This window comes from Arvicola amphibius, chromosome 14 (assembly GCF_903992535.2).
Source record: "Arvicola amphibius chromosome 14, mArvAmp1.2, whole genome shotgun sequence".
In the NCBI taxonomy this organism is placed as follows: domain Eukaryota; kingdom Metazoa; phylum Chordata; class Mammalia; order Rodentia; family Cricetidae; genus Arvicola; species Arvicola amphibius.
In genome coordinates this window covers 27,171,952-27,316,130 of record NC_052060.1, presented here as the reverse complement: position 1 = coordinate 27,316,130, position 144,179 = coordinate 27,171,952, and the positions used below count along the sequence as shown (strand labels likewise).

General features: G+C 38.5%; 1 protein-coding gene across 2 annotated transcripts; it reads left to right on the top strand.

Moving 5' to 3' along the window:
- The first annotated feature begins 62,012 nt into the window (after positions 1–62,012).
- Positions 62,013–140,657, top strand: Snx7 (sorting nexin 7). Of its 2 annotated transcripts, XM_038311900.1 has the most exons (9): positions 62,013–62,207; positions 82,843–83,025; positions 88,937–89,047; positions 89,625–89,789; positions 93,092–93,290; positions 96,210–96,409; positions 99,706–99,792; positions 122,144–122,296; positions 140,166–140,657. In XM_038311900.1, the coding sequence occupies exons 1-9, from the start codon at positions 62,046–62,048 to the stop codon at positions 140,241–140,243; spliced, it is 1,338 nt and encodes a 445-aa protein (XP_038167828.1). In that variant the 5' UTR covers positions 62,013–62,045; the 3' UTR covers positions 140,244–140,657. The 2 variants fall into 2 exon arrangements, with proteins under 2 accessions (XP_038167828.1, XP_038167829.1); XM_038311901.1 differs by lacking the exon at positions 122,144–122,296.
- The last annotated feature ends 3,522 nt before the right edge of the window (positions 140,658–144,179 follow it).

The following is a 144,179-nucleotide window of genomic DNA, read 5'->3' as shown; positions in this document are numbered from 1 at the left end:
TATACACTCTGTATATGTCAAACACTCGGAACTTTTCAAATACAAGCTCAAAAGTGTATATGTAATAAGAACATCCTTCATTCAAATTTAGACAATACTACAATTTAGAAGCTCCTAAATAATTGATAAGTTTTAAAATTCACACATTTGCCAAACTTCCCAAAAACTCATATTTGAAACAGAATACACAGACTGATTTATTCAATGACTATTATCAAATAGAAATTTCAGTTAGAACCCAAACTCTCTAGATATTGCAGTCAGCTCTCAAGAGATGTCCCTCTACTAAAGACAACTTTCATATACTATATTCCATTGTTTTCTAATTTTTACTAACAATTAAAGATGCAAGAGGAACTCATATCACACAATAAAGTATCACCCATCATACTCGTTCCAGCCTTTTTCTGTCTTCTTACCTGTCCTTACCTATTTCCTGTAGCAAGCAAAGTCACCACATATTGCCTTATATGAGTTATCCTACAGGAAACCTCTTCATGAACTTTGGAGGCTGCCTGAGTCTCAAGCACGCATAGAGTTTATAAGAGCAAACCATTACTTTCCCTTAAAGAAATTATAATACATATAATTGTCCCTACTCCTCATGTGTAATTCACTCAAAATGATTCAAAACATACTAGCATTTTAGATTCTGAAATTGTGCACAGAGTATTGCTTGGAAAATAGGGGGAAAGGGATACATTTGTTTTTAAGCCGTAATGGGGTTGAATTTTTTTTTTTACACATTCATTCTAATATTCTGTTCCTCCAAGCAAAAATGCTTTATAAATGTGGTAATAACCACATCACCTTACCAGGCAACCCTATAACAATGACTGCTAAAAATGCCTATATGATTTATGCTTTTACTCCCACTAAAGGTCTTGTAAACATTTTAAGATAAAAAGATATATACCTATTTTTGCTCAGGAAAACACAAAGCTAGAGTCTCCCAATGCAAGCCATTCACTGAATTTCATTAATTTAACTTTGTTAATTTAATTTCACCAACTGTAGCATGGAGCTTGAGAAATAATTAGATAAAACTAAACAAAGCGACATTTTTGGCTCTCTCTGTTTAAAGGAGAATAAGAAGAACAACAAGAAAATCTTTGCTTAAAATCCAATAACGCCTCTAGTCCAGACATTGGAAGTCTGTGTGGTTTTGATGAGTATATAAGCCATTCAGGGTAGAACATATATCTGCAGACAAAGAAACAATATTTTTAGTATGTTTGTTTGGTTAGCTGGTTTTGTCTGGTTTGAAGACTTGAATTAGCAACAACCCTCTGACAAGCCACCCAATTTGGCATTTTTTTAAAAAAGACACTAAGAGATATTAATAATCATAAATAAATGTAAAAATTATATGTTCGTGTATTTTCTGTTTTAAATAGTGGCTCTCACCTTTTTCACCCAATCCATTGGCCCCTGAGGGGAATATATCTGCTGCTAATGAAAGCCTCCTGCATGTGAAAAATCCTGTCTTTCCTATACATTGGGGACTCGTTCCTATATTGCTTCCACAACTCTAAACCTTTAAACTGCTCTTTCTAGGACTAATGCTGCCCTCCAGAACTTAATTGGTCAGAATCCTCTGTTGGCTCACAGGGAATAAAATGCTTGCTGGGTAAACCACTCACCCATTAATTTTTCCAAGGCATCAAGGTGTCATTTAGTACCTGGAAAGAGGTAATTTAGCACATGGTACTTGGTAGGAGCCACTGACTGAGCAGTTTATTCCTAGGGAGAATGTAACTCACCCTGGTTCACTAGAAAAACAGCCTCCTATTATAATCAGGATTATTATCCCCCATTTGCTCCCGTTTTCCGCCTGAGTCTCTCAGCAACAGCTGGGGTCCTCATTTATAAACAACCTGTACTGGAGAACACCCGTGATGTGCTCAGTATGAAAGCACAGGCACACAGTTTATCCTTGGGCATATTATTATTTTATTATTATGTTATATGTATTCAGTGCGTTTTCTCCAGAGAGCTGAATGCATTTCATGAAGTTTAAATAACCAGTAGGTATAAATCTATGCCACTGTCTGTAAGTTATTTAATAATAATAAACAACAACTTGAGGGCAGAGAACTAGAATTATTTATTTGTAGTTAACACATGAGAAGGGAAAAAAGGCATTTCAATAACTGAGAAAAATACTAATTTGAATTTCTTCATTTTGTTTTCTGTTTGTTTGCTATGGAATTAACTAAATTTGTGTGTTCAACACTTCCATTGTCCTTCATACAATAGTCTGCTATTGGAATGACTACTCACTCAATAAATGTTATTGACTGGCCACTGATACTGTGTTTTTAATGTATAATGGCATCTAAAAATATACTCAACTTCATTTCTGTGGGCCATATAGTTTTAAATTTCCATGATCAACCATTCTTTGACTATTTCAGTGTGTGTGTGTTTGTGTGGTGTGTGTGTGTGTGTGTGTGTGTGTGTGTGTGTGTGTGTGAAAATCCATTCCTACTCTCTGTAAGGGAGTACCTTAATTCACAGAGAGCTGTTAGTCCATGGGCTGGATTCTTCCTGAACACCTAGCTACTAGTGGCTCCTCATTAGAACTTACTAAGCTCCAGGGTTTCCTGAATCATTTCCTTGATACTTTGATTTCATTCCTCAATTGAGATGTCACCAAAATGCCCCCATCTCCTCCCTCTAACACCTCAAAACGATACTCAAACACAGCTCCAGAACTGAGCATATTAGATATGAAATGTTACCTATGGCAGCAAAAATAGGTTAGGCGAAGGTTAAAATCCCCATCATTACTACCATTCCCTCTGATAGAAATGTCTAACCACATTCCCCTCCCTTAACCCAGTTTTCAGGCACGAGATTCTTGTTTTAATAATTGTTTTTATCCTTCTTAGTATTATTCTCTTCCCCACTTTTTAGTCAACCTACACCCACTAGATTTCTACGTACGTCTTAAATAGAACAATGTCAATGCTCTAGCATAAACTCTGTGACATATTTGGATTAGGTAGACTTCAAGTTGACTATTTTCAGACTCACACATCCAGTGTTAGGACAAGAGGCCCTCACTCCCTTGCCAATATTATTGAGTCATCACTATTTTTATCTTCCTTTTTGTTATCTTTCTCCCAATATCTCTTCAACAAATTCATTTTGTGCTATAGTTCATGGAATGGAATATGGATTGCATGTATGAATACTTCATCTTGTTATTTAACAAGTGCTTTCCCTTTAAATAGAAAAGTCAATGTGGTCCACAGAAATGACTCAACCAAGAAGACAAGATACTCCTCATAAAGAAGGACTGAGTTTGGTTCCCAGCACTCAGTTCCAGGGGCATCAGGTACCTTCAGCTTCCATAGGTACCTGCATTCTTGATGTACACACACACACAAAAAGAAAAAAATTAAGAATAAATCTAAAAAGAAGACAAAAATGTCCTTATCTTTAGTGCCCCATGTGAATATGGTATCTTCTCTATAGTTGGAGGAAAACTTCCAGGTATAAAATGTGTTTGATAAGTGTTGTCCAGGTTCCAATACCAAGAATGTGTTGTCTAAAATGCCTGTTTAGTTTTCCAGGATGGAGCTCCACCCTTTATTTGGTTTTAAGTATGTATGGGATGTTATGATAGGACATAGTAATAGTGATGGTCAGATGAGGAAATGGTAGGGAGACAAATATACATGTGAAATAAACTCAGTATTTTAATAAAGTTTAAAAAAAGATTAAAGGCATTAGAAAATATCTGCTTAGAATAACAATATGTCTTTTAAGAAAACAAACACGTTATATTACCTATATGAATATTTGCTCCCTTAAATTGCATGTCTTGTTTTCCTACCTTCTATTTCATCATCTCCAGTGAAATCAGACAAGCATTAATAAAAATGACAGCATAGTCAAGAATATTGAAGTTGAGTTGTTCATCAGGAATCCTCATCCATTTTCCTTGGGTTTGAAGAAAGAGAAGGAAAAATGAATCCTATTCTCCACTGCTGTGAGAGCCTCTTGTGTGTTGTCTCTAAAACATTATTCTTAAATTTTTATTATCGTGTGTGTGTGTGTGTGTGTGTGTGTGTGTGTGTGTGTGAAGACATATGGGTAGATATCAGAGAACAACTTTCTGGAGTTTGTGCTTTCCTTCTTCTGTGGGTTCCAGAGTTTTTACTTAGTTTTTTTTTTTTTTAATTTTTTAGGCTTTTCAGTAAGGGCCTTTACCAGCTGAGCCATCCCACTAACCTGCTTCCTTTTAAAAACTTCACTTAAGAACTTATTGATTCAACTACTAATAAAAATATAGCAATTTTCTAGACTTACTTTCCACCACTAATGGTAGCATTGTCTCCTAAAATCCTAGCCTCACAGTAGGACAAGGGCTTATCCTAGGAGCATGACCTGGCTTTTAGAAATCCTTTTTGTATGGATACCTTGCTCAGCCTTGATGCGGGAGAGAAGGCTTGACCCTGCCTCAAATTGGTATGTGAGAATTTGTTGGCTGCACAATGAAGGTTTATCCCCTCATCCCCTTTAAGGACGGGGTGGAGAGTGGGAAGAGGGGGTAAAGTTAAGGGATGGGATAAGGGGAGGGAGAGGGAACTGGGATTGATATGCAAAATGAAAAAAATTAATTAAAAAAAGCTTGAATCAAAGGAAAAAAATCTTAGCAAGAATGTTACCTAATTGTTCAAAGAATGTAAAAGTAAGCTTGGCTACGAGCTAACTTAGCAAATTAGTAGGTATTCATGGAATGAAAGTCTCAGGATAAAGCGTGTGTGTGTGTGTGTGTGTGTGTGTGTGTGCGTTTGTGTGTGTATGTGTGTGTGTTTGAATCATTATTCTTCAGTTGACTAGAACATAAATCTTCTGATTCTACTTATGACCTACCAAGTTGAAAAGGTCAAATATGAGAAGGTCTGCTCTTCTAAAATTCTCTAGCCCATTCATTTAGTAGATGTATGGGCTTGGAAGATGGATGGGTTCCCCTTATAGACAGTTTCCTACAGGGGGAGGGAATCTTACTAAGACCCAGAATGTTAAGGGGGAGGAACCAGGTGAAATAATAGGATATCCTAAAGGGAAGGGAAGAGCATTCCACCCTGCAGGAAATTTTATTAAGCTTAGAAAATAAACAATTCAACTTTAGAAAGTCATGAAATTGACCAGATACGCCAGGCTCCCCCTCTCAAGCATATATAAGCAGTAAAAAATGCTGAGAGACATGTTCAAAATTCACCACGCTTCCTGGAAGAGGAATACCAGATAAACTACTTGAAAAAAACAGAGATCAGCTAAGTTTACCCTGAAAAAAAATCTCAGACTGCCTGAGCTACCTGAAAGAGACATGTCCAACCTGTTGAGCTAACAGCAAGCAGTGCTTTGTGATTTAGGTTTCCAGCTTTCATTGGCAGTTATCCATAGTGGGGTGGACTTCAGTGATGTAGTAGTTTTTGAGTCATTTCTGTTCCTATAAGTAATTTCTTATGCACACTCCTGTAAGTAACTCATTGTTTGAAAATAATTCATCAGTGAACTCACTGCTTCATCAAACTGGACTTCGGTCATGTCCATCCTTTGCCCTGGCACTGGGTCCCTTTCTAGGGTGAGTAAATGTTCCCCATTCCCCCAGAAACAGTGCCACACAACAGATGGTGAACAATAATTGTTAGCCAATGAAAGTATATTTCAGAGAGCACACATTCCGAAATATTTGAAAGAGGTGGTAGGGGGAAAAAAAGAACTTCAACATAAACTTAACATATCTAGCATGCTAATCTGTGACCAAGTGGCCATTTCTACTCAGTAAAATGTAATAAATTGTAGTTTTACTTGTCTATTTTCTTTTAAATATTATAAAGAACATGGTCTCCTTTGTTCTATGCCAAATAAGGTTAAAAGTATTTCTTACAGCAAAAAGGCAATTAAAATGAATGAAAGAAGGTTACAAAAAGCTATATTATGTGTTAAAATTCATAAATCTGTGGAATGATCCTTTACATATATTTCTCGTCTTTCAAACTCAGAAAAAAAAGTATAATTCCATTAAAGTAATTTCTGACTTTTCTTCTGTTTTCTACAGTATGGAACAGAGAATGAGTGTAAGATGGTAGACTAGCTGACCTCTTGTTGCTGTGATACAACACTATCCAAAATCCCCAACAATAACCTATTCATGACAACAGAGCCCTCATGATCAAGTCAACTTTATCAGAATCTGTCTTTCCTATTTCATGTGGTATTAACATGAGGAAAAAAAAAACATTCAAATCATGAAAAAAAACATTCAAATCATGAATATATATATATATATATATATATATATATATAACCTCAAATGTATGTCCTTCTAACAATGCAAAATAGAGTTGCAACATCCTAGTAGTCCCCAAAGTCTTAACTTATTACAGCATCAATTCAGAAGTCCATAGTTTCATCCGAGTCTGACATGCGTGAGACTCAAGATATAATTCTTCCGGGAGTAGATTCCTGTCCAGCTATAAGACTGTGAAATTAAGTTAATCCGATTTCAGGATATAATGGTGAGATAGACATAAGTATTTCAAAATGCTGAAATAGCCTAAGAAAAACATGTAACTGACCCCATGTCCGTACAAAATCCAAGACAGGTACAGCGTTATTACAGTGATGTCTCCTTTGTTTCCTTGTTCTGCATTCTAGGAACAGAGGGACCATGGTTGATTAACCAAGGCTATGTTTTCTGCCCATCACTTGTCACTCTGGGACATCCAGTTTACTCAGAAGATCTGACATTCTTATCTCTGCAGCTTTCCTAGGCTGAATTTGTTGCAAATGGTGCTCTGTTTCTTTGGCCAAGGGAATTGCTCCACTTCTGTTCCATTGCCCAATCATTGATACATTATGATGGCCTCACTCTTGTGGTCTTGCTGACTGTTACCCTTGTGGAATGGAAACTACCACTCCTCTCCAGTGACAATTCATTACCTAATTCTCTGGAGTATCAAGTAAATTATTAAAATCCTAGGTAAAATCTGCTGTGTGCCCATAGCTCTTGTATTTTATATACCTTCAGAATCAGCACAATAGAGGAACAACTAAAGTCTACTGCTTATACTTTATGGAGTAGTAGCCAGAATTACCCTTTAGTTCACCTGAGCTGTGTGTAGATGACCCTGGCCCTTTGTAATGCCAGGATCATAGTCCTAAAGTGACGGTGAATAGAGAATGGGAAGGCAGTACGTGTGCTTCATTAGAAACTAATTAGGATTTTTATTGCTGTGAAGAGACACCATGATCATGGAGACTTATAAGAAAAACATTTAATTGATGACTCACTTAAAGTTTCAGATATTAAGTATGTTATTATCATAACAGCAAGTATGGTAGATGTAGTGGCAGATTAGTAGCTGAGATTCCTACAGAAACAGGAATAGGAAGAATAGAAGAATGGCAGGCATGAGATTGACTGAGATACTGAAGGGTATCTCGAGCATAGGGAAATTCAAAGCCCACTGCCACAATGACATACTTCCTCCAACAAAGCCATACCCACTCCAACAAAGCCACACCTTTTCATAATGCCACTCCCTATGAGATTGTGGAAGCCAGTTACATTAAAACTGCCACACTGTTCTTGTGTCTGTTTATATGGTATGTTATAGTCATGTTAAACTGTCACTGAATTACTGGATTGAAAACAATTTTACCATCTTATATCATCTTTTTAATGTATAGTTGGGTTTAGTTGGAAACTTTTTGCTGAGAATTTTTTAGGGAACTTGGATTATAGTGGGTTTTTTTTGGTTATACTCTTATCCTCTTATCTGGTTTGGATATCAAGATAATACAGGCTTTATAAGATGATTTTCAGGATGTTCATCCTTTTTTATTTATGAAATGTTTTGAGGAATGTTGGTGTTTGTTGCCCTATAAACAGCTGGTACAATTTAGCTGTGACTCTCGATAGTCCTGGGCTTTTCTTTGTTGGAAGACTATTGTTACTTTCATCAAATTGCTTGTTATAAGATCTGTTTTGTATTGTTTATGCAGTCTTGATTTAATTTTGGTAGATATCATGTTTCTAGGATTTCATCTTTTATTTCTAGAGTCTTCCACATTATTGGAACGTATATTTTCAAACTAGCCCATTATGGTGCTCTGAATTTCATTTGTGTCTATTAAAATGCCCCTATTTTCATCTCAGATTTTTATTAGTTTGTCTTCTCTCTTCTGGTTATTTGAGATGAGTGCTGTCAATCTTTCCAATCATTTCAGAGAATCAATGCTTCATTTTATACCTCTTGCCATTTCCTATTGCATTGTATTTTTCTTCCCCTTATTTAATCACATTGGCAAAATATTTTGGTCTTATCTCATCAGCTCTTAAGTTTTTTCATATTCTTTTCAATGTTAGTCAAACTGAATTGCTTCTAATGATCTACCTTAAAGTTCAAAGATGCTTCCTTCTGTCATTTAATTCTGCAAATGCATTCTGTAAAAGAACGCAAGGAGTTTACAGCTTGTTGAGTGCAAAGCAACACAAATATTCACAGCCAGCACTCAAAGGACTGAAGAAGATCTTTATTTCTTGTAGGCAGCAAAACATGTTCTCTTGGCTCAAAGAAAGGGGAGATGCATCAATGGTCACTACATATACTCCTATGGGAGAGGCACTTTGTGGAGAGTACAGTGCTATGCAATCCTACCTTTCCTCTGAGAATTCTTCCTCAGCTCATACCAAGAATACCTCCATATGGGGAGGCTGATGTTCTGGCTGTCTTTATCCCATTTCAATGACACTCAACAATGATTATGTTTTTTGTTTAATTTTGTATTCATAGGTGACCAGGTAGAGTTTATGACTCATATCCAATTGCTTTAAATAATACCCATAAATTTATAAATTAATATTAAAAATTTCCAGCATCCAATTCTAATAAATAACTAAGAAAAGTTCCCTCACAAAGGCAAAAAGACAGTAGATGCCAATGTGAGAATATACAATCTTAGAATTAGACACAGCTCTTGCAAGTATGTTCCAACAGGTACAGATTAACACTCATGAGACAAATAAAAAGTAGAAAGTTTCAGAAAAGAAAGATAACACATAGAAAGGAACCAATAGAAAATTTAAATTTTAATGAAAAAAATAAAGCAAGCATTTTTTGAAAAACTACATTGTTGGCAGACGTAAATGTATCAGAGTCTGGGGACAGATCTGGTTTAGCTGTTTTTCAAAAGTGTATTACTTTGTTCGTTTTTTATTTTTTATTATTGTTTTATTTTATTACTTTAAAAAACACCAATCCAAATTCCCAGTCCCTTCCATCCTCCCACTCCCCTCCCACTCACTCCACACACCCTCCCACCCCACCCCTTCCAATCCTAAGAGAGGGCAATGCACCCCACCTTGTGGAAAGTCCAAGGCCCTCCCTACTACATCTAGGTTGAGCAATGAATTTAAATCTTTAAAAAATTCAGAATGAAATTGTAGGCATACAGCATACATGGATACATCAATCCATTAAACATATTACCATTCGTTATCCTCATAATTTGGGTTCATGGATAAAAGCTCAATTTTTCACTGGGCAATGGCATTGTGTCATTCCTTCAACTAGAAAAATGAGCTCATATATCAGAAAATGAATTAAAGGTAAATAAAAAAATGATCCCAAAAGCATACTCTGTTGAAAGCTGAGCACAAAAGAGAAATATAAGGAAATGTGAATCAGTCTGCATTAGTTAGAAAATCAAAAGCATTAATTAAAGACTCTGCAGAAGGAAGACACTCCATGTGCCAGCTGTGGTTTCTGCCTGTGGTGGAGTCTAATGAATAGTTATTTTCTTCCTGATGTTTATTCTAGAATAACAATAAAAGTCATTGATCTCAAATTCTAGGTTGTTTTTACCTATCATACACCCATGGCCTTTTTATTGTCTTTTGTAAAACTTAATGCATTTAAATTTCTCCCAAATCTGCAAATAACAATTTTTTAACAGAAATATGTCTTGAGATTTGAAGTAAATCATTTGTCACTCTATGACTAAATCTTAAAGTTCAAAACGGCAAGTTTTCTTGGGTACTCATGTGACATTATGTGAGGGACTTTTCTGTGGATTTATTTTAGAGTTATGTGCCAGCAACCTGCTTGGCATTGCCAGGATCCAGAAGATCTGTAAGGAGAAATAAAGTATGTCTTTAAAAATAACATGTATTTGTCTGAAAAAGAGTACGGAAAGGTGTTTGTGACAACGATGAGCTGCAATCTAGCTTACAATGCTCATAAAAGGAGTTATTTGTTTCTCTATTTTTGATATAAATTAAGACATTATGTTTTTCTTAAATAATGGCATGGTTTGGTTGAATTTTAAGTAAAGGGGAGGTTTTATATTAATCTTAACTTGACCTTATTATCATGACAAACTGCCATGAAGCATAAGCTTCTGATTGGCTATGAAAGGGAAGAATAAATAAGAAGCTTTGGGAAAGGGTCATGCTTCTCAACCCGAGTCTAAATCAGAAATTCACATTGTCATGAGCCTGTTCTCTACTCTATCACAAAGAATACCAACATATCCCCATCATAATCTTTTGTCTTATTCTTGGTGTTGTCTTATTATTGCCTCTATATATCAATAAAGGCATCTGCAATGCTACTGAGAGCACTTAAGCACCTCTGAACACTTGCAACCAAGGTTTTATATCATCCATGTAGACACCATTCGTGTTAAACTAAGTTAATGTTGCAAACTGAGAAACACATGCCAGTGTCTTCCTACAATTACAATAAATTGTTATTGCAAAAATTCTTATGGTATGACGGCTTCCAGGACAGCAATTTGCCAGATACTTTCCATGATACTCTGGCAGAGGCAAACACAGAGTCATTTATTTATATCTTAATTGCTAGTATCAATTCTTGAATCACACATCACACAGTAAATATTTATGTAGGTTACATTGGCTAAAAGGAGGTCAAGAGAGTTTCAAAGAGGGCTAGGAACCCAAAGACAAAATGCACTCATCTCTATATTGATAAGATGATGAATCTGATTAGGTTGCAGAGAAAAAATTGCTCTGCTGAGTCAGACCAATGTGACTCACAGATTTCAAAGTAAAGCTGAGGATCTGAGTTCAGCTGAAGACGCCAAAGAATGGGCCTGCCTCCAGATGAACAGACCAAGAAGAGATGGCAGGTCTAGACTGGCTTCTAGGTGGATAGGTAAACAGAAATATGAGTAATCCATACAACACACAGAACTGAGACAAGCTGAAGCTACTGGGACAGAGTGGAATTTTCTTCCTGTTGGTCCCAATGCACACACCAAGAGGTAAATGGAAGTCATGGAAGTTATTGCCGTTGCGGTTCTTGGTGGTTCTTGGTGGTACCAGGAGAGGAAAGCCTTGGTTTGGTGCACTCAACAAGTCCTTGAACTTGGTTTCTGTGTAATGAGTTTGGCATGCCCAGATACTCAAGCACTCTCAATTCAAATTCATACATTTTCAGGGTGGTACCCATCCTACTCACAGGAATATGTATTTTATTTTTCTGTGCTGCATGGTAGGTGCTAGAAAGATAGTGCCATTTATCCACGGACCCAGGTAGGAAGTCTTCCTTCTGGTTTAGAATGGAGTTTCTCTGTGAAAAACACAATCTTAAAAAATAAAAAACAGACAAACAAAGCAGGTTAACACAGTATGAAGTAGGAAATAGAATAGTAAATCAAAGAGACTTGATTCCAAAATGATTCCATAAAGCTTTACAAACAAAGTGAGATTTTACATTGGGGCTGGAGAGAGAATTCCATAGTGAAGAGAACACCTACTGCACTTGTATGGAACCTGAGTCCACTTCAGAGCATGGCTCATGGCAGCTCACAATCAACTGTACCTCCAATTCCAGAAGGTATCACACTGTCTTCTGACTTTCTTAGGCACTGTGCATACACAGTTCATTACGTGCATGCAGGTAAAACATCCATACATAAAGAATAAAAATAAATTTTCAAAACTCTTGACATTTTTCTATCACTTTAGTGGCTGCACATGAACCTACTGATATTTTAATTATCCTATGAGACCCCACAACCCTGAACTCGGTGCCTTCCCGTCCACTCAGGCTGGGGCTTGGTAGGGCTTCTGGTTGCACAGCCCCTCTGCTGTGGCCACCATACATAGGTTTAAATTAAGTCTCCAACATTCTATTTAGCAATAGGACTTGGAAGTCAAAGGCTGGGTAAAAATCTGCTATCTCAGAGAGATTGAGTAGCAACTATCTGACTTTGCTTTTGGCTGGAGACACTGAAAGAGACAATGTCTCTTCCCTTGTTCCAGAATCAAAAGAAAGCTCCAACTCTAGGTCCCACCCTCCCTTTCCTACGTAAATTTGTCTCTATCCAAATTACTCACTTCTCTCTGGCTAATTCCAGTCAGCCAGGAGCTGGCTCTGCCCCCTGATTCATGGTTAACTTTATTTAACTGTTATTTATTTAACAGTCTCGGGGGTCACAATGCAATCAAAATATCCCACAAAAACAACTTCACATATTTCTGTCTAAAAAATACATGCTAATACCTACCACCCTCACAGAAAAACATACATCATTTTTTGTTAATTCAACAAATATGCAGCAAAGCATTCTAACCTTTAATAATAATGCAGCAAAGAATTAAGTAAATGCGGCTGTCAAAAGAATTTACATTCTAGCCAGCTGACATAACAAATACGTTAAGATATATTATAAAATAGAATTCTTAAAATATAAAAGATTGAATCCAGGTCCTTGCTCACAGTACACAAGAGCTCTGAGCTATATTCTCAGACCTTGCTTGCTGAGGCAGAGCTTACTATGAAGGCCCAAATAGCCCATACAACAGTTATTACCAACAAAAATTCTCCATAAACTCTCAGCAAAACATTATACTCAAGAATTTATCCACACATGACCATTTATTGGATGGTCTCACTTGTAAAATTAATCTAGACTAGACAATAGCTCTACAGAGATAAGAGATAAGGTTAGTAGTTGCCTTTGATTGGAAGAAAATTAGGGAAAGACTACAAATAATTCAAAGCTCCTTTGGGGAATAATAGAAGAGTTTGAGAGTTGTCTAGCATTGGTAGTTTCACCCTTACCTCCCTATTTAACTGCATGCTTAAAATAAAAACGTTTGGCCCAGAAAGACTGTTTAGCCTTTAATAGCTCTTATAGATCTACCACAGGACCAGAGTTCAGTTCTAGCACCCATCTCAAACAACTTAAAATTATCTGGAAACTACAGCTCCCCAAAATCTATTATCTCATGGCAGCTATACACACACAAAGCAAATAAATAAATGAATGAGAAAAAGTTAAAGTAGATAAACTTTATGCCATGTTAACTGTTCCTAAAGCTGTGCTCATTTTAAAAACCAGCAAAACCATGATGCCCAGGGTCCAGAACTGAAGCCAAACATTAATAGTTAAAAACAAATTGGTTAGAGGTAAAGGGAGAAAGGGTTCAGGGCTGAGACTAAGATATGTAGACATGAAATATGAAAGAAAGCTTAACGTTTCTAGTAGCTAAGCACGAAGAACCTAACACCTAAGATACGGGTAGCTCAATTAACGAAGTAGAAAGGCTTAAAATAAAACTGCATTTGTCAATGTGGTGGTCATTCTTCTGAGAGTAAGTTCATTTATCAGTATCTTGGGCAAAAATCCAAGGCTTCAAAAGACAGTAAGACGGGAAATGGACTGAGCACAGATAATTTTCAAGGTACATTTTTTGTTATTTCTCTGTCTTTGTTCTTTTCGTTGCTACAACCAGTTAATGCGGATTAAATACCATGATGACACCTCATGCCCACATGCATAGATTTCATCTAGACCTCATACCTCATCTCTTTTATTAGGCATCCAAATATGTTCTCCTTAGCTCAACTCAAAAATATAACACATATTAAATTAGATATATCATTTACAAACAATTCGTTAAACAGATGAAAATGTTTACTTTCATTTTTGTTATTCCACATCTCTTCATATTATTAGTGATAGATGGAATAGTTGTACCCTGTGTTTAGACAAAGGAATGAAATAACGGAAAACAGGAACACACTTTCCTTTATATGAATATAGTCTGTCTTCCAAATATGTGTACATTTGTTTCAACTCATTGTACTGCATGGTTAAAGTACACACTTTTTATTTCTGTCTCAAAAATTGATTTCGAGAGAAATATATTACATAGTAAAATTTCTTATAAAATGGAATGATGATCATATGAGTACTGATTAGGAAGCAAGAGAGATGGATCCCAGGGCCAAGAACACTCGCCACTCTTTCAGAAGACCAGAGTTCAGTCCCCAAGTAGACCATGATGGGGGGGGACGGGACTTAAGGGGCAAAACAGGAAATTGTGGATACAGAAAACTAATCATAAGAAGCAGGGATTCATAAAGTACCACTGCTTACGTACTGAAGACATACAGTCACTCATTACATGCTAGACATACATTTGACATTTTGAGCACCACAGAGCATACATTTTCATATACTCAAAAGAGCAATATTGGGTTGAGAAGATAAAGGCATCTCTTCCTAAAAGGAGACACTCATCAACCATCCAATTTTGCCACTCCATTGACCTTGAATAAGCTTCACGGGTCTCATTTATGGGTAATACAAATTATTGTACTGGTATTGTAACATGTATTTTTAAAACTTAGCAGAGATTTTTTTCATGTGTTAAAAAATCTATTTAGAGGTGCAAAAATTATGACAGCAAATGACAAATCACGAAGCAAGCACACGTTATGCTGCAATATTTAATAGGAAGCTCTCCTGGCACTGTGACAAATGATAAAATATTTGCTGAGCATTGGAATACCAAAATATAGAGCCCCTTGAAGGTTGCCACAGTGACTCAAAGTGTGCCTACAAATAGAGAGGATATCGAGGGCTCGGCATTTGACCAAAGAGAATATGGCTAAGCAAGTCATCCTCTGGTAGAATAATAATACAGCAATACCCAGGAAGGGCAGGGAGAGCCACATTCCCCATCATAAAGGGAAAAGAACTAACTTTAAATTAGATTACTTTCCAGCTAATCTTTGTTAGATTCACTCTGTTAACGTCACCAGGGAACTCTGGGGTGTCTATGCTGTGAGATGAACCAATTTACTGACTTGGACTTAAGCTTTTTTCTCTCATAGTGAGTTAATTTGAACTTCTTATTTGCTACCAAAAAAACCCTCACCTTCATTTCTCCTCAGCATTATACCACAGTATCCTCTAGCTGCTCAGGGATCTTGCAGCCCAGCTGGCCTCAACCTCAAGCCAGCAATTTCCCTTTTCAATCACGCTCTTGTCTGTCTCGATTCCTGAATCATGACTCCAAGTCAAAACGTCCCATCCTTTTCTCACTGAGGTCGTCTTGTCTACTCCCTGGTTCATTTACTCTTGGACATTTTCCCTGCCATCTCAATGGATTCTAGATTTTTCTAGAAATGTTCATGTCCAAATATCTGATGATTATTACCAAGAATTTTAATTCTTGGTACCTGCTTGTTTCTATCCCTTACCAAAGAGCACTTGTCTGGTAGGGTGTCTGGGCTAAGAGTGCAAGCCTGCTGTGGAACTTTCCTTTGACTGTGATAACAGCTTGGAGTATTATGAATGGGGACAGGAGGAAGGGATAGGATGGATAGAAGATAATTAAGGAAATTCTAGAACGTGTTTTTGCTGGTTTGTTTGTAGAGAAGTCCTCTCCTGCCCTCATCACACTTTACACTTCTTGGAGATAATTTGAAGCAAAAATCCCAAACTGATGACTTTTAGATGCCTCATATTTTTCCAGTTTATTCACTAAACTGTTAACCGTCTATCTCTTGTCTGTGTATCTTGAGTCTTTTGACACAAGCTTGAGAAGCTCCCTCCATTCTGCTCAATGCTACTGTTTGTTATTTAGCCAGTGAACTTCTGCTAGATCACTATTCTATTATCCATTGCCTTTATATATTTATGTCATTGCTTTTCTTTACTCTTAGCAGGCAAGGAAGAGGAACGGGAAGGCAGTTTATTTGATATAACAAGAGGCCTCAGTCTCCACTTTCTGGAAGAGCACATAAATATGGTTGCTTGAAAAATATCCCCACCCTCATAATTTAGCTTTGGAAAATTAAAAGAAACAATAGCCCCAAACAGCAGTTTCTTGGGTTTTGAAATTGCCTTTGCATAAATAAAACAGCAGCAAGTATTTAAATTATAAACACAATAACCACCAATAAAATCAAAGTATATCCACTGATATGCTTATTATATATTTTCTCTTTACAGTATAATCCCAGTAAAGTAAGAAATAAAGAATTTTTTTCAATTAACCAAATTTAAAGCTTTCTTTTTTGAATGTTATTATTTAACCTTAAAACTAAAATTGTAACACTATTTGTGCTGGATAGTTTTATGTCAATTTGACACATGCTAGAGCCATCTGAGAGGAGATAACCTTTATTGAGAAAATACCTACCTAAGATCAGGCTGTAGGCAAGCCTGTGGAGCATTTTCTTAATTAGTGATCTGTGTGGAAAAGCCTAGCCCACTGTGGGTGGTGCTACCCTAGGCCGGTGGTCATGACTCTATAAGAAACGAGGCTGACTAAGCCATGAGGAGCAAGACAGTATGCAACGTCCCTTGATGTCCTCTGCATCAGCTCCTGCCTACAGCTTCCTGCCCTGTTTGAGTTCCTGTCCTGACTTCTTTTAGCGGTGAGCACTGATGGTGAGGTGGGCGCGTAAGCCAAATAAACCCTTTCCACCACAAGTTGCTTTGATCACAGCGCTTCACTACAGCAAGAGTAAATCTGGCTATGACAGTATTGGAGAATAAATTTCTCGTAAATCACTTTGCTTCCCATGATTTTTATCATGCACCATTCAAAAACAAGGATTGTGAAATTTTTAATGTATCACTTCAAAAATTTAATTGTGGGAAGGGTTTATGCTTTGACTCAATATATGTTAAGCTACCGAGTGACATCCTCTATAACCCTTCTCGAGTCTTGATGAAACTCTAGAAGTTCTACGCTTTTAATTAAATTATAACATTTACACATTTCCAAAAGTACATTTTATTGTGAGCTACTTTTATTTTTTTCAAATAATAATAACTTTCTGAACCAGCGCTCTTAGCATGAGAGTAAGGCAGTGCACAAAGAGTGGTACCCTTTGATGAAGCTTGGGTGGTGGCTAGATGGAGATTTAGAGATAACAGAGGAGAAAGCATAAAGAGACAAGAATTGTGAGGAAACCACGTGGACGAAATGATGGCAAGAAGAATGAGGAAGAGAAAGGAAGAGAGGAGGGACGTTGGGTAATATACCTGCTCTATGGAGAGAGGAATACATAATTTCCCAGGGGGCGCATCCAATTTCCCACATTTTTAAAAAGGTATCAGAACACAAGACGTCTTTCTCTTTTGAATCACTGAAAGGCCATAAAGAGAGCACTGTAGTTACATCACTTTAGTGCTCTGGGCACTCCCAGCAGAGTCTAAGCACAATTGTTAGACATTGTTTTGAGATATCTGTTGCTCGGTATACAAATCTCTTTTGTGTTGATATTTCTGACGCCAGGATTTGGCTCTTCTTTGTAAATCAAGATGTTATGTTCCTGAGTTCTTTAGATAAAGTCAGGATTCTCTCGGTATGCTTGGAAGGAAACCTCAAATAACCTAAACGAATGCAGTTGAAGACATTTGAAAAGTTAGGCCACGGCAGGGTTGTCTATCTGCATGCCAGGTGCTCTGAAGTTGTGATGGCTCTGTTGCTCAGAAGCCTCATTTGTCTAGAAGAGTTCCCCTGATCTAGCATGAGGAACTTCCAAGGTCTTTGCAGTTCCTACTGCAGTAGCCAGGCCATCTTTTTCTAAGATACGTTCTTTTTAAAAACATGCCTCAATCAGAAATATGTCTTGGTTATCCATGGGTGCCTGCTTCTATTCTAACCAACCAAATGTCCTTTATTAACTATGGAACCCCCTCACTAAGTAGTCGGTGTATCTTGAGGATGGAGGGAGTTCCTTCAGAACTTTGTTTACAACACTCTTCTCTTGGTAAACTTGATGAACCTACATAAACTTTAATGAACTGTGGGACTGGTGAAGTTATTCTTAGATAATTTCATTTTCAACATAGGTAGCCGTGGATTTGCTAAAGAAAAAAAAAAAAAGGAAATGGTTCACATGAGGGAAACATTTACCAAGAGTGCACAGATGCTAAAGACACAGTTATTTCTTGGCTAAGAATTAGACAGTAAAGCCGGGCAGTGGTGGCGCACGCCTTTAATCCCAGCACTCGGGAGGCAGAGGCAGGCGGATCTCTGTGAGTTCGAGGCCAGCCTGGTCTACAAGAGCTAGTTCCAGGACAGGCTCTAGAAACTACAGGGAAACCCTGTCTCGAAAAACCAAAAAAAAAAAAAAAAAAAGAATTTGACAGTAAGATGAGCAAAAAAATGATGGCCAGGAAGGAGAGGACTTGTACAAAAAAGAAAACAGAAAAGAAACCCATGTACGATGGTATGATACAACATAGACGAGATGTATTCAGCACTACTTCTTAAAAATAGCAGTCCTTTCTGCAGTCCTCCTAGAAGAGTGCCATTGCTTCCTAGACATGAATTTCACTGATTGCTAGAGCAGAAGGGGATTGCATATTCTGCAGGAATGACTCTGTGGCTTTCCATCCAGGAAACTGCAGGGATCTCATTAACTGATCAGACTTTTCTCCGTGAAAACATTCTAAATGTCTGTGTGCAAAGTTGATTTGTGGCCACCTCCGGCAGGTCACAGACCTTCTTTAATCTCTGTGTGCACTGCCCCTCTCTTGTCTACCTTATCTCACTGTGCTACTAGTACCTTCCAAGTGTCTTGCTTTTCTTTCATTCATTGCAAAATATTTGACTAGATATTGATGCCCTCTAGTTATAATTTCTTCTAAGACATATTAATTTTTTTATTTTAACTTGTTAAATCTTAGTACATAAGATTTTTAAAAAGTGTTTTCAAATTCTACACAATGACCAAATTAAATCTGTAGTCACCTTTAACATGAATGTCTTCTTATGTATTGCTAACCCTTTTTCCTAGTGTCTTTCTAATCTCTCTCTCTCTTATCTTGACATTTAAATTCATTGTGCATTCAATTTTCTTAATTATAATGTTTATGAAGCTTTCTAGCTAAGCAGATCATCTCTACTTACTCCTTTGAGCTTTTCTCCATAATTACCAGAGTGAATTATCTTAAAATAAAACAAGCAAAACCAACAATTTATGAGCATGCTACTGTCCTACTCAATGTTACTGAATGACTCCCCAACTTTTTAAACCTTACACAATGAAGTTTAAGCCTTACACAAGTAGTCCCTGTTCCACATAGTCCAGATAATAACGATGATAACCATTCTTTTGATTTTGAATGAGTGGCTGTACTAAGCATATGGAACGCCAAAGTAAAAGAAAAAATAGCAACTAGAAAATAGATCATGACACATAAATTCATTCCAATTGAAGGAGCAAAGAAAGTAAAATCATCATATTGCTGCTCAGAAAACCAAGCAGAAATCAGCTGAAGAAGCAAACAGCCATGCTGGATATCCTGATCAAATTCTCTACATGGAATGGTGGTTTTCCACAGATGAGCTTCGGGCTTCTTGATCCCACAGCAGGTATTTTTACACCATGGGATAAGCAGCAATAATATTAGCTGGAAATAGTTTATCTTGTACCTGTTCTCAAGGACAAGTTTTAAAATATTTCTAAAGATATTTTCTCACTTCTCAAAACAACAGTTAAAATAAAAAAATAACATGCCTTGGGTTAGGTAGTATACTGGGCATCCGCCAAAGAAGTTAAACCTGGAAGTGCAGAAGTAGGCAAATTTCCTTTCTGCCAACATGGACAGTTAAATGATCAGACAGGTTTACACAAAGGAGTTCGGGGCATTCACATGTAGCTCAACTTTGACTTGAATTCAAGAAATTTACCTGAGCTTACACTGGGCGTTCCAGGTACAGGGTGGCTTGCTGTGCTGCAGCATCAGAATCTGAAAGCAGCTCCTCTCTGAGGTTGATTTTTGAGGATTCTCAAAGAACTCTTTCTTCAAGATTTTCTTACTTCTACCTGCCACCTACAATTTGCTTTTCACCATAAGTTTGATTCAGTCTTGTCTATGATATCTCATTCCCTCCTAGCTCTATGAGTAAAATGAAGCCAGCCCACCTATCCATTTTGATATCTAAGATGGCCCTTGCTCATATGCTTAGACATATACTTTCTTTGCTTCTAGAAAATTAAGAGTGTAGTTACTTTTTGTGATCGTTTGAATAAGAATGTCCCTCCCTCAGAAAAACCTCAAGTGTTTGAATGCTTGGCCTATAGGGAGTGGCACTATTAATAAGTGTGGCCTTGGAGGAAGTATATCACTGTGAGGGTGGTGTTTGATGTCTCATATGCTCAAGCTATACACAGTGTGACACACAGTCACCTTCTGCCTTTTGATCAAGATGTGAAACTCTCAGTTCCCTCTTTGGTACCATGACTACCTGCATGCCACCATGTTTCCTATTATGACAGTAATGGACTAAATCTCTGAACTGTAAATCAGTACCAATTAAATGTTTTCCTTTATAAGAATTACCATACATTAGAAACCCAAATCAAGACACTTTTTTAAATGACCCCTTTAACAACCATTATAGGATACAATGTTTTTAACCTTTCTCTTTTTTTCAGAGACAGAAGTAGCTTAACTCAGCAATGGGAGTTTTGCAGGACACTTTATGTAATTGTACTTGAATCTGAGACAAAGAGTAGGGAAAGTCTATTTTCAGTAAGTTAAATAGAATATGACAACTTACCAATGGAATGTCCATTGCAGACACTTAACAATTTCACTTTAATGTTTCACTGACTCAGTTTTCAACTTCTTCAGCTTAATTTGTCATAATGAACTTCTTGAATGTTTTATTCCAGAACCACTGAGCTACTTCTGATTTTCCATTGCCCTGCACTCTTAATTTTCTAGAAGCAAAGAAAGTATATGTCTAAGCATGTGAGCGAGGGCCATCTTAGACATCAAAATGGATAGATGAGCTGGCTTCATTTTACTCATAGGGCTAGGAGGGAATGAGATATCATAGACAAGACTGAATCCTACTACTGTCTAGTGCAAGAGACTTAGCATGAAACTGTTAAGGAATACCACAGATATCACTATTTCCTACCATTAATCATGGGTTATAGACATGTTGTTTGAGAACATTAAAGATCATAACTTCTGATAAAATGAACATAGTGATTCCCCAAAATTTATATAAATATTTTATATTTATTTTATATAAAAGGAGAAAAAGAACTTTTAATAATAACCCCATACACTGTTTCTAATTTTTTGAATTATTTAAAAATAGGTGATCCTTCCTATCCAAATTTAAATAATTTAATCAACTTATATCCAAAAGATATATAATGTGTTTTTATGTGGAATAAAGTTCAAACTTATTGGGATAAAAATGGTGACTCCTATAGTCATTAATATCCAGTTACTTCCAATTATTAGCAGAGGAGACAAACTTATTTTTCTTGAGAGAATATATGGATTCTTAGTCAGAGCATTATCAGTGACAAAAAGAACAATAATTACTGGGAAACAAGAAACTGTTCCTTCAACAAAGGATCTGATGTTGGATTTAGCAATAGACTCCATTTGAGAAAAGTGTACCCATTAAAAAAAATCAATACTTCTAGCTCTAGGAGTTCACTGCAAATGTTTTTATACCCTGCCAAAAATAATTAAGGACTTGGGAGCATTTCACCTGGCAAACATTTTAGGGTCAACATTTGTCAGATTTTCAAACTTAGGATGTTGGAAAGAAAGAAAAGAAATGAAGAAATAAAGAGAAGAAGGAAAAAAGGAAGGAAGGAAGGAAGGAAGGAAGGAAGGAAGGAAGGAAGGAAGGGAGGGAAAGAGGGAGGAAGGGAGAAAGGGAAGGAGGAAGGAACGAAGAGAAACCTCTAAGTATTGATTAACAACAAAGTTATTGAATCAAAATATCATTTAAAACTATAACCATAGAAACTAGAATGCCTGTGGTAGAGCTGCCTAGTTCCGACAGGAAAGAGGCTATTATTTACCAGTGCCTTTTTCTTTACACACTAGAGACTAAATAAGGCAATAGAAATAGTTTCCTAAATAATTCAAGTTGAATGAGATCTTAATGGCAATTGGCACTGATCTTTCTTTGGGGTAATTTTTGAAGGGGTTGACTTCCTAGAGGCTTATCTATCATCCTGCTAGCATATTTGATTGCTTTGTTCAAAATCAATGACAGTTTAGTATCCCCCACAGGGTTTCAGAATTTCTATTTAATACACAGAAAACTAACCAACTATAACCATCAAACTGTCTTTGAAATCCCCATAGGGAAAAAAATTATGATAAGATAAAGAATAAAATTGTCTGATTCTCTCAAGAAGGCCAGCCCCTCCCTGAAGATCTATGAAAGGCAATGGTTTCTTTATGGTATAGGAACTGGTAAATTACCCATGCTCCTTATAAGCAACTGTAGTGAAACTCGTTGAGTCACAAAAAACATAAACTTAGTTTTAACTTAAAACTAAAGATTCACTGAAAAATATGATACTTAACAACAGTTTAAGTCTGTCCATTTTGCCACTAGTGCATCAACAGGATAGAGGGAAGTTCTTACATCTTCTTGTCTTATGATGTTATAGGGTATAAAGTCACACAGAATTCAAATGCCAACTGGGCATAGAAAGGGAAGACTTTAAGTGAAGGACTTTAACATGGCTCTTCCCCCAGTTCAGGGATTATTATTGTATTCTAACTGAATAATCTGATTTATTGGTTCACAAAATATGAGAGGGATTGCCAGAACTCAGAGTGATCTATAATCTTCATATATTTTAAAATAAGGATGCAATAACTCTGGAGAATTTCTTATGGAAAGCAATGGGACTAGGAATAGGGAAGCTGACAGTGGTGGATGTGGTACCTAGTTGAGCACAAAGTGCCTGAGCCTGTTCATTTACTGTCTATCATTTCATTAACCCAAATTCCAAGCTCTCAATATTGTCTTCTTTGTTCTTCTTTCACATTCTTTCCTAATGCCTATGGACTTACCAAACTTGCATTCTTTCCAATATTCTTTCCTTACAGAGGGGCTTTTTCTTAGAAACTAGGAAATAATATAAATCCCAATGTCAATTTGATTCCTGAACAGGGTCTATTTTTAAAATCACCCCTGAGTATTTTCCCCAGACTTTGTTTGTCTTTCTCGAGGTGTTCTCTCTAAACCACTCTTTCTTAAATCGCTTTTCAATAAACAGACCTCTACATCATTCTTTTGATATAAAGTGCTGCATTTTGAAGACAGGAAAATGGCAGTGAAATTGATTTGTTGATACACTGGAACCCCGCTACCACATAGTAATCTCAGACTTGTGGATCATGATGGGCTCCAGATTTATCGATACTTTGTATTTTATTTTAGCTATTCAAATGTAGCATCCACAGGAAGCCAACAGAGAGTTGCACAAGGTAACTTTAGAGATAGAAGATCTGAAATCATGTACTCCACTCCCTTATTTCTAAAATTGAAGAAATAGGACAAGAACACTTGTCCCTGAAAATGCATGTCTGATAACAATACCAACAGTTAAAGGCACATGTCCTCTAAGCATCAATGGGTGCACTGAAACTTCTTGTTATGAATTCTTCTCCAAAGAGGAATGCAAAAGGTGACCTGTTCTGACCCAAGATAAGCTTGTGTTTATGATCTACTTTAAGCCCTTAATAAAGGTTAATCATTACTTTGTTTTAAAAATAAGTCTCACTTTATAAAACCTAGAATCAATATTGGAGAGTGTAGAAAAAATGAAATGTTTACAATTTGATTAGCAACTAAAATAGCAGTGATTTGAAGTCTCAGAACCCAAAAATATTACATTTGTTAAAGTTTTATGTGGTTTTTCCTGCATATCCAAATCACTGATGCTTATAGAAATCATCATTGTTAGGCAGCTATGTGTATCGTGTCTGTTCTATGTATATGTAAACAGAGATTCAGGAATGTTAACTGATTTGCCCTATATTATACAACTGGTGAAATCATGTGATCACTTAGAGACAGAGTTTCGATTATTGTATGTCTTAGCCTTTATCATGACCTCTACTTTGGGCTCTTGTATAGAAAGAATTACTCAGAGAAATCATTGTCTTTGTATTCCTTGTAGCATATGCCTATTGTGCTCTCTTCAGTGCTGTGATCTCTAGTTAGATGTTTCAGGGACTGAGCCCAGCTGAGCAGTGTCATGCAGGTGCATCTCCCACAGCCAACTCATGGAAGGTATCTCACCACACATCACAGTATTGTGACACCCTATGGAGGGACTTAGACATAGAAGCTTCTATGGGACTCTCTCCTTTTGAGAAAGAGTTATAAGCGCCTCATTTCAAACTATGAAGAGTTCCCTTTCTAAAGAAACCAAGCGAGTACAATCAATTTTCTAGAAACTAGGTGATGGGCAGGACACCTGTTCTTCTCCCTGCTAAGAAACATGTCTACATTTTCCACATGAGATATTTAGATTAGCTTAGGGATCACCATTTGTGTTTTGACTGCCATGAAGATCAATTTTCAGATTCTGGCAGCACTGCAGCTGGTACAGCAGCAGACTAAACTTGTCCGTAACATTATTTTAATTCTCTCTTTGCAGTTCCTGGTCTCTCTAGTGACCCACTTAATACACCCCAGTATGAGTTCTTGTTGTAGGCATAGAAGTACAAAACATAAATCTGAGTGCAAAAGTAATATGTAAAACCTACCCATCCAAGCAACTGTACCATGTAAATCTCATACCATTGCTAAGTGCATTCTCTACCATGCTGAGCTCTGGAATATCAGACATCTTACTCTCCTGGATATATGTCCTTTTTGTGCTGGAACACTTTACCCAGTGTTCCTAACAGACCTTATGAAGATCTGATATAGCACAAACAGAGTGAATAAAATTAGAAGCCTTAGTTTTTTTATTCTCCCAAACACACAATCCCACTAGTTCTGATGTTCTCCAGATGGCTAGCAAGAGATCTGCACAATAGATTAAGTAAAGTGCCAGTGAATAACGTTTTTACAGAGAGTATTAATCATCCTAGGAACATTGAAGCAAGCACTGAATAATAACTGAATGCAGGACAAAACCTCATGTTTGCCTTACAGTGTTAATATAAGGCAAATTGCTAATGCTTTTCCACTTAAAATACCAGTTTATATGGATTAGTAACCATAATGAGGAACTTTCATTTAAATCAATGTAGCCATGCTTTGTGTTCTGGGGAGGGTGGCTCAGAGTTCATCACTTCGTCACTATCCTCCAGGAACCTTTAAGATTTGAGAAAATTGTTCATATTTTGCAAACACAATTTAGAAGTTGAGGATTTAGCTCAGTGTTAGACCACTAGGCTACAAGACCAAGACTGAATGTTCTATCCCTAGAAAACTAAAATTAAAGAGAGGAAGAGATGGAGAAAAAGAGAGAGAATATAGCAAAACACTATGTAAAGGATCTGAATATGGGAATGTGATCCAAAAGCCTGAATATGAGTTTATAAATCTGCCCACAATAAAAACCAGCTTCTTTTCCAAGAGATAGAAAATTTTAATAAAAATTAACATATGCTAGGACACATAGTAAATTTTTATAAAATCCAAAGAGACATTTGGATAAAATTCAAATAAATACATAAATATGGTCTAGTTGTCTGCTGTCTGTTTTATTTTTAATAAATGAAGCTTTATTGGAACAAAGCCATGAACTTCAATTGAGTATCACAACAGTGGGACACAATAGTGGAACAGAGATTGTCGTGTTTCCAAAGACCACAGTAACGTTTTACATTAGAGGAAGAATCATAATAAAAACTAGTTTAAAATTATAATAGAGATTGGCACATATTGAAAAATCAAGTCATAAGAAAATCATATGTACTAGTGGTTATGTACTGATATACTTCTATGTTTTACTTGGAAGAATAATGTTAAATGATCTCATTATAGATAATAAATAGATAAGCCAAAAAGGAAGGAACTTTCATAGACTTCAGGAATGATTATAGGTTTCCAGATAGAAACTTTGCAATGTATAGAGAAATAAAGATCCTGAAGAGCAGCAATGAGTAGAATAAATATGAAAGACTGCTTCTTAAATTTCCTAATATAAAGTTTTTTATGTTTTAGAATTTTAAATGATTTTTAAAAGGCCCACATATATTTTAAATTGAGGTGACACAGATACAATTAAAAGGTCACATGAGACTCATCAATATTATGTAGTCTCTGTATTTTGTTGTGTAATAATTTTGTAAAAGCGACAAGCCTAACAAAATGTTTGCCAGGATATTTGAAAGATTAGCATTAGGAAATTGCAGATATAGCAAATTCAAATTGTTTAAAGTGGAGACAAGGGGAGGAGAACAAAACAGCAAAAATAAACCCTATTAGTATCAAATTAAACTTTAATTCAAGATATTTTTATCAAAATACAAACATTACATAACATTGATGACAAAATTAGTATATTAGCTAATAATGAGGAGATGTAAGAATATTTATAAGACACATGCAGTAATATAAAATGCAAAACTAGATTATAATAAGTGAATTATGTATAATGTGAACTTTATAGTAGCTCTATATAGGAAAAATGAGAGAGAGGAACACAACTAATTATAAAAACTGCATATAGTATTGAACTAGAATAAGAGGAAAGAATACAAAAGAAGTAAATGTTAAATCAGACAAGCCTAATAAAATGCTTGCCAAGGTGTTTGAAATATTAGGACATTGTAAATACAGCAAATTCAAATTGTGTAAGGAACCAATGGGAGGGGAACAAAATAGCAAGCCAAGAAAACCGATCTAAAGCAAAGATCAATCATATTATTACCAAAGTATATTTAAAATTCAAGGTTTGGGGGGAGTTGTTTTGTTTTGTTTTTTATCAGAAATACAGACATCGCATAATGGTAGGACATAATAACTTATAGCACCTGTCAATCTGGCACCACTGACATCTGAGAACAACTGCACTGGTATACACAGATCCTCATAGAGATGCAGCAGACATATGTGTAATTAAAAATAAAATATTTCTTAAAAACAGAGCAAGGGTTATGGGGCTAACAGAATAAGAAATTACTGGGGACTTAAAGAGGAAATGTCACTTTCATATAATATATGAGAATTATAGTCACTTAATTTAAAAATGAATCATAATGAGACTTTAAACCCAAAGGCAGTTATGACAAGATAAACCAATTATAGTCACTTGATCTCCCTAAAATCCATGTGACCTTCCATATTAATCTTATGCTGCAGCATCTGGGATAAAACATGGGTTAGGACAAAGTGGGTTAAAATCTTCAATCATGTGGCATTGATGTATTGCTGCTGGCCTCTCGCCAGTACCTGGTGAAATCCAATTTCTTTTGAGTACCAGGAGCTGAGTGTGTTTCTCAGAACTAAGCAGCATTGTTATGGTGTACTGAGTCCCCAACAAGGCCCTTCCTTCAGTTTGTATGCTGCTTGTCCTTTGTAAGTTCTCTGGTTCTGTGGTCATAAAGGACATTGACCAACCATGAAGCATTTCAGAATCTTTGCAGTGTGGTGATTGGAAGTCAATAAGCACATTAACTCAAATGTTAATTGAGCTGCTCTTCAGGAGTAACACTCATGAGCTTATGCACTTGATATTTACTTAGAGGAGTAGACTGTTGCCATTCAGTTGGCAGCTTTGGGGTAAACGCTATTGAAACATTTTCCCATGATCATGAACTCTCTACTCCAAATAAAACAAATTCAGTCATTCTTTTCCTCCCTTCTATACCAGTTGTTAGTTACATATCCTTCAAAATTCAAGTCAATGGTTTTCTCGACTACCTTCAGAATTTTGAATACCTAAGCAGGATATAGACCGTCATGATGGGAAATCACTGTGGCATTAGTTGGTCATATATGTCTGCTGTCACGAAATGGGGAGCAAGCCATGTTTTTGGCTAGCTAGCTTTCTTGTTTTTTATGCAGTTTGCGAACTCAATTCAGGGACTAGAGCTACACAAATTTCAGGCATACCTTCTCACCTAAGATAAATGATCACTTGTGGACATGCCCTGAGGCATGATTCCTAGGTGATACTAGATCTTGTAAAGGTGAAAGTATTAAGCATCATTAGGAAAGCACTACGTTCATGAACCTTGTCTTTAATTTCTTTTCTACACATTCATCACGCTTGTTCTGTGTGAAATCTGGCTCTCTTTCACATTGTCCTGAGCCGCTTTCTCCCACACATGCATCATGTACCATGAGAACAGAATGTGTCTTTGAAGAATTATATTTCTCAGAGTCATTTCAGATGATTCTTCTTTCCTCATGGAAAATGAAGGTTTGAATTGTATAACATTGAACAATACCATCCACTACCTGACCTGTGCCCCTAGTCATCTATAAATGCCTCAATGGGTGTCTAACTCATTCTTTCAATGTTTTAGACCCTGATTCAATATTATTTCCTCTAACACTGCTTATGTCTTGAGTATATAAAAACTTTATATGAGTATGAGAAACTTTAAGAATATGTGAGTAATGATCTGTACACGAGGAACTCTATGTTCACTGACATCTCTCCAGCTACCTTGGCTGTAGCACAATTTCAGTGAGTTATTCATGGCTTTTCAATAAATACCAAATAAATACCACATTCTTCAGGCTCAAACTTTTATACTTTGGACTTCTTTATTATGGACTATAGCAATTCCAAAGAAGGAAAAAAATTGAAAAAACCTTTACAGTTGAAGTCACAAAAAATTAAATAGATGATATTTCTAATGTAAAAGAGTATTATAGAGAGTATTATAGAGAATTATATCTACCTTCCCCAAAACAAATTATCTGTTTGTCATCATTTAGGGGATTGGGTTACAAGTTGTTATGGATAATGGTCAAGTAAAAAACTAAATAAAGGTGATTAGATTCATGGAATCTTGGTCTGAAAAGAAAAAAAAGAGAGAGATAAAAATTAGAGGATAAAAGGGTAGATTTTTTAATCCAAAAGACAACAAAAATCTTACATATTTTACTTCACTATTGATTTTGACTATTGATACAATTTTAAAGTTAATTTTGTTATACTCTATGTATATTTCTTTTTTTTTTTTGTTTTTTTGAGACAGGGTTTCTCTGTGGCTTTGGAGCCTGTCCTGGAACTATCTCTTGTAGACCAGGCTGGCCTCGAACTCAGAGAGATCCGTCTGCCTCTGCCTCCCGAGTGCTGGGATTAAAGGCATGCACCACCACCGCCTGGCTCTAAGTATATTTCTACTCTTGTTTAGGGTATTATGTTTATTTAGCTCATCTAAAAATGCAATATATAATAAAGAAATACAGAATAATAGTCATCTATTATAGCAAACTTACAGTCATGTTAGGTAAACTTTCAAGGTCATGCAGAAATATATTTCAGCTGGATAGGCAATCTTCAAGCACTTCAAAGACCTACAGATTATGACATTTAAAATGTTTTAAAAACTGAGACTTTTCTCAACAGTAAGACTCAACTGCTTCTGGCAACACCAATTACTTCATAGAAGATGATGAGCTTCAAAGAAGCTCTATACGGAGTTTGTTTTTTTTTATGGCAAAACTTAGTCATATGGGCAAAGAAATTGCCCTTGCTTCAGTTGCTGACAGTTACTGTCCAAACTGGAGCAGCAGGACACAAGAAAGGCAATTGCTGAACTTTGTCACAAAGACAGTCCTTCAAAGTTCCCTGCTTCACAGGAAAGTCTGTCAGATATGCTAGGCATGTAGAACAGATTTGGATGCCCCAACATTACAGAGGAACTTCGAGTGATTGTCCAGTCAGTGAGATATTCCTGTCATTAGGCGATATCTCAGCCTTCCGGGATCTTTGATAGAGTTGGATACTAAATTACTATAATTATAGTTTTTCTTATTTATAATAAAAAGTAAATTAGACAAAAAAACTTTAGGCTCACCAAAATAAGATGGATAATTAAGTATTTTTTAAATTTTTTTTTCAAATTAAAATGGATTAGATAGTGTTATACTAATTCTTACTTATTAACCATTTTTGTTGTATATAGTTTTATGACATTAAGATTGAAACCTTCCCTTTTAATTAGACAAAAGGGGGAAGTGTTGTAGAGCAATCTTTTTCTATACTGTGAGTATGTATTACTCTCATTGGTTAATAAAACTCTGACAGGCCAGTTGCTAGGCAGAAAGTTAGGTGATAAAGCCAAACTGAGAATGATGAGAAGAAGGGCAGAGTCAGGAGAGATGTCAGCTAGCTGCTCAAGAAGCATGCTACGGGAAAGGTAAAGCCACAAGCCATGTGGCAATGCACAGATTAATAGAAATATGGGATAATTCAAGTGTAAGAGTTATCTAGTAACAAGCCTGAGCTATCAGCTGAGCATTTCTAATTTATATTCACACATTGAGTCAGTTATTTGGGAACTGATGGCTGAGACAGAAATTGTCTGTTTACACATCACACTATCTTAAGACTCAGAAAGGGGAACAGGAACCATGGAACAAAACAGTCAATCAACAAAGACTAGATATCAGCACCTATTATTATCACCATTCTAAACCCAGATGCTAGACACAATCTGACAGGGTTGTTTGGGGTCTCCCCAAACAACTTCGGATGTTGCCAAGACAATAGGTTGCTCTCCACAATGTCCCGATGTTGAAAACAATGCCTACACAACTCAATAAATGTGGGGAAGTTGAAAAGGTTATTAGTTGCTCAGTCTATTTTCTTCTGATTCCAAGTATGAATTTTTTTCATCAGTAATGCTTCTGCTTACTTTTCTGTCTCTGCCTCTTAAACATCTTGGGAATAATGTATACTTATGTATCTGTTTCAGATGTCAAATCTAGTTGATTCTATTTCCCAGATTACTCACTATTCATCCCTTCCCAATGATGTGTCAACCCCTACACTGTTCTTTGAGTTTCTTAGAAACTTCTATGAGAAACATGTGATTGCTAGCGTGAAGTATTCTTATATGAAAGGTGTAGTTTTATCTATACATATAACTCCTCTCTGGTTTTGATAATTACCACATTTCTGAGCTAGCACTCCATCCTTAAGAAGTAAGTCAATTGGGCTGTTACTAAAGCAGTAGAAATCCAAATATCTGCTATTCAATTCTCATTTATGTAGTTTGTGGTCTAGCACATTGACTTGCATTGATTTATTTAATTACAATACGAATCCTATGGGAGATGTACTCTTCCAATTCTTCCTTTACAAAAGAGGAAAGTACCATTCAAAGAAATTAACAAGCTTACACATAACTGTTGCTGTTGAAGCTGGACAGTATTCCTGCTTTAAAATCCAAAGCAAGATGATAATCAATAAGGTCCTTAAGAAAAGTGAAATCAGATTAATGGAGGTAATTTCACACAGGCCATGCTCAGTGGTGATGAATACCTGCTGTCTACAGCAGAAACCTTATTCGTTTTCCTCTCACTGGTGTTCATCTTCCCAGGTTACTCTGGTTGTTCAATTGCTATTCTTTAGATGCCAGTGTTTTGCCCTCTGGTTTATCTTTTCTATATTCCACGTCTGTTAACACTTTCTTCAGTTATCTTGGAAAAGATCAATTGAGCTACAAGTTTTATGCTGAAAATTTTGTGCCCATGTTTTCCCTATTTTAGTATGTTTATGTTTAATTTTAATTAGGAAATAAAATTAACACATACATACAATAATAAAATATTTGAAACAACTTAAAGGAGGTCAAAGAGTCCCTACTTGGTATCCAGGATGGTATAAAAGGTACAGCTGTGAAATAATGAAATAAGAAAAGAACTTGACAAGAGGGTAACATGGAAGTCTGTGAAACAGCGGGGAGCCTGGACATAAACCTGAATGTTCTGTCATCTGACCCTTGTGAGGCAATGGAAAAGCAGTTTCGGTGGAGAAAGCAGCCTTTGCAAAAGATGGCGGAACAAGCAAATGACCTCACATGAAAAAGTGTGTCTGACCCAAGGATCAATTGCAATTATTAACTCAAAATAAATCATAGCATATAAACAAATATTAAAGTTCCCAAACAACAAAAACAAAAATAAAAATAAAACTTTGATCTTCAGTTTTAGAAAGCAGTTTTAGAACTGATACTACGAAAATAGTCTTTAAAAGAACAGATATTATCGACATTAAAATGTTGGGTAGGTTCTGATAAATGTGCCAAATAAAAAGCTAACAGTACTCTTTCATTACCATTAGGAACTGAGTTATTTTGTTCACACAAGAATGCTTATGAGATTGTTTATAGAGACTCTTTTCATATTCACTATCATTCAGTGTTGGAGACTGCCCAAATTGACTTCCAATGAATAAAATGACAGCTATAATATCATCTTTATGTAACTGAAATTAGGCACGTGATTGGGATAGGGTGAGCCTGAAATGTCTGGAACGTTACAAATGAAAGAGGTAACCCTGGCCTCTTATTTATTTATGAAAATAAATAAGTGGAAAAAAACAAACAATGGAAGCTAGTCAAGCAAAAGGAACTCCTAATGGCCATGAGCATTTGAGTCACATCATTAATTAAATACCATTAGATTATTACAGAAAACTTAAAGTCAATGGCAAAACTTAATAACATGGTATGGGATTATAACTTGAAATTTAAAATAATTACCTAGGAATTTACATTAAAGTAGTGAAAAGTATAAGCAAAAGGTATTTTTAAATATACTATAAACCTTCCCACTGCCCCATACAATATTTACAATATTTTCTATCCTTGCTTTGAGAGAAATCATGTTTTATGAAATTTACCTATGTTTTTTTGACACAGGCTCTCAGTATGTAGCCTACGCCGACTCCAAACTCATGATCTTGCCTCAACCTCCTGAGTGCTGAGATTACATAAGTAGCATTACTTACGAGTTATTCCATTCTCGACTAAATCATAGTTTTCACTGCTAAGTAAAAACACACATGCTCAGAAAACTCATAAATTGTTTGAATTGGGGGTTTTCTCTAAACATGGAAATCGTGTGGTGTTTAATTCTTCTAGGAATGGCAAACAGAAGGAAAGGATGGAGGCAGGGAAGAAAGGAACATACTATAGTTTCTTTAATTGCTTTGAAAAACTGGTACAGAACTCCTATTTTCCATTCCATATTTGGTAGACTTTGCTAGAAAAGTCAATTGGATCTGAACTTTCCTTTGTTGGGATGATAACTACTAAATCATTTTCCTTGAAAGGAGGCTCTTGTTCAGTTTATTTGTATTGCTCGCTATCTATTAAGGAATTTTCACTTCATCTAGGGTGTTAATTTGCTTAGCATAGTTTCAAAAAGTTTGCTTCTAATTCATGTAGTACCTAGAGAAACTGTAATTCATATTAGGCTACTTCTCACATTTCTATTGCTGACAATTTGTATCCTTCCTGTTCTTTACTTGTTCAGTCTGAACCCTTATTAACTGCCTTATTCAATTTCTTCTTGGTTGACTTTCATTTTTCTTTCTAATTTTCAAGGCAAGAGTGATTTTTTTTACTAATATAAATGTGTCCTGTCCTTTTCTCCTAAGCACTACATTTACCTCATCCCCTAACTTTGCATAACATCTCATTTATTACTTTGTAGTCAGATACAAAATTACACCTAATTTCTCTACAATTTTGCGACTGGGCAGTAAGTCATTTAGATGTGTGTCATGTAGTTTGTATCATGACTACCTTTCTATGTTTGCTTGGGCACACTTTTGTAAGGCACTGTCTGGGCAAACACTGGTATATGTGTGACTAGAATGTGGTTTTTCAGATACAACTGACATAAAAGAAAACAAATCTTTTTCAAATAGGAATGGACATTTCCCGCTCAAGTGAAATCTCTTGAAGAACTCTGCCTCCAGATTTCAGAGAATGATTCTGGTGGAATTGTCCCCTTCACTTTCAAAACTGATATCCTCTATCTATCCTCTCTCTATCTCAGACTGATTCTTTTCCTCTGTGGAATCTTGACTAAACCATTTTCAGAGGCTGGAAACATGGGTATGACAACACACACCTCTAATCCCAGAGATTGGTGGGCAGACATAGTTGGATTTCCAGGGCTCACTGCTCAGCCAGACAAGCCTTCTCAGAGCTCCAGAATAATGAGATTCAGTCTTAGGAAATAAGATGGACAGTTCTTTAGAAATGATACCTGAAGTATGAATTCCACACACAAGTGCATGCATGTGTGCATGCCTCCCTCCACATAGAAACAACCTACATATACAACAATAAATAAATAAAAACTGAAAAGTTATCAAATATCTGGAGATATTTAAAGTATCTTGCTATTGTGTGATATAATTAATTTAGTGTGTTCAAGAAACATTTTATTTGACTCCTTTTAAATTTACTGAGCATTATTTAATTGCCAAGATTGATTCATTGGAGTAAATGTTAAATGTGCATTTTAAAATAGTGAATTCTACTATTTGGGGATAGAATGTTCCAGAAATGCAATTTAGGTCAGTTGTTTGAAGTGTGTGATTCAAATTTACTTATTTAGAATTCCTTTGGTAAGTACTGGGATTGCAGCCATGGCTCTGAACATGCCAGGCAGACACTACACTGAGCTACATGTCAAGCAAACTGTATAAAATATTAGCCTTTTTACCTTCTATTTTGAAAGAGGAACACAGGCATGTAATACTACAGTTATGGATTTGCTTGTTTATTTTTACATTTTATTAATGTTTGTTTCATTATTTTTCTTTGCTATGGAGAAATACAATGCTGAGGGATGTGATGTCAGGATTTGACTTGCTCTTTTGCAGCTGAAGAACAACTTGCTTTTCCTATGATAATGTTTTTGTTGGTCAAAGATCTACATTTTTCCAATTAAAATAGCTTCTCCAGCGTCCCTTGGATTACTATAGTGCGAGCCTTCTATTTATCCCCTCTGTTCTCACTATTTCTCCTACTAGCCATTTCTCCATTTTTATGCTTTATGAATTTTTTTTTTTTTTTTTTGGTTTTTCGAGACAGGGTTTCTCTGCAGCTTTTTTTAGAGCCTGTCCTGGAGCTAGCTCTTGTAGACCAGGCTGGCCTTGAACTCACAGAGATGCTTTATGAATTTTTTATTCCACTCAGTGTACGTTAGCATATTATCTAAGACCAGTCTGTGTGTATGTGTGTGCATTCCTGTGTATGTGTATGTGTGTGTGTGCACATGTGCCTGTGTGTGTTGCCTTATGTTGATGCATAGGTACTTGTGAGAGTACATCCACAATTGTACACTTCCATGTGGAGGCCACAGGACAACCTTGGGTGGCATTTCTCCAGTTCTATCAACATTATTTATTTATTTATTGAGATGCAACCTCTCATTGGCCAGTTTACCAATTAGGCTAGGATAGATTGCCCGTGAGGCAGAGGGACTTCCCCACTTGTACCTTCCCAGCCCTGCGATTCCAAGCACTCAACATTAAGACTCAGGGATCAGATTCACCATCTACTGACTGAGCGAACACCTCAGTCCCTTGGTGTTTGGTGGTTGTTAATCTGAATGGTCCATTGAACACTGATGGAATATATTTGTTTATCACAGTTCTATTCTGGTAATACTAAGCCCATCATAACTGGAACATGAGTTTCTTATATCAGTTTCCTCTCATTTTCTTCTTTCAGCATTTGTATTGGCCAAAGTTTACCACTGCACTGCCTGTCCTAAGCTCCCCACACACAAAGAATTCATGTCCTCGATAGTCTGTGTTTGTACTGGAGCAGAGTTTGATGGCAAGATACTGTATTTATGGACAAGCTGACTTGGTTTTTGTTTGTTTTGGTTTGGATTTTTATCCATTTTAGATAGGAAAAGATGACCTTCCCCTACCTATACCTAAATAAACCTCCAATGAGACAAACTGAGCTTCCTAACGCTTTCCGGAAATTACCATCCACTTGAATATGTCTGTTAGTTTAACAGCGACTAGACTGTGATATTTTTTGACAAATTCTGGCTGAGAGGTTAGCTGAGAGGTTTCCTTCTTATCTTGGGATAATACTAATCAATACTCGTCCTTACTTATAGTGACCTTGTACTTTGATATTTTGTGTATTACCACTAATAATTAGTAGATGATCATTATGAGCATGCGGTCTTTGTCATTTAATATTAAATTGTCTACATTGGGGAGTATTTCACATGTCACCTCTTTTGCATATTAATACAATCCACATGATAGCTATGGAAATCACGGGTGTGCCAGAACCTCTTGGTTCAGACGCTTGATAAATTTGTTCGCATTCTCTGAAAAATGGATATAATCACTGGCAAGTACAAGGCATATTTAAAATAATGAATCATTGGGATCATTAGTTATTATATGAAAAGACAATGAAATACATGAGTAAGTGAATAAATCACTCCAGTATCTAAGTAAATTAAGATGTAACCTAATGGCATATGCTGCGTACTGGAGGCAATGCTAGTGCAAAAATGCAGCTCATTGTAGAAAACCATAAAATTGCACTGAAAGATGTGCAATATGACCTGAATAAACATTGAAATGCCCCATTGTGGGCTGTTATGAGAGCCGATATCCTTTGAGTATCAGTCTTTTACAAATTTGCATATTTCTTCACACAGTGATATAGATAACTGAATCAAATTACATGGGATGTATTTTGTGAGATAATTTTTTAATTGCACCAAACCATAAAAACTACACAGGAAAGAATGACATTTGACAATTTTTAAAGAATTGGATTATGCAGAGGAATTAAGTAGATCTGGATAATAACTTGGAAAGACAAACAAGATGTAGCTGACTGAGTACTTTATATTCACACCTATATATCCATATACCAATAATAGCATATTCCTCATTGAAAATGGATATGCATTTGGCTGCATCTGTTTATACTAGAAAAAAACTTGGAAAGGTTATAGATCAAATTGTCTTCAGCAATGATGATCTATATGGCAAGACTTTGTGAGATATTTAAATCACTACTTTATTAAATCCTTGGAAACATTTGCTGGCATTGCAGTGGGTGGCTGTTCCTATGGTCTAGGTTCAACTCGTGCCATAAAGGATGAAATAACAAGCAAAGATACATTCAAAATAACTTTTTTCCTTATTTGCTGTTCTTGAAAACTGTGAAGGGGGAATGTAGCTCAAACTCACACTCCCTGTAATCCCATATGCGCCACTTCCTCACACAGAGACCATTCCTTCAGTCCCCCTTCTTTGAACCTCTGCCAAACCAAAGTCCAAATGCACAAATCTTGGCCTTTTACTCATACTGACTTCTCACACTATTCTATATCACTGAACCAATACCCCAAAAGTGGATTAACCAAATATAGTACATGTGAGCCCATTTCCCCACTCAACAGTTTCATAGTATAGATCTAATGTCTCTCCCTTATTAAAATTATGCTTCTCAAGAGACACTTTATGACCAGTGAAAATATGCCTTCAAACACATGGCATGATTCAATGGCAATGCAAAAGAGAGGCAGTTTTTAAATGTAATAAGCCGTCAACCACTAGGTTTTAAAACTGCTTTGGAGCTTGAAGCGATGGCCACCTGCCCAGGAATGACACCATACACCATAAGTGAGAACTTCCACATCAATCATTAATAGAGAATATCCCCCATAGATGTGCCCGCAGACCAGTGTAATGGAGGCAATTCCTCAAATGGGAACGCTTCTTCCCAGGTGACTCTAGTTACTGTAGAGCTAGCAAAAAATTAACTAGCACAGGACATTTCTCAGAAAATAAAAAATATCAGTTGTTTAAATATTTTTAAGTTGCTTTCTTACTTATGAAGAAATACAAAGCAAAAATAGTGCTGCCATGGTGCCTGTTACTTCAGGGAATGAACAAAAAATAAGATGTTTTTAAAAACCACATTGCTTAAAAATGGTTGTACTCCACCATTGCTGGGGGTACTGTCAATTGACGTAAATATTTTGAGAACAATTTCAATATAAAATTCTAATGTTTCTGTATCTTTGTCAGTCACAATGAGGCATGATAAGGACAGAGACTTAGACATAGGGCAGAAACCCATGCTATTACCTGCAGCAGTCTGAGGCATTCTCCACGGGGGCATCTACTCCAGTGAAGTCAGGATTTGAATTTCAGGATGAACCAGTGTAAGCAGATTTGTGCTTTTTAACAAAAGACTTTCATACGAGTTTAAGTAGGACAGTCAGGAGAAAGAGAAAGAATGAGCTGTGGACTTCTCTAGAGAGAGACGTGGTCAGATACCATAACGATAGACACATGCTTAATTTTTGTGGGTTCTCAACTTATATACCAAAGGGTCACAAAGAAATAGGATTAAAGGGAGGGGAGAGGCAGGGAAGGAGGCAGAGAAAATTGTAGAGCTCAATAAAAGTAAAAAAAAAAAAAGAAAAACAAACAGGATTTTTAAAACCACCACCCCCTTTTTAGACAAAAGAAATTAGATAGATAAAGGGTGATTCATGAGATGCCGTATCTAGAATTACAATCTGAGAAGTTAAAGCATTCAGTCATAAAAATTACACAATGGAATTAAAGCATGGCTTTTGCTATAAATAGTTAAGACATGACTTCACTCTTACTATGATATTCCTAGAGATTGCAAGTTTCTAGCCCAGAAAGCACAAAGGCCATGCTCCTTCTTCCTGAGACTTCAAAGTCTAAATTTTAGATATTCTTTACCTTTCCTTACTATATTGCCAGCTTCTCTTCTGAATCTCTGTCTTTCCGCTCTGTTTCAGTCTTTGACCTTCCTGTTGAAGTGCCACATTCTCTCTACTATTCCAGGGTTCTGTCAATTTTAAATGTTCACTCAGATCATCTGTGGGTTTGTTTATACTGCCCATTTTTCATATTGTTTTCAATTAGCCACTATTTTAATTTTATAGAGATTTCATTCTGGTATTATTTTAGTGTCATAGAATGTTTAAAGATATTGAAGGTAATAAGAGGTCAAGGTTGATATCAACTTCTCCCAGAGATTTACACTTGTTCATCTGCCCGTCCATTTGGGAGGGAGTTCTCTTTACTCCCCTTTGGAAACCTGTTATCAGTTTTGGGGAGCAATCACCATCTTTCTATTTATTCTTATTCCTGAATAAGCTTAATATCTGGGTAAAGGTCAAAGTCCTTAATCTGGAAAGTATATATATAGTTTTGAGTTATGGCATCATGTGGCCCAGGCTGGTCTCACGATATAACTAAAGATGACCTCAAACTCCTTATAGACATGTACCACCACGTTTAGTTTCTGTGGTAAGAGGGACCGAATCTGGTGTCTCTTTTACACTAGACAAGTACTGTACCAATTTTGCCACATCTTCAGTCCCCAAAGTACATATTTCCTAGGTACTTGTTTTTACACTTATCCTCAGATAATAGAAATAAATTCAATTTCCTGCTTACATGTGCTATAAAATTCATCTGACAGTTTGATATCAGAGGAATATATTTTCAGAGGAATGACAAGGATTACATAGAAAATAAAAGCCAAAATATAGAGAAATAAAAATCAGGAGACAAATGTTATTTAAGAATATAGATTGAAAAATACAGATGAGACTGACTGGTTGACAGATTGTGAGAAATTAAGTAAGGGAAAGAAGCTTACAGTCAATGATGACTATAGTTATGGAAATGATTAATTACTGAGCCATTTATATTGCAAGTGTTATAGCAGTGTGAAATTTGTAAGATGCATAAACAGAAAGCCATACTATGACACATAATCTATACAACTACAAGTTTCATTGTTTTATTATAAATGAGGTAGCATGATTCATTGGAGAAATGAATTAAATAATTTAATTAAATAATGACCATTACTTACTTAATTAAATGTCACTGCAACTCCTTTCTCCAGCTTCTGAAAACTCTCTGAAATTTCAGGAACCAGGTGGTCCCTCCATTAGTGATTAGTGGTTCAGTACCACGGAGGAAGATGGTTGATGAAAGTGTCACTAAGGATAGCAAATACAGGACTGTGCTGGGAAAGAAAAGTGATAGCAATTTTTCATATTCATAGACCATGAAAGTGCAAAGGTAGCACTAAAAACACAGTATCGATAGCACAAGTTTACATAACTCTATAAACATATACATCTTCCCACATGTAGAGCAATTTATTCGAAGTTTTCCAGATCACTTTTTTTTATATATATTTGTGCTAATGCACAACTCAGTTGTAAGAGGTGAAGAGAATCCATTTTCCAAACACGGGCCAATTTGTTTAACAAATGTTTAATGACTTTACATACATTCAAATTTCAAGTAGATATAAGTATTAGCTAAAAACTGGGAAAAAAAGAGGGGTAGGGTGACTCAGGGAACAGAAAGGGAAGAGTGGGATGAAAAAGAGTTCACCTGAGGTGTGCATTGCATGAGGGCTGGGTCTTAAGATGAGAACAGCACCCAGTACTCACAAGATCTTCCAGCTCTGGCATCAAAGTGCATCCCAATTACACTTCTATTTAGGAGATGAAATGGTTGTTTTATCTCTAATGAAAACCCTGCAGCCATCTTTGTAAGTGGACAATCCAAACCAAATTGTTTTTCTGCAGGCTGCAGTTATGCTTCCTTTGTTTTGTCTATTGCCCCTCTAATAATGCTTGCAGGTAAAATCAAACATTCAGACTCTGAGACCTGAAGTGCTCAGCCATGTCTCCTTGGGAACAATTTCAGGAGTTTATGAATCTATTAAGAGAGGGGAATTCAGAGCTCTTGTTACTTCTTATGCTGATACTATTTCATTAGGAAAACTTTTAGATTTATCTTCCCAATCTATGTTAGACTTTTAGACTAAATATTTTAATATTAGTTTATATACAGTCAATCAAATGTACATCAAAAATATTAAGTACACTTTATTGATATTTAGCCTTTCTGCTTTTAAAATTGAAGCAGATACTCAGTATATGTGGGGTTTTTTTCACGTATGTACCTAAATGCTGTAGGAATTCTTATAGCTAGTGGTAACCTGCCCACTGGAGCATGGCCTCTTACACTATATATGCTGATGCAGAACATGCATCCAGCCTCTTTTCCAGCCTCTCTTTCTGTTAAGGTTGCGGATTTTGGTTTCGGATCTCCTTTCCAGCAGAGGATTCTGATTTGTGAGTTTACCCCTAAATAAATAACCATCTATTTCTCAATTCTGAGCTAGTGTGGTATTTCTTTCAAGTGACGGTCTTCACCTAAAGACATGTTTCCCCTACTGATTCCATCTTTATATATCTCACCATTTTCGCACAATGTTAGATTATCCACAGATGCAAATTCATGGGTTACTGTTTGAAGATATCCGCCAAATTTCATGTCTTCAAAACTTAGCCTCAACATCATTTTACTGGCATTGGATGTGAAGGGTCTGGGTGGGAACTAGAGGAGGGTATACTTGATAGAGTTAAAAGCTTTGCCTAGCATTCTAGGTGATGCTGACATGAGGCAAAGAAAATTAATGTAAAAATATCATCATACATCCAGGGTTTGGAATTTAATGTTCATTAAACCTTAATATTAACAATTTAACATATTTTTTATTTCCCATTCATCTGATTAAATAAATAATGAGTTTTCTACTATGTGTAACTGAATGTGTGCTATTTTGAGCTATTTTCTCCTTGACAGCAATATGAATAAATACTAATGCAATATATTAGTATTTGTATTTAGAATTAGTATTAGTATTAGTCTTTAGTAGGTCTTGAATTTGTTTTTTACTGAGAGAAATATGAAGGTTCTAATTAATACTCAAACTTCAATTTGAGGAAAATTTAGCAATATATCATCACAATTTAATCAAGAACTAAACTAGTTATTAGAAATTAAAATAAAAAATCCGAATTCTGTCATGAATGCACATGAAACCATATGAGCGGAAAAACAAAACTTCTGGCTATTCTACTCAGGACAGAATTCAAACATTGGGTAGATTCTACTTGTCATTCACTAATGTAAAAACAATATAACAGCAGGGGTTTTGTTTGTTTATGTTTTTGTTGTTTTAGTTCCTGTGTGACTAGCTCCAAGCAAGCAATTTATAACATCCTTTCCACGGCTCAGGGGACATTATGAAAAGAGGTCAGCTTGAATTAAAAGCCAGACTATAGAGAAAAGGGCAATTAAAGGATACCTTCTGGGCATTACCGAGCCAAAGAAATCAAGAACTCTTGACAACTATAGGTGACTAGTCTACATGGGGTCTGCACAAGAATGGTCCTTTCTGCAGTCAAGGACTGATGAAAGGGGGTCTCAATGGATGCTACCTCTCACTAGTGGACTGTTGAATACTGAAAGACTATGGCAGCTTAAGGGCAGTTGTCCTGTAGTCGTGTACCTTCTGGTGAAATAACAGCCTCCATGAACACACAGGTAGCTCCAACTAAACTCTGTTTGGCAAAAACTGTGTAGGACAAACAGAACTGATGGGGGGGGGATAAATATAGTATAGGGTTGAATGTGATAGTAAACAGAATGTACTCTGTATATGTGAGTGAGGGTGTGTGTGTGTGTGTGTGTGTGTGTCTGTGTGTCTGTGTGTGTCTCTGTGTGTATTTAAATTTCAAAGAAAAATAATTTATTAATAAAAAGTTGCTTAAATCGTTAGCTGCACTCACTCATCCCATAGACATGTATTTCACACCCCCAATTTACAAGGCTCTGTATTAGGTACAGCAGTAATGAGATGTGATGATTTTTCCTGTTGAGCCCTCTCTAGAGTCAGGGATGGGCCACAGTAAGTTAGTGTATACTACTGCTAAACAACCACACAACTGTGATAAGAGCTAAGAAGAAAACAAGCAACTCAGATAAGATGTTGAGGGTTGTTTTCATTTAAACCAGCAGCAGGAACTCAAGAACAGTGTGGGCAGAGCAGACTGGCAAGGTAGGAGGTCGAGTGAGATAATATGGAAGGATTGCCAGGTTTTAATGTCTCAGGAATTCACTGAGTAGCCCAGGAAAACAGTTTGGACTTTATTAGACATTCCCCCAAAGCAGTATCATCAATCCTTTCCCCCTGGTTCTCCCTAGTTCAACATCCCCCTCCCCCCGGTTCCGGTTTTGGCCTGGGATCTTTTCTGTTGACAGCCATCAAAGCAGATTTAAATTTCTATATTTGAAAACCCCAGACTGGTTTAGAATTCATGATCCTCCTGCCTCTGCCTCTTTCAGCAAATTCTACAAGCATGCACCACCACAAACAAAAAGACAAACATGAACCAGGTGGTAGTGGCCATCCTTTTAATCCCAGCACTCAGGAGACAGAGGTAGGATCTCTGTGAGTTTGAGGCCAGCCTGGTCAACAAGAGCTAGTTCTAGGATAGCCAGAGCTGTTATACAAAGAAACCCTGTTTTGAAAAACCAAAAGAAAAAAAAAAAGACAAATATGATCAGAATCTTGCTCAAGTTGTCATCAGAGAAAGTTCTTCCTGCAGTAGATGAGAACACCTAGTGCTACCTGGGATGTCGCCACTAAACTTTTCCCCTCTGGGCTCAGGGAATGTGGCTAAGACCTTACCGGCACAACATGATTGGCAAAGGAAGTCACAAAGACTATGGCAGCATGCACAGGGACTGCACAGGCCATGCCAGCTGAGGTCCCAATATTGAGAGGGGGAAAAGCAGACACAACCCCCCATCCCTAACCAAGAAGCTATCTCCAATTGACAACCATTGGCAAAGGAAAAACACCTCCCAGGGTAGACTCCATACCCTGCAATAGATACCTAACTCAAAATGAATTTTGTTTAGGTGGAAGCTCTACTTCAGCCCCACCTCTCTCTTTCCAGACCCTGTCCCTGAGAAAGCCCACCAAGCAGTGACTCCTCCACCAGTGATGCTCAAGACCACACCTACAGGTATTTAAGAACAAGCCCAGATACCTGCCCCTTGATTTGTCTCCTGTTTTCTTCTCCTGGGAATCACTCAAGAGTTGCTTTGCTCAGATTAAACCTGGTCTTACCAATATATCTGTATTTGACTTATTGTATCAGTGGAGGAACCCACAACTGGGGATTTTTTTTCTCAAAATATTTATCAAATTCATTGGTATTTGTTGACTCATATTGCTTTGTTGGTCATTTTCTTTAGACATGACTGGTATTTTGCTATATATTAAGGTTTTTGATTTGGTATTCTTAGGGGTCGTCTTTGTGTCTTTGCATGTATATGTGTCTCTGATTTCTCTTTGTTTTTCTTTTTCTCTCTTTTGTTCTATTCTAGTTCATTTTTTTGTTTGCCTGTTTATTAAAGAGAGATAGAAAGAAGACATGGAAGTGAAAGTATGGGCAAGTGGGAGAAAGGATCTGGGGGGGATGAAGGAGGTGATGTGGTGATATTGCATGTGGGAAAAGTCCATTTTAAAAAATAAACAAATAGCATTTTTAAAAATTTTGAGAGCATAAAACTGTTGAAATACACACACTATGTCAGAGGTTTTAAAGCTGATATGACTATTTACTTTTTATTTTGTGTATAAAATAAGGAAATAATGAAGCTTATGGACAGCCAGCCCTAGAGGAGCTCATGCAACCGTCCTGTCCCTCTGGAGCTCCATCCCACTGACTAGCCTCTCTATACCCACAATAAGTAGGAAGAATTGAAGTCTTTTAATTTCACACATTTCTCTTACAGATTTTAGTTATTTCTAATGTGTATGATGTTTTGTCTGTCTTTATTTATGTGTATGTACCTGGTGTCTGCAGAGGTCAGAAGAGGGAGTTGAAACCCCAGGAATTGAAATTAGAGATCATTGTGAGTTACCATGTGAGTGCTGGCCAATAGGTGGTCTTTCCAAGAATAACTGTTCTTAACTACTGATCCAGTTCTGAAGCTTTGAGATTTCAGGTATTTTAACTTTTAATGATAAACTGATACTATGGTTGAGATAAATATATACTATTATAATAAATTATTTCAATTTTTTTCTGTTACATCAGAAAGCCTACCTATTACAGATGGATATGACAATACCTTAGTTAGCATGACACTAAGAAACATGAACCTTCATTTCCTTGTGTCCCCATTCAATTTCAAATATCAATTTTGATACCCACATTTGTGGTTCAATGTATGTGGACAATTGCGACATATTATCCTGTCTTCTCTCCCTGTGGCAGTGATATCTTAGAACAGCTCAAAAATACATATTTGTCATAATGTATATTCTTCTATTATTTCACTGAAGGGTTCGATGAGATAATTATGCTTAAATTTGCATTTGATGTACTAGATTAGGAAAAAAGGGGACTAGCATGCTGTAAAGGCCATTTGCTAGAATCTGGAAGCAGGAACGAAATCCTAATTCAGGATAATTAATCTTGATTGTCAACATGACCAGATTGAGCATCACTCAAGAAACAATGTGAGCATGTTTCTGTGAGGGTATTCTTAGAGAGTTTTAACTGAGGTAAGAATGCTCACCCTGAATTTGAGGGGTCCCATTCCAAAGGGGTTCCAGATCAATTGGAAGGTAGAAAGTAAGCTAAGTATTCATCTCTCTCTTTTTCCAGACTGCAGAGACATTTGGCTCCTGTTCTGTGATTAGACCCTGCAAATATGAAACAAACAAACTCTACATCTTTGAGCTGCCTCTGTCAGGTATTCTATCATAGCACTGAGAAAGAAAAACAGGAACACAGGGAGGTAAGCAACCAACTATCAGCTTGAGACATGGAAAATTATTCTGATAAGATGCAAAATCTTTATCTTCTAGGCAGTTTATTAGATGGTAGGAATCAAAGCATGTTTTATAAAAGAAGAAAAAAAGCTGACAAAATTTTCTGTCATATTTTAGCAAAGAAAAATTTTAGTTTTGTGTCAGTATTTGATGCTAAAGTGTCCTTTAAAACCCCTATAAATGAACATCAAATCCTAGCTTTGACTATGAGAAATAAATTCATTTTCTCTAAGCCTTCTACAAGTTTTTCTATTTATTCAGTTTAGTACCATAGTCCCTCTTTCTCCTTCTGGAACACCTATCAATTTAGTTTGGACAAAATCAATCTTGTTCTGTAACAGAGAGACAATCCATATATACCTTGTATAAATAATTTAGCATGAATCTAAGATTTGAGGTTAGCAAAAGACTAAAACCTTTTTCTAAGCTGACACTATATCCACACAACATAATGATGGCTGCAATAAAATTTTGGCAGGATAAGTTCACCTTCAGTTTCTGAGAACACTGAAAATATCCAAGGTTCAAAGGACCACAGGAGATAAACGTGGGCATGGGAAGAGGGAGATCTTATGTTAGCTGGATTGGAGACTATCATTTTCCTAAAAAGGTCACTGAGGTTCTGAATTGTCTTTGATAAAGTTTATGTGTTTAAAAACATTTTACATTCATTTATTATTTATTTATTTTTATTTTTCTGCATATGGCTTCAGGGGAAGGTGCAATGTATATAGCAGACAGACAGAGGTCAACTTGCAGGAATTGGGTTTTCTCCTCCTGCCATGTAGGCTGCAGGGATAAAACTTAAGGGATCAGTCATTGAGGCAAATATACTTACCTCTAGACCCATTGCACCAGCCCAGCTTTGTATCTATTTTTTTAAAAGAAGTTAAACTGCATCGATGATGTGTTGGGTCATGTGAAATGAGACCAATATGGAAGGAGAAGGATAAAATGTTACAGAGTAGGGATACCCATTGGGTAATATAGTCATGACTGACAGTTAAGGGAGCTCTGATGGTCAAACTTTGAGTCTCAGGGAGCTTATGAAATTCCCATAATTCCTATATAAGAAGAGCATAAAAATATTCATAAAGAAAGAAAAATTATATTGTCATAAAGAATAAAAATATGCACACTACAACTGCAAAATGTCCTCAGACTAGATTAAAGTATGCATGACTCACCCCAATGGATCTTGATTTATCCAATCAGTGAAAGGCCTGTGGGTGTAAGAAACCAATATGAATTCCATGATAAGGAGACCAGGTTCAGGGACAACTAGTAGGCCACCCAAATCACAGTACGGGTAATGTCAAATAAAAATATCAGGATATAGTAAAGCAAAGAGTTTATTTCAAAGGATCATTGCAGTGATATGGTGGGAGATGAAGATTACAGCAATAACGAGAAGAGACAACTGGATAGGAAGAACATCAAACAGTATATTGTACATGAACGCTTTAAAGTAGTACCACACTAGCTCAGAAATGAGTATAATAAAGGGTTCTTTATTTAGGGGTAGACTCACAGATCAGCAAGTCCTCTGCACAAGCAGGGAACAGGAACCAAATACAGCAGCTGGAAGAGAGACAGAAAGAGAGAGTGAGTGCACAAGCTTTATGTTTGCATTTATAGTACAAGAGGCTAAACCCAAGTGGGCTGGTATCTTAAAGACTATTGGCTGAAGGAGTTCCCACAGCACCTTCCCTTTTTGTCTAAATAAGAGGGTTACAAACCCAATACAAAATTATATACAATAGGGAGAGCTTTGGGGAATGGGATGGTTGGGATATAGGAAGGGTGGATATGGGAGCAGGGAAGCATATATCTTAATTAAGGGAGCCATTTTAGGGTTGGCAAGAGACTTGACGCTAGAGGGGTTCCCAGGTATTCAGGGAGATGCCCCCAGCTACTTCTTTGGGCAGCTGAGGAGAGGGAGCCAGATCCTATAGCCATACGGATGAATATCTTGCATATCACCATAGAACCTTCATCTGGCGATGGATGGAGATAGAGACAGAGCCCCACATTGGAGCACTGGACTGGGCTCCCAAGGTCCTGATGAGGAGCAGAAGGAGGGAGAACATGAGCAAGAAAGTCAGGACCGTGAGGGGTGTGTTCACCCACTGAGACGGTGGGACAAAACTAACAGGAGATCACCAAGACCAGTTGGAATAGGACTGATGGAACATGCGATCAAATTGGACTCTCTGAATGTGGCTGACGGTGGAGGCTGACTGAGAAGCCAAGGACAATGGCGATGGGATTTGATTCTACGGCATGGACGGGCTCTGTGTGAGCCTTGTCGGTTTGGATGCTCACCTTCCTGGACCTGAGGGGAGTTGGGAGGACCTTGGATTTAACATAGTGTAGGGAACCCTGATGGCTCTTTGGCCTGAAGAGGGAGGGAGTGGAGGTATGGGTGGAAGGGAGGGGAGGGAAGGGAGCGGAGGGGGGAAATGGAAATTTTCAATAAAAAATGAGAAAAAAAAAACAAAACCAAAAAGAATAAATATCAAGTATAAAAATTAGAATTATAGCCAGCATAAACAATATCAAGAAAAAACATATGCTAGATGTTTCAATTATTATCCTATCCTAAGGAGTCTAAGTCTTGTATTAGAAATAGCTTGGCTAAGTTATGAGATGAAAGTAACTACGACTATCTAGTCTTCAACCCCATCAAAGGGGTTGAGAACGGAAGTAATATTACTTGAGTAAATAGTAAGTACAATCAAGACACTTCCAAAATGTGCAGTAGATGACAGAGACAACTGACTACCTGGGCAATCACTCAGAGTCTCATCTGTGACGTTGGGACAACCAGTTTTGGCTAAGGCCTAGTGCAACTGACAGATCATTTTCAGAGTTAGGAAATTTTTCAAAACCATCTTACCCTGTCTTGGTAATGTTTGGCAGTCTTTTTTCTTGTATCCTGCTTGTCCTGTCCAGACCCAGGCATTTTGTCAGTGGTCAAAGCTTGGGCATTTCTTTATCCAAAGCCCAGTTTTGCCAAGAAGAAAACATGCTCCAAGTGGAGTGTCTTTGGTGCCCAACATTCTCTCGGGAATAGATTGGTGCTGCTAGGAGCACTCATGTCTCACATCAAAAGAACCTTAAGTTATTTAAATGCTGTATTCTATGTATGGTTGAAGATTACTTATTTATGTAGAATACAATCTTTATGTATCTAAAGAACTGGATTAATCTAATTATAAGTATGACAAACATGGATGACTATTGACCTATAATTCTTAACACCTATATTGCTTAAAGTGTAAGGCCTCATATTAGAATATTAGACAATCTTTAATCAACTGTGCATCAAATATGAACAATGACCTCAAAATGTAAGCAATTTATAAGTATCTTGGTCAGAGGTAGAAATGTACAGTGCAATATGATAAATATATCCTAAAATTGTATCAATATATAATATGTCTTAAGAAGAGGTAGAAATATGCCTGCATATAATATGACAAAAACTTTGCATAGGTTTACAAATATTGTAAACAGAAATAGGAGCATATTCAATATAACACAGCATACTTCCAATCAATAATTGATCAATTTATGCATTAACTTGTGCTAGAGGACCTGGCAAACCCTATGGGATTAGATTGTATTATGTCTATGGGAAAAAGCCCATTCCTGATTATGTCTAGATATTGAATGAATAATGAAGTCAATTCTGTATCATCAGGTATAAATTCGGCAGATTTAATATGCAAAACAATTCTTTCTGCACACTACAAGTTAGTAACTATATTGAGAGGTTATTTAAAATCTCTTAGTACCACAAGACTAGCATATAATTCTGACTTTTGGACAGAATTATAAGGTTTTGTTTTACTTTACATAAATCTTCTGATTTGTAGCCTGCCTTTCCTCATTTATTTGTATCAGTATAGAATGTACAAGTTCCAGCTCTTGATGTGTCATGTACACTGTGGGGGAAAATCCAAGTAGCTCTCTTTTTAATTTTTTTTATTAAAAATTTCCATCTCCTCCCCTCCTCCCACTTCCCTCCCCTCCCCTCCACCCACACCCCCACTCCCTCCCTCTCAAGGCCAAAAAGCAGTCAGGGTTCCCTACACTATGGGAAGTCCAAGGTCCTCCCAACTCCCCTCAGGTCCAGGAAGGTGAGCATCCAAACTGACAAGGCTCCCACAGAGCCGGTCCATGCAGTAGAGTCAAAGCCCAGAGCTATTGTCCTTGGCTTCTCAGTCAGCCACATTCAAAGAGTCCGGTTTGATCACATGCTCCATCAGTCCCATTCCAACCGCCCTTGGTGATCTCCCATTAGATCTGTCCCACCGTCTCAGTGGGACAGACTCCTTATTTCATTTCCAATATGCGAGAAGATCTTGTTAAATACTATTATGGAAATAATATACTTCATAATTTTTATCTTTATTCACATTTTAGTGTTGTTTCTTTGTATCCTGAAATAATTTAGTTATTTACAATAATCCTGTAAATATTAATTAGTATAATGACAAAAAAGAGGAAAAAGGAACCCTAATGTGAGAGGGTATGGATAAATGACTATAATAGATAAGTGACTACCATGATAAGTTCAAATATGAGTGGGTGGATTTTCTTCTTCAACCTTTATCTTCTTGCCCCATCAATCTGAAACAGATGGATTCATACACTTCTTTAAAGAAATAATTTAGTGGAGTTGATATCCTCTACACGCAAATCCTTTTTATTTCTTTGCTAAATTTACCAGAGAAATTACTGTGGAATAATCCTTCTGTATACTGTGAATATGTATTACTCTCACTGGTTAATAAAGAAGCTGATTGACCTATAGCAAGCCATGATATAGTTAGGCATGACTATCAAACTGAGGACACTAGGATAAAGAAGGGTGGAAAGGAGGACTTGCCAGGAGCCACAGAGAGAACAGGACATGCTGGAGGACACGTAAGGCCATGAGTCACATGGCAGAATGTAGATGAACAGAAATGAGTTAATTTAAGTTGCAAGAGCTAGTTAGCAATAAGCCTGAACTATTGACCGAGAATTTATATGTAACATAAGCCTCTGTGTCATCCCACAGACATCATTGTCAAATTTCCTGGTCACCAATTTTCTAGTCATGTTCCTGCTAAGTCCACAGACAAGTCAGATGAAACAACTGCACATGGCATGTGAGAAACTGTAGAAATCATACCCTGTCTTTCCCCCTTCCTAACAAGTGAACAACCAGAGGTACTGCTTCTGTTTTATTCTGTCCTTTAATGGATCAAATTAGGTATATCTAACTGGCAGAGGAGGACATCAACAATTTGCTTTACTGAGAGTATCAACCACAAGTATTTAAGGACCAGCAAGTTTGTCATAAAATATTAACAAGCACTAGTGTGCAATTACCTGGCTGAGATCTCCAATAATGTTGAAAGAATTTAGAGAACTTTGCTCTTAGTTTATGAGACTGAGATTTTTGTTAAATGCTTTTCATCATGAATAAGTTTGGATTTTCTCAGATTTTCCTATATGCTTTAAAATGACTATGGGATCTTTGCCCTCATCATGTAGAACTAGTCAGCGAGTGAGCAGCATGAGAATGATGTAATCCCTTGTATGCTTAGTCAGCTAGATGACCTATTGAATCATCCAGCTATAGAACCTGGGCAAAGAACACAGAATGAACCTTCATGTCTAAAATCTCATAGCTTTAAATGTAAGGTGTTTACTTCTATCACAAATAGAATATAGCAGTTCAGAAAAAGTGTTGGATTTTTTTTAAAGGGCTGTCCTTAGTGATTCAATAGCAAAATGTTGCTCCTTATGCTCATATCTGCTTTGCTGGAAGAAGTCTAAGTTACAGAGGGAAGAAAGTTTCCATTGAGAAACCCAACAATGACTCCATTGAATGAGAATCAAGATTGCTACATGACTGCCTTGAACCAGCAGGAAAGGAGAGAAGTTACTGTGCTGATGGCCGTGATTGGTTCCAATGAGTACATCAGTAAACAATTAGAGAAAGGTTCTCCAGAGACTAATACTTGAGGAGAACAGAGGACTGAAGTGGAGATACCAAGACCATAATAAACTGAGTGCAAATACCAAGAGGTTACACTCAAAGGAGACTTCTAAAGAGAAAAATAAAGAGGAGCGCTTCCAACACATTGAAACAACAATCTTGGGGCACAATCATATTATCACAGCAGTGCTACTAGACAGAGGTTGAACAGAGTTGCCAAGCATGTCTTGGTCGAGTACTTTCTGTAGGTGGCTGTGCTGACCACTATCCTCTGTGCACACCGGTAGCTCTGGCCATCTTTTATGACAGTTGCTGTCGTGTAACCAGAATCTCCTGGGACTGATTTCTTTTGATATTTAGGTACTTGTTTATTTTTCTGGATTGACACAAATGATTCAGTTTTGATTTTGCTGATTTTCATATTATCAGTCAAGAGGAAATTAGACTTGTTCTCAGTGAAAGTAAGGAATAGATAAAGATTGCATCGACAAGAGAATGAACTCCTTGGGGTATATATTGCTCATATACATTAAAGATGATTAAAGTCAATTATGATGAAGTGTTGATGGATAATTACAGCTCAAAGCTCATAAGACTGCTAATGATCTAGGCCACTCTGGAGTAAAGACTTGGGTTGCCTACCGAGGAAAAGTGACACAACCAGCTGAGGTCCTTGCTTAAGGCAAAGAGAAGACGGAATAGAAAGTGACAGAAGTGTCAGAGGGTGATTATAAATATGAGCTGTGACTACAGAGCAGTGCCGGAAGTGTGGAATAAAAAATAAAAACAGAAATGTGGATAATTTTCATGAGGATTGATTCTATTGTTATAAATATATTGTGTCAAAGGAAAATATCTAGGCTTTCCTTCTTTTCTTATTCTTTTATTGTGGGAGATATTGATCTTTATTGTAATATTTGAGAATTAGTGATTTTTACGTCATATGTACTCATGGATTTTTGTGTGGTTTGAGTATGTGTCTCCCCAAGGAAGCATATGTTAGAGCCTTGGTCCCCAAAATGCCATGATGTTCTGACTTTCCAGAAGCAGAACCATAGGTTAAAGACTCTAAAACCTTGAAACAAAATAGACCTTGCCTTTTCATAAGCTCATCAACTCTGGTATTTTATCATGGTGGTGCATCACTGCCTAACACAGTAAGCAAAGAGAATAGTCATCATCACTTCAGGATCGGTTGGTCCTTCCTTCTGGATGAAGTCATCAGTGCGTTTCCAGCCCTGTCTGGGGTAGTTGCAGCACAGGAGGGAGAACCACAACCCTATTGTTGTTTACATGTGGATGAAGCATGAGCTGAGGAAACACCTAAGACGCCATGAAGGAGAACCTCTGATTTTCCACACTCGCAGCTCTTTACTTTGACGACAACAACAACAACAACAACAACAACAGTATTTTTTACTGTACACCAATTCAGTTCAATTCTCCAGATGCTATCAAGTGGATATTCTACAATTAAATGTAACCGTGAAACCATTTACCCAGAGTAGAGAAAGATTTTACAGGGTAAGGCTTCAGACCCACAATATTTCCCTTGTCTGCTCAGAAGCCATTGCAAGAAGTCAGATAACCCAAAACATTTGCCAATCTCAGCTGATAATTAGGAGTTCCCATGATTCTATCCTTGGTTTTGTTCGTTTGATAGAATGGCTCACAGAAGTGAGAAAAGCAGCTTATATATTATTGATTTTTATAAAAGATACAGCTTAGAAACAGCTAGGTGGAAGAAGGGAAAGGCTGAGGTATGTTGGGAACACTGATCATCAGTGTCCCTCCAGGAATGTCATACTCACTGGCCCTCTCCACGTTCATCAATTCAAAGACTCCTGAATCTCATCCTTTCGGGATTTATACAGGATTTATATAGAGGCATAGTCAGCTAGATCAGAGTGCACTTGTAATTAAGTGAATCTCTGGGTACTCTTTCCTCCCTAGAGGTTGGGATGCATGGCTCAAAGCTCCAGCCCTCTAATCCAATCCAAATATGCCAACCATATTTTAAACATGCAAAAATTATCTTATAAACTTAGGTATGGTTGAAAGGAGTTTGTTATATATAACAAAAGATCTTCCTTTCATCTGTACCACTCGAAACTTCCCTAGAAGATTAGGAGTTCTAAAATTCTAGGCAGAAATACTAAAGATTTATTATTAATATATATATATATATATTATACATGTATACACACTTTTTTAAAAATCAGAATATCATAGGTGCCAAGTTGAAAAAATGGACTTTTGAATAGCTAGTTATGTTCATCAATATGACTAGGCCATGAAGTGCCTAGGTGTTAGTCTAAGTATTTCAGTGAATGTCCCTTCATTTACTTGACATTGAAATTGGCCACCTGAGTAAAGCAGACTACCCTCTGAAATGGGGTGGAACTCACACAAGCTGTTGAAGGCCGGAATAGAGTCACAGTCCACTATGGACCATAACATTCCAATCCTGGAACCTAAAATGTATGCTTTTCTTAATGAGAACTGCATTCTTTCTAAGTTGTTACTTCTGTCTGGTATCGATGTAAGAGTCTAAAGTCTAAAGTCTTGTCTAGCACAGAGATGAGTGAGAATCAAGGTATGAGTCGTTCTGAAATGAAGTCTTATTGAGTGCTGAACCTGTGAAATATAATACCTCCTGTGCTTCTACACTGCAGCATGAGTACCTCCATTTCAAACTGGAGAAATATGAAAATGGAGAAATTTTCCATACAAGTAAACAACAGGGCCAGCAGGATGAACCCTAAGGTTGCCTGATTTTCCAGTTCTCACTCTCCTGGATCAGTTCTCAGTACAGTCTTACAGGTTGGGGTCAAATGTTTGCTGTTTTCTCAAACCATAATCACAGGCCATTGGTTGTACTAATTTGAGGTCATGAAGTTGGTCCTTCCTACACAGCCCCACTGAGTATTGTACTACTTAGGGCTTACTTACCAGTTTACTTTTTGGTAGCCTAGCCTAATACACTGGTGGTACTCTTCCTGGGTACTATGGTCCTCTGACGCAACCTTGGCAATACAGGTATGATAGCCATACCCTGCATCTTACTTGGGCACAAGCACTATTGATCTGCATCTATTCTGCTAGAGCTGAACTAGGGTGAATACAAAGGGAAGCCACACACTATGAAGAGAAGGAACTTCTGCAACAAGATGGATTGCAGCAAGGGCAATGACTTTTCCTCTGGAGTAAACCAGTCCCCAAGATCTTAACCTTGAGACTTATAAATGGAAAACATTTTCCTACAGTGGCCTTGGAAAGTCTTCTGGGTCATGTGATTTATCCAGATTTTATTAATTTGGACAGATCTTCTGTCCAGATTGTTGACTGATTTCTCAGTATCTGGATGAAAAGCAGCTGACTTCCATTGAGGTGTCTGACCCACAGGCATATGTTCTAATTTGCACACGCTCTTTATATTTTTTTATGGAAGTGTTTCTTGTTTTATTTGTCTGTTTGATTTTCAACAGAAAAGCTGACCATTTCCTAAAATTTCAAGTTTTTCTTCTCTTTTGGGTTAACTATTCTAAGTCATCTTTCTTCCCACACTCAAGGATAAGCCATACACCCTCTTCAATGGATTCCTTAGAAGCTAGCTTTACCAAACATTCAAGTTCATTGTTCATGGGGTTTACAAAGCACCAGGATCTTGACATAAGCCTGCCATGTTCTTTTTATTTTATGATAACCTTTCCTCTACTTTCGAATAACATTTTATCATTTCTAGATGAGGCTTTGTACCACGATGGTATTTATTGTCTATATATTCCTCCTCTCATGAGTCCCCACAATCTAATCATTTGTAACAGTTTATTTACAGCAACCAACCTTTCTTAACTTGAACTTCAAGACTTCCAATGTCTGCCTGTTACACAATTTTAAAGCTATTTTACATTTTTATATATTTTTATAGCAGCAATTCTCCTTATGAGTAATAATTTTTAGGTTACTGTAACAAAAATACCATGAACTGTATGGTTAATAAACAACAGAAATTTGTTTTTCATAGTTCTAGAGTTCAAATCAAAGTGTTGGCAGATGGAGTATCTAACAAAGGCCAACTTGTTAATTAATGAACTCTCAGAGAGGGCCCCTTTCAGAAATACAGACAGATGAGTCTGTGTCCCTACACAACACCAAAGTTTACTAAATAGCAATAAATTCACAAGCCTATCTTTTGTTGTCTTTAATTTATCAATTACTTTTGGTTTAATGAGGTAAACATGACCACTGGCATTCACAGGCTTTTCTATTCCAATCTTAATTATTAACATTAACTTTCAGACTGCGTGCTACAATTCAGGAGATACGTACACATGAGCACACACACATACACAGATGCATATGTGTTACAGAATGGAGGTGAAAGGATTAAAAATGTTCCAGGGTTCAAAGAGCTTATACCAAGGCATAGAATCGATACAAATGCATAGAGAGTCAAGGGCATTGAATCTTGGAAACAGAACGGTGAATGACAGAAGTCAGTGACAAAAGACAACAGTTTCCTTCATTCTTCTTATGCCAACAGTGGGAAGATCTAGAGATTTATAAGTTAGTTTAGTAGTTCTAGGGCCTGAGCCTGGGGTACCTGAGAGTGAATGCTGTAGGGGCAAATCTTTCCTCTGAGGGTGATTAAGACGTTCTACCGTTTACTTTGTTGAAGACTGCATGACCAATGATTGTAAGCCACTGACTCAAGCATTTTAAATAGTTAAATCACACGATGTGCAAATTAAAACTCAAGAGATAATGTTTTATATATAAAGGAAAAGGAACTCTCCTTAGACTCAGTTTTATGAAATGGTCCTCTGTATCTAAAAGAGCATTCCTTCAAGGCTATCATCAAAATGTAAAGCAACACCTTTATCATCAGAAAATTTTATAATAATCATTTTTGCCAAGTTTAACTAAAGAAAATATCTTCAAGGTCACTGCAGATAGGGTGGACTCTGAATGGAATTCTGAGGTAACAATGTTCAGACTAAGGCTTTTGTCCTTGGAAAGACAAGACGATGAGATGAGGAGGCTAGAAAACAGTGGAAAACTTGGTTTTAGTTAAAAAAAAAAAAAAAAAAAAAAAAAAAAAAAAAAAAAAAAAAAAAAAAAAAAACCAGACACCGGGTGGTGGTGGCGCACACCTTTAATCCCAGCACTCGGGAGGCAGAGGCAGGCGGATCTCTGTGAGTTCGAGGCCAGCCTGGTCTACAAGAGCTAGTTCCAGGACAGGCTCCAAAGCCACAGAGAAACTCTGTCTCGAAAAAAAAAAAAAAACAAAAAAACCCAGACACTTTAGAAGCAAATTTGACAATATCAGGCTGTTATAAAACTGGTTTATACAATTTATAAAGGTAACATTTGTTTGGGTAACATTTGTTGAACAATAACCAACTGTGTCTAGAAGTCCCTCGCCCTCTGTGTTTTCTGTCATGTCAAATAAGAAATTTGCTTCAAGTTCTGACCCATGATCATTCCTAGTCTCAGTATTTGGTGGCAGGGTTAAGACGACAGCAGGCTATTTGGGTTATGAAATTACAAACATAGTCCATACTTGTTGAGTTTTGCTAAGTTAAAGATGTTTAAAATCATACTTGTTTATTATTTTAGTATTTTTTTGTTGCAAAAATGACAAAGTACTTGTAATTTCCAGTGTACTATAATACTAAGGAAAACATTTTTGAAAATACAAACATATATTTTAGTGAAAACTGAATCGCTTAGGACTCTAAATGCAATTATAGAGCAGCCTGTTACTATTACTTAAGTCAGTAACGCTAGCAGTAAAAGTAATAAAACAATTAAGGTTTAGATAGATACATAGTTCCTGTACATTAGTTGCTTTGATCTTCATAACCTTTGAAGTATCTATTATTAACTTCCCCAACTTTGCTGGTGAGAAAATTGAAGTTAATAATTTGAAATGTATGCCTGAGTTCTCAAAGCCAGTAAAAAATTCCATGTAAAAAACTGTGTACTTTCAGATAATTGGGTAATAATCACAGCCTTGAGGTCATAGCCCCTGTATTAGCTTGTCTTTGCCTCATGTTAAGCACCTAGAATTAACTGCTTAAAGGTTACAACTGTCATTTGTGCTATTAAAAACATTTTTGACTCACTGCCTACTGAACATATAGCGAGGCTGTACCTCATGGCCTTCTTTTGACTGGGTAGCGTCATGTGGTCGGTCCTGGTCAGTGATTTGTGACCAAACCAACACAAATAATAGCAACAGCAATAATAATGATATTGGGTTTCTCCTGAGCCAAAATAAAATTTAAAAAAAAAGCACACACCTTAGTGTATGATAAGGGATATTGTGAAAATGTTGCTCTCGCGCTCATTAGTCTGTCATGGGTCTATGTGTTTCATCCACATGAAGTCAGATCAGCTTACTGTATCCTTATGTAATGGTACATATTCAATTTCCTAGAAACCTGCACAGCCCAAGGACCACTCTCCTCTAAGCCAGACCACATTTCGTTCTGTGTACTCTCCCGGCTATGGAATATAGGATGAGCTGATTCCTTTGCTTGAGAGCCCATGATGACTTCCTATGCTCTTAAATGTGCTTCTTGGTCACATGCAATGCTGTCTGAAATGCTGATATTGAGGTTGCTTAAGAAGTTCTCTGTCTTATTCATAGTGCTGTCAGCAGAAATATTAATGGTAAGGACAATGAGTCATTTGGAATGTATGCATTTTAGCCAAGATGAATCTTGACTCAGTCCTTAAGAACAGAAGTTCAATATAATCAGTCTGATGCCAGATTGGGGTGCTGGCTTATGTCCCATAATTGTGTCCCTGGCTTGGTAGCATGTTGCTACAAGGAGGGTGTTGTTGACAGAGGTTTCTGTCCTGCCTGGTTCCACAGCCATTCAGTCCCCTCCCCCCAAAAAACACACAGAGGCCTACATTAATTAAAAACTTGTTGGCCTATTAACTGAGGCTTTCTTATTAACTAACTCTTATATCTTACATTAACCTGTAATTCTTGTCTGTGTTAGCCATGTGGCTAGGTACCTTTTATTAGTGAGGCATTCTCATCATGCTTCCTCTGGGTCTGAGTAATGACTGCAGACTGAGCCTTTCCTCTTCCCAGAATTCTCCTGCTCTGGTCACCTGGCCTATACTTCCTGCTAGGCTATTGGTCAATCAGCATTTTATTAAACCAATACAAGTGACAAATCTTTACAAGGTACAAGACCATTGCCCCACAGCAGGGTGTCATTACTGGTCTGTGTTGTAGGCAGATTAGATATGCAACAGTAGATTCAGGCAGGTGGACATTGGTGAAGGAATGCCTCTATTACTGACCTGTGCATGAGCTCTGTCATAGGAGGGTTATTCTGGAAGGCATGATTCTGTCTGCCTCATCTGTGAGTCACCTTTGCAATATGCGCTCCTGTGGGATGTTTCACATGCCAAAATATAGGCTATGGTCATTCTGAAAAGTCTGTATACTTCCTTCAGATCTTTCACCAAAGTGTCTTTCCATTCCTTGGCAATTCAATGCAAATATTTGCAACTAGCCATGAATTGACCTAGATTTGTATTTATAGGCCTGTCTCTTTCTAGGCAGAGTCTACAACCAAATGTCATACTAGAAGCTTTGCCTCCTAGGAGGGTTGGCCTTCATCAATGTCCTCAGATTTACCCCTACCTGGGACATCTATTCTTTTGCCCTCTTTCAAGTGGTATTAACCGATTATAAGTGATATCAATCACGCTAATAGTCCAGGAAACAAAGGGACAAGACAGAGGTGGTGCCTTCATTACTGTACCATGTACTCAAAGTTTTGACCTTCTTAATTTAAAGTCTTTAGTACTAAGTAAGAATCTTTCTAGTAAAGGCTCCTGCGTTAGTCATTTCTAATGGGAAGTCGAGTTTTCAGGAGTCAAATGTAGCAGATACAGAGTGATGTATGCACGTAATAGACAGACTTCCGAGGCTTTCCTTATTTTCAGGGCTGGCAACTGTAGTCCTGGGTACCTGAGGTACAGCTGATTTGTATTTTGCATTAAGGTGGGGTTAAGTATAAGAAGAAAGGTGGTTTGGCTGTTGGATGTTGAACAGGGTGAATTAGAATAGAGTTCTCCTATTTTCTTTTTCTGTCCTCCTATTCATCTTTAATAAGGATCAATAGGATTTTTCTATGTTTAGAAAATTCTCTGCCTTGGGAAACTTCATGATGCCTGGTGATTGGGCAAAGCGAGAGACATAAAGAGACAGAACTGTGGGGACATTTTTATGACAATTATAGGGATGTTCTCCAAAATAGCACAGTGCTGATGTCAGGAACATCAGTGTCCATAGCAACAAGTGAAGGTGGTTTGGCATCTCAAAAATCAGGCAACAGCGAGAACACGGAATATTTTAGGCTGTGCTCTGAACTGTCTATCTGCCAATTATTCTAACTGACCTGAGCCCATTTTCTGAGTTCTCTGGATAATTAGGTGACACACAGCACAGTATCATTAAGAGTTTCCTGGTTCAAGCTGGCCAGTGTTGGTACACGCCTTAATTCCCAGCACTCCAGAGCCAAAGACTGCAGACCTGAGTTCAAGGCCATCCTGGCCTACAGAGTGAAGGACAGCCAATGAGAAACCTTGTCTTAAAAACAAATAAACAAATAGTGTCTTAAAAACAAACAAACAAATAAACAAATAGTTTCCTGGTTCAAAGCTTGCAAATTGGAGACCTCAGATGTCCCTCCTTAGCTACAATGAGATTATAGAAGGAAACATAAATTATTTTAATAACTTGCATTCTTTGTGGAGCTCAGTAAAGAGTCATTCCGAATCAGTGTGTCTGGTAATGTGCTTTACTAATTATTTCACTATTCTCAACCTAAAATCTTAGCGTTCTGTTCCTAAGGAAAACAAAACACATGTGTGAAATACACACACAATGTGTATGAAAAAAAACCAAGAAGAAATTGGGACCAGACAGGCACTTCCCAAGTCTTACTGAAACTGATGGGACTCTAGATAGCTCTGGGGTAAAACAGTATCTGGGGACAGAAACCATAAGGTCCAGAATCCAATTTGTGCATTTAAATGGCCAGTGACTGAGCTGAAAGGTACTTGGGGGCATATCCTGAAACAAATAGGAGGTCCTCAAATAGTCAAAAGAGAATATATTGAGGAATTGTCTCATCATCAGAAAAAAAGATATTTAAATTCCTTTTATCTATGTTGCCCCTTCCTATTTCTCTATTTGTATTTTCCAACCTGGGTTTCCCTGTGCTAAAATCAGCTGGCCTCAAGCTGGAGGTCTTCTCGCCTCAGCCTACCCTTGCTAAAACCCCAGGCATACACCACCGTGTCTGCTCTTAAATGAATCTTCCTTCACTCACACGTTTTAAAGAAAGAGGAAAAAAAGGCAAGACTGGGAAAGTACAAAAAAAAAAAAAAAAACCCAAAAACTAAAACTATTTCTAGCGTATATCAATTTGCATTCAATTTTTTATTCAGTTTGGATCTATAAAAATAAGTAATGAAAAGCAATGAACAAAGAGCTAGTTTCAGCTTTGCATGGACTGTAAGAAAAAGCATGCAAGATCGTTTCTCCTTGCAATACCCAGGCCTGCTGGCAGTTAGTCCTTGGCTCTTGGAAACATTCTTGCACATTAACTTCAGGAAGACTTCTAGGAGAAAGCTACATTAGAAAGTAACCGAAAATAATTTTCCAGTCTCAGTTTCCTCGACTTGACAGTGAAATGACCACAAGGTCCAACCACGGGTCAAAAAAAAAAAAAAAAATCAATCAAAACCCAGGGGGTTCTAGTGTCTTTAATTTTTGCATTAGTCTCTATAAAGACAGACTCAGGAGGGGAAAAAAATCACAACCCAGGAAAAAGGTACTTTTAGGTACTGGAAATAAACCTGGGTCAGTGGTTGTGCATCCAGATCCTGGCACCTCACTCACAAATCTGGTAGCTGTATCAGAGCGAGAACGCAACCTCCTGTCCTCAGGACTGCAATGCCCACTCCGGTGGAGCTTCCTAGATTTGGAATCTCAAGCCTGGGAGCGACCTGGAGCCAGGTCGGTTACGCGACCGCCCGCCCTGGCTTTGCGCCACACTCTCCCGCAGTTCCGCGTCTGCGCAAGGCCGAGGGGCAGGAGCTGGGCCGGCCGGGGAGGTGCTGGGCGCCACGGGAGCCAATGGGCGCGCGGGGGGGGGGGGGAGCCGGGCTGGCTGCGGCGGCCGGCGGGGCTTGCACTGCCGGGATGGACGGCGAGCGCCTGGCGTCGGGTTCCTCGGAGCTGGCGGTCGGTGAGAGCCCGCGGGGCGGCGCCCCGATCCCGGGTGGCAGCGGGTCCTGCAGCCTGCTGCAGGCCGACGTGCTGGATCTGGACGAGGACGAGGACGACTTGGAAGTGTTCAGCAAGGTGAGAGCAGGGGACGTAGCCGCGGCTGTGGCGGGAGCGGCGCGTCCAGGGAAAGTTCCAGGGTGACTCAACTCCGTGTCGGATCCGGAGCTGGAGACAGTACACCCAGCCTCAACCAGCCACTCCCTTCCCCGCACTTTGACCTTCTCAGAGGCACGGCCAAGGCTTATGGAGTCTCAAAAGTTCTGATTTTTTTTTTTTTTTTTACCCCCTTACTCTTCCCAGTTTTCCTTCCTTGACAAGGGCATCCCATATCATGCATGGGCGGGTGGCCCGAAACTGCTCCGCCTCCAGGCTCCTTGATAATCCTAGAGTCCAGGAGAACATTTCTTTACTGAAGGAAAGTGATTTTTTGGTTTACTGTTGTTAGGCATGAATGGGAAAGTAGGGTCACAACCCTAAGAGAGTCTGGAATCCTGTGACCATTAGGTGTGGAAATCCTTTCATCAGGAGAAAGCCTGGCCTTCACTACAGGCAGAGCTGAAGAATTTTATTGGGGGTGGAGGAGCTGTGCAGTTAACTCTGGTCCAAACCCCAGATGCAGTCTGCATATTTCCTTCCCATTTGCTTGGAAATCTAGCCTCAGAGGCACTCCCTGGCTAGTGTTATAATTGGACAAAAAGGAACTTATGGGCATTAGTGGTTGACTTGGGTGCCTGTGGCCTGAAACTTGCACTTTCTGAAAGTTCCAAACAAAAAATACCTTTCTTGTGGCGCAATCCAGTATCACAGCAGTTTCTCAGAGGTGCCATTAAGGGAAGACTTGAGCTCAGTAGGAATATCGTATCAGTGACTGAGGCGTCTGCGAAATAGTTACGTGTTACCTTGAGATGTTAAAACGGCCCACCTGCTTAACAACTGGCAAAGAGAAGTTAGCGTTTGACCGGTGCACTTGGACGCCAGTGCTGAACTCACAAACTTCATTTTGCACCCTTTAGAGCCTACAGAGTGGTTCACCCAGTTGCCTTCTCCGTAGGCGTCGTATCACGGTTCTTTGTACTCAGCTTTTCTTTTTATTTAACTATAAAAAGTAGAATTGTTTCATGCTTAGTTTCAATCCTGATTTAAAATTTTATTTTATTTTTTTATTTATTTGTCTCTGTGTGTACGCGTGCTCGTGCATGTGTGTGTGCGTGTGTGTGCGTGTGTGTGTGTGTGTGTGTGCTTGTGCGCTGGTGCACAGGTGACGATCAGAGCACTGCCTGCATTCTTCCCTCTCCTTCTATTGTGTGCGCCCTGGGGGACTGAACCCAGGTCACCAGGCCCTGCAGCAAGCAACTCTCTCTACTGAGCCATTCAGTGACTCAATACTTCCTCCTCCCATTACACACATACTTCATGGTCAGATTAGAGTGGAACTTACAGAATTGAAGGAGAAGTGTTGGGATCGGAGGTTGTATATCAAAATCTGGAATTACTGTAAACTTTCCAGGTAGCCTCTTCTCTTAAATTCTTTCCCTTGAGCCTCCCTGGAGAACCCATGTCTCAATGAATTCCTGGGGTCCAAGATGGCTCTGAGATGGTCTGAGATAGAGGAGCTGTTCAATTGCTTGGGTCTGTGGAATGCTTGGGATTGCTGGAGTCACAGATGTTCCTGGTGAGAAGGAAATGCCAGGTTGCCTATGCATGGGCCTTAAGCAGTTTCAGAACAAGACCATCCCTAGGATCCTAGTCATTTGCCAGATTTCGTTGTAGAGGTTATTGCTGGGAGTCATACACTCCTCTCCTCGTAATACTGTCCTTCTGTTTTTTTTTTTCTTTTAAAAAGATGAGTTTCCAAAGTTTCCAAAGGTGGTGGCACACGCCTTTAATCCCAGCTCTCAGAAGGCAGAGTCAGACAATCTCTGTGAGTTCAAGGCCAGCCTTGTCTACAAAAGCTAGTTCTATGAAGGGCTCCAAAACTATGGAGAAACGCTGTTTTGAAAAACCAAAACAAAAAAGAATTGTTTCAGACTTGTACATGTGCACCAAGGCCTACTTGCTGCTTCATAGCTTCATGTACTTGCTGCTTAGAAAAAGGTAAGAAGGTGAAAAGTGTGTAATACTGGTTAAAGTCTAAAGAAATTACCATGCTGAAAAAACATTTAGTTACTCCCATGCTTATTCCAAGGGGTTAAAACTTTCAACCATTAACCACAATTGGATAAGCATAATCATGAAAGATTCCATTGGACCCATTCTTGGCAATGTTCCTTGTCAGCCTTTCTCTCTGGAGCTCTACTACTGTCCGGCCTACTCCACGATGGGGTCTGCCATCGTGAGAGTGAAGCCAACTCTCAGTGCCCCTTATTACTTTAAGACTGGCGACATTCACAATTAGAGTCACCTTTTCTCCTTAGATTGTTTGTGAATATATGTCCCTTCTAGAGTCAACCCAAAGAATAAGAACTTTGACTGACTAAAACGTTTTCTCCCAGAAAAAGCGTGTTTTTTTTCTCCTCTTAGGAAAAACATTCAATATCTGTTTCTTCGTCTCACAGTCTTGAAGCCTAGATGGCAAGATAGGAAAAACACTAAGTGGCAACATAAACCAGGAGGAACAGAAAAAAAAATCAAAGTGGGGCCTATTGAGTTTTCAAACACTCACCAAGGAGTAATTGATCCCCTGTTTGAAAAAAAAAAAAAAAAAACATGGGAAATGCAGCAAGTATTGATTTTAAAAAGTAACTACTATTTTTTTTTTTTTTTTTTTTTTTGGAAAAGAGATCAGAGAACATAAACAACAGCACAAGGAAATAAAGGAAAAAGGTTGCAAATAACAGCAATCATGTAAAAATTGCCTTAGAACTTGCCCACAAGGAGATTAAAGAGAAATATTAATGAAAAGAAAAGAGGCCAATTCTCTTTCCTTTGCATAGATAGACCTGTGTTATATGTGTGTGTTGTCTGTGTATTCATGTTCATATGTGTATGTGCACATGGGGACCTGAGGTTGACATCAGGTGTCTTCCTTCTTCATGTTCCACCATGTTCCACTTGAAACAGGGTCACTTACAGAGCCCAGAACTGGCATCTGGACACTCAGCTTCCTTCAGTGAGTCCCCTTTCTCTGTCTCCCATGTTGGAGTTAACAGGCAGGCCACTGCCCACCCAATCCAGCCCCTTTGGTTCTGGGGATCAGAATTCTAGTGCTGATGGAGTGTGGCAAGTTTGAATTCTCCACTTTTATGGGGGAAATTCACCCCTAAAAAGTTTCTGAAAATTATAATATACATAAACAGCTCATATTTTTATTATACACTATCACATCTAGTTATTTTTGAGAAGTGTAACTTGTAGCTCCAAATGTAATTAATTAAAAATGTTTTTTAAAAATAATAGTCCAGAGCCAAAGAGTGGTTAAGAGTACTTGATGCTCTTGCCGAGGATCTAAGGTCAGTTCCTAGCACCCATGCGGGGCAGCTCACAGCCACCTGTAACTCCTGGAGATCCTGGCTTCCATGGGCAATTCTGTATAAACACATGCGCAGACACACCTGTATTCATATGGATTAAAAATAAACTAAGTCTTTAAAGATGGACCATAAAGAGATTCTGAAAGAAAAGGATCAGGAGAAGTCTTGTTTTCGATCTTTAGCAAGGTCATGGAATGGATCATTTTGTGTTTTGTTTATAAATTTTGGAAAGAAAAAGATGATTAGTAGAAGAAGTCAATATGTCTCATATAAATATGGAAATTTTAAGATTATTTATGAAGGAACGGAAGTTTAGTAACATACATGTTTATTTTTAAGTTTGAGTTTGAAGGAATGCACATTCTTCTAGAAGAAGTTATTTCTGAAAGATGATAGCTTATATATTTAGATAGTCAGCCTTTTCGTTACGATTATAGAATGCTTGAGGCTAAATCGCTTTATGAATAAAAGTTTGCCTGTCACAGGGTGCTAGAGGCTGAGGGACATGCTTTGGTTATCGGCTCAGCTGTGGAGGAGGCCTCCTGTGAGTGGCATCATGCAGATGAATTACAGCGGAAGGAGGGAACTATCACATTATCAGACAGGAAGCCAGAGGGACCAGGAGAGGCCCCAGTCTTGTTTTCTGTTTAAGACCCTCTTGAAAGAACCAAGTCAGGGTCCCATGAGTCCTCCTTTAAACCTAAGGCTCTTCCAGTAGATCCAACCTTCTATGGGTTTCGTGAAAGCACAAACTGACAGGAAGTTCCTCAGACCATATTAAAACCACAGCAGTGACAGAAGGACGTGCAATACTAGCCAGCAAGTCTATCCGATATTTAGAAAATACTTGAAACACCTACCTGCCTACCTACCTACCTGCCTACCTACCTACCTACCTATATATATATGGAAATCTATATATTTCATGTTTCTTTTCCCAGTCTTTGTTTTGTGTTAGATGCTCTATCAGTCATTACCCTGATAAAAATCAGAATTTTCTTTAATACTTTAAGTGTGTTGTTAATGCAGATATAATTTATAGAACTTAAGGTCTATATTAAGAAACAAACAAAGTCCAGTGAAGCACTTAAAATCCGATAGCATCAAAAAGCCATTAGCATTGTTCTGCTCGAAAGGAATGAGGTATAGAAACTGCTGAAGGCTGGGGTTGTGGAGGAAGTGCCAGATGAACTTACAAAGCAACACAGCTCATGCCAGCAGAGTTGTAGCACGGAAGGGAGACCACATGGAGCATGCTTTCTTAGTTCCCCTGTAACTTCCTTGGAGAGCATGCTTAAGGGTCCCCAAGGGAAGCTACCAAGGCGACATCATCATAGGGCCAAGCTTTCTAACATACACTCATAGATAGATCCTGAGGTGGAAAACAAAGGATAACTTGGTTAGACTGTACACAGAACCAAAAGGTAGAGAGTAGCTTCAGATAAAGAAAACCGCTCTGTATCTCCCTTTTCATGTGTTCCTTTATGGTGCTACCTACCATCCGTCTGTCAGGCTATGGGATCTATGCCTCTTTCATGGAACCTGGAGGTGGGGTATGTGACCATCTTGATGAATACGGTATGATGGAAATGATGCTGCCCTGGCCAGTTCATAGATGGAACCACCGAGTCCTCTTCGTCCAGTGGGGCATTGTCTGCTTTTTAATGCTATCTTGTCAGAAACATGGGATAAGACCTCCAATTGGGGAGATTACACCGAGGTCATTATAACTGAAAATACTGCCCAAGGCACAATCTTAGTGGTTAGGACCAGAGGCAATCTCCATTTGCCTGGATTTGAAATCCTAGCTCTGCTAATTAGAAAATTAGAAAATTATTTGATGGAGAAAGCCATTTGATGGCAATGACCCAGATGAGGAGAAACAGTAAATATGAGGATTTAATAAATGTCTCTGCTCCTCTTTTCCTAAGCCCTGCTTCTGTATTGTGGCTCAGAGAGATGCCAGCGGAGGGGAGGAGAGAGGGAGGGAGGGAGGAAAGGAGAGAGAGAGAGAATGAGTGACTATAGAGCCGATCTAAGACTATTTATAGTCCACCCACTGCAAGACCCACTCGATGCTATCACAGCTCTCTTTTATGTGAAGTGCTCTTGTATATTCTTCTCTAAGTGAAGGACGGAAAGAGAAGGGTGCCACCCCAGGTTCTCTGTTTGAGTTAGCACATGTGATCACTTATAATATTAAAGGAAGAAACTTCAGACTAAGTTGCAAGAGAACATTTTATTGGACTCTTTTATGGATACGCATTGCCTTTGGGTTTTGGTACCTGGAAGATCAATACGCACAAATGCCACAGTGCTACATCTAAACAAATGTCGCTTCTCCGAGGTCACCAGGAGTATTGACAGTGCTATAACCTGAACTGTCTGTGTCTTGTCTGAGGATGTTCCACCCCCCTTCTTTGACAAGGCTTTTGGGAGGCGTTGATAGACTGTCAGAAATGGCAAAGAAATGCTTTCTCATTGCTAAATGCCGATGTTGTAGCCATTCTATAGGAAGCTGTACTAAGGTAGAGGTTAAGAAACTGTTGAGAGTAAGTTGGAAATCAATATCATCACCTTCTGTTGACACTGGAGCTGACAAGTTTTGTCACATAGTTTTGTGTATGTGTGTCTCCATCCCGCTGAGGTTGCGTTTGGGTGGCCATGGCTGTAAAGAAAGTCTTCAGACAAAGCAAAGCAAAGTGCTTTAGCTCAGGAAGACCTGGGTTCATTCTTTACTCTTTCTGAAGAATCACTAAGGGCTTGGTGGGTTACATGGTTACAGTTTGAGGGGCACAACCATGACCATAGGGCCTGAAATCAATGAAGTTTCATTCAATTCAAAGTGGAGGTTTCTCATTGTAATTTCTGAAGTGAGAAGGATTACATAGTGTCAGCCTGAGTCCTGTCACTGAAAATGGTAGTGCAAGCCAGGTGACTAATGGTACTGGAGGAAAGCAGGGTGTGATGGTTGAAATGTCCTTTTCACCAGGAAGAGGGGTTACAATGCAGTTTTATCATGCTAAATCAGCAGGAAGGGCATTGGAGAAAACAATCTTAAATTGAATGGTCCTTTCCAATCCTTCAGTTTAATACCCATGGTGAATCATATCCCTCCGTGCACTAATTCTCAATGTGTCTCTTTCCAAGCCGTTTTTTCTTTTTAAAGGGAGGATTTGTTTTGGCTCATAGTTTAGCATGCACATAGTCTGTTAGGGTGGAAAGACATAATGGTGGGAGCATGAGGTGGCTGCTCCCATTTCTTTCTGCAATCAGGAAGTGCAGACCAAACGTTCTCTTTTCTATTTAATTTTCTGCTCTTTTTGTAATTGTTGCAAAAAAAAAAAAAAAAACTAGGACACCATGCCTTGTATTTACTTTCCATTTACGAACTAATCACTCACCATATCTTTTCCTATATATGAAATTGGTTCTGTCAGTTCTATCCTTTCCCATTCATTTTTCAAGCCTGTGTATACATGTTTTTTGCAAGTGTGTAAGTATGCACATGTTTTTTTTTTTTTTTTTTTTGTGTGTGTGTGTGTGTGTGTGTGTGTGTGTGTGTGTGTGTGTGTGTGTGTGTGTGTGTAAGCCCTAGGTTGATTCTGGGAACAATCCTTGATTGCTCTTCCATCTTATTCCTTGAGATAGGGGTTCTCAATCAAACCCAGAGCTCACTGATAGGGCTACTCTTGCTCACCAGTTCACTTTGGGAACTAACCTATCACTGTTGAGGTTACAGTTGGGCTTCCATGCCCACCCTGCATTTATGTGAGTTTTGGGATCTGAATTCCAATCCTCTCACTTAATCCCTGAGCCATGCCTCAAGCCTGGTTTTGTCTTTCTGCTTTTAGAATTAGTGCTGCTTTGGGCTCTCACTGCCCTATCTGAGTGGTTACTTACATGGTAATCTCTAAGAATGATTGATGGAGCCCGAGGGTGTTTACTGTCCTCATCTTCTCCTGTCTTCTGTGAGTGTGCTTGCACATCTGGATGCATGGTGAGCTTTCTGGTCAAGGTTCTTGGTGATCAGGACATGCATTAGTTTTGATGTCTTCTCTAGCCCTTTAACTCAGTGTCCTGAGGATGAGTTCCATATCTTTGGAGCTGTCTGAAATGCAGCATTTTAGAACCTCTTCCAGAAAGGATGATTCAGAATCTTCTGGAACAGGATTCTGTAGTGGTGATCTAAGTCCATTTGCTTGCCACTCATGAGCTGACTCTCTTTTTTTCTTACTTATAATTATTATTGGAGTAAACAAAACAAATTCCTTCTTGCTATTTATTGTGTAACTTACAACTACCTCCTCCCAGAGTTATTCTTCTTTCCATACATACATACATACATAATACATACAGTTAATTTTCTTCTGTTCTGTGCTCTCTGTGACACTGTTGTGAATGGTCAAATATCAATAAATTTTGCCATATAAATAGATAATTTTTCCTCTATGTAAAACTTCTATTGCTTGCCTGCTTCCAATAACCTAAGGTTGCAGGCAGGAGAATAAGACAATTAAATACAGAATGTTTGATATTTGGTATGCATTTGTATTAGCAAATGATATGGGCGTTGGCATTTTTAAAATTTATAAACCCAATTATTAACAATAATTTGCTAATGATCTGGATTTCAGGCAAGGCTGTTTGCGTTATATTATTCTTTCCAATCCAGATACTAAACTAAGCAGACGAAAAACAAATTAGTCTTAATCAGTGTTGAGTAATCGTTGCCAGATGACAGAGAGCTGGGTTGTGCCTAGATCCTGGATAAAATGCCCTCTTGGTGGTATATGAGAAGAGACGAATGCAAGGTGTATAAATGGCAGGAGAAGCGTCAACTCACTCTCTGTTCTTGAGAAAGTAAGTCGCTAGCACCTGACTCAGATTGGTAGAAGGCTGGAAGGCAACTCTCAAAGGAAAGGAGTGAATTGGTAAGGGATGGATAGTTTGCAGAGCAAATCTGAAGGCTGGGAAAGCAGGCACGGAAAAGGGCAGAGACCTCCACAGGGACGCTTCCTTAGTGAGACACAAGGGTTTGTTTGTTTCTATCTTCTTGCTCCACAACAATAGAGATTATTACATATATTTTGATAAGCTGTCAACAACATTGTTTAGACTCCAGAGTCTAAAAGGAATATCTTATTTTCTGTAGTTTTCTGTTTTTATCCTTGAGGGACTTAATGATGTCCCTTGGCACATCTCTGAAATGACAGCCTGTTTCATTTTTCCACGTGGCTAGAATGATTATGAAGAAACTCAGAATTCCATGCGTCTGTTTGTACTATGTACTTTCTGAAGAATATGCACAAGTAAACATTAAGCATTGACATAATCACCTGAGAGATATAATTTAAGGGTTCCCTATAAATTGGTGAAGAATCATGTCATGAAAATAAGTTGCCTGTTTTAAACAGAATATTTGATTAACTCTGATAGTGTGTATATTAACCATGATGGACAACACAATGTTCCCTGTAGTATAGATAATAAATGAAAGTAAGGCTTTTAGCAGATTCACTAAAACACAGTAAGGTCAGAAAATTAAAGCAGTAGTATTTAACATTAAAAATACTATTTTAATACATTTTTTTATTTTAAGTTTATTTATTTATTATTCAGTTTGTGTGTGTGCGTGCACATGCATGGTGTAGATGCCCTGGTGACCAGAAAAGGGCATCAAATCCAATGAATGTGAGCACTTTGAACTGATTTTGGAGCCTCTGCATGAGCAGTCCATGCTCTTAACTGTTGAGCCATTCTCTCGCATATTTTTAATGTTTACTTTGGGAAGTGCTAATACTTGATATGTTCCCTCTTTCCTGTTAAAGGCCAGATTTATTGGGGTATTATTTACATATACTAAAATTCACTCATTGTTGTGAGGGGGTTAATTTCTTAAGTCAGTTAATTGAGTGGTAAAGTCAATGTCAACTGTTTGGTACCTTTTTGTGTCCCCCATAAAGCCTATCATATCATCCAGCCAACTACATCTACTAATTTACTTTTATTTTTTCATCAGAGACTTATTCCTCAGATTATTTCTTATGCATAGAGCCATACCCTATATGGAATTTCATATCTGACTTCCTTTATTTGGTACATGTTTGTTTTGTTGATTGAGATTTGTTTGATTGAGACAGGGTCTTTCATACCCCTCAGGCTGGCCTTAGACTCTCAGTCCTTCTGTCTCTGCCTCCTCAGTGTTGGGATTACAGGCCTTGACACCATGGCTAATATAATGTATTTCTGAAGTGAATTTTTTCTACTTTTATTCATAACTTAAAATTATTTATTTTACTATCAATTTAAATTTTTGTTAGATTTTGTTTTGTTTGAGGCAAGGTCTTATGTAGCCCAACTTGACTTTGAACTCAAAATTCTCTTTTCTCAGTGCTATGCTGTAGGAAGGCCGTTTGTTCATTTCCCAGCCACCTAGACTCCCAAAATAATCACACAGAAACTATATTTCAATCACTGCTTGGCCCATTAGCTCTAGCTTCTTATTTGCTAACTCTTACATCTTAATTTAACCCATCTCCATTAATCTGTGCATCACCACGAGGTCGTGGCCTACCAGCAAAGTTTCAGCACAGCTGTCTCCAGCATCGGCTCCATGGCTGCTCTCTGACTCTACCTCCTTTCTCCCAGCATTCAGCTTAGTTTTCCCTGCCTAAGTTCTACCTTGCTATAGGCCAAGCCAGTTTCTTTATTCATTAATGATAGTCACAGCATACAGAGGGAAATCCACATCAGGGCTAGAATCTCAGTCCTGTGCCATTATTCCCAGCCACATAGGTGTTTTTATTGTTATGATATAAATGATACTCATTTGTGTTGTGAGTGTGTGTGTATTCTTTTATTGATTTTAATTGAGCTCTACATTTTTCTCTGCTCCCCTCCCTGGCTCCCCTCTCCCCTTCAACCCTCTCCTAAGGTCCCCATGCTCTCAATTTACTCAGGAGGTCTTGTCTTTTTCTACTGCCCATGTAGATTAGATCTATGTATATCTTTCTTGGGGTCCTCGTTGTTTAGATTCTCTGGAATAATTGTGATTTGTGGGCTGGTTTTCTTTGCTTTATGTTTAAAAACCAGTTATGAGTGAGTCCATGTGATAATTGTTTTTCTGGGGGTTATCTCAAGGAAAACAGCTTCATTTTTTTTTCATGGTTTATTTTTTTTTTATATTTAAAAATTTCCATCTCCTTCCCTCCTCCTCCCCCCCTCCCTCCTCTCCTCCTCCCCCTTCCCTCCCCTCCCCTCCCCTCCACCCATACCTCCCCTCCCTCCTTCTCAAGGCCAAGGAGCCATCAGGGTTCCCAAACAGCTTCATTTTTTAAAATGAAGTCTGAACAATACAAAGTGTGTTTCAAATTAAAATGGAAACCTTGCTGTTTGTGAACTAAAAGCATATCAGATTCTTGGCTGATGGGTCTTCAGAATCAGAAAAAGAAACAAGGAACCCTGCTTGTTTTTCTTGTCAGAGACTGAGCTGGTCAAATGTGGACCTCAGTTTTAACTCCTTGAGCATCTTCTGTTTTCACTAGGGCATGCCATAGCTCGGCACGAGTCTCAGGGGTTTTCTTACAATAAGCACGTATTTCTTGCTTGTGGCCCTGTCTGTCAAGGCTGAACTGGCCCTCCGATAGGCTTTGAGTCTGCCCCATAACGCTTCATTTTCAGTCCATGCTATGACAGTGACTGATAACTGGAACATGCTGTCCTTGAGTCCGAGGGAAAAGAACGCAAACACTTATGGAAACGGGCCATGGTTCTGCAATCCTCTGTTCAGATGCATCCCACGGTCCAAAGCAAGTCTCTGGTCAGGCTCCTTGGTTGATCTTCCACAAAAAGCAGTTACAGATTGCCTGGTGTTTAACAGGTGTATAGTCCTCTCGCAGGATGACGCCCGCAACCTCTAACTGTGGTCCTGTAGAAAGCTGTTAGGCAGTTAATACACTGGGTCTTCCTGAAGAAATAAACCCAAATCTGTAATAAAAAGTGTTAAGTATTTTTAAAAAGGAAAATTTCCCATTAGGTAATACATCGCGGAAGTGTAATTGAGGTTAAGTGTAACCACACTGGTTTCATGATTAACTGCATCTAGTTGGCTAAGGTCCATTTACAGTCCCGGTAAGACCACACCAAAGACACAGCTACTCAGCAGGGTCCAGCTATGGAACTGCAACCTTGCTGTTGGATTTCAAGGACACCGCTCATTCTGGAGTTCTCCCCTCACTCGCAAAGAACGACACCACAAAGATGTGAATATCTGAGAGTCTAACCCAGTAAAATCCATTATCCACCCATCCGTTCTGCTCCTTCGGTGTCTACCTTTTTATTTGTTTTTGTTTGTTTGTTCGTTCGTTCGTTCATTCATTTATTGTGTTGACCTTAATGATCTCTTACTGTACTTCTCCTGCCTCAGTGCTGTACACAGTAACTCTTCAGAGAGCCTCCTTAAGTCCCTCCCAGTCAAGGACAGCTTTATAGCACCCTTCCTTCCTGCTCCTTCACCCCTTCCTCCAGAGAGGCTCCTCTTTCACTAGACCCCACTCCTTTCTTCCTTGAAACTTACTCCTGGTTTTTTTTTTTTTTTTTGTTGTTGTTGTTGTTTTGGTTTCAGGTATGTATAGACAGGCATCACTAAGTACCTCAGGTGTGCCTCAAACTCAGTCTGCTCCTTCCGAGAGCTGGGATTACAGGTGTATGCAACCATAGCTAATTTAAAAGGCAAAATAAAAGTCAACAAAGCTTATTCCCCTGCATCACAGGGGAATGGTCTTGTTTTTCTAGAGTTCATTTGTTTTCTCTTTATAAATATATTGATTACTTCCTTCACACTCAAGCAGGTATTATACAAACTTCTTGAGAGCAGAAGTTCCCCCAGTCTTGGCCACTGTTGCTTCTTCAACATAGTACCAGACACAAAATGGGTACTTGGTGAACATTTGGTAAATGAAATAAAACCATGATAGTAGGTGCCCCCCCCCTTTTAAAGTAGTGACAATGGTCAAATCTTATTAGTTCTGTAAATTTTAGTATTACAATATAACATAACATTTGGATGGCATTTAAATTACATTTACCTACATCGGGTTGTCCAGGGAGTTAAGGAAAATAATACACACAATTACTACTCATATCTAGGTAGCTCAGTGTTCACCATTGTGCTTAAGACTGATGCTTTTCAGTGGTATAATCATCTACTTTAAATTTGTAGTGACATCTTCCGAGGGTCATACAAGCATGTTTCCATCTCTTTGCAGCTTATGTTCTTTGAAGAGTGTGTATTGTGGTGAGTCTAGGTGGAGATAGGAATGTGACTACTTTATTCAGTATGGAATATAGCAACATTTTCCATGTAGTTAGAGGAGGCCCTGTGGTGATAAAATTTAGGATGTAGGATACTTTTAATTTGAAATAAATAGAACATATATTTCTCATTATTATTGAGAAAGATACCAAAAAAATCTGTGAATGTTTTCTAAATGCTGTACCTCATGCATAATTCCATTTTTTTGAATGAGTCATTATCTGTAGCTTGTACCAGTTTATTTAGAATGACTCAGAAATGAAAATATTGAGTGTGTCTGTTTATCTATTGGTTTTTCTAGTGTGTGTATAAGCATATACTAAGTCTTCCCTGAAATGATCTATAAATGTGAGATCTAGGTCCTTTCCTTGGAAAATGTCTGTTAAGGCCACATTTTTGTTTAGGGGACTGTTCTTAGTTTATCATGTTATACGGCTCATTTTGCCCATGACTGTTATGAGCACAGCCCACGCTGTGCTAGGAACAGTCCTCCCTACACATTCTAGTTGAGTGTACAGCATTGTGCAGCATTGTGTCTGTAAGAGCCTTACTGTCAACCTCTTTAGAAGTTCTGGTTAGAGATTTTTTCCTGGCTTATTCTGTTTCCAGTTAGTCATCGCTGAATTCACAATTGGAAAGTTGGCTGATGTTTCGTGTGTGCATCCAATACCCCAGCCTGGCTTTCAAAAGGCTGTTTCAGTAGGTCTGTTATCATGTGCAGACTTAGCATTCCTAGTGTAAGTAGCTTTGAAATGATAGAACAGTATCTGTTACTGAGGCACACATGTGGATGCCAATCATTAAAAATAAAAAGACAAAACAAAACCTAATCTGTATTTGTAAATTATATGAAAAAACTACAAAGAAAACTAGTAGACATTTTGTTCATTAACCAGGACTGTATCTTTATCATACTTAAATGTACTATATTTTCAGGATGAATTTTGTGCTGAGAATGTAGCTAAGTGACTGATAATTTGCCTTGCAAAAATAACGCCAAAAAACGAAGAAATAAATATGAATTTAACAGAATATTTCATTGCATTTAAGATAAAGTTTACATATCAGGTAGCTATCCATACAATGTCTATAACATAAAGAAACATATTTGGATTCATTTTTGTAAACAAAGGTTTGTTAGAGCACAGGCTCACACATTCATTTATATGTTGTCTGTAACCAATTTCATATTGTAGTGGTCAAGTTGAAAAAATAACAGAGAAGAGGTAGCCTAAGAATTCTCAAATGTTTACTGTCTGGTTGGTTAGTGACAAAGACAATGGGTATAACACCTTCAAACACACATTGCACAATCACGTTTATTATTTATTTATTATTTTCTCCCCACTGACCCTCCATGATTCACGATGAAATATTACTTTCCTGAGAGTTTGCAACTGAAAGGTTGAAGGTCAGACAAGCCAAGTAACTTGACCAGATTCACAACTCTGCTCCAAGCTTGAATTGACGTTAGCTCTGCCAAACTGTGCAGATTTTTCTTTTTCATGTATTATGTCAAATTCTTTTTGTGTTGCTATGATATCATACCTGAGGTTGATCAATTTATAAAGAAATAAAATGATGGAAGTGGAGCCTGGCTATTCTGAAATCAGAGAGCCACATCTAGCGAGCGGTCTTGCTGCTTTAGTTCATGGTAGAGATGGCAGAGTGGGTTGGCACATGCCTGCAGATTGTAGACGGCAAAGCTGCCATCAACCCACTTTGCAGAGAACTCATGCAGCCCTGCAAGGGCTACAGAAATCTATTGGTACAGCACTGCATGGGCTGGTGTGATGGCTCAGCAGAATAAAGGACTTTGCTGTTAGAGTTTTATGATGGGGTTCAATTCCCAGAGCTCACAGTGGACAGAGAGAACCAGCCCCTAAAAGTTGTTTCTTGACCTCCACACATAGACTGCAGTGAGTGGCCCCACACCACAATAAATACAACATTTTTAAAGAGTAAGGGTGTTCTGGTCTCCCTACTGTGGGATCCCAGGTGACAGGTGACCTATCTAAAAGGCTGCAAATGAGAAATTAAACTTCAGAAAAGTCAGGATGCCATTGCCTTTCCATATCACCACATTGGTAATTAAATCTCCTCATGAGCTTGGATAGAGACGAAGCACACTGGAATTATATAGCATGTTTTGTTTTCTCCAGAAGAGAAAATATGTCAAGTGAAATCATGAATAATTGTGTCAAGTAAAATTATGCCTTTGTTCAGAATGTGCCGTAGTACACGAAGCCCCAGGGAATACAACCATATCTGAGGCAGCACCGTTAACACAATAAAAGATAAGAGAAACTGAGGAATGAATAAATGAATTGTGGTATATGTTTGCAAGGATGTATACACTACTGAGAAATGGAAATTATGTCAAACAAGATTAGAGTGTTGGGCGCTCTGTTATAGAAAACGGCAGTGCTGGTGTTCCCTCCAGTCACATCTTCAGCACTCTTCCTGGGCCCGTCTCCTTTATTTTTATTATTATTATTATAAGCAGGCAGATTGGAAGGATTTGTAAATCAAAACACAGCTGGCAAGCCTAAATTTAGGCCTATCAAGATGAGTGTCCCTCTTTACAACAGCTTCTCAAACTCCTTCCACTTGACGCCGCTTTTTTTTTTTTTTTAACCAGATGTCTCTTGGTGTGCGTGTTTCTCGTGCCTCAGCAATTTTATTCGCATGGCCTTTTCATGCCAGTATTCTGATTTATCACACTTCTCACACTGATTTCTCTTCCCTCTCTACTTGTTAAAAAGAAAATCGTTGTTTGCGCACAGATGGCGGATGCGATTTAGCATTATCACAGCAATTCGTGTTATATTCATGAGCGATCCTGAGTAGCTTGTTAGTGGGGGATATTAGAAAGGGACACATCGCCGAGAGGTCATGGCTCACCTTTGAACGTAATTCTTTTGGTGTTTATCTTCTGAGCATTCAATTATTGACAAGGCCTCCTGGATTTTAAATTTCAGTTGTGGATTTCTATTATTTCAGTTGTAGAGAGTTTGGGAACTAGGAGAGAGTCAGCAGCCCCCTCTGGGAATCGTTACTGGAGTTGGCTATTAACCTACAAAGCAGGAAAAGTATAGGTGGTGGATGGCACCTTCTCATTGTGCCTTCCTTCCACTCTCCCTTCCATCCCCAGGCTTTCACTGTGTACAAAGGTGGGTGTAGAAACACTGTATCAGTTTGCCAGTGCTGCTATAACAAATTTTCAACAGATTGGACATGTCAACAACAGACAATGGTGCATTCCCAGGTCTGAAGGCCACTACTTCAAGAGTAAGACTTCCTTCCTTGGTTGTGAGGGAAGGATTTATTCCATGCCCCTTACCTGGGTTTATTCATTGCTATCTTTCTATTTCTTCATCTTTTTTCCCCCACTATGTATGTTTCTCCATTTTACAGAATACCATTTACAGAAATACCTGATTGGCCCAGTATCTCAGGCTTCTTATTATCTCTTACAACTTATATTAGCCCATTATTCTTTGTGTTAGCCACGTGGCTCTGTACCTTATTCTGCAAGGCAGTCACATCTTGCTTCTTCTGTGGCTGGGACAGAACTGCAGACTAGGACTTCCTTCTTCCCAGAATTCTCCTGTTCTCATTGACCTGCCTCTATTTCCTGTCTGGTTGTCCCACCCATACTTCCTGCCTGGCTACTGGCCAATCAGTATTTATTTAAAAATATAATTGGCAGAATACAGACCATTGTCCCACACCATCCCTGGAGAGGCCTGAGACAAAGACAGATGTTGTCTAAAAGGAGGTAACTAGCTCCCAAGTAATGATACCTATGGTCCTCTGTCCTCCATTATTCATACCTGCAAACACATTTCTACCCCCACACAAGTGCGTCCCCACGTACATGAGCATGCACAAACACACAAAGACCCTCTCACCAAATAAAGTCACATTCAAAGGTGCTAAGTGTAGGTCTTCAACCTATGAGTCTAGAAGATTTGGGGGTAGCAGGGGCGGGACATGATTGAAATGGTAACAGAAACAGTTAAAGAACCAAGAATAACAACAGTGAAGCCTACATTAAGTCTGTGGATGATTTGGCCATTCTATAACATTCCATTCAGAAGTTGCTTAAGTGTTCTCTCTGAAAAGGAGTGAAGACAGAATGCAAGAGATTTTAGCAATGTGCTAAGCTTTCTTCTTTATTATATATTCACATCTTGGTTTTCTTGGTTTTGTGTGTGTGTGTGTGTGTGTGTGTGTGTGTGTGTTCATTGACTTGGCAATGGAGAGGGTATTAAATATAATTCAAGAAGAGATTTGTCATAGAGATCATGTCCCTTCTGCTGTCATGACTGGGAGAAAAAAATTTTAAAAAAGCAAAAAGCTCCTTTCCAATGCTTAAAAGACTGTAAGATAATGCTCATGTTTCAATGTTGAGAGGTGAGGAAGGAAAGGGGGAAAGAACTGGTGGAAGTTGAATCCTTTGTTAGAGCATGTGTTAACCATCCATTCCCCAAACTCACCAACCACAGGAGGTTAAAGTGAGTAATTGCTTCTGTGTATCTTTTCAAACACTTATTTTCCTCAGTTATTTATGTCAAGGTGCATCTTTCAAGTCATGTCAGCATATTTTGTTTTCATTTTTTTTTTTTTTTTGCGGGGGAGAACTAATCTAAAACACGTCTGTTTTATTGAAGTTTTGAGAATGTTTTTGAGGGATTCGTAGTAATTTAAATCCTTCTACTGAAATCTTGTATGTTGCTGAATTCTCAGCCTGTAATTTTCTTCCTGTGCTGGATATGGAAGCATGTTTTTATGACACCACACTGTATTCAGCGGAATTATGAGCCTTCGTAAGCCAACCCAGCTCCTTCCCACTCTACAAAAGGCTGCATTTTAAGCAGAGGAAATAGAACACAAAATTACGAAGTAGGTAAAAGAAGTGGGTGGTGGTGAGCAGAGTGGGTTGACACAAAGAAAGCTGGAGCACGGGGCTGCATGCAGTGTCAGGGACATTTAAAGGACATTTGCCTACCAAATTAAAAGTTGTCAGTTTAGAAAACTACTATTTGTATTGGAAGGTTTGTGAGAGAGTTTTTTTTTTATGCATACTGGCGGAGTACTTATTTGCAAGCTCTAAGTTCTCTTAATGGCTTCTTAGAATTCTATTAGGTAGCATTTCTTATTTCATTTTAGACAATTATCCTTTTTTTGTTGCAATACTTTAACATTTCTCTTTAGCCAGGTAAACCTTGATGAGTTGAGAAAAGAAAACTAACCAAATTCTAGCCAAAGTCTCTTGCCATATGGCCCCTAGACAACTGTCCCAACTTGCAATCGTGATTGTTGTTCCTTCGGAACATTAGCATTTACAATAATGACTCTAACAACTTTAATATAATTTTCTGATTATAAAACAAAATATATTGATGTTAGGATATTTGAAAAACATAAAAAACTTCACATAGAAATATATATATATGGAGAACAACATCTTTGTTAGAGAAGAGCAAATACTAAGGATCCATTTCTCCCCAAACTCACCAACCACAAAAGGCTAGCTGGATCTTGGGTGACCGCAGGAGCATGGAATGTTCCAACGTCTGAAACCCCTTATGTTAGCTTATTTTTTTCTGTATGGTTTCTAAGTTCATTCCCTATCCCTTCCGTTTTCTTCTTCCCTTTGTTCCATTTTCTTTTCTTTTTTCAGACATATAATAAACATTGGAATCTAGCTGGGCACAGGTTCTATGAACAATTTCTTTTTAGTAATGCACCGTGAAATATTCCCCAAGTATTACACTGGGCTGAAGAGCTGGCTGAGTGGTTAATAGTGTGCAGTGTTAATATAGGAGACCCAAGCTACTATTCCCAGCACCCACACCATGCGGCTCACAACCACCTGTCACTACAGCTTCAGGGGAATCTGAACTTCTCTAAAGGCATCTGCAGGCCCCTGCTCTCACATGTGCATATTCCTATACAGACATAAGCACACACACACACACACACACACACACACGATACAGAATTAAAATAAAAATAAGTGTATAAAACATAATATAACTTGCTTTGATTGGTTTTTGTTTGTTTGTTTGCTTGCTTTTGTTTGTTTGTTTTTCAAGACAGGGTTTCTCTGCAGCTTTGGAGCCTATCCTGGATCTATCTCTTGTAGACCAGGCTGGCCTCGAACTCAGAGATTCCCCTTCCTCTGCCTCCCAATTGCTGAGATTAAAGGCATGTGCCACAACCGCCCAGCTGCTTTGATCGCTTTGATAATTTATTTTGTTATGTCATTTGGGTACAGTTTATTGTACCTGTCATGGAGATAGAAATTACCTCATTAAGCTTTTGTTTTGGGGGATTTCTTGTTTTGAACTTTCTGTGCAACTAGTCAGTTGATTCTCCCTGTATACTTGGTTCAAATCTGCCCTGTTTATTCTTCACAAGTCTCTTTTGTGAGTACAACAGCCTGCACCTTCTTATTATTGAGAGCCATTGTTATTCTTGTCTTGGCAATGATTGTGACCACGTGACACCTTGTTTGCTGTTTCAGCCAAGCATATCTTCTTGCTGGACATTTGCAGATGGATGCTCCACCTTTCTGACTCTGATGTTATTGCTATGGGTTCAAATCCCAGTTCTTACATTTACGTGGGATTTCTTTATCAACTGGGCCAACTCCCAGACCCTAACTTTTGTTTGATTTAAATTTAAAGTTTCTCTGGATTTTAGCTCAACTCCCACCTCTGTGTTCAACTTCTGGTGCTTCCAATTCCAGAACCATTATGGAATAAGAATCAATTCCTCTTAGTTCTGTAAGGTCAAAGTGTTGATGGGTTTGGTGTCTTGGACTAACTACTCTGCTTCTACAATGGGGTTTTATTTTATTTTGTTGTTTCTCTGTCCTCTCATGTAGAAAGAAGAAACTAAAGTGGCTAGTTAGTCGTCCCCTGCCCCAGCCTCATTCTGAGGTTACCAAAGCTAACCAAAGTAACTCAATTCTGCCTCTTAAAACTATTGAGTTATTGTATTTTAGAGAAAATGCGAACATTCGAAGCAGTGGATTCTTGAAATTTTACATCTTCTTTCTTTCTCTCATCATTTTTAGGTAGAATTTATGAGCAAGCATAGATTAAATGTTTCATGAATGAATGAATGAAATTTATGCCCTGGCGATGCTGAAACATGCATGAGCACCCCGTATATGGCAGTTCTGTTGAAATTGTCTATATTCAGCTTCATGGCCTATGTTGATGAGGACGACTGACTAGGTCTCTTACTGAAGAGGGGACCAGATCTCATTACAGATGGTTGTGAACCATCATATGATTGCTGGGAATTGAACTCAGGACCTTTGGAAGAGCAGCAGTGTTCTTATCTGCTGAGCTATAAATGTTTCATAGCCACATAAAAATAAGGACTTAGCATAAATATTCAACTATGATACCAGGAGTCCTTTTTGCTTTTGCTATATTTTAGTGATATTGGTAGTGTCTCAGAAATTGAAAATTGTTACTGTTTATTTTGAAGTCAGTTTTTGTATGAGTGTGTGTGTTATATGTATTGTCTGTACATACATGTACACGTATGTGTGAATGAGTGTGCATTGTGTGTGTGTGTGTGTATTCATATGGAGGTCAGAAATCAGCATTGGGTAATTGAATATATTCCTAGATAGGTCTCTATTTTCTTTTTCTGAGTTGGTCTTTCTCACTGAACCTGGAATTAATTTATTCAGCTAGGATGGCTGGCCAAGGAGCTCCAGGCAATCACCTTTGTCTTTCTCCCTGGTCCTGGGATTATAGATGGGTACCATGACACCTAGCTTTTATGTGGGTCCTGGGGATCTGAACTCGGGTCCTCATGCTTCTATACAGACCCTTTTCAACTGAGCCTTACTGCCAATGCTTGGTGTTAACTTCATAAATGCTTTATTCCTTAGGATGCCTCACTAATGGACATGAACTCATTCAGCCCTATGATGCCAACTTCCCCTTTGTCGATGATAAATCAAGTCAAGTTTGAAGATGAACCAGATCTAAAGGATCTCTTCATTACAGTTGATGCCCCTGAAAGTCATGTCACTACAATTGAAACTTTCATCACTTACAGGATCATAACCAAGGTAACCATTTTCTTGAATGTCATTGTGCTCTTCGAGCTTCTGAAAATGTGTAGTGTTAAAAGAATCATGTGCATTGACTCTTCTTATGAAAGCTATTTTACATAAGATAATTGCATCTTAGCTGCCCTTTATTTGGCTCCTATGAAATCTGATATTTGAATTGACTTTATTAAGTGGTGTTTTTGGTTGTTCTGCCAAGAATAAGAATTTGGTTTTTATCATAAAAAATGATAACTAGCCTGGTGTGGTTGAGCATGCTTGGAATCCCAGAACTTGGAGGCTAAGTCAGGCAAAGCTCAAGTATGAGGCCACCTTGACAATGTAAAGAGTTCAAGGACAGCCTGGACTTCATGAGACACTATTTCAAAATAAATACCCCAAATAAATAAAAGATAGATAGATAGATAGATAGATAGATAGATAACTTTGGAAAAAGAAGAGTTTGGTTTTTGTTAAAGACGGGAAATCATTAAAAATAGGACACATAACATTTTGTAATTTTTCTTAGAATTACAAAGTATAATACTCTTTGCTTCTCAGAGGGGATCAAACCACAACCGTTGCTTGCATATGAAATGCTCGTTCAATAATACAAGAGAAATCAATTCAGAAAGCAAGCCTGCCATCCTTTGCACAAAGAAAGCTAATGTCAGACAAAATGAAAAAAAAATGTAATGTTTCAGTAAGTACTTTTAAGACTAATTTCTAATTTCTCTTTGCAAGTTAAGTATCTATTTTAGAAAGGCTCACCCATCACCAGCGTGGTTCTCAAGTGCTGAAGAACATCTCTAGCTGAGAAGATTCTAGACAGTGTCCTCTTACCATCTTTCAACACAGACTCCCCCCTGTGGCCCACTGCGGTTCCTGAAAGTGTATATACCAAACCTCTTTCCTTGGCCCTCTTTCCCTCAGTGCAAAGTGCACCTCTACTCAGCTACATCATATAAGCTCACCTCATCTTCCTCCCAACCCCTGCTTTGCTCAGGCAGAGTGGCTTCTATGCTGTCACCACTATAGGTGCCTCTTGGTCTCATGAATATAAATATGCTTTTCCATCTGTCTGATGTCTCCATCTTCTTAGATAAAAAGAGTAATATTTTTCAAGATATTAGCTGCCTAAGAAGGTTCCTCTAGCTGCCCAGGGCATCCCGGCTTTCCTCTGTTCTTCCATACTAGTCCAAGGGAACCCTTAAAGAATGTAAAGTATCCATCTACAGAAAAACAACTAAAAGTGCTTCCCCAATCCTTCTAAGTCTCATAGTTCTTAAAGCTAAAAACTTGAGATTTCAGCAGATGCTAGTTCTGTAATAGAACCTGCTGTTTCTCTGAGAATCGACTTAGGCGAAACAATCAATGTAAAACACTTAGCCCTATGCGGTAAATGGTTAGTAACTGGCATCTCCCCTTTAGTAAGTAGAAAAGTGTGTGAGGATTTGTATTTATTTCCAGGGAGTCTGAGCTTCTTAAGGAAGGTTTTAGTAATTCCAAACAGGAGTGACTTACTTGATAATTTACTATTTCATTGAATTAATGAGTAAAGTCTTCATATTTTATGGTATCAAGGTGGGTTTTAGCAAGCCAGCAAGGAGCTGAATCTAGATTTCTCTTGTTTGCTTTATGTCTTGGGCATGTCAATCAACCTCTTTTTATCAGTTTCTTCATTTGTAAATAGGATAACGGCACTAACTTTGGAGACTTTTGTAGAAACCTGAATAGATGAATACCGGCATACTGCTCAGAGTGGACTGAAGGTTCTGTGCTCTCACTATCCTAACTGTGTACCTACCTTCTTATCCTTGTCATCTCCAAGAGGATCTGTGAAACAGCCCTCTCCCCATCATTTGACTTTCTCAGATGCCCCTTAGGAAGCACCCGGGAGATCTGATTCTGAGCAGTGACCACATGAACTGTCCTTGTTTGTACGACATTTAAACTGACTTCATTTAAATTAATTTAGTGTGCAAGGGTAAGTGGGTATGTGCAGGAATGCACATGGCACTGCCCAAGTGTTAGAGGACAGCTTGAAGGAGATGGGAGTCCCTGAGCTTGAACTCAGATTGTCTGGGTTGGTGGCAGGTGTCTTGACCTGCTGAGCCATCTTCTTGTCTTTTTCCATCATATTTAAATGGGCTGCTTTTATAGGAGTAATAATAAAAATGACATTAGAACGTATGAACCGGTTGCCATCAATGGTGACCACATTGAATAAGCAATGCTTTAAACACTTTCTACATAACTGAAAGCAATTAAGGAAATTAGATACTATTATTTGCCCTCATTTCCTTCCATTGGAAACTGAAATTTAACAACTTTACATGAGTTCTACAGCATAATAATTGGCAGAGTTCTACTTAAACATAAACCATTTACTTTAATATATCTTTTTCCACTACATTTTTACCTGTGTGTATGTAGAACTGGCAAACTGACTTTCACATTATTATAAACTGAGTGTCCTTTTCTACATTTTTGCTACACATATATGCAACAAATATACATTACATATATAAATATATGAAAATCTGCTAGATGAGCATTTTATTATTAAAATAAAATTTTATTTGGTTATTATCATTCATGCAATAATTTATTTTATACAATTTTCTAGTGTTGTTTGGAGTATTTCTCTTATCTATTACAAATCTATCTCTGGCCAGGCGGCACATGTTGGACAGAGATTGCTGCTCTAAAATTTTGGATGGTGTTAGTTGATTTACTGTTTATTTAAGTCTTATGATGGAAAACACAAAGTTGTTACAAACTTATGGATGGCTTCTTGGAGAAAAGTCCTTGCCCAAGCTGCCCTTGAAATCACTAGATGCCCAGGGTGACTTAAAGTTATGACTTGCTTGCCTACACCTCCTGTGTGCTGAGATTACTTGTGTGCCAGCCACCTGGCCTATCCGGTGCTGAGGGTCATACCTCATGCAAGATAAGCAAGCTCTTACAAACTGAAATACACCCCTAACTCCAGTTTTAGTTTTATAATATTGCAGTTCATGCATTCTGAGGTCTATAAGAATATACACATATACATATAGCCTCATGCTTAGGATCATTTAAGAATTATTCAGCTATATGAGGGTGAGTGCCAGCATTCTCATTTTCAAGAGAAAAGGGCTTTTGTTCTTGTCTGAGATGGACATCCTGAGGTGGCTACTTGGATGACGTACTTTGTCTTTTGGACATGTAGAAATTACTTTCTAAGAGAATTACCTGTGGTCTTTTCTCCTATATTATTATCATGAAGACAAACATGTTAGTGTCTGATCGTGTGCAGGCAGTAGCTGATGCCCTTTATTGATGAATTGAATATTCAGATTCATCTATTTCTAGAGCAGTTTTGTAAATCTTCTGTATTGTCTTCTTTTCTAATTGTTGCTGCCTGTTAAGCCACGGTTATCCTTGTCAGCAGCTTTAACTCCACCGCTACCAACAGTGGTTTTGCTACAAGAGCCACAACCCGAGGAAATTCTGTTCCCTCAAGCACCAATTCTTTCAAAGCTACAAAAGAACTTATATAAATCTCTGTCCCTCCCAAGAACTCAAGATTCAAAGGTTGAGGTAGGATTCTGTTCCCCGGTGAGGCTGAATGGCAAGCATCTCCCCTAGCTCACCCTCTCCCAAGTTGTTCTCTGTGCTGCTCCTTGCCCTCCTTAAAAACTCTTTCCACCTGGCTCCTCTCTCTACTTCTGGTCAGCTAGGTACTGACGCTGCCTTCTGTCTGCAGGTGAATTTTATTTAATCAAGCACATCTTTGCTGATCCAGAGCACAAACCAAAGTAACACGCCCTAAAATAATATTCTACAACACTTCTGATCTTAGAATACCTGCTCACCCTGGATCAAAGGTCAGCATTTGTTGAGCTAATCAGTGCATTTAGGGTGTGTTTCACATGGACCTGTTGGTGCTCAAAGTCAAGTTTCTGAGCTCTTGTGGTCACAGATGAAAATTTAACCACTGTTTGTAGTATTGGTCCAATGGAAACCTGCATTCAAGTTGGAAGCAATATCGTTACCAGAAGCACACCCTGTAGAATATGTATGCTTTCTAAGTTGAAGATCTGTCTTCAAACCCAGTTAGTCCTATAGCAGGGAAGCTTCTGCTTTAGATGGGATGGTGACTCTAAAGTCTACTCTACAGAAATCAGTCATTTTCTAAACTCAGATAGCTGTAGCTTCTTTCCTTGCCGTATCCCATTCAGGCGGAGTATAAGATTCTGTAGTAGAAAGAAATGTTCTGCTGAGACCTGGCCACATTTTCTGTTTTCTTCAATTGTTATATGTTAGGAAATTCTTTTAAGTCCGTGATAGAATGATGCGGACAGGCTTGAGTGATTCTTTGGTATGATTTGTCATCTTCATGCTGGAATTTATAACAAATTGTTTTCTGTTTACTAAAGAATTGGCGGTGACTGAGGACATAGACATCTGAATGACATCGTCTTCAACCGTTACTTGAATGCATTCATTGTTATTAATAGTCACATCAGTTTCTTGTTCTGGAAGTTGTTCACCAACCTGTTTGTAGTGCCTGGTGTTTAGTCGGATGAGAGTGACTAATTCATTCATTTGTGTATGTGTGTGTGTGTGTGTATGTGTGTGTACGTAGGCAAGCATGCATATATACATCCACATGTCAGTCAGTGTGTATGTATTGTTAAACATGTTTTTACTGGATTTAGATTTTCTATTTTTGCTGTTTCCATATCCTGTGTCATTTTGCAAAATAATTACATTTTTGAAGTGTTTTGTGAACATTTAGATTCTTAGGCTTCTGCATCTGATGTATATCAACTTTTTCCAACTGCAAAGAGAACATTTACTAAGATATACTGTGTTAAATTATAAACATAGACTTCTAAGGATTGTATAGTTTCATGAGCCTATTAATGATTTCTAAACAGTGAAAACTATACTCTATGACTTAAACTGCTTAATTTTAAAACTAGTTCACCAGTTTGGATAGTCATTATTTTCTGTGAGAGGGTGATATGTTTGCAATATTTTATTCTATCTTTACTCCTGCAGGAAAACCTCAACCTAAATATTACTATATGTGTTTTATATGCAAAAATTCAGCTAAGTGAGACATTGGTATAGGTGGTTATTTTCTCATGAGAGGTAAGTATGAATTAGAGAAATACTACTTTTATTTTGGCCTGAGATGCAGGCAGGAGATATGAGGTTGATACCGAGCCCATGCCCTTGTCACATGAGCTGGCGCTGATTTTTCATTTACTAGGAACAGAGAGCTTAAATGTATTTGCTAAAATTTTGGAATTTAAGCATGTAGCTCAAAATAAAAACCTTTGAGAAATTATAGAAAGAAATATCTTTACACATTAAATATCCATTAATTATATTCTTTTTGAAAAAGTGGCAAAATCACTCTGCAAAATGTTAGAAATTTTACATACCAACAGCGAATTTTAGTGGAAGCAGTTCATTTGAGCCACGTCCAAGAGAGCAGTCTTCTCAGTTAGAGTCAGGTTATTTTCCAGATTTTAAAAATAGAACTTTCCTCAAATTCTGAATGTTAATCACGTTAAGAAAAGAAGAATGTTTGAAACCTACATTCCGAGCCCACTTTTTAAACGAGAAAGCCACGCCAGAGTACTAGTAGTTAAAACAGCCAGATGGTTGTTGGAAGGCAGAGTTTTCAGTTTGGACTTCAAATTTAAGGGTGGTGTTTGCTTGCTTTCTGGAAAAACCGGAAAGTTCGCTTCATTTCATCTGCCGCATGAATAGATGACAAAAAATGCCTGCAGACTGACAAACACTGAATAATTAGGATGCAAGTGTTCTTGAAGACCCGTTTCCCCTCCCCTCCGTCATATCTGAAATAGAATTAAGCGAATGTCTTCCGTCGTATACTATATGGACTGTTATGTTTTCCTGCTTTCTTCAGACATCTCGTGGGGAATTTGATTCCAGTGAATTTGAAGTCAGGCGACGTTATCAAGATTTCCTCTGGTTGAAGAGTAAACTGGAAGAAGCACATCCCACGCTCATTATTCCAGTGAGTTTTAAGGGTTTGTGGTGGTTGTTGTTTATATTGTAGCCAGTGTGCTAGCATAAGTATTTTAGAATGTCTAAACCACAATTCCTTTAAACATACTAAAATTAAGTTATCTTAGGAACATTTACTTCCAATCCCTTTAACCTGCCTATAGATTTTTTAAAAACTATTGTAATATGGACTGATGTTTTATTTTTTTAATGCATATGTGTATGGAGGTCTCAGAACTACTTGGGATGCTGGGCACAGTGGGTGGGCTGGAGGGAGATTCTCCTTCTACTATGTGGATCACAAGAGATTGAACTCAGGTAGTCAGCCTGGTCTTCCACCATGTGAATCCTGGGAATGAAACTCAGGTTGTCAGACTTGGCAGCAAGTGCCTTTACCTGCTAGGCCATCTTACTAACCCTCAGATAGATTTTTTAAAATACATATTTTCTTTTTTTTATATATTATCATGCATACTTAGTTTTGACTCCCCAACCCCCAGGTAGCCTGTATCCATCTCCACCCCCAATTATTTTACTGTCAAACACATGTTTTCTCAGATAGTTATTGTTTTTGTTTTTGGTCTCAGCCGTTGCCAGAAAAGTTTATCGTGAAAGGGATGGTGGAACGTTTCAACGATGACTTCATCGAAACCCGCAGGAAGGCATTGCATAAGTTTCTGAACAGAATCGCTGATCATCCAACTTTAACATTCAATGAAGATTTCAAGGTTTTCCTCACTGCACAGGCCTGGGTAAATGGTTCTATTTTATATTCATAAGACTCCCTTAGTGTCCACATGTGCAAAAGACTGTACCCTCCCTCTTTCTCACCTTTACACATTATTTAAAGGTGTCCCTGAAGTGTGTTAGTCAATTGTTTGTTTTTTTTTTAAAAAAAAAAAAAAAAAAAAAAAAACCCTTGAGCGCATTCTTCAGGTATAACTGTAATGGTCTGTCCTGTCCCTTTAAGAGATAAGCCCCACCCCCTCACTGAGGGAAACAGATCTTCCTTCTGCTTCCAGCCTGAGTTCCTTCATTTCAGTCTCTCTCCAGAAGAGGTAGCAGCTGCCTTGCTCCCTCCTTCTCTTTCTCTCTCTTTCTGTTCTTCCCCTTCTCCTCTTATCCCCTTTCCCTTCTATAACCCATTAAGTAAATACACACTTTTTCTGCATGGTGTGTCTCTGTCTCTCACCCACCATGCAGCTCCTTGCCTGGGGGACCCCCTGACCCTAGTGGCCCACGGGTCACTTGGGGAACCGCAGCATTTTAGCACCGCAGCTCCTCGTGCCCTGCTGCCCACTGGTGCTGGTTTACTTTTACCATAGCAATAACCCTGGTGCCTAATCTGCATGTAAACATGATGGAAATTTACTCTCTTCCTCACATACACATATTCTCATTTCTCTTAATTTTTTTCAATGACAGGGTGTTCTTTGCATGTGATCAACACTGGTCATGCATGAGTATGTTTTTCTCTGGGTGTGTATGTGTATATGGTGTGTGTGTGTGTGTGTGTGTGTGTGTGTGTTTATCTATTCCTGTGTGGTCACATGCATACCAGAACACAAATCTGGAGGTCAGAGGACAACCTGGGGTGTTAGTCCTCACTGAGAAAGAGTATCCTTGTCATTTGTCACTGTGTACCTCTGCTGGCTGCCCCTCACGCTCCAGGGCATTCTCCTGTCTCTGCCTCTTATCTCACTGTAGGTGTGCTGTGATTGGAGAGGCGTTCCTCTGCAACTGGCTTTACATGGATTCTAGAGTTTCAAACTCAGGTCGTCACAATGATACAGCAAGTGCCTTACCCACCAAGCCATCTCCCTAGCTCCCATGTACATTTTTATTGATATTATATTGAGTAATAATGAGGTCAGGGCTCTTTTAACATGGATAAAAGTCATTCTTTTTGGTTTCTCGAGACAGGGTTTCTCTGTAGTTTCTAGAGCCTGTCCTGGAACTAGCTCTTGTAGACCAGGCTGGTCTTGAACTCAGAGATCCGCCTGCCTCTGCCTCCTGAGTGCTGGGATTAAAGGCGTGCACCACCACCGCCTGGCGGTAAAAGTCATTCTTAAGTTGGCGGCTAGATAGATAATTCAGTGGATCAATAAATGGATGGATGGTTAGATAAAAACATCTTTTTCTTCAGCTATCTATGGTGGAGATATTTTTAAATCTTTATTTTTAAATGCAGAAAATTTGTGTATATTATTACTTTTTAATTTTTTATGATATAACTCTGTAAGAAATATAATAGATAGGCAGTGATTCAGTAGCAGTTACAAACCAAAGTCAAATTTTACATTTCTCCGATGTTGCCAGAGTAGTAGAGGCCAGTTAAAAGAGTGGTGCCTGTCAGTCTTGACTCAGGGTCCTCTATCTGGGAGTCCTTTGTACCTTCTGTAAAATGAGCTGCAGCCTGACGCTAGAACCCTAGAAGCTGTCAGAAACATTCCCCAGAGTTTGGTGCATGTGCAGCAGCCAGAACAGGTTAAATCAGAGCTGCAGGAACAGCTCGGCGCTGCAGTTGTGCTGCCAATGATGAGCTTGTGTTCTCAGGTAAGGCTGTGACATTCTTGGATGGATGGAGTACCTGGTCATGACGGTACCTGTACTATGTGGCCACAGATGTGTTTTCTGTAAAACTATGGGGAAGAAAAACCTTTGGGAAGACAGGTGATATATTATTCCATATTTGGGTAAATGGTATATTGCTTATAAATCTACAAATCATATATATATATATATATATATATATATATATATCCTATATGTTTTTCTCTCCAATTTATTTGATCCCAAACAAACACGTTTCACAAATGCTGCAGCCCTTCTCAAAATCCATGAGTTCTGTCTGCTTTGTTGTTCACTTAAGCACACTGTATTTCTCAAGGGATGATTTTCGTGGGCTGCAAAGCCTTTTATAGCATGTTCTTGTTTATTTTTGTTTTTTTTTTTTGTCTCTAGCTCTCTCTGCCACGTTAACTCTGAAATAACTAGCTACGTGTCTTATTAAACAGCTTCCTCTGCAGACAGCCAGTCAGCGGAGGTGGCGTCCCAATTCTCCCACTCCACTTGGGTAAAGAGCTGTGATTGGAGAATGTCTTATCAACTAAAATGAGAACTTGAAGGAGGCACAGTGTGTTCTGTGGAGCAGTGGAGCCTCTAAATTCAGATTGCTGTGATCCACGCCCACGTCTTCCCATTGCTTCATTGCTTGTACATCTTGAACTTGCTTTACTGCTATTTCCCTTTGAAAATGAGGAAGATAATAGAACATGGGTTTATTCTCAGTTGTACTTTTAAGACCATGCTTGTAGTTACTGGAACATATCAAGCTCTCAATAAATATCTGCTATTATACTTGAAAAATTTATCAAGCTTTCCACTCTTTTCACTCTTAATGTGGGCCCTAAGAAATCATTTTGAGGTCATTTTTATATGGAATACCTGCTCTAAAATATTGGTTGGGGATTGGAGAGATAATGTTTAAGAGTGCTTACTCCTCTTGCAGAGGATCTGAGTTCAGTTTACAACTGTAACTTCAGTTTCAGTGGATTTGACAACCTCTTTTGGCTTTTAAGGGCACTGCATGAATGTGAGACATATGTGTATATATATATACATATAATATATATATACATATATATATGTATATATATATATATATTCAGGCAAACACACATATGAACGTAACATAAACATAAATTGAAAAGAAAGATAGATTTCCTATCACATCATGTACTTCTTGGGTATCTTCTTGATCCCTCATCCCAGGGCTGTTGTTTTAAAGATGTATGCTTTGAGAAAAGACTGCCCACCTGATTTACACGAGTGCTTTGAGATGGACTATTATCCAGTAGACTGGAGTGTGGGAGGATGTTACCAAAAATAAATTTAGATGCCTCAAATGCATGTGCTTTCAAAGGCATGCAGTGCAGTGTGTTGCTGTCTCTGTCTCATTCTTTGTTGCTCTGTGGGATGCTGCTGATTGACTCACCACACTGTGGGATGCTGCTTATTGACACACCACACTTCTTTCTCTTTTTGTTTCTAGGAACTGTCTTCTTATAAGAAGCAAGGGCCTGGCTTACTGAGCAGGATGGGGCAGACAGTCAGAGCCGTGGCATCCTCCATGAGAGGAGTGAAGAACCGGCCAGATGAGTTCATGGAAATGAACAACTTCATTGAGACGTTTAGCCAGAAAATCAATTTGATAGATAAAATATCTCAGAGAATTTACAAGGAAGAAAGGGGTATGTCAGGTCATCTAAGACTGGTCATACAGATGTTCGACCTCTTTTGGATCTTCACTTTGGCTGCTGTGATGTGGGATGTGGTGTGGTTGACCCTGTTAGGATTTTACTTATAAATCATGACTCATGATTTGCCATCCATTGAAAAATTTTCAGAAATTGGAGAGGTGGCTCAGTCTATAAAGTGCTTAGCATACACTCACAGATGAGGACTTGAGTTCAATTTCCAGATATAAAACCTTGGGTATAGTAGCATAAGTATAGAATCCTGGTACTAGGAAGACAGAGGCAGGTAGATCTCTGGGGCTCATTGTCCAATAGGTCTGTTTGAGTCAGTAAGCCTAATGTCCCACTCAAGGACCCTTCTCATGAAACAAAGTAATTACTTCCTAAGGAACAGCACCCAAGGTTAACTTCTGACACCCCCACCACACTCACAACTGCACACTCATGCATGAGCACCAGTTCTCTCTCTCTCTCTCTCTCTCTCTCTCTCTCTCTCTCTCTCTCTCTCTCACACACACACACACACACACACACACACACACACATACACACACACACACCCCTATACACTTACACACATATACACCCTGCACACACATACACACACATTTCCTAAGTGTTTTTAGGTAGTCGTGGCCACTTTAATTTGGTTCTGTGGAGCTCTAGCTGTTCTAGCTTCCGCGTGTCGACCATGACGGCGACTCTAGCTCTGAGCTTGAGATTTTGAAGTTAGTTCTATCATGAAAGTATCAAGATTCTCCCAGAAGTGAAAGAATGGCATTTCAGGAGTTTCAGTTTTCATATTCTCTGGTCTTTTACTAGTGGTAATGGGGAGCAGAATGATGCGTTAACACCTTCAACGCATGTCATAAAGACTTTACTGTTGGAAACTGGAGGGCTTTCCTATTAACTGCCTCATACAGATTAGGCTAATCTTTAGTTTTCAGTAGTTCTATTCCTATTCCTAAATGATTTTTTTTTTTTTTTGGTTTTTCGAGACAGGGTTTCTCTGTAGTTTCTAGAGCCTGTCCTGGAACTAGCTCTTGTAGACCAGGCTGGCCTCGAACTCAGAGATCCGCCTGCCTCTGCCTCCCGAGTGCTGGGATTAAAGGCGTGCACCACCACCGCCCGGCTTCCTAAATGATTTTTATTTTCTAATTTTAATACTACAAGAGACAGCTGAATCAGCAAACATATCTAATATATGTGGTAGTGGAGACGAAGGGTCACGTACAAACAGAAGTTATTGTACTGATGGCTTATTTGTTAATTTCTTGATTGTCTACATCTGTCATTAAACTGTAAGGCCCATTAGGATGGGTGGGGGAAATTTGTTCTTATTTCTGGTCTGTAATATGTCGATAGCTGCCATGTGGTCAAAGGAGCGATCCACTTCAAGTTGTCCTCTGACCTCCATGGGCGCCCTTTGACACACGTGCTACACCGCTCCCCAGATAAATAAGTAAATGTATGTAACGGGGGAAAAGGAGTTTGGAAGTAGGAGACGGCTCAGTGGTTGAAGCACTTGCTGCTGGAGTGTGGGAAACTGAGTTTCTATCTCCCGAAACCGTGCAAACTCTGGGCACAAAGGCTCTCCATCTGTAGCTCTGTAGCCACAGAGCTGGGGAGAGACAGGTGGATCCTAGAGGCTCCCTGCCTAGTCAGCCAAGCCAAAGGCAGGGGAGCTCTAGATTCATTGTGAGATCCTTCCTGCCTGAAAATAAAAGGCGAAAGTCATAGAGGAAGGCACCAAACATAAACCACTTGCCTCCATGTGCAGAAACATGGATGAGCACACTCACATACATACCTAAATATACAGAGAATTAACAAAGAAATAATTTTTTAAAAAACACAATTACTTTCCTCGATGCTGTGCAGTCTTTGCTATGTAGTGACTGAATGCAGTTTTATCATTGGGTTTGAGCCTCTTTATGTTTTCATTTCTTCTTTCTTTCTCTCTCTCTCTCTCTCTCTCTATCTATCTATCTCTTTCTCCTTTCTTTCCTTCCTTCCTTTCATTTCTTTCTGTCCTCTTTGCATGGGATCTCAAAATGTATTCTGTCTAGCTGACCTGATGCTAGGAGTCAGGTGTGCAGCCCTATACCGGGTTTACTGTTTTTATTATTCTCAAGAAGTTAGTTTAGCCAGGTTCTGTGATTGCAGAACTCTGAGGCAGGTTCTGGATACGCAGTTAGGCTGGGTAGCAACTCGAAGCATAGACAGAAGATTAAATGTGAAGAGTATCATTGTGTTTATGGTGATGCTTTGAGAGTATAGGGAGGAGCCCTGTAGTTTTGCTTAGTCAATGGGTCATGATTACTACTGGTGAGTGTATATAGTTAAAAGAAAAGGAGAAAGACAGATTTTGTTTAGGACATCTTTAGGCTCTGATATACTCAGGTATATGATAGGTGGAAGTTTATAATAGCTATGATGGTTGTATGATATATGTTTCCAAGCCTGAACAGTGAAATAGACATCCAATTTTGTTTATACTTAGACAGTAGCACTTCAAAAACTGACTTGTACAACCAGGAATAGCTGGTTAGTTAATATGATGGTATTATATTAACTAATGATAATATAAGCATTTGCTTATATCCGAATGTGAAGACTTGTATAGAATGAAACAATGTCCTGTTATATTGTCTATGATACAGGAATTTTGAAAAAAAAAGAAAAACGTTTTTAGGGGCTGCAGAGATGGCTCAGCATTTAAGAGTGCTTACTGCTCTCCCAGAGCATGTTGGCTCACTACAGCCTGCAAATCTATCCCCAAGGGTCCCAGCACCCTCCTCTGGTCTCAGTGGATGCATGTACACATGTAGCACACAGTTCCGCAACCAACCAAATAAATACAAACAAAAATATGTATGAAAATGTAAATTGGCTGTCACTTCTTTGTTTTAGATTATTTGGACGAAATGAAAGAGTACGGCCCCATTCATACTGCGTGGTCAGCGTCAGAAGAAGACCTGGTTGATACACTGAAAGGCATCGCCAGCTGCATCGAGCAGTGCTGTAAGGCCACTGAGAAGCGGATGTCCGGGCTGTCAGAGGTCTTGCTCCCTGTCGTCCATGAGTATGTACTTTACAGTGAGATGCTAATGGTAAGCTACTCTAGCAAGAGTCTCACTGCTATTCCCTGCTTGATCCTCTCTGTGTTTCCACCACTCTTTCCTGTCCTCGTGCGATGTTTTACATGCAGATGCCCAGGAGATATCTGTTCACAGCATCCATGAATCAATGACTGGAAAACCACGTAGGGGAGGATTAGAATACTCAGTAGCGGCACCAACGATTTATATGATTGTTGTCAATCCAAAGCATCCTCAATTAAGATGTACTTCAGGACCAGTCTTCTGACACTTAAATGTTTTATTTTAAAAGATTTCTTTTGTATGTCTTATAGATTTATTTCCCTGAGAGTTACCCTCCTGTATCATTTATGATTTTAGAACATACTTAATATGTATTATGTATATTTTATGTAGAGAGTGATTGAGTAGGGGCTTGATATCTGCTTTGCCTTCGGGCTGCTTCTGAAATGAAATTTTTCAAGTTAAAATGTTCTCTTCCACCATTTGAAAACCTTTTTGTTTTTTTATATCCACATTTTACATTCTTCTTCCTCAGTTCAACTTAAGATTCCCAGATTCTTGCATTTGGTATTCCTGTCTATAGTGCCAATTTTTTTTTCCTGTTTTGCCCTTTGCTGTTGTCTAATGTTTTAGGAAGATGGTAGAGGATAGCAGTGAGGGAGTATAAGCATATATTCCAATATAGCTCCTTCTGTTTATAGTTGGAACCATGATTGATTTCTGATGTTATACACCCTTGATTTCTAGGAATCTTTTTTCAAAAATTGTTTCTATCTAGGTAAGGTAGAATAGCCTTTTAAAAATGAGGTCCTTCTCTTGTTTACGCATTTATCATGTTTAGGCTTTCTCTGAGACAATCATTAGATCTTACGTGAACTTTACAGACTTTGTTCTTACCTGTATTCCAGGGAGTCTTCCATAGACAAACACTACTTGTTTATCAGAGTCTCAGGCTTCACATCGCCTTGGCTGAGCTCTTGGTTTTCTCTCATTATTATCTCTTCATGATTCTTCATAGAAATCTGGTTTGTCGGGTTTCTTTTATCAATCAGATAGTATTTATCCATCCCTGTGCTAAGTCAAGATAGGAATCAGTAAAGCAAATTCTTGTGTCATTAAAGTCCTGGAAAATCATAACATCTACTAGAAAGAATTATTATTTAGCTACTCAATGGTTGAATTATTTTATAGTCACCAATGATGTAACCAGTACTTTATATTTATATTCAAAATATATTTATAAATGTGAAGCACAGTACAGAAGTATACACCAAGTATGTGAAATTTAATTATAATAGAAGTAATTTCGATTAGAGGAAAAATCAGGTGTGTTAGTTAGGGTTTCTGTTGCTGTGGGCAGACTGCATGTCTAGGGCAGTGCTTATAAAGGAAAATGTTTAATTGGGTGTGGCTTACAGTTTCAGAGCTTTAGTCCATTATCATCATAGCAGGACATAGCGGCTGGCAGGCATTCATGGTGCTGTTGAAGGAGCTGTGAATTCTACATCTTGATTCACAGGCTGCAGAAGGTGTCTGTGTCCTACTGACCAGACTTGAGCATGTAAGACCTCACAGCTGCTTCCACAATGACACACTCCCTCCAACAAGGCCATACCTACTCCACCAGGACACACCTCCTAAGAGTGTCACTTCCTATAGGCATTCAAATACATGGGTCTATGGTGAACCATACCTACTCAAACCACTAAAGAGGAATCTTGACATTAAGCAAAGTTAATGTTATAAAGAAATTTGTGATAATTAGTGGATTTTTTTCTGTTGTTTTTGTCACGATTAGGAAAAAATTTAATCTACTTTGTTTCTTATATAGCATATCTTTGTGCATAATTGGCTTTATTATGCCATCTTCATACATGCATATATTTTTGTCATATTCATATCCTTATTGTTCCAGATGATACTTTTCTTTCCAACTTCCACTTTCATGCTTTTTTTATTGGTTGGTTGATTGCCTTATTGATTGGCTTTATTGCTTGCTTGCTTGCTTGCTTGCTTGCTTGCTTGCTTGCTTGCTTGCTTGCTTGCTTGAGTCATTGATTTGAACTGCTAAATTTTATTGGGTTGCTTACAAGAACAAAGAGGATGGTTATAGGAACATGAACAACTTATTAGTGGTAAGACCGCTGAAGAAATTTCTCTCCTTTCCCTAGCAAGTATTAACAGCCTATAGATTTCTCATAGCCTCATGAGGCCCTTAGCTCTAGTAGCTCTTAACTACCTGTAAATTACCAGAGAGAGGCAATTCTGCGAGGAGAGAAACTTGACTTAATATGTCTCTGGACACATTTTTAACCCAGTGCCTCCTAGTTTTCATTGAGATGCTTTATAAGTATTTATTTTATTAAATACTTGAATCATGTGTTCTTTGATTTCATGTACCTTACCAAGTCTAGATGCTTCTCTCTGTAAAGTGTCTCTTCATGTACTATACCTCTTCTGTTACTGGTGGAATTGTTTGCCTACCCAGAGTCAGATTTAATATCCCCTTAATTAACATTGTTAAGCCCAGGGAAAGATGACCACAAGGGACAAGTCCTCGTGCCTATGATGTTGAAGTTTAAATCTTGTTAGAAAGTTGAGTTGCCTAAGGAAAGGTAATCTGAAAGACAGGGAAAATATAGTGAAGGTGTACCTGGGTCCTGCATTTCCATTGATTCACAAGGGTGTCTTAAGTTTAAGTACACTGAGACATGAAGTTATAATTATACAAGAAGACAAGCTCAGGCTATCAGTTAACCAAGGAAGCCATGATTTCTCATCAAAGCTTGGCTAGTGGATGAATATTCACACACTTTGAGCTACAGTCAAATTCTTAAGATGTAAATGCATGTTTCAGCTCTCTGGTTTGTGCTGTAGTTGGTAGTTCGATTAACTCTCTTTTTGGGGTCAAATGAGATGCTCCAATGATTATAGATATTTCCAGGTTAGTGACCCAGGTCTCCCTCAGATTCACCAGTGGATGACAGAATTTATTGCTTATTTGTTCTCATTCTGGTCTCTTTGAAGACTTTGCCATCAGCATACATGTAATGCTTAAACTGATAAAATGTGCTTTGGGAAACATAATAAAACATTTATCAAAATTATTATTAAATATTGATAACAGTTGAGATTTTAAAGAGTAAAGAAACCTAAACTATAAAAATATTATTACCCCAAATGATTGATTACATCAGAACTATATTCCCCATGATTATTTATATTCAAAAGTAAAAATAGTCGTTATGGGAGAAGAATATTATAGCAAACCCCAGCTTGATTTATCCTTTTATTTTGATATGAAGGGTGTTATGAAAAGAAGAGATCAAATACAAACAGAACTGGACTCCAAAGTTGAAGCTCTGACCTACAAAAAAGCCGATGCTGATCTGGTATGTCTTTAAATTTGTTGATAAAAATCATTTAGAAAGCACTGTCTAAAAACTGAATTAAGGATGTAGAGCTTTGTTGTGTGGCTGCTTCTTAGTATTCAACAAAGAATACTCAAAGTTCTTCTAAAAAACCTCTAACATACTGTCCTGTAAGTCTTCAAGTTTAGCGCTTGTGTTTCTCTTTGTGGCTTTCGTTGACTTGGGCTGTAAGGAAATGTGGAACTATATTCCAAAAGGACACACTGTGTTAGAAGTGGATATAAAAAGTACCTAACATCATTTCAGATCAGTACTCAGTGAAAAAAAATTCACACTTTGCAAGTGTCTTGGCAAATAAACTCCTTTAAACATTTAATCCCTTCCTTTATAACAGGGGAAATTTCACTCATGAAATTGTATATTATAACTAATTCTTATGCTTTATCATCATGGGGAAACCTCATCATCAATTCTCAGTTTCAACCAACATTTTTTTCAATAGCACCCGTTCAATTTATGTATTTTTTTTTTTTTTTTTTTTTCCGGATACTCTAGAGTGACTGAATTTCTGATGTTATGTCATTGTGTTCACAGCGTTTTAGTATTGATATTTTGATGAATGTGTATATTTTCCGCTCAACATTAGCAGTAGAATTCCAATTTGTATCGTTATGATTGAGGATGGTTTGGCAGGGAGAGTTTGCCTAAGTTTTGCTGTTGCAACACAGTAGTGTTGGAGCCGATGCTGTTGTCTGTCACAGTCCACTCTCCTTCACTGTGAAAACTTAGGGAAATCCACTCATCCTCATTAACTCATACTGGATGTTCTATGAAGAATGCTTTCATAGTTTAAACAAATATGCAGATTGGCATTGACTAGGTATTGAGTACACTTGGTCGCATCGGTGGTGAGGGAATCCTTGAAACCCCTGTGAAACTGTTATATTGTAGCCTACCCGACTGGACCTAGTTGTGGGTTTTGATCCCTTCTCCTTGCTTTAACCATTTTATAACATAGAATTTTATTTTCTAATTCCTTCAAAGCCTCCAGTGTCCTCCTCCGACTCTCCCCTCTTTGCCTCCTCTTCTTGTCTATAATGAAAACAATTTAAGGGCAGGAATTGGTGATTTGTTCACTGAGTATTTTTAGCCCAAAGGAGGTGGACTGTGCCAGTCACTCAGCAGATATTTAGTGAAAGAATAAAAAATCTCAGTAACTGCTCTGGTTCATGAGAACTTACCGAAGTCTAAAATCAAGAGATCTCTACAAACCCAACTTGTGAAAAACACTGACACTTCATTAAAATCTTACTGGGAACTTCACTCTTGTTTCTTGATTCTGTGTATTTTCCAAACTGAAAATTTCACCAGAGCTGGAGAAACGAATCCACAAAGGAGGATAATGGGGAATATATATATGTATATATATATATATATATATATATAACATTATATATATATAACATATATATATATAACATATATATATTCCCCATTAATATATATATATATATATGGAGGAGCTTAATGATCAAAGGAAGATTTATATTTTCTTTTACATCATGATGAAGAGGAAAGAAAAGAAATGGAAAATTAACATTTTCCCTACAGGCTAGTATTTGTGTTTGTGTTGTTCTCTTAGAGTCTACTGGAAGGAAAAAAAGAGTAGACACATACAGAAATTTTAATTAAATCATTTGAACATCAGTATTTAATTTCTATTTGTTAAATTATTTTAATAATCCTTAAGACTAGTGCCTAGTCAAAATTTTCTACTCGAGTAAATACTAGAGACTTTAACATTTCCAGAGAATAATAACATGATTTACAAAGGCAGCATTTGTTCAGGGTAGCCCTCTCTCCTACATTAAGTTATTTTTTAAATTTAAAGTTAATTAATTAATATATTCATTTGTGTGTGTGTGTGTGTGTGTGTGTGTATGTGTGTGTGGTATGTGTGTGTGTGTTTGATGCCCACTGTATTTAATTCCCTCATAGCTGTTATAAAATTGGGGAATTTTTAAAATTTAATTATTCTATTATATCCTGAAATTAAGGTTTGAAGCAGTTATATTTAAGGGAAGCATTGCAAGTTTTTTAAATTGATGTATATTCATTGACAAGTTTTAAAATTTTACTTGATTACTCATCAAAACAGATCTGTCTAGTTTAATGATTTGTAAAATTCTGCATGTACATTTTTAAATCCTGTGTTTGTATGTCCTTTCACTCAGCACATAGGTGTGCCCACCACAGTCTTGTGTTTTAAACAGACTAAAATCCCTGTGGGCTATGATGCATTGTTAGCCACCTTCTGGAATCACCCACAGATGAACCTGCCATGATTGGTCACTGGACATCCAAAAAGATGTTGCTTGGAAATATGCAGGGTGGGTGTCACCATGGAAACCTGCCCTTGTGAGGTCCTTCTAAGGAGCAGGCCTTCGCAGTCACCATGGCGACCCTGGCAGCGAATTGAATATAGCAATCTGCCTAGTTGTTTACCATGGCAACGGAGACAGGGCCACTTTGGAGACAGCCTTGGGGCCATTTCTATGGAGTCCTCCTGAGGCTGTCTTTGGAGGCTTTATCAAGCCCAGTTCAGGGCGGGATGCCACGTACAAAGCCAATAAGCGACAATAAACAACTTGTAATGAGAAGCTAGGTAAAATGAAGCTGCCACCAAGTATTTGAAAATTTGGAGGATTATAAACACAGCAGAGCAGCAGAGTGTCACGGTAGAGGTCATGCTGAATACACCAGGTGACTTTCAACTGGGTTGTGTAGTAATACAAGGCTCTAATATTGTTACTGTATATGGGAGCTAGCTCATAATGGCACTATGGCCACTTTGGCTCCTCACATGGATATACCCACCACTGACATGATTTTATATATCTAAAACTGTGTTTGTCAGTGAAGTTTTGGACTTACTACCCAGCTTATTGTAAAATGGGTGCTTGTTAGAGTTTGTGGTCTGAACTTCTTATCTCAAAACAACCAATGGGTAGTTTCAAAATGACGTCTGCTTCCTAAAAACAGAATGCTTATTTCGAAGTCAAATCAGCTGTTCATCGAAAGGTTTGTTATTTATGCTTTGGAATTAGATAGACTTGCAAACAACTCTTGTAGGACAAATTTTCTAATTTCTTTAGCCTCTCTTTACATCATGTTTTTTTTAACAGAAATTATTAGCATCTTTCTAGTAGACTTGCTTAAAGACTCAATGTTACAGTGCTAGTAAATTGCTTACATTATAGCACACACACACAGCAGTTGTTGGCTGTTATTATTTTGATGCCATGGGGAAGTGATACTTGTGTTAGGTCCTGTAAATGGCAAATACATTGCTCATTGACATGTAGGGAGAATGTGGAAAATAGATATTATTAAAGGTGGTATAAGTTCAAAACGCATGCCAAATTGAGGGAATCTAGATGGATGTGTGGGCTGCAGTAACCAGAGAAATGAGGGGATGTAACTACCAGGAGGATGGGCACAGTTGGGCTGGGAGTCTTTCTCATCAGGTAAAGGGGAAAAAAACCTCCATATTTTGGGCAGCTCTAGTGAGATCTGAAGAGGTGGTGGTGGGTTGCAGAGAAAGGTTAATTGGAGCCAGACAGGTAGAGAACAGACTCCTTTTTACCTCGTGGACAGGTGACTGAACTCGCTTGTCATTTCTAACTGGTGAGAGACAAATGATGGCTCTCAACACCGAGAAACAAAGTAAGTAAAGAAGAAGAAGCTTAGAAATGTGCCACTTCAGATCACAGTAAGGTGGTCATTTTGAGAAGAGATATTCCACAAAATTCTAGCGGAATTTTGTTGAGTAGCTGCTGTGTGAGTGTCTGTTCTAGGCAGGAGAAGGACAAGGAGGAAGGTCAAGAAGACTGGTCCTCATGAAGCGTACATGTTAGATGGTGAGGAAAAACATCCAAGTAATTACTCACTTAAACCTGTTCTTGGTGGTGTGAAAAAGAGGTGGAGTGGGCACACCCGGAGTATCTTTGAGAGGAAGAGCTATTTGTTGGTGGGTTGTTTACAGTGAGATTAGGGAAGTTAGAGAGATTCTGCAGTTTGAGGACTGAGTAAATGGAAGGAAATAATTAACATTAGTTCGGAAGGGGAAGTCACTGGGAAGAATGAATTTAAGGGGGAATATGAGGAACTCAGACTCGGGCATGTAAAATTGATGTGTCTACTGGTATCAAAGTGGATACGTACAGTAGTGAATTATATAGAGACACAGAAGTCCCTTGGGGGTTTGGGAGGGCCTCAGTTAGCAGTTGTATTGAGATAGTATTTAAAAATTGATAGCAAAATGGCAGCATTAGAAACTCTAGGGTTAGCTGAGATGATAATAGCGAGAGAGGGTCGTGAAGAAAGAAATCCTGGCCTTGGCTTTGACTTATTCCAGCATTAAGAGGTCAATGATAATGGGACAACCAAAGAATAAACAGCTAGTGAGAAGGGAGAGAGGAAATTTATATAGCTTGACTTTCGGTAGGTAATTCAGTGGGTGAGTGAAATAAACCAATCTAATTAGGGCCATTCAGCATTTAACCAGCTTTCCATTTAGGAGACAGCTATTCAAACAATTGGATAGAGAATAATGAATGTGAATATAGGCAGACCATTGGGTGATGGTCTGGGATGTGCTGTGTGCTCTACTAGAGGTCTTCACTGGGTCTTCAATGAAACAGAGACTGCACATGGATGGTAAAGGAAGGAGAGGGTGAGAGCGACTGCTATCCTGAGGAGAAACGGAGATGTGTGGGAGCTAGTGTACTTTGCAGTTTGCTTAAGTTTTCAGTCAGAGCTTCTGTTTGAAAATGCTTATTCACTTCCCCACCTAACTGTAAAATAAATAAAGTTCATCTGTGGTGCTAAATATGGCTGCATATCCTTTTATTTTTATTTTTATTTTGGAATGAATGATTTATAGTTTTTCACTCAATGCAGCATTCGGATATAAATGAATATGAATACATTTGACATTTAGCAATATGTGCATAGACTGAAATTTGGATCTAGATATAATGCCATAGCTGTTTAGTACTATATTTATGTGAGCAAAAAAATACATTTTCATAAGATCATTATAATATGAATTTGCATATAGCCATTTTCAGTAGCTCCAAGCAGATACCAAATTAATTCAGGCTGCTACTTGCTCTGTATGACTTGCTATTTTTGAAACAATGTTTTACTCTCATCCTCAAATGGTGGTTATTAATTCCCAAATGTTCTTAGTGGTGTGCTAAATCTGCACAGAGAACGATTGCCTGCTCTCTGATTCTAGGAAGCCAAGGAGATAAGAATATTAATGTAGTAAGCTGTCACCATGACAGGAGAAAGGAAAGCTGCACCTTTTTGGATATTTGTTGGCTCGCCTCTGTTCCCTGACCATTCAGTTGTTACTTCATTCTCTATACCTTATTCCTAATATGATGTGCACACATGTTTTCCTCTCTCTTTGTGTGTATGTGTGTGTCTCTGTATAGTATGTATGTTTTGAATGTATGTAAGTATGTTTCCATATGTGTACCTACATGCATGTGACGAGAGGAGCTTGATTGTGGATGTCTTTTTTGGTTAATCTTTACCTCCTATCTTAAGACAGGGTCTCTTACTGATCCTATAACTTGCTGGTCTAGCTAACCAGCTTGATTTGGGGATCACCCATCTTTGTCTCCCTGCTGCTGTCATTACTGGTAGGCTGCTACCCTGTTCTATCCCCTAGCGTTCATGGAGATCATGGATTCTGAATTCTGGTCCTCACACTTGGGTGGCAAATACTTTATACACCGAGTCAATAGTTTCAGCCATATTTTCTCTTTTTGTCTGTTTTCATATTGGTGTGTGTCTCGGCAGCTCTGCATGCAACATGTCCATTTGCTCCCATGACCACAAAGCACCTGTCCACTGGGAGGGAAGATTTTCTCCTTGTATATTTACCTTTATCAGTTTCTCCTAAATGGCATCCCACAAAATTTCCTTCAGGATTTGTGATCAGTATTATAAGAGGACACTATGTGATCAACCACGGAGTGGGACTGTTACTTCCAGAATTGATTTATTCCAGCTACCATACATTCCGTGGCTTGGAGACATGAAAAGCTAGGTCTCATGACAGAGCAAGAACAGGATAGTGTGGGTTGTGGATCAGAATAAGAACTGCTAAGTGTAACTGCTCCCATGCAAATATGTAGCAACATCTGGATTCACATATACATAGCTGAGAGGGGCTGTGGGATGGGCGAGAGTATTGCTGTAACCAAGAGCCAGAATGTACCCGAGGATGCCATGAATTTCTTTTGTTTCAATATTGTTTTGCTAGAGTCCCATTCAAGGGTTCATTGGCTTGACTTGTAGTATTTATATATCATATTTATAGAAACTTATGAAAAAACGGTTTTAGAGGAAACCCTAGCGAATATCTGATGAAAGGTAGTGAAAGTTGTCCCCAGACAGGAGGCTGTTAAGTCTGGAATTGTTCAACATGGGTGTTTTCTTCTCAGTCATTTGTTTTAGTGCCCTTAGCACCTCTAATACAGCATCACGGCAAAGAATTTTAAGATGGGGGTCTTAATTCTAGTCTCAGGATTGCATATGCTGTTGAGAACACAGTGTTTCCTGGCAAAGGTCATGGACTGCCTTTGGAGCTTAGGGTTGGGAGTGAGGAGTACCTTCCTATAGTATTCTCAAGTCACTTATTAAAACGTTGGCTTGTAAATTTTAAAACATCTTAGAAGAACTCTTTTGGTGAGTCCATTGTGCTTAACATTCTTCTGGATCAAAATGCAGAGAGTGGTAGCTGCATGTTTGCTTGTTAGACTTTCCTAGTGTTCCAAACAAGAAAAAAAATCGAGGACGGGGCCCGAGGGCTAACTCAGTGGTACAAAACTTGTCCAGCATCAATGTTGTAATAGATTTGTCTTTAAGGAAAGAAGGCAGAATTCAAAATATAAAAGTGTATCTTTTCATTTCCCTGCGAGGCACTCCAGCCAGGGGGATGATTCTGTGATGAATATTGTAATGCATTTTGGTTTATACAGACTGCTCGTAAGTCGTGCTGCTGGAGTTCATTTTAGCTAGCTACTCTTGGTTCTATGTCATCGATGTACAATAAAGACCATTTGAAGGTGCAGCACGATTCTACTTCAGCTTAGCGTTGGCAGCGCTAAGCATTTCACCACTTTCCTTTCTGAAGACCCCTGAGAAAGTTTCATTTCCTCAGGGCAGCAGCGATTGCGTCCGGTCTTTTGAGTAGTGTTTTCCGTTTTCTCTCATCTTGACTTTACCACGTGATCCCAGCTTTCTTCTCAACTCCTTTGTTATATCAGTTGCCATGATGTTGATTAATCCATTCTGATCTACTGCGGTTTGGCACATGTTTCCTTTGTGGGTAAGATGGCCACACAGTCGGTTAATTTAGCTAGTCTCAATTTCCATGCTTAATTTCTTTTGCGCTGTTGCCCTTTTGAGAAAGATTTTCATTTGTGTATGTGGGGGTAGGTGTGTCAGAGGCCAGAAGTCAGCATTAGATCCCTGGAGCTGAAATTGCTCATGGTTGTGAGCCACCTCATGTGGATGCTGGGAACTGAACTGGGGTCCACTGCAAGAGCAGCAAGTGCTCCTAACGGCTGAGCTGTCTCTCCAGCTTCTGTATTTCTGTCTTTCTCCCCTGGCTGTTTCAAAACCAGTAGAGTACAATTTCAGGAATCTTGCTAAATCCCAACATGGAGCATGTGAAAAAACAAAGGAACTAGAGGTAAAACTTTAAATTGTCTACAAGACCAGCCACTTTTATACAGCATATTCATGACCAGGCTTTTATTTTTGAAGGTATTTCTTTAGGACTATACAGACATTGGCATTTCTTTTGCAAATGAAAACTTAAACCCTAAATGGCTCCTGCCATTTTGGCTTAAAAAAAAAAAAAAAAAAAAAAAAAAAAAAAAAAAACCTCACTAGCAGATCCTAGAGGTTTAAAAAAGTAGTATTTCTAAAATATTGCCTGTGAGAAATTATGTATGGAAGTAACCATTTATTACTCTGGGGTGAGAGAGGGGGATCCTGGTAGTATTGACAGTAGCCTCTCTATCTCTGTATATTTGTGGTGGGAGAGGGCAGGAGGAGGGTGAAGGCCAGCAAAGATTGCAGAATTTTGTTAGTTTTCCTTTTCCCATGAAGGGTCTCAAGCTCCGCCTTTCTCCAGAACCCTTTCCGTCCCTGTCTTCACTGTAATCGGAAAAGTGGCAGAAGGATAAGTAAAAAGAGTAGTTTAAAATTCTAGCCTCATATTTTTTTTTTCAGTATTTAAAACAACCTTCTATGTCTGGTATTTGGATTTGTGGTTTTCTTTGTGGAATCCTCCTGCCACGAGTATAATAGTTTAAACATCTGTCCTATGCAGACACTCAACAGAGATTCAATTTCTTTTTAATTTAAACATTTTGTTAATAAAAAATGTGCCCTGAGGGTCTGTCTTACATATCTCTTTCACTTGCAGCTCTGCTTGGACACTCAATAAATATTTGATTATGCTTAGAGCAATAACACACAGGGAGCCAGGAGCCTGCAGAGGGCTTTGATTCGCTCGTCCTTAACTTGTAACCTTAATTAGACATTAGCCATTCTTTATCTGTGAACACCCAGAAATAATGTTTCCTTTAAAAAGAAGTTTATTTTTTTTAAAAAAACTTACTTTTAAATATAGAACTTTGAGTAATAAACTTTGCTAAGTTACAGTACAAATGTGTGAAATATTAGATAATAATATCCTCAAACATATCTCATAAAGTATGAACAGCGTTATTATTTATTAGTATTGAATTTTCCTTTAAAAGGAAGCCAAGCTGACATGGTAGTCTATGCCTGTAGGCAGCTCTGGTGAGGCTGGGACAGTAAGCACAAGTTCAAGGTCAGATGGGGTTTCCTGTGGTGAGCTCTTACCTCAAAGGAAGAAAAAGTACAGGTAGCTTCCACTTGTTTCTTAGATAGTTATCTTTCTAGTAAGTACATTTTGATTTGTTGTGAATCTTCAGGCTTCGGGTAGTAGGTCTTTGTTTCTACTGAATCTTTTGTTAACTGGAAAGTCAAATGGGGAGAAATCTGTGAGCACATCACCATTCAAGTTTTAAAATACTTACCAGAGGGCCGAAGAGATGGCTTACCAGTCAAGACTGCTTGCAAAGACACTGGTTCAATTCCCCGCATCCACTTGGCATCTCACAACTGTCTGGAACCCCAGTTATAGGGGATCTGACATTCTCATCTGGCCTCCTTGGGAATCAGGCATTCATGTGGTGCACATGCATGTACTTATCCCAGTACACATGCAATAAAAGTAAAACAAGTTTTCATTCAAAAAAAAATACAGAATATATTCTAGGCCCATACTGGTACTTTCCTTCTGTCACCATGTTCAGTATTGTTTTGGTTGCATATTTTATGCCAACATGGTGTTAATTGTTTGCTTCCATCACCCAGTGATTAATTCTATGAGGTAGCTAATAATTAAATCCACACATCAAATCGTTCAAAACTTTATTCTATTTAACATTATGTGTATATGAGAGTCCATGTGCTGCTCTGTGCCCATGGATGTATGTGCCTTCGGAGAGCAGAAGAGGAAGTTGGATCTCCTGGAACTGGAGGTACAGGTGGTTTTGGCCTTCCTGATATTGGTGCTGGGAGCCAAACTCCAGTCCTCTGAAGAGTAGCAAGTGCTGTTCACTGCTGAGCCATCTCTCTAGCTGCGAATCCCATTCTTATATAGGAAAACAAGGTCTAGAAAGTCAATCGATAGATATAGTTACCGATAAATATATTTTAAATTTAATAGGGCACATCCGTAGTTATTCATTTTTTTTTAATGTTCAGGCATCGGGAGGAAGATAATCCACAGCAAATAAGATTGAGAATGTCTCTGTCCCGAAGGAACTTACCGTCTACCAGAAAGAGCTCGCAAACAAGTAGAACAAGATACTAAATGTCTGTGATGATTTTAGATAGACATGTGTGCTATGTTTATGCTATGAAGAAAATAAAGCAGTATGATATGACAGGGAACTCTCTGTATAGAGATGAGAAAAGGACATGTGTGGGGGTGTCTAGGTAGACAGCATTGAGAGGAGATAAGTTAATGGCAGGAGACCTTTGGCTCAATTTCTGGAGCACAGCATTCAAAATAAAAAAGTCGGATCCATGACACTCAGAAGAGAATAGGCTCAGCAGGTTTTAGGAGTTTTGGCTAACTCATTTGAAGCTAGAGAATAAGCAGAGGACTGGTGGCTGCAGAAGGAAGACTGAAGGGATACAGTATGTTCTGCCCACCTTGGAGTTTGCCCAGGGTCCAGTGGAGAACTTTTGCATGGGTTAGGAAGGAAGATAACCGCCTTTATTGCAATTTTGTATCTCAAAATTACTGACGTCCGAACATTTCTAAATATTGCTCAAGCTCTTTGATTTCCCGCTTGGACCATTGAGGAGTAAGCTGCAAACCTTATAGCCATGACATCAGAATGGTTGTCTCATGAACATGGCCATTAGCTAGTCTTAATTTCCATGTTTATCTCTTGCACTATTGTCCTTTTGAAAAAGATTTTCGTTTCTGTATGTGTGGGCAGGTGCTTCAGAGGTCAGAAGTCAGCATTAGATCCCTGGAGCTGGAGTTGCACATGTTTGTGAGCATGTGATACCCGCCATGATCAGTGGCTTCCCATTGATCCATTCCCAGCATCTAATGTTCAGAAGCTATGCAAAGTTTCCTATAGTTTAACACTGTTCTCAACAGCACCTCAAGGCTTCCTCCTTCTGGAATAATTCCTTCTTCTTCTTCTTCTTCTCTTCCCCTTCATGATCATCATGCCTTCAAAGGCCATGGGGCAGCTGTTTTGTGGAAGGCTCCAGTATTAACGTTGGATATTTCTTCAGGATTATACTATAGTTATTAGCACTCAAGTGATTCTGTGACTCTCTCATCAATTCCCATTAGGCAGTATGTGGTCTTTCTGTGTCTTAGCAGTGGTGATGCCCTCCTTAGTCGTTTGTGAAGGCGTTCATCAGGCTTCTCTGTAGAGCACTGCTTTCCCTCTTTGTTATTCAGAAATATTCGTGGGGTACATCTTTAAAATGAAACTTTCTCAGCTTGTTACAGCCATGCAATCAACCATTATTAATCAATAATTAGGCCTTCATTTTCCTGAAAAATTACTCTTAAAATGCAAACATTAGCTCCAAACACTGTTACTCATTTACATAACTTTCGAATGAACAACATCTTATTTTTCTCTTAAGATCTGTTCCTAATTTCTAATTCAAGTAATTGGCATGTTTTAAATATATATTTGTGTGGCTCAAAATTAATTAATATTAAAATGTATTTAGTGACAACCTTTCTTCCCCTCCCCACATCCCATCTTCTCACTGAATATGTTATAAGCACACAGTCTAGTTAGTCTCTTCTGTAGATGATTTCTTTTTGATATGCAAAAATACATCTTTTGATATTACTTTACAATGTACTTAACAATATAAAGATGTTTTCCTTCTTTTTTTTCTTTTTTGTATTGAAAACAGATTTTTCTCTCATACAACACATTCCAACCACAGTTTCTCCTCTCTCTACATCTCTTAGCTCCCCTCCCCACTTTCCTTCTCCTCCAAATCCACTCTCCCTCCTTTTCCTCTTTTGAAAAGAGCAGGCCTCCAAGAAAGGACAGACAAACAGAGCAAAATGACATACAGTAAGACAAGGGGAAAGCCCTTATTTTAAGGCTGGACAAGGTAACCCAGTAAGGGGGTTTTGCCTTCTTTATACTATATGTCTTACAGATACTCACATCAGTTGACTTTTTATAACTGAATTATACTTTATTTTGTGCATATACCAGAATTTATTTAACCTTACCTTACTGCTGAATGTTTGTTATTTCTCCTCTTGTAAACAGTGCCTCTGTGAAGAACCTTCTATTTATACTTTCTGTGAATGTGCCAGTAATTCTGTAAAATAAATGCCTGGAGAAGTGGACAGAACTAGAAAAAAGACCATCCTTAAGTGAGGTAACCCAGACACAGAAAGGCAAACATTGTATGTGCTCACTCCTGAGTGGATATTAGACATAAAACAAAGGATAACCAACCCAGAGTCCACAACCCCAGAGAAGCCAGGAAATAAGGAGACCCCTAAGAGATACATGCATGGATCCCCCTGGGAAGGGGAAATAGACAAGATCTCCTGAGTAGATTGGGAGCATGGGGGAAGGCTGGAGGGTGGAAGGGGAGTGGAGAGGGGGGAGAAAGGGGAGGGGGGAAGAGAACATGAGGGATCAGGAATGTCGAGTTGTGTAAAGGTCAGAGAGGGAGAACTAGGAAAGAGATATCTTGAGAGAGGGGTCCATTGTGGGTTTAGTGAGAAACCTGACACTAGGGAAATTCCCATGAATCCATAAGAATGACCCCACATAAGACCTTAAGCAATAGTAGAGAGGGTGCCTTAGCTGCCCTTCCCCGATAATCAGATTGATGACTACCTTAATTGCCATCAATTAACCAGTAACCGATGGAAGCAGATGCAGAGAGCCACAACTAAGCACTGGACAAAGCTCCTGGAGTCCAGTTGTAAAGAGGGAGGAGCAGTCATAGGAGCAAAGAGGTCAAGACCATGATGGGGAAAGACACAGAAACAGCTGACCCAAGTTAGTTGAGCTCACTGACTTTGGACTAACATCTGGAGAACCTGCATTGGACCCAACTAGGCCTTCAGAATGTGGGTGACAATTGTGTGGCTTGGGCAGTTTGTAGGGCCACTGGCAGTAGAACCAGTGTTTATCTCTAGAGCATGAACTGGCTTTTTGGAGCCCATTCCTTATGGAGGGATACCTTGCTCAGCCTAGATATAGGGCAGGGTGGGGGCCTTGATCCTGCCTCAAGTGATGTTACAGACTTTGTTGACTGTCGATGGGAGGCCTCACCCTCTCTGAGAAGAGGGTGGGGTGAGGGGAAGTGGGGGAAATGGAATGATGGGAGGGAGAACTGGAATTAGTACGTAAAATAAAGATTTAAAAAAATTAAATAAATAGATAATTGTCTGGAAGTGACTGAGATCTTGGACACTTCGCTAATATCTGTTTCTTAATGTGTGGACGGGAGATAACAGTAGAACCTACTTCATCGGGCTAACTGCATTAACTCATGCTTGATAATACCCGACACAAGGGAATGGCTAGAACGTTTATCTATTATTAATAACAAATTATTCTCCAAAGGAGAGCAATTTATATCTTTAGAATCCAACAAATGTCTAGACCCCCAGCCTTGTCAGTGGCACCAAGCTGTAGGTATACTGCTATCCAAAAAGAAAAAAAATAGCATCCAGACTAGATTAGTTTGTCTTGTCCTTATGAAGAGTGCATTTTTGTTTTCATGTGGTTTTTTTTCTGTTGTGATTATGGTTTTGCTCATTAGGTCCTGTCCTAGTTTCATAACCTGTTGTGATAAAATACTCTGGCAAGGGGAACTTATGGTGAAAAGAATTGGATTTTTGCTCATAGCACCAGGTGATGCATGGTCCATCATAGTTCAGAAGCCAAAGAGGTCGGTAGTTGAAAGAGCAAATTACATGCACAGTCAGGAGCAGAAAGGGGATAAATGCATCCACTTCCATGTGTGCCCTGCTACCGCCCTACACGTCTCCAGTTCAAGCTTCCAATCTGAGGAATGGCGCCTCTCCCAAGCAGTCTCATGGAGTGGCCTTAAGTTAAATCAGGTATCGGCTGGTTACTCCTACAAGCTTTGTGCCACCATGTCCCTAGTACCCTAGTATATTTTGTAGGCAGGACACCACCGTAGCTCTGGGCATTTGTTGCTGTGTTGGTGTTTGTGGTTCTCCTTTGGTAGTTTTCAGAGTACCTTCCTGTACAAAGGATACTACATGTAGGGGTGAGGGCTCATGTAGTCACTGGCTTAACTTCTCTGTGTTCAGTGAGATGTGTAGGTGTTGTCTTCAGTTTGTGGAGAGCAACCTATGATCTCAACAACAGCCTGGGTTACATGGGGGTTCCTCCAGGATGGCAAACAAACATCACTTAGATGTAGCCTATTTGCTGCACCGAAAGTTTCCTTTGGTAACAGGAGGTACCCCGTTGAGGCTATGTCTGCCTGGTTATTTTGGTGATTTCATTTAGGTCACCTTCCCCTGTGTATCTATTTCAGGAAGTGTCTACTCTATTAGTTACCCATACTACCCCTCAAATTGCTGTTAATGTTAGTTATCTCTCCCCATATTCCCTACCCCATTCCCTCTTCCCTTTACCTCTCCACTTGAATAAGGGACTGGGGGGCACAGACAGACCTCCCTAGGACAGGGGCATAGAATAGTTATGGATAGATGTGTGGGGCGGGGTGGAACTATCTATCTTTTCTACGTCCCTTTCCTAAGAGATCCACCTATACTACCTAGTACCATATGCTATAACTATTCTCTGTTGTTCTATGGACAGTAATTTGGTTTTCATTGACTTAACAGACAACATCCCCATATAAACAAATGCATACCATATTTGTCCTTCTGGTTCTGGGTCACCTAACTCAGAATGCTTTCTTTTTCTAGTTTCATCTATTACTTGCAAGTTTCATTCTTTTTAATGGTTGATTAGTATCTAGTTGTATAAGTTGTAGCACATTTTCCTTATCCTTTTTTTTAATCCATCTTGTTTGTTCCCAATTTCTGGCTATTATGAATAGAACAGCAGTGAGCATGATTGAACAAGCGTTCCTGTGGTAAAATGTAGGATCCTTTGGGTATATGCCCCAGAGTGGATCTTGAGGTAGTTTGATCCCCATCTTCCTGAGGTATTGCCACACTGATTTTTTTTTTGTTAAGGTTACTTTTTAAGATGGAATATCCGAGCTACTTAGAATTACTTTGTCTAAAATTTGCAGGTTTTGATTATATATCTGTCTATATGTTAGCTGTCTATCAATTTCTCGATCAATCGCCTCTGTCGAATTTTAGATGAACTTCCAGATTTGCCGAAGCAGTCTGTGGCTAAATAATATTTTCCCTAGTGGTTTGTGATGCTGCCTAGGGAATATATCTGAGTTTTGTTTTATATTCAACCCGCGTGTGTGTGTTGTGTATATTCATGTGCGAGTGCATGTGCATGTGTGTGGAGAGGAGATAAACTTCAGATTTTATTTTCCAGAAGTCATAAGCCTCGTTTGAGAGGTTCTCTCATTGGGCCCCCAGGCTTCCTGATTTGGCCATTGAGCTTCAGGGATATATTAACCCAATGATGACATCACAAAAATGCACCACCATGCCTGATTTTTTTTTTCTAGCAAGCACTTCCTCTCCCTCATTCTGGAACTTTCTGATTAGAGAGAAGTTTAGATCAGAGGTTAGAGAACCTGGGGTCTAGGCAGAAGCCGATTCCTGTTAAAGGCCTTTAAAAGTGGACTACTGGAAACATTAAACAGGAGTGATTCTCCTTATCCCCATGCATATTTGCTGTGTTTGCCTGTGAAGAAGATTTAAGGGGGATCTCTTGATTTCCTAGAATGGTACTATTTAAATAATTGGCTTTCTGCGCCTACAGTGTACTGCGAAGCCATAATTACTATTTGAAGGATGCTAACGCCGTTGGAGGCGCTGGCTTCAACCGTGCTTCATCAACAGCATTTGTGGGTGTTCCCAGTCTCAAGTTGTCATTTTAGAGAAGCCATTGTGTACTGCTGAACAAGTTACATTTGGATAATGAATCTGCAATGGGTCTCTAGGAGAGAGGTTTGTACTTCTCGAGAAACGTGTGCATCATAAAGCATGCCACGAAAGGTACCACTTAGCAGTCACATGTGCACCTGAGCAGCATTGTATAATCAGGCATTTAATTTCTTCAGACGCATCTTACCTCTCTCGTGAATCGGAAAATAATACAATTTTATTGTTAAGAGCCCTCTTCTCCCTCCCCTGCAATTTAATTAGTGCTCGTTAAGGAGAGGGAGCTGTCAGATTAGAATTCAACTTTTGAGTTTTCTATTGTCTTCTGATAGAGTGGCAATCCAAATCTTTTTATTTAGGTATGTTATTTTCAAGAACTTTTCCAAATGATGATTTCCTCAGCTTGTCTTACGGTGAAGAGAAAGTTTTTTTGTTTTTTTTTTTTTTTTTACATTTGAATAAATTGAATGGCTGCGCTTTTGCTTTCCATAAAAGGGAATAATAGAGAAGTCATTTAAAAAGGAAGGCAGAGATATTATGATTAAGAATAATGATTCTTGAATTATATTATTTCACTTAAAATTTTGATGATATGTGCCTTTATGGATAGGGTCATTCACAATTTAAGTGTTTATTGTAATTTTCAGTGTTAGGAAAAAAAATCCTTAGGTATGTAATAAGAGCACACATTTCCTAAGGTTATTCCTTTAATCTACAGAGTCCCAAAAAGTCCTCAAAGTCTCCCATGACATAAGGGGGGCAGTGGAAGTAAAAAGGTGACAGATCCCGAGCTTGGACACAGGGAAAGCAAACTGAGACTCAGTAGTTCTCTTCCCAGCAAAGGACTGTCTCGTTATGAAGTTTACATAGCTTTGAGGTTTTGTGTCATGCTTGTCCTTGAATTGCAAAACGATCACAGATATGGCGAGAAAAGCTGGCTTCTTTTACTCTTATTTCACCCCAAACTGTAAAGAAGTCCGTTTTCCTTTCTGGTTTCTGTTCCAGTTCCTCTGCGAATGCTGGGGCACTGTGCTCGGAAGAGAGGGCTGCGTAGCACTGAACGCAGTGGTTGGAAGCTAGGTGGTCTCATGGCAGAGTTTACATTCAGATAGGAAGGTACAAGGAAACGAAAGGAATTGCTGGCTTGATTGAATGTTAAGTGTTGCAGGGCGTAGGCGGAAGCTAAAATAGTTCATCCGAGGCCAGTTATAGGAGAAAAAGAGATTTACTCAGTTACCTGTAGGGGACAGTGGTGAGGGCTAAAACAAAAGAGCCTCCTGGGATAATACAGTGGACCATGGTGCTTTTTATTTGGAAGCTGTCCTCCTTTTTGTGTGAGTTTCTGTTGTTCAATTCCGGGCATGCAAATTAGGATAATTCTGATAAGTATCTAGACTCCCCTGCTTCTGCCTTCCAGAATTCAGTCTCCACCTTACCCTGGTATCGCCGAAATCTGTTTGGTAAGCTATTTCAGGAACTCGTCCATTAAAACCCAAACACCCCCTGGACTCTTATTTCACAGCCAACATACCTGCCCACCCGCCTCTCTCTCCTTCTCCTATTCTAGGTCCCAGCAGTCAAGAGCCACTACCAGTTTCCAAAACAAGCGTGCTTCTTAGTTTTCCTTGCCATTCACTTCACAGGAAATGCTCCTCACATTTTCTTTAACCAGTTGCTTTGTGTATCTCCGGTCAGCAGGAGTTCGTGAGGACCACTTCTACTCCCCATTTTTAGTACCTGATGTACACTAGGTGGGCACTGAATGGATACCACAGGGCAAGTGAGAACAAGCCACATCTTCCTTGTTCTTTTTCTTGATAATTTACCGAGCCCCGATTCAAATCTATTGTTTGCCTGTCTTCTCTCTTCTGTCCTGTCTTTTTTTCGTTACCCCTGCCATGCTCAGACTCACCTACTCGAAACAGTCCTCCATGTTCTGGATAAAGCCTCCAGTGTGGACTGCTGCAGTCTCCGTTTCTCAGTTGTCATTTCTGCCTCCCAGGCTGCGGTCTTCATTCCTCGCTGCATTGTTTGCTTTTGTTCTTGTCCACTCCAGTTTCTACCATCTCTCCATTCTCTGTCTCACTGTAGCATAATGTCCGTGCTCATGCTGTGGCCTCACCTAGGAGTGTCAAAAGAGTGCCTGCTCCACCCACAGAATTAATCTACTATCCTGCATCTCTGTATTCCTTTGAACACTTTCTTCCTTAATGATAGATGCATTATGTTCTGGCTTTTGCTTTATTTTGCATTTTTGTATCTTCATAGATGGCAATCTTGAGAATCAGAGCTGAATGAGCTAACCCTTGAAGGTCATGGGCAGGCTAGACCAATACCTGGGTGGTCATAGTCTGTTGGCATAGAGAGAACACATGCAGGGCAGATTTTGATTTGAAATCCTGTTATGTCACAAGTCACTGTTGTCTCTGTTAGTCCTTTCTCCTAGGTTCCCAGTTTCTAATAGAAAGAAAAGAAAACCTAATTTATAATATCTTTATGTAGATTAAATGTAATAATATATGTGAGTATATAGCTTAAACTGATAGCAGCTGGCAGAAATATATTAATTATTCATTGTTGCACTGCTATAGGTATGTACTATTTGAAGACAATCTTGATTCATCTTCTAGTAGTAATGAGTTTCATTTAACTGTATGGCTAATTTCTAACTGAATTAAGCAGAAGCTAGAAGTTACCTAATAGCTTTACTATTAAATAGAAACCTTCCATTATTCTATTAGTAATTTTTTTGGTCTTAGAACATATTTCTGGTAATTGCTTGCTTTTTCAAGTTTCACCTGACAGAGGTCCAATTGCTGCAAGTGTTTTTTTTTTTTAAAAAGAAAAATTAGAAAAATGTTCAGTCCTCTTTACCCAGTCATTTTACACACTATTTTGTAATACAGAATATGAATTGAATCCCAAATGGTTATAGTTAGCAGAGCCTGCCATTTGTTAGAGCCTGAGAACACTGGAGGCACTGTCTTGGCCTGGCAGGTTCCTAACACATCCTATTTTCACACATTTGTAAATTCTTACTGAATGTCTAATATTCTGTCAGAACCCAGACATAGCCAACTCAAAAATACCTGATCTTCGTAACAGAGCAAGCAATAAGGGGCTGGATTATAGCTCAGTTGATTGAGTGCTTGCCTAGAATGCACCAAGTCTCACATTAGAACCTCAGAACTGTATAAACCAGGTATGAGCATGCAGGAAGAAAGTGAAGGCGGCAGGAAGACCAGGTTTAAGGTCACCCACTGCTCTGTATTGAGTTTGAGGGTAGCATAGACTACATAAAGACCCAGTTTCAAAGAAGAAGTAAGAAAATGAAGGTCACTGAGAACTTATGAGAAGAGCATCTAGTTCAGTTCCACTTTCATGGATTAGAACGACATAGTGCAGACCATTCTTTGGATCGGTGTCATGTGCTTCTTTGGTGTCTTTGAATTAACATCTCTGGAAGATGATTCACTGTGCAGAAATGTTCTCAGTTTTCTTTTCTAAACCAAAATAATGAACTCATCCACAACAACAAAATGCAACAACAAAAGCATCAAGAATTGGTCATAGTTCTTTGACGCTTATGTGTGATCCTTCACACTGGGAAAGACATTAGAAACTGCACTAGTGATCCAAGTAAGGCCAAGATATGACCAAAGAATGACACATTGCCAGAGACCAAAGTAGCAGAGGAGGAAAGGATGTCTGTGTCTGTTGTAAGAGCTAATGCTGATGGTGATTGTCTTGGTCATGATGGTCATGGACAGCCATCTAGTAGGAAAATTGTCAGACACTATGTAATTCAATATTTTGCGTTTTATGTATTTAAACAAAATTTCTATGGAATGAGTGCTATTATTTTTTATGTATTTTTATGTTTGTTTTGTGGATGGAGGAGCTAGAACTTCAACAAATAGCCGTACATTATCAGGTACTGAGCCTGAAGTTGAGCACTTCTTAACCTCTGGTCCTGATGCTGCACTTATGGACTACTAACCTCTTTCCTGAGGTCAGAAAGGAACTGTTCCCTCGAAGCCTAGCAGTCCCTGGACAGAGCTGGACCATCAGCAACCTGACCTTGCTTGAAAGGCATTGATGCTTGTGGAGTGACAGAACACAATTTTCCTATGAATTGGTTATAGCAGTGCTAGCATTTAACCTCCATAGGAAGGGGGGAAAGATACAATAGGAGCTAGTTTCCTGAAACTAGTTTCTGGAGAACCTCTATGCCAGCTGTCCTATATGCATGTGTTGTAGTCTAGAAAGCTAAAGCAGAAGACAGGATTATCACAGTTAAATGGGTGGGCCCTGGACCTTTAATATTTGTTTGCTATCGGTATGGCTCTGCCCCTGGGAAGACTTTAGCCAGCAACTCAGAGGAGTAAGGGCTAACATCCTCAAAGCTCTTTTTAGCAAACATGGGTCCTGCTTGAGTTTAGCCTTTCAACAGCTTTACTACAGATTTATCTGTTAGCACCCACCACATATGATTACTAGCCATTCAGTTAACACTCTGATAGACATTTTCCTACAATTTAGCTAAATAACTCTAAAGGAATATGGAGACTCATAAAGTGACATCATTGAGATAGTTCTACCCAACAAAGCAAAATGAAAACAATACACCTTGAGCCTTACTAAAGTAAATCTGCCATGGGGAATATATATATATATATATATATATATATATATATATATATCCACACAGGAGAGAAAAAGAGAGGGAGAGAGAGGTGTGCATATATATAAAATTTTTCTTGGGATCATAAAGTGCAAAATTCAAATATACAAGGAAAATTTAATATTAAAGGAAAATTTATTTAATTTTCAGTAAGACATATTTTCATTGACTTTAAGACATTTCCACATTGTAATTTCCTTGAAATAAGAAATGCTTCCTAAATGGTGGCCCTTTATAAATCCAACCAACTACAAATGATGGCTGCGTATAGTGTCCCTTTTAAAGCATGAAAAAGGTGGTGTCATTAACAGGAGAGGGACCGTTTCTGCTCGTATCTCCCAACTGTGTCCTGGTTCTGTAAACTCCCGAGCCTTTCCATGGACTGTGGTGCTCTCAGATCTTCCTGCTGCTGCTTTTCCCTCCTCTTGGAGGACTTCATCCATTTTGTTCAGTCTACTCCAGCATGTTGTTTGTGTTGGCCAGCCCTGTGTTCATCTTCTGGTCCATGTTTTACCCATGCCCTCTACTCAGAGAGCTTTGACCAAGATGACCCCATGTTTTACTCTCAAACATCAGACCTCAATTCTGATGGTATTTTCTTTCTTAGGTTTCCTTTGGTCTCCTTGTCTAAAATTTCAGTGGCCTCACATTTTCTCTCTAGTTTAAGGCTTCATTTTCCATTTCAGCCTTTATACTAGTTGATGGTTCATATTTTATTTATTTTGCTTATAGCTTGTCTCTCCCCAGGAGAGAATAAACTCTAGGAAAAGCGAAAATGTTCGCCTAATATCTTTACTGCTAAATCTTCCAGTCCCAGAGGCATGCCTGGCACAGACGGGGCACTTAATGAATTATTCTGAGTTTATTAACAAACACATACATTTGTGAAACATGTCTCAATGTGCTAAATCTAAAGACTGAACCAATGACATCATGCTCCAAGTTTGGTAGGGAAGAGGAAGAAAAATCTAAGTATCCCAGTAAGCCTGTCTAATAGAGGATGGACTGTATATCAGATATCTTGAGCCTGTGAACTTGCTTGTGTGTCCAGTGTGCTGGATATTTTTATGTCATCTTAATGCATGCTAAAGTTATCTGAGAGGAGGGAACTCAATTGGTAAAATTTATCCATAAAATCCAGTTGTAGGATATTAGTGATTGAAGGTGGAGGGCCCAACCCATTATCGGTGGTACCATCCTTGAGCTGGTGGTCCTGTTTTTTGTGAGAAAGCAAGATGAGCAAGCCATGGGAAGCAAACTAGTAAGCAGCACCTCTCACAGCTTCTGCATCAGCTCCTCCCTCCAGGTTCCTGTCCTGTTTGAATTCCTGTCCTGACTTCCTTCAGTGACAGACTATAGTGTGGAAGCATAAACCAAATAAACCCCTTCCTCCCCCAACTTTTTTTTTGGTCACCACGTTTCATTACAGAAACTAAGATTTCCAGTTACCCAAACAAGATGGTGTAAATTAATCCCCTAAATCTGTGTATTTGAAAACATAGTCCCTGTACATGTCGTTAATTTAGCTTATGGTTATAAATAATTAAAAATGAGGAACCAGAATTTAAAAGCTGAAGTGAAGGAAGTCTCATGTCTTTTAACATAAACGTAAATATCACCATGAATGATAGCCATCACAAGAGTTATTAATATAATTCTTTTCCAGATATGTGCTTTTCAGTTTTTCTTGTTTTATAAATAATGAAATTGAAGCACTGGGTTTGAGATGTTATCCAAGCTGACATGGTCTTGTGGCAGACCATAGGACTTTATCCAATAGCTACAGAATGCAGTGCCTTTTCCATTTTAACTGCTGTACATGGTCGGTTCCGATTGCCTTCCTCACCCCAAACTCGAGCTATTTTTAACTTTCGTACCACAATGGTCTACATGGACTCAGTGAATTCTCCACATGCTGAGGCCACATAGCTCGACTTACCTTTTTCTGTGGCGTGCTTCAGCTTACAGAAGAAATCGGGAAACTTGAAGACAAAGTAGAGTGTGCTAACAATGCGTTGAAAGCGGACTGGGAGCGGTGGAAGCAGAACATGCAGAATGATCTCAAGTTGGCTTTTACTGACACAGCCGAGGAGAACATCCACTATTACGAACAGGTAAGCCCTGGTTCTTGAAAGCCCTTCCTTGTTAAGCCGTGTGCTCTTGACTGTCTATCTGCACTGTTCAAAGACTCCAAGAGAAGAGCCAGCTGCCACCATCCAAAGCGTCCTTGGTGACTTCTTGCTGGGTTGTTCCCTCACTCCACCATAACCCTATTGATGATTTCGGAAGGAATTGCATTGCTCACTAAGATGGAATGTTCTGACTCTTTGTTTGTTTTCCCCCTTTTCTGTGTCTGTCTCCTAAAGAATTTACAAAGGAAGAAGAGCAGATGTTTGAAAAAGTCTAATCAATCCCGGCTGTCCCTGACCCCTGTGTTTCTATTCTCCCATAACTAATGCAGCCGTGTGGAAAACACAACTGATCTATGTCTCTATCCACACAAGAGTAACTCATATTTGGGGGATGGTATAATGTGTAGTTAGGATTTTTTTTCTTTTTGGACAATCATTTTCAATGTTGCAACTAACCGTTCCTCAAAGAAGTTAGTTTTGTTTTTTTTTTTTTTTTTTTTTTTTTTTTTTTTTTTTGGTTTTTCGAGACAGGGTTTCTCTGCAGCTTTTTTAGAGCCTGGCCTGGAACTAGCTCTTGTAGACCAGGCTGGCCTCGAACTCACAGAGATCCGCCTGCCTCTGCCTCCCGAGTGCTGGGATTAAAGGCGTGCGCCACCACCGCCCGGCAGAAGTTAGTTTCTTAAGTGAAGTTTGTCATGTTAATCACTGTTCCACCTAACATAATCTAACATACTTTCCTGGAAAAATATTTAAAATTCAGGTCTCTCACATTACTTCTGACAAAAAATAGTAAATATATGAAATTGTTAGGTTAAGGAATTTATACTATGTACCTACAATAATTATCATTATACAAATACTTTAAATTTAAAAGTCATCTGTTTTGAAAGACTAACTAATATGGACATTTTCATAAAATGAGAATTAAATGAATATAACCAATTATCATGCAGTAACCATGAAGAACAAGCATATCGTGTACGACAGTCCTGTCCTTGTGGAGTTAGAGCTAGTATAGAAAACAGTTGAAACAAGGGATCTAAAATTTGCAATGCATGTTCTAATACAGAAAGTCATTGCAGGGAGACCTAACCTCATATCAGGATGGGATGATCCACAGAGAGTAGGTTGAAGCTGGGATCTGAATGTTGAACGAGATACCTCCACTTGACAAGGTGAGAAGTCAAAGTCCAGGAACCAAAAACCCATGGACAAAACCATAGACGTGAGAGAAATATTAAAATCATTTAACCGCGTTGGAGGAAGTGGAGATACTGCTGAGTTTAAGACAAGTATGTTCTAAGTTCAGTCCCATCATTTCTTCTAAGGAGGCCATCGAGTTTTTATCTGATGATACATGTCACCTCCAGCCTCCTTCCTTATTGTTCATCTGGCATACATACCCTTTAAGCAATTCAAGTATCTGAAGATGTCAGGAAAACTCAGGTTTGAATTATCTAAAATATCTCTCCTTAATAAAATCCTTTTATCCACATAAGGCATCAGTATCACAATGTTCCCACCTGGGCATGTTTACATCATGGACTCCCACGGACAATCTGCTGAGATGATGCCTCTGAGATGCCTTGTGGAGTTGGACAGATGCTCACCAGTTAGGGGTGTGTCCTTTCTTGCCGAGAACCTGAGTGCGGCCCCAGTGCCCATGTCAGGCCACTCACAGCTGCCTGTAGTTCACCTCCCAGAGATCCGCTGCCCTCTTCTGGCTTCATGAGTGTGTGTGTGTGTGTGTGTGTGTGTGTGTGTGTGTGTGTGTGTGTTATTAACAAAAGAAAATGACGTGAAAATGAAAATATATAGTGTACCTGGTTACTATCATGAAGCATAAAGATATAAAGTATGGCAAATGCAGCTAAGTTTTTAAAGGTAAAGTCTGCTGATTTTTCCAAGTTTGGGCTTTTTTGTTTGGTTGCATTTTCTTTGGCATGCTTGCTTCTGTTTTGAGACAGGGTCTCACTATGCAGCTTTATTCGGGAGGATGATTGGCTTCTGCTAGTATAACTTAGAAAGACCCTGTCCAGGGCATTTGTTGTTACCGCAGTGGCAACTTCTCATTTATCTGTCACATCAGTCCACCAAGGCAGGACAAGGAAGCTGGTGTCCTTAAGTAATCAAGAAGTCTTAATCAGTCGAAAAGCTGTGAAGGCCTAACGAGCAGCAGCATGTTGTTATCTGTTAATTCAGGCTGTCTCAGATAGATGGAGACGTGAAGTGTTCGTGATCTTTCCATCCCATTTCATTTTATCACATCCTCAGAGAAATACCTCCGTTTTCATCAACATTCACGTAGATAAATCCCCAAAGAATCTGTTTCTTTTGCAGAAGATAAAATAGCGCTCACACATCTGCCTATGGATTGACTTATATAAAGCAAAATGATCACAGCTTGTATAACTTCAAATTTAAATATCAGAATGACAGAGAGAAATGAGATTACACATATACGGAGTGACTGCCGTTCTGAAATGTCACACCTATATTCATGAATTTTGGGCAAGACATTGAACTCTGGCTAAATAGTGGATACTTAAGATGTTATTCCACTATTTTCTGCATGAAACCACACCCTGCTTGAATGGTATAGGCGTGCATCTGTTTGCTTCAGGGCTCTGTTCTGCACAGTGTGTCCGCTGGCAATTTCACTGCTCTGAGAACATTGTGAAGTGTTTACATACACTGAGACCACAGGGACATCACTAGGAGATGGATTACTGTGGAATACCATCATTTGGGGGCTCTGTCCTTGACTGAAAAATATGAAACAGGGCGCGATTTTACAACAGCATCCAAAGGAAATCTTGCTAATGTGGTAATGTGCCAGGGATGTTGAAACCACACAATATGACATGAGGAATAAAGGGAGTGGATGGTTTTCACTGCTTCCTTCTAGCTAAAAAAGGAACTAGTTTTGGGTTATTCTCAATACGTATTATAAAGTTGGTAAAAATTTAGATGGTGCTGATTCTTGGGAGAAACAATGGATTAGAAGATTGCATTCTTATGAAAGCTTTATTTTAGTGTAATTGAATCTATTTAGCTATCCTACCTCCTCCTACGCATGAGCGTTGCATATGTCGTTGGACCTTGTGGGAGTGCAGTTAGTTTCAAAGTAGCTTTGGAATGACCTGGTTTGGGCCCAAACTAGAAAAGAGAACAATGACCTTTAGGGTGGGAATGTTGTTGAGCGACATCAATGTTGTTGCTAAGGAGTTTACAAGAAGCCCTGGTCTCCTTTCCAGTTCTCTTGAAGATCCTTTGGTCATCCTAATGTGTTTGCTTTCTTTGTCTCTCATACATCAAGGGCGCCTGACAGTAATAAAAAAAAGTAGGGAATTCACCAGAGGTACCTGAAAGTTGTGGCAAGGAGCAGAGTTAATAAAGGGACCTGAATTCCAGAACATCTGCAGCTCACAACACTCTTAATCAATATTAGGCTTTCCACAGCTGAGAGCTGTTATGATCAGCCTTGCTCTAAGTGTGATGTGAACCATCTCCTTTGCCTTTCTCCTTAACCCCGCCTCTACACCATCCCTCCCAAGCTCCCAGCAATAGAAACTTCTGATGGTGATTTTTGTCAAACTAAACAGATGATAATTAAGTGATAATGAACAAATAAACTATTTCTTTGCAAAGTTTATTTTAGTATTACTAGTAGGTATATAAAATCAAGAAAAGTACATACCTACTGATAACAAACACATAGAAATTAAATAGTTATCATAATGTAAAGAAGAAATAAAGGTTCGTAACCCCACTTCCTACAGAAAAGGAGATTCGTATATAATTACAGAAAAATAATTGCTAGCATAAGATTATCATACTTACTGAAAGTGTTTACATGTCCCTTTCCGAAAGTGCCCACGTGAAATACGTAACTTATTTATTTTAGGCCTTGATAATTAAAATGAATATATTTGGTTTTTAGTATTTTTCAGCTCTTTTACATAATTTTCTGTTGGTGCAGGCTTTTTGTTCATTCCCGGCTGCCCAGACATGAAATAACCACACAGAAACTATATGATTTGCAATATTGTTTCACCAATAGCTTAAGTGTATTTCTGGATAACTATTATATCTTAAATTAACCCATTTCCACTATTTTGTATTTTACCACGAGGCTCGTGGTTTACCTGCAAGGCACCTGCACGTCTGCCTCCTACAGCGGCTACTTGACATCCACTGATTCCACCTTCTTTCTCCCAACATTCAGTTTAGGTTTCCTGCCTAGCTCTACTCTGCCCTACCACAGGCCAAAGCAGCTTCTTAATTCATTAACCAATAAAAGCAACACATATATAAAAAGGACTTTTCACATCAATTTTTAAATGTAGTTATAATTGTCCTATTTATAAATCATAATGGGAATAGATAATTCCTTATATTTAAAATTTGAATAACTTTTTCTCTGTTGTAAGTAATACTATTAAGCTAGTTATACTAACCTATTTATGTGAGGCAACAGTCAAGGAATAGGTATTTGTAAACAGGGCCTGAGAGAGCCTGAATGCCAGCATGGACTTGGATATAATGATACCTACCACAGATACATATCAGTGGAGAGCCAGAGGCAAGGGAACATGTTTCACAATTTCCTGAAGAATACTATCTTTTATCTCACAGCCAGAAATCATTCTATAGTCCAGCTTGAATTGAGCCTAGACTCAATATTGGACCAAGTCTGTAGACCTGCCCTTTTTGAAAGAAATGGTGTCCCCTTTGGACCTGACACCATGCACTTGCAGTGAAAGCTATTTGCAAGACAGGGACAGAAATATTTTAACACTTCTAAAATCATCATCATCATCATCATCTCTTAAGATAATTATGAATATTAGTTGTTTAAATTTGAGTAGTATGAATTTTAAATGTCCAGAGCACTGGTTACTGCATCTTAAATGCAGGCAGGAAACCTGAGAAAGAGCAGTAGGGCATGTGTACAAATGAGAAGTGCATACAATGGAAACAAAGATGTACAAAGAGAATGCTATAAGGAAACCCACCATTTTATATACTACCTTTAAAATAAATAAAAAAGAAATGATTTACTATAATTAGTTATTATTAGTCTACATTTATAATCATTATATTATTATATATTATTTTAGAATGTCATTTTCATCATGTAAAAGATGATTTATTTATTTGAGATTCCATTGTTGCCCAGTGTGGTGGCAAACACCCTTAAGTTCAAAGTCGGGGATTATCTGAGTGAACTAAGGGACCAGCCAGAGCAGGGCAGGGGACATATGGTGAGCAGTTATGGCAAGGGGACAGAATAGAACAAAGTACAATGACACATATATACAAGAATGTTATAATGAAACCCAGTACTTTGTGTACTGCCTTCAAAATTAACAACACAAAAGATCTATTATCAAAGCCATGTGGTAAGCACAGTGGTAGATCTAATTTTATGCTCCAATTTTACACATGCAGTTAACGTTTATTGTGGAAGAATAGTATACATATTCATTTGCTTGATACAGCTTTACAGTTGGGTTTTTTGAGACAGTGTCTTGCTGTGTAGCCCAGGTCGACTTAGAACTCAATTTAGCTTATGCTGTCCTCAGAATTATGGCAATTTTCCTGCCTCAACCCTCTGAGTGATGGAATCACAGGCAGGCACCACCACTGCTTGTGCTAATATGTTTATTTAAATTTGTTCTGTTCAGATGAACTGTAATGGACAGACCTGAAGAAGGATTCTGGTATCAGTGGGCACCACAAATATTTGGGTCCACATGGTCATCCAGGAAGTGGGAAATCATTTATGGGAGGTGAATGAATATAGAAGAAAATGTCTCGACAAAGGCTTATCTATATTCAAATGAGCACTACTGCTGAAGCTTCTCTAATATCCAAACCTAGTTCTTTGTGAGTCATTTAAAAATTACCCAAAACAGCTTAAATTGGAATTTGTAGTGAGCCTACAAAATTAAGCAGTTGACAAATGGGCTGAAAGGATCCCAAATGTTCATCGAGCGTGATTTCCTTTTCCATTTTCATTTCTAGAATGCATCCTTCTTACAGTCGGAAAATGGGAAATGCCGAAGGATTCCTTTAGCTTCGGTGTTACACAATGGGCTGGACACATTTTTCTGACATGGGGAAAAAATGCTGAAAAACACCCTGGTCCAAGTTAAGATAGCTCCCCAAAATTTTGATCATACGAGGTAAAAATATGTTGATTATAATTATAAAATTGCTGCCTAGGGAAGACTCTGATCTAGATTTCTGTCAAATTTCATTCTTTTGGAAGCTGAAAAATCAGAAAAATTACTTTCGTGAAAGGAGTAATGAGAATAGTCTCACGAAATTTAATTCTAACTAGCAAAGGAGGACTGTTATCTGCCGTTAACCTAAGGATAAAGTGCCTTTTCAGTCCAGAAGGAGAAAGCAAAGGAGGGAAACTCTAGCCATTTCCATATTCCCTAGAATTTAGTAAAGTGGCTTGAAAAACTAGGGAAAAGTTAGTCACACTTTCAAAGTCAAAGACCTTGAAAGCGACTTTGACTTAAGAGAGGGGGCAGTTTTAACGTGTGAGGTGTGGATCACAGAAAGAATCAGATGTGATTGCACTGTGGACTGTAGAACTTGAAAATGGAGATAAAAGCAGAATACATTTAAGGATGAGTCCAGAAGAGAATGGGAAGTATCAGGGGTCACACTTCAAGAGAGAGTGAGGGTTGAGGAGGGGAAGTTGATAAATGTCCCAGTTGTACCAGAGTCCAGTGTGTGGAGCCTCTTTGGACTACAGAAAATGAAGATCTAATGGGATAATAAAATGATTACAAGGAATCTCTAATGGAGACTGTCATAAAAAGAGGAAATGGCCGCTCAGCGTCTGCTCTGGTTCTGCTCTTTCCATCATGGAGGAGAAAAAAATGGAAATACAATGGATTTGCTCATCGGCAAACGAAGCAAAACACAAAGGCATATTCTGAAAGATTAAATAAAGACTGTCCCTTTTACAGAGAGAGAAGGCTGGGTACATTATTTTCTTCCCGAGTATTAGGAAAGCCCCTTTACCAGCTGGAAAGCAGAGTGACAGCCTCAGTTGTAGTGGAAGATTGGTGGATCTTCCCTACCCACCCCCTCTTTCCTTCCTAGATGGCTATGAATGTTAACTCCAGAAACTTGGAACCGCTGCCATCCATTTCCAGTTAATGTCCTCTGTCATTTGGATGAGTGTCACACACGGTCACCCAGTACTGCTCAATTCTCTCTACGAATCACCTTGGGAAGGCAAGGGTGTATATGGCAGAAACTTGACTCATGTAGAGATTTTTTTCCCCCTGTGGTTTTTAAGCCTCGGGAATTTTCTTTTATAATCTTGGGACAGAGATCTTGTAGATGGCTTATACTGGGCTGTGAAGTTTCAGTATCAGGCTAGATTTGAGTAAAGACGCACCTTCGTTATAACCCACCTTTCTGTTTTACTGTAAAAATGAAGTCAAGCTATAAGGAGTGTAGGAAGCCATGAGTGAGTGAGTCCTGAGAGAATGTGTACTGCAGACATGGGCTTGTCCCTGTTCAGGAGTCTAAAGTCTCAGCCTCATGGGAGTGCCAAAACCTTCCCCAGGTGAAACACATGGGATGGGAAGGCTTATCTAGTGACCTATTAAATGTTTTAATCCATTGGGTCCCTGTACCCTCATTCTTTTTTTTTAGCCACTGGAAGAAACCTACTAGAAGCCAAAACATCTGGATTAGGAAATGCAGACTCAGTCTAGTGTTTTCCTATGGACCATCTAATTTGCTTAGGTGTGGTCATCTTCATCAGACAGGAAACAGCTACTTCTTGCCATCTCAGTGCCATGTGATGGCCGTCTATTGACCATCTAAGAGATTTCTATTTCTTTTAGAAAGATAAACATTACTCAGTTTTTAGTAATTAGCTGTGTCATCCCTGTCATTTTTATACCATCTACATTATGGAAAATTATTTTTCAGGTGAGCAATAAGTTCCTATTTCAAATAAAACCAGGAGGTGTAAAATAGGAATGAATAAAACAAGAGAATGTGAAATGACATTTTATGGCCTTGGGATGCTAGAAATTCTGTTTTCACTGTCTGAGAAGAGGCTTCATAATTGACTATACATTCTAATGTTCAGTGGATGATTTATTTTTATTTTTAATTATTCTGGGTTGCTCACTGGAGACAGTTGCAGTATACTCTCCATTCACCATAAAGAATATGATAGAAGGATATTCTGGAACAAAGCTTCCATAGATACCAGGAAAGTGCCTTATCAGGTGGAAAATGGTCACTAGAAATTTTGAATAAACAAAGAAGCAAGAATTATAAGCAGAACTCAAAGAAATCTACATGTAATATTAAAGGACAGTACTGTGTGAGGCTGAAGCAGAAGAGTCAGTGTGACTCAAGGCTAGACTGAGTTATAAAATAAAATTTTGTCTAAAAATTAACAAAAAAGCAAATGATGATAATTTCTATCCAAATTAGACATTCAAAGTCATTACTAGTCATTGTTCTACTTGATTATCCCATTTTTTTTATTCTGTCACATAATTAGTAAACATTTTTGGTATTTTGGAGGTTTCTGCTGTTCCCGAACATCTATTGAAATTGTCTCACCACTACCTTATGACCTGTAATATAATTATTTCTCTATTATCCACCCTGAAAAATAAGTTTATGTGTGAAATGGAGGGAAAGCATGGCTATCTGCCTCCTCCCAGAGTTTAAACTAGGGATGGTTTCTGTAGCTAAGTTATTTAGAAATTTAATAGGAAGCGATTATAAAGGGATAAATGCTCTAAAACATACAGAGGATATATACAAGGATATAATATTTTAAAGATGAGAGTTAACTAATGAAAAATATAGAATTGTGTGCCAGCAGCATTTTGCAAGGAGACAAAGATAAATGCGTTCACTATAATTATCTGTAGAGTCAATAGATGGTTAAAACAAGAGATTGAAAAAGTAAGCTTGAAATCCCATATTTAAGCTGATGAGCCCCATATCATCTGGTCATATCAAAAGAAAGGATAACATGTAATGAACATATGAATGGAAATAATATGAATTCAAGTTCAGGCCATGGATTAGTTTATTCCACAAAGATTATTAACATGTTAGAAATGGAATAAATGATACCTGCGACGCCTGCTGTCTTTATCAGATTTTGAGTTAGACAGCCCCAGACTACTATGGAATAATAAATAAGTGGGCCACAAGATGGCGTCTGTAGCTAATGAGTCTTTTTACTTTAACCCTTGCAGTGGTTAAGCTAAACACACAGCTTACATTGTATTTTTAGAAAAGTAGTATGCACATCCTGTTATTTTAAATTTTAGAGCTACTTCTAAAATTGAAACTTGGCAGATAATTCCTAGAATCTGGAATCAGACTTCTACAGAAGTGAGCTTCCCCCTACCCTCTCCTTTTCTTCCTTTCTTTTTTCTTTTTTTGCCAATACTGGGCAGTAAACCCAGAGCCTTTCATATGATACGCCAGTGTTCTGTCACTGAGAAGCATATTCCAAATTTTGGCCTATTTTTATTTTGAAGCAGAGGCTCACTGGCTTGCCCAGCCTGGCCTTATCTCACTCTGTAGTCCATACTTGCTGTGAAGTTGAAATCCCCCTGCCTCAGACTCCCAACTAGATAATATTATGGTTCTACCACCAGCCCTGACTAGCCTATCTCCCAAACTACTAATTTTACTTGAACCTGAATCTTCAGTATAGACAACCGGCTTCAAAGCTGTTAAGTGAGCTCATGAAAAGCCCCAGACTCAGTGGCCACCTGGCAGTGAGCGCGTACCACATGTAGACTAACAGAACTACAGCAGCCATGGTGAAGACTGCAAAGATTCCTCATGTGCCTCTGGATCTTGCTTTTGGAAACTGTACGATGGTAATTATCTTTCAAATACCAAATACTTGAGGGAAATGTTTAAATTTTTATGATTACCATATCTCATAATGGCCCTGGGCAAGCAGAACTAGACAAAATTGTAAATCATACGTATTTTCATTTGCCAACTTCTTGTCAGCCCCAGTCAGCCTCTGGAACCTACCATTTTAATGAAAACCCTTTATTTTATGTGTAGGTGAATAAGCCCAACAAAGCAGAGAGTCACGGTAGACCTCCTCACATCCCACAAGGTGACACAATATTAATACCAGCTCCTAAATATGAACACTACCACGGAAAGCTGCTGTGTCTATGGGAACAGTGCTGTCACCGCTGATTCTTTCGAAACCTTGATCACATCTGTTTGTGGGATTACTATGCACTTGGGAACGAAGGAGACATTTGCCTGTTCTGGTAGTGAAATGTCATCACCATCTCTGCTGAAGCAGCAAGAGATTTCCTTTCAAAACTAAGAGTTACTTTTGGAATTGGAGCTTAGTTTTCCTAGCATCTCATCCTCTTTAGAAAGGCTTGAAGCGAGTATGTCGAAAGGGGGTGTGTTCTCTGCGGTGTGCATCCACAGGTCTGGCTCCTTTGCCCAGTTACTGTCACTCAGAGTTCTCTGCTCTCAGAAAGCTTGTTTATCCTTTGGCTATAGGGCATAGCGACCTGGGGAGAATGCTTGCTGGATTTTCAGTTACAGATTTATGGTGATCCTCCTTTTCAGTTCTGCCATATCCTGGCTAACACACATGCACTACCTTACTTAGGGTTCCATGGTATAGAGCATTCACTGTGTTCTAATGGGGAGAAACAGAATAGTCTGTAAATGAGTTTTGGAGCGAGGATTGCTTTTTGCTTTGCTTTGTTTTGTTTTGTTGGTTTTTTGAGACAGGGATTCTCTGTGTTTTGCTCTGTCCTGGAACTTTCTCTGTAGACTAAGCACACAGACGTCTGCCAACCTTTGCCTCTGAGTGCTGGAATTAAAGGCATGTGCCACCACCACCCAGCTGGTTTTGTTTTTTAAAATATTTATTGTTGTATATATGTGAAGGTGTGCATGTACCATGGCATGCCTGGGGACGTTAGAAGACAACATGGTGGAGCTAGTTCTCTCCTTCCACTGTTGGTTCTGGGAATCCAACGCAGGTCACCTGGTTTGCATGGCAAGTGCCTTAACTCTCTCTGAGCCATGTAGCACCCAAATTCATTCTCTTAATTAAAACAGGATTATCTGATTCCATCAGAAGATGGCTGCATAAAATAAAATGTGGAAAATGGTGACACAGTATTCAAATGAAAGTCGAACCCCGTGGTTGGAGTACCACGGTAGCATGAGAAGTTAAATTTGATTAGGCTGGCTATAAAGACTAGGCCAGTGGGGATGCCTATCATTAATATCATCTTTAAATTTATTTGTGGCCCTCATTCTGATTTATGCTAATACTAACTAACTTCATTAATAGGAGTGATTTTTTTTTTTTAAGAAAATAAAGCGTAAATGCTTAATTTCAATTCAAGGCCAAATAGATAGAAACACTTGATTTAAAGAACTTACTTCAGAACCACTTATGAGTAAGTACATTTGATATTTGTCTTTCTGGGTCTGGGTTACCTCACTCAATATGATATTTTCTAGATCCATCCATTTGCCCGCATATTTCAAGATGTCATTTTTTTTTCTGCTGTGTAGTACTTCGTTGTGTAAATGCATCTTCTTTATCCATTCGTTGGTTGTGGAGCATTTAGGTTGTTTCCAGGTTCTGGCTATGACAAACAATGCTGCTATGAGCGTAGTTGAGCACATGTCCTTGTGATACGCTTGAGCATCCTTTGGATATATACCCAAAAGTGGTATTGCTGAGTCTTGAGGTAGGTTGTTTCCTAATTTTCTAAGAAATCACCATACTGATTTCCAAAGTGGCTGTACCAGTTTACACTCCCACCAGCAATGGAGGAGCGTTCCCTTTACCCCCACATCTTCTCCAGCATAAGCTGTCATCAGTACTTTTTATCTTGGTCATTCTTACAGGTGTAAGATGGAATCTCAGAGTTATTTTTATTTTCATTTCTCCGATGACTAAGGATTGTGAACATTTCCTTAAGTATCTTTCAGCCATTTTAGATTCCTCTGTTGAGAGTTCTCTATTTATGTCTGTATCCCATTTTTATTGGATTATTTGTTCTTTTAATGACTAATTTCTTGAGTTCTTTGTATATTTTGGAGATCAGCCCTCTGTCCAGTGTGTGGTTGGTGAAGCACTTTTCCCATTCTGTAGGCTGCCATTTTTTTTATCTTGTTGACTGTGGTTTTTGCATTACAAAAGCTTTTCAGTTTCAGGAGGTCCCATTTATTAATTGTTTCTCTCAGTGTCTGTGCTACTGGCATTATATTTAGGAAGTGGTCTTCTGTGCCAGTGTGTTCAAGTGTACTTCCCACTTTTTCTTCTATGAAGTTAAGTGTGGTTGGTTCTATGTTGAGGTCTTTGATCCATTTGGAGTTTTGTGCATGGCAATTGATACAGATCTATTTTCATTCTTCTACATGTTGATATACAGTTATGCCAGCGCTTTGTTGAATATTTTTTTCCATTTTATATTTTTTTGCGTTTTTGTTAAAAATCAGGTGTTCTCACTCATACGTGGCTTTTAGACATAAGCCAAAGAAAAACCAACCTACAATTCACAACCAGAGAACCTAGACAACAAAGAGGACCTTAAGAAAGATATACGTGTTCAGGGAGTCCGGTTTTATCCCATGCTTTTTCAGTCCCAGTCCAGCTGGCCTTGGTAAGCTCCGAATAGGTCAGAGGGCTACTGAGAAGCCAAGGACAATGACACTGGATTTGGATCCTACTACGCATACTGGCTCTGGGGGGAGGGGGGGCTAGCCTGTTTGGATGCTCACCTTCCTGGACCTGGATGGAGGGGGAAGGAACTTGGACTTCCCACAGGGCAGGGAACCCTTACTGCTCTTCGGACAGGAGAGGGAGAGGGAGTGGAGGGGGGAGGGGGGTAAGTGGGAGGCGGGGAGGAGGCAGAAATTTTTAATAAAAATAAAAATAAATAAAAATAAAAAAGAAAGATATACATGAATCTAATCTACATGGGAAGTAGAAAAAGACAAGATCTCCTAAGTAAATTGGGAGTGTGAGGATCATGTGAGAGGGTAGAAGAGGAGGGGGAAGAAAGGGAGGGGAGCGGAGCAAATATATAGCTCAATAAAAACAATTTTAGAAATTTCACTTCAAAGTCAGTATCTCTAGGATCTGAGATTTTGTTATCTTCATCCTTAATATTTTTCAACCATCACAATGCTAAGCATAATAGATGCTCACCGTCCTAAATTGATTAACTGTACAGTGTGAACTGTCCATTGCTTGAAGTCTTAATTAAGTTCTCTAGTTTAAAGCAAAGTGAGAAAGAATTATAAGAAATGGAGCATCTTAGACATCAATGTTTTTAGTTTTTATTACATTTATTTGCTTGTTTCTTTAGTGTTTGAACATGTACATGTGTCTGGGCACATGCCATGACATGCATGTGGAGGTCAGTGAACAACCTGTGGGAGTTGATCATTTTCTTCTGCTATGTGGATCTAGGGCAGCCGTTCTCAATCTGTGGGTCACGACCCCTTTGACAACCCTCTGTCTCCAAAATATTTACATTACGATCCATAAAAATAGCAAACTTGCAGTTATGAAGTAGCAATGAAAACACTTTTATGGTTGTGGGGTCACTGCAACATAAGAAACTGTATTAAAGGGTCACAGCATTAGGAAGGTTGAGAAGCACTGCTCTAGGTAATGAACTCAGCAAGCAAGCACCTTTACCAACTGAGCCATCTTGCCCCTTTTTATTGCTTTTAAAAATGTATTTGTAGATTGGCATGATATATGTGCCAGTTCTCAGATAACTCAAGTGAATATTAGCCCCAGGTGAATGGGAAAGAACAGTTACCAAATATACTCATCTGAAATAGAACATCTTACACTAAAATTCCAAAAGAGGGCCAGCAGCATGGCTCAGCACAAAGAAGCACTTGACACCAAGGCAGGATCCATATGGTATAAAGAGAGAACCAATTCCCACAAGAGACTGTATAGAGAATCAGCTTCCACATAAAAAGATTTTATACATATTCTTTTCTTAAAATTTGATCTCCCTGATATCCCCTATTTTCATGCCCACCTATAGTCCTTCTACTGTGTAAGAGAGAGACATCTTCACGTTTGCTAACAACATATTAAATGAACCCAGTGGTGATGTAGATCCGTCATTTTCCAATTGTTGAAAAATAAACATTAACTATAGTCCTCGGGATATTTGCAGTGCTTTAAGTGTACCTAGGTTATTTGAGGCTCAGCTCCTTTACTTGTAAAATAGAGTTCCTGATAGTAATTGTGCACTGAAAAAACATGATGTCTAAAAGAACCATTGTGATGCCTGTTGTGTATTCATAGCAATGTATCCAATGTTGATTATATGTATTATTCTATGGAGGTTGTTCTGTGATTTCAATTTTCTCTGCTTCCAGTTGGAGAATGGTAAGGAAGTTACTTAGTAATGCATGTCTCTTTACCATGTTTCAATAGCCTCAGTGCTTACTTTATATATGAATGTTGGTTCACTGTACTAAATGACATGGAAGGGAGCTAGCATTTCATAGCCTTTATTAAACTGACTTAGTTGAAGTACAGTATGGCAGTGAAAGAAGAGAGTTTGTTTGTGGACCAGCATCATTCTTGGTACCATTCAGAGTCTATTTGTCATGACTTCCCAACAAAGAAAGCTGTTTGGGATTTCACTTGGACTTTCACCTATAGGATGGTCAGTATTTAAGTGCTAGTTCTGCTGAGTTGTCAATAAGATACACTGTTTTTCTGAAAGCAGTAAATGCCTCTGGTTATGGGTGACCTCTCAAATGAGGGGCAAGAGCTCACCCGAAGTGTTGCCGGCAAAATGGCTCTCCCAGACTGTGTGTTAGACTGTGGGGTGGTTTTCTGACTGCGCTCTTCTGTCGTTTTTATATTTACATTTGGTGAAGGAGACCTGAAACTGTGTCTAAATTGGGAAGAAAAATAAATTCTTAAATAACCAATGCTTATTGCATATCTACATAGGAGGTAAGCTATAGGGTTCTGTTTTTATAGATTTTCTTTCTCAATATATAGAATTTCTCTTCTCTTGACTTGCTGAGACTTTTTGTCTTAATCGAGAATAGATGACTTTGAAATTTGCCCAATGCTCTCTAGTATCTGTTGAGAAATTCTGTCTTTAATATGGTCTTAGGAATGTTGAGAGTTAATCAAACCTTGCATTTCATGAATAAGACCATTTGCATATTACATATAATTTTTGAAGAGATTACTGACTTTTCTTTGCTAGTTTTTTTTTTTTAGAATGTTTGCATCTATCTTTCTGATTAAAATCAGTCTCCAATTTTCTTCTGCAGTGTCTTTGATTCAGGTTAGCTAGAAAATGTTCCTGTGTCTTCAGTTCTGTTTGTGTTTGTACAGGATGGTTAGGGTTTCTTTAAAAGTTTTATGGAATTCACCACGGAATTATTTGCAAAATGAAAATGACCCTCTCAGTTTAAATTCATCTGGGTTACCTTTTTCTACTGCAGTTGTTTTTGTGATTTTCTCCTTTTGGCCACTGTGTCATTCGTCTGGAGGTCAGGGGGATCTGAGCTAATACTATCCTTTCATCCTTCACTCCTGATGATTCCTCTCCTGTTTTCTTTGTCATTGATACAGCATGAGGGATCAAACCCGGGACCTTGTGCATGCGAGGCAAGTGTTGTTCCACTATCACCCGTTCACCCAGTACCATCTTCCTATTTTATGATCAGGAAGGCACTTTCACAATATTACTAATCTTCTTAAAGATTAAACGTTTAGTGCTATTATTTTTCCTCTAAATTTTTTTCTATTGTCTTTTATTGATTCATACTCTGGTTTTCCCACACAAACATACACATACACAGACATGCACATCCTGTGCCTTACTTTGAATAGTAATGTTTGTTGTTGGCTATTTTGCTCTTGCCCTTTTGATTTTAAAGCAGAGGATTAAATTCATCGATTGGAGAACTTTCCTCTTCTCTATTGTAGGCAGTTAGACTTTCTCTGTTCCCTCCCTTGGTGGTGTTTAGTAGCATGTGGAAGTTTTTGATACATTGTGATTTCTTTTTCATTCAGTCAAAAGACTTTATTATTTAACTTTTGGTTTTCTCTGTGGTCCACGGATATTTAAGATTCTCCTATTTAGATTAAAAATACTTAGGGGCTTTCATGGGCATTTCTCTTACTGGTTTCCAACCTACTTTCACAGTATTCAGAGACCATAATTCATGTGGCTGTATGTATAAATATTTTTTGAGACAGGATCTCATTCAGTAGCCTAGACTGGCCTGAGACTCACTATGCAGCCCAGACAAATATCCTAACCAAGAGCAGCTCTCAAGCCTCAGTCTCCTACTTGTTGGAATTACAGGCATGTGCCATCACTCTTGCCTGTTGAGGCATCTCATATGCTCCAGAAAATGGTGTATAAAAGATGTACTCTCTGGTTCTGTTTTTTAGATGTGCATTAGGCCAACTTGATTGATCATGTGCTTCAAATTTGTATCGCTGTTTCTCTGCCTGCATGGTAAACACGAGAGGACCTCAAACCCAGTTATAAATATTCTTGCCCTTCTCCTTGTATGGTTGCCTTTGTTTAATGTGTCCGGAATTTCCAGATGTACCGCTATAAGAGATCATCCTTATCTCTATAAGGATCTTGTTTCCTAAAGTCTTTAATACCAATGTAGTATTATTATTCAATCTTTTCTTTGAACCTGTCAAGCACATGTCATTTTTCATTTTGCCATTATTTTTAAATACTCATAAGAAATTTAATCATGGTGCAGGTGGGCCTTCATTTTCTGTTCACAATTTATCCCTTTTGAGATTTGTTCTCTGTAGACATTCAAATTGACTATTGACAGGATTAAGTTTGAGTGTGTTGTCTTGCTGTTATTATGTTATTTTTCTTTATTCATCTCATTATTTCAGTTTTATTTCTGGCTTTGGGGATTAATAGACTTTTATCTGATTTATTTCCCCCCCTGTTGTTGGTGTACTGTGTGTATTTCTTTGTTCCATAATTTTAATGATGTTTTAGCCACTAAATGTTGAATTTCACCACCCACTCCCAGCACATAATAAAATAGCATATAGCTTTCTCAGAACCCTTGTGCAAGGCAGTGTGTATGAAGTGTATGCAGAGGTGGAAACATCTGTGCTTTACAGCCAATGTAGTGAGATCCTAAGGCACCTAAGCCTGTTTGCATCATGACCATGTTTAAATGCCAGTGGGCACCGTTTCATGTCCAAATGAATAAATCTGAGCTCTCTTTTCTCTTCTGTCAGTGGGATAACAATGGACTGTTTTATATGTTTTCCTCTTATTTGTCAATAGTACTCTCATTAAGAATTAGAATGCTGGGCCAGAAAGATGATTCAATCAGTAAAGTTCTTGCTGTACCAGCTTGCACACCTAAGACAGCTCATGGAAAGTGCCTGGGGCCGAGGCACACATCAGTCATCCAGTGCTAGGTGGGTGGAGTCTGAAGAATCTCTGGTGATTGCTGACCAGTCTATCTGAATCAGGGAAGGTCATGTTCAATGACAGATCCTGTATCAAAAAGCAATCTAGAGAGCAAGTAAAGAAAACAGCCAATGGTCTCTGTGGACACACAATGAAAATGTCTACACCTATACAAAACACACATGTGTGTGCACGCACACAAACACACACACACTCACACATGGGAGGGTATTAAAATATCTAAAAAATGACAGAGACTCCCATTCAACAGGAAAAGTAGGGCATATTGCTGTAGGAGCGTGTGACCGTCAGCTACAGCTGACCCCTCTCATGGTGTTTCTGTTCCACAGTGCCTTGCTACGTGGGAATCATTCCTCACATCACAGACTGACCTCCCCTTGGAAGAAGACTCTGAAGATAAAATTTAATCCTGTTTGATCTTTGAGAGACAGCATCTATCAACCAAAGTTGTTTTTTTCTGGATTGTCTGTGCCCTTTCTGAAGTGAATGACAAATGATTTTGCACTGTCTGGAAAACCAACAACTTAAAAACTCAGGTATTCCAGGTCATCAACGTGAATTTGTGATATAAATATATCTATCTCGATATATAGGTCTATTATATGATGTATATTCTATAGATCTATAGATCTGCTATATGGATAGATATTTATCTATGTCTATGTGGTTAGAAAGAGATTTAGTGTAATTTTAATTTTATTCTTAAATTTATGTGCCATTAATTACATATACAGGTTTTTTTCTTACGTATTTTACTGTGGAACATTACATTTTTCAATATGTTGTAAAGACTTGGTTTTAATAAAATCTTTAATAAGAAACTGGTGTCTATGATATGTTCTTTGTTTTAACATTTTTAACATTAATTCCATATGCATTATCAAAGATATTATAGATGTACCTTAATGCCATCATAATTTACTTTGGATTCTCTTTTATAATTTTTGCATATCTTTACCATTCACAGCCAGCTTTTATTTTTTTAAAGCATCCAGCATCTTGAGTCTACCTGTTATTGTGCTGTGGGTGATTGAGGTAGACAGCGATGAAGAATGTTTGAGTGTGTTTCATAATTAGCACATGGCCACTTTATGACTTGAAAAGCACAGGTTTCCTTTACTTTACCCAAAGTAATTAGCAAAAAAAAAAAAAAGACCATGTTTAAATTTGAGTAGTACATGCCAATAACTATTACAGGGACTCAATGAAAATCAAACTCTATTACTACAAAACATTCCTAATTTATAGAATTGCTTGAAGGCAGGACATCTAGTTCTTTCTAAAGAGTCCACTCCCTCTTTTCATTTAGTTTCCTGGAGAAAAACTAAAAGCATTTTACCTTACCCCACTAATCAATTAATCAACAGAATCTCGCTATGTCATCCTGGCTGTCCTGGAACATGCTATGTAGGTTAGGCTGTCAGAATTCACAGAGATACACCCGTCTCTTCCTCCCAAGTACTAGCTTACTCCTTTGGTAGAATGCTCATCTTCCATTCAATTCACAAAGCCCTGGCTCAATCACTAGCCCCATATAAATTGGTGAAGTGGTACCAGCCTGCTCTCCTTGTGTTTAAGGTGGAGGCTGGGGAATCAAGAGTTTCGTTGAAGAGACTCTTTGGCTACATAGCAAGTTTGAAACTAGTCTTTGCTACACGAGACACTGTTTCAAATATCACCCACACAAATACACACAAACGTATGTATAATAAATATATTTATCTGTGGGGGTGAAATTGTTGGGTGGGCCAGGAGCATGGTGGGAGACGAGTAAGGAGGAGAACTGCAAGGGTTAACATCTGACTTGGAAGCTCTGCTCAGTCTGTTCTCTTCACAGATGCAGCATCCCATGTTCATTGCTGATATTTCTTCTCTCTTTTTTTTTTCAAGGATTGCTTTTAATCTTGGTAGATATGCCAGGGACAGTTAGACTTAGGATACATAATTCTTCTGCTAAAGCAACATTTTTCTTTTTTTTTTTCTTAAAAATTTCCATCTCCTCCCCTCCTCCCACTTCCCTCCCCTCCCTCCCCTCTCCTCCACCCACACTCCCACTCCCTCCCTCTCCAGGTCAAAGGGCAGTCAGGGTTCCCTACACTATGGGAAGTCCAAGGTCCTCCCAATTCCCCCCCCAGATCCAGGAAGGTGAGCATCCAAACAAGCCAAGGACAGTGGCACTGGGCTTTCTTCTTCTCTTTTCTGTTTATTCACTCTGGTTTCTAAGACAAGGTCTCACTTTGCAACTCAGGATGGTCGGCAGCTCAGAATTGACTGAAAAGGGAACATTAGTTGGTATATGTCTCCACCGAAAGTATTGGGAGCTACTGAGTATGAGCCTCAGCACTCCTTCAGGGTTCAGAACAGACTTCTACGACAAGTGAAAAGTGCCTTGGGAATGGGATCCGAAGGGTAGAACTAACTGACTGACTCAGGCACGTTTGTCCTGCATGTTTTTTGTTCTTCGGGGGAAGGTGAACATAAGGTCATAAGAGATAAGGGTAAAAAATGGGGGGGGGGGAGTGATCTTCACAAAGCTTTCAGTCAAGTTAACAATACAAACAGCATACAGACAAGTTAACAGTCCAATAGGCAGTAACAATAGTATGAAGTTTGCATTTTCAGAGTCACAAGAAACCAGTGGATCTGGCAAGGAGGTACCTTATGTCTCAGAGAGGTTGTGGCTGGACTCAACGGTGTTGGTAACTATACCAACCTGTGGAAATCTCTTCTGCGGACCCTGCTTTTGACTTCACGATACCCAGGTGAGAATTTATTTCCCCTAAATCTAGTCTTAGTGACTCAGGCCTTTTTCTATATAAACTGTTAATTTCCTGGGCTATGATCCTATGTTAGTTGAAACCAAGGTAAAGAAAGGGTAATGCAGAATATTGGTAGCTTGTTAAGTCAGAGGAGAAGACTAGTAGATCACACCTCTCTGAGTCTGCTGTTAGAGCAGACATGTTATCTCCTATTTGAGGCTCCTTTTATCAGTGGCTTCTGTACAGAAAGTTTGTGAGGGACTATTTTTATGTTGATTTTGGCTGTGAGAACAAGGACTTGACTGAACCCTTTTCACACCATGGCTTCATGGTGTTGGGGGAGGTATCTGGTTGTCCTACAGGAAAAGTCAGGTTTATACACAGCTGGGATACTATAGAAGGGAGAATGTTGTCACTTCACAACATTTTACAGAATTGATAATAATTTACCCAAAGAAAAGATGTCCCTGTAGCTCTGCACAAATGGCTTACTCCAAGTGGAATGTACATATACACCTCCCGTGGATAGTCCAATAGAACTGACAGCTGTATATTTACTGTATAATACTTGTTGGCTCACCACACAAAAGCAGATGAGCACAAAGATATATCCCAATGTATCCGCACACAAACACATTTTAAACAGAAAATCACAACTTGTCTATATTCCCAAGAATGAACATATGCCTTCTCACACCAAGAATGAAATGGGCCTTCGTACACCAACCAATACTACCTTGAAGATAAATTTATGTTGCTCTGGAGCCTGAAATGTGCTTAGGATGTCACATATGTGATAAATGACTTAATTCAAAAATCTATTTATCCAAATCCACTATTGCTTGTTTTGAAAATTGTGTAGCTTTTCATATGTCATAGGTACCAAAGTTAATGCATCCTTCTAACCAAATACAGCAGATAGGGATGTTATGGCCAAATTTAAAATGTACAGGTTTGTCAGACTACATGACAAATGTTCATCATCCAAAAGAAAGAACATCGATGCCCACAAAATAGAAGAATCTTGGTCCTGGATCAAAGACTGTGCACTTAACTGCACTTGCTGAGGTTTAGAGCTAGGTTCCCAGCTTAACAACCTGTGGCTCCAGTTCCAAGGGACCTGCCACCTTCTTCTGGTCACTGAGGGCACTAGAAACATGTCTGGTACACAGGCATAGACTCGGGCAAATACTCATACACACAAAATAAAAAGTAGAGGAACAAAAGGGTAAAATAATCACATGTCCATAATACAATTTTAAATGAACATGATCCATGTAGAATTGCATTACATTTACTTAATTAGCACTGTTCTTATGCCTGGGGTTCTTCAGCAAGCAAGGACTAATGTGAAAATGGCTCTTCAGAGATCATGGATGAGAAATTACAAGTGTAAATAAGCCATTAGTGCAGTGCCTATGATTACATAGAAAGTCAGTCATGATTTTATTGGCTAAGGAATAGCACAAGAGTATGAAATTAGAGCTGTTAGTCTGCTCATCTATATTAAGAATAACCTTTACATTAGATTTGATTGAACATGAGTTTAGTATGCAAAATGCATTGCTACCCTAACTACTGAAA

What these genes read in the sequence shown, in the direction of transcription:
- Snx7 (XM_038311900.1), top strand. Translation starts at nt 62,046, where the DNA reads ATGGACGGCGAGCGCCTGGCGTCGGGTTCCTCGGAGCTGGCGGTCGGT. An exon ending in ACTTGGAAGTGTTCAGCAAG is followed by an intron (nt 62,208 to 82,842) that starts GTGAGAGCAGGG and finishes TTTATTCCTTAG; the next exon opens with GATGCCTCACTAATGGACAT. An exon ending in TCCTCACTGCACAGGCCTGG is followed by an intron (nt 89,790 to 93,091) that starts GTAAATGGTTCT and finishes TTTTGTTTCTAG; the next exon opens with GAACTGTCTTCTTATAAGAA.